Source organism: Lissotriton vulgaris, chromosome 9, assembly GCF_964263255.1.
Source record: "Lissotriton vulgaris chromosome 9, aLisVul1.2, whole genome shotgun sequence".
Taxonomy (NCBI): Eukaryota; Metazoa; Chordata; class Amphibia; order Caudata; family Salamandridae; genus Lissotriton; species Lissotriton vulgaris.
The window spans coordinates 587,455,994-587,600,172 of NC_141697.1; the positions used below are offsets into that span (position 1 = coordinate 587,455,994).

At 46.4% G+C, this 144,179-nt stretch overlaps 1 long non-coding RNA gene across 1 annotated transcript; it reads left to right on the plus strand.

Moving 5' to 3' along the window:
* Positions 1 to 28,568: 28,568 nt before the first annotated feature.
* Positions 28,569 to 112,218, plus strand: LOC147691890 (uncharacterized). The gene is made up of 3 exons (XR_015299797.1): positions 28,569 to 28,647; positions 40,132 to 40,267; positions 111,867 to 112,218. It is a non-coding gene; the product is annotated as an uncharacterized LOC147691890 (long non-coding RNA).
* The last annotated feature ends 31,961 nt before the right edge of the window (positions 112,219 to 144,179 follow it).

Here is a 144,179-nt window from a genome sequence, read left to right on the forward strand (position 1 = left end):
CTGGCCCTACACCTCCAGCCTGCCCTCCTTGGTTTCTGCCCATATCCCCTCCTGGCTGCCTTCTCTGTTTCCATGGTCAGCTTGCCGCCTCCGTACTTTTAGCCTACCATCTATGAGCAAGTTACTGCACCTGCTCCTCCTATCTGCCCACCACTGTCATGTGCTACCCTGACCACTCTTACTGTCATCCTTTGTCTATGTGCTTCTTTGCCTCCTCCCACCTACCCTACATGGTCAGCTTTCTGCCCATACCCCTCCTGCCTGCCCTTCATGGTAAGATTGTTGCCCCTACCTGTCTGCCAGCTCTCTGTTGTCGATGTGCTGCTCTGCATCCATCCATCCGGCCTGTCATCAGTGGTCATCTTGCTACCCCTATCCTTCTCTCTTGCCCTCTGCTGTCTATTTGCTGTCCCTAACCCCTACTGCCTGGCCTCCGTGGTCAGATTGCTACCTCTGCCCGGATGTCCTACTCTCTGTGGTCAACTTGTGGCCCCTTCCCATCCTGCCTGTACTTCTCTGTCTGTGTTCTACCCCTGGTTAACTTGTTGTCCTTGCCTCTCCAGCGAGCCCTTTATTGTCCGTGTGCAGCCGCTGCCCCCATCCATTATGCCTTCTGTTTTCAGCTTGCTGGCCTTGCCCATCTACCTACCCTCCATGGTCAGCTTACTGCCCCTGCCCCTCTAGCTTGCTCTCTGTTGTCCAGGTGCTGACCCAGCTGACAGCTTCCGCCAAGCAAAAGCAAACACTCTGGTTCCAGCGTGCGGCAGCTGTTAAAGTGCTCCCGCCCCCTGAAAGCGAAGGTTTCATCCTTTTTCTCCTTGCAAACATGCGGGCTGGGGAAGAGATTAAATTATTGCACCTGCACAAAGGAAACTGCATTTCTAGCTGCTCCCTGCGTGCAGCAGCAGTGCTAGCTCCCGCTGCGTGGGAACGCATGGGCCTTGAGGCTCCCCCACGGTCCCCATCATGTACACTGAGTGCCCTGGCTGGGACCAGGGCACCCAGAGGCACAAAGCTGGGCCAGAGGGGTTGAGGTCCCTGGGGTTGAATTCGGCCCCTCTCTCCCATTATATTTCAGCCAGGCCCTGTGGGATGGGACGCCCCTCATCCACAAAATATATACATTTATTAAGGCCGGGCCTTGAAGGATAGAGTCCCGGGGCTGAAATCGTCCCCGGAAGTGAGGCCGCGCAGGCCCCCTCCCCGATTGAATAATGGTGGACGCCAGGGATGGGGTCCCAGGGGCCACAAATCGGCCCCCGTTTCATTTGTACAGCAATAAACATAAACTCAAACTAAACTCTGCCAAATTGACATTTTAACATACCCATCTCAAGGGAACTTCAGAACCCTGCCCTCACCACGTCTTCAACAAAGCCAACGCTATCATCGCACCCCACCTGCGGGACATTATCAACACCTCCTTCGACACCGCCACCTTCCCCGAGAGCTGGAAGCACGCCAAACTCAGCGCTCTACTCAAGAAACCCACAGCAGACCCCACCGAACTCAAGAATTACCGCCCCATCTCACTACTCCCGTTTCCAGCCAAAGTCATCGAGAAGACCGTCAACAAACAGCTGGCCGCCTTCCTCGAGACGAACGGATCCCTCGACCCCTCACAGTCCGGCTTCCGAGCCAACCACAGCACCGAGACCGCCCTCATCGCCGCCACCGACGACATCCGAGCCCTGATGGACAACGGAGAAACAGCGGCCCTCATCCTCCTAGACCTCTCCGCAGCTTTCGACACGGTCTGCCACCGCACCCTAGTGCAGCGCCTCAGCAAAGTCGGAATCCAGGAGAAGGCACTGGAATGGATCGTCTCCTTCCTCGACGGAAGAACGCAGAGAGTCCGCCTACCACCGTACAAGTCAGAGGCCACCGAAGTCATCTGCGGTGTCCCTCAAGGATCCTCGCTGAGCCCTACCCTCTTCAACGTCTACATGAGCCCCCTCGCGGCCATCGCACGCCAACACAACCTCAACATAATCTCCTACGCCAACGACACCCAGCTGATCCTCTGCCTGACCAACGACCCCGCCGCCGCCAGAGCCAACCTGCACGAAGGGATGAAAGAGGTAGCCGAGTGGATGACGACCAGCAGCCTGAAATTGAACTCAGACAAGACGGAGGTCCTCATCCTGGGCTCCTCTCCCTCCGCCTGGGACGACTCCTGGTGGCCCCCCGCCCTGGGCACCGCACCCAAACCGACAAACCACGCACGCAACCTGGGCTTCATCCTGGACTCCTCCCTCTCCATGACCAGGCAAGTCAACGCCGTCTCCTCGTCGTGCTTCAACATCCTGCGCATGCTTCGGAAGATCTTCTGGTGGATCCCCACGGAGACCAGGAAGACCGTCACCCAGGCCCTCGTCACCAGCCGACTGGACTACGGCAACGCCCTCTACGCCGGAACCACCGCCAAGCTCCAGAAGAGACTCCAGCGGATCCAGAACGCCTCAGCCAGACTCATCCTCGACATCCCACGAAACAGCCACATCTCCGGACACCTGAGAGACCTGCACTGGCTCCCCGTCAACAAAAGAATCACCTTCCGGCTCCTCACCCACGCACACAAAGCCCTACACGATGAAGGCCCGAGCTACCTCAACAACCGAATCAACTTCTACGCTCCCAAACGCCACCTCCGATCAGCCAGCCACGCCCTCGCCGCCGTCCCACGCATCCGTAGAGCGACAACAGGAGGAAGGTCCTTCTCCTACCTGGCCGCCAAGACCTGGAACTCCCTCCCGGCCGACCTGCGCCTGACCCAAGACCACCTCGCCTTCAGGAGGAAGCTCAAGACCTGGCTGTTCGAGCAGTAACGGCCCCCCCCCTTAGCGCCTTGAGACCCTACGGGTAGGTAGTGCGCTCTATAAATGTCTTGATTGATTGATTGATTGATTGAAGTAGAAGAGGAAACATTCCTATGTCAAGAGAGAACCTGCACTAAGCAGTTTTGACTGAAGGCTGTAGCAATGAATCCACCACAGATCAAATGTAGCTTCTAGATTATCTAACTGACCTTTCAGTTTGACTCCACTATAATCCTGTGTAGATATACCTTTGTTGGCAGTAAGTATCCTATTGTTTGGTACGAGTGACGTCAACACTATACAAGTGTTAGGAGATTTCCTCAGATTTTATTCATCAGCATGCTTCATGAAATGTAAACTCAGGGTTTGGGCAGACAGACAGATTCTTATGTTATTTTGTTTTACTTTAATATTTAATTCTGGTTGAAAGGGTTTGTAAGGTACATCACAGACATATGTACTCATAAACAATGTGAAGCCTCTTAAATACTGTATTGTATACATTTTGACATGGAGGAAATCATTTCCTTTAAGCAGAGCTCTTTGAAGTAGTCTTGCCAAATACACCTTTGAGGTGTTTACTAACTGTTTTCCACACCTCCTAGATGCCACGCAAGGCATCCCTGAAGACCTTCTGCGCAGTGCATCTGCATTGATAATATAGTACAGGTGTAGGGAGGAAAGCAGTGCTTTTTTTAGTTTGGTGCCGAACTATAATGCACTTGAGGGAACTTTCACTTTGTGTTCTGCAGATACATAATGTGTGCCCAGGTAATGGGCATTACAGTAGAGAGTACACTAAAAACTGATACTAACACCTGCTGCACTCCCGGGACACTTTAGTAATACAGCCATCAGAGTACTCATGCACCCACTCACAGACCCACTCATTCACTAATACACCTACTTTCAGAAAGAATAACTGATACTCTTGCACACCCACTCACAGGCCCACTCAGAGACTCACTCATAGACCCATTCAGAGACTCACACACCCACTCACAGACTCATGAAGACACTCATGCCCTCACTCACAGACTCACACACATGGAGGCACTTGACACCCCACTCAGACACTTTCACACCCACTCACAGACCCACTTAGACACTCACACACCCACTCACACACCTATTGAGACACTTGTGCACTCACTCACACTCCCTCTCAAAGGTTACAGTTAGTTTTACAGTTGGGGAGAGGAGTTGACCCAATGGCTAGGGCGGTCGACCTCTAATCTGGGGAACCGGGTTCAAGTCTCGGCAAGGACGCGCAACATCCTGTGATTCTGGGCAAATCACTTAGGGCCCGATGTAGGTAAACGCGATTTTCCGATTTCAAAATACCGAGGCGGGCCGAATCGGTATTCTGAAATCGGAAAACGAGATGTAGGAAAAAAAAAAACGAATGAATACCGATTCGGTCGGCATCGGTAATGAGAATCGGTACGTTCCGAATCGGCTCGGTCCGAATCGGAAAGTACCGAATCGTCTAACAACGAATCGGAAATTACCGAATCGGCTACCACCGAATCGGATATTCCCGAATCGGCGAATACCGAATCGGTACAAGCCGATTCGGTAAAATCCGATTCGGCAATCATAGATTCGTAGCCATGAAAACACACCCATGGCGAAAAAGCCCATAGGAATGCATTGAAGGAACCGAATCGGCTTTTACCGATTCGGATAATACCGAATCGGATTTTTCCGATTCGGTTTTTACCGATTCGGTAAAAGCCGATTCGGCAAAAGACGATTCAGCCAATGAGGTGGCTCCCCCTCCCCCACCCAAACAGGGAGTGGCAACACTGGCAGGTGCAGCTAATTAAGAAGTTTCTGGAGAGCCAGCCTGAGCTCAACACTCACAGTTTGCAGCAGTGGGAGTAGGAGGTTGCCAACTGAACTGGAGAACATGGCAGAGCAGTCAGAAAGCCAGAAGTCCTCCCAGAAGAGGAAGCCCAAGTTCACCACCACCGAACTTCAGGTGCTGGTGGAGGAGGTGGTGAGGGTGCACCGCCAGCTGTTTGGCAAGCTGTCCCTGAACGTGCCAGACAGTACCAAGAGGAGAATCTGGGCCGACATCGCCCAGAAGGTGAATGCTGCGGGTGTCACCCCCAGGTCTGTCGAAGAACTGAAAAAAAGGTTCTATGACATCCGCAGCCTCACTAAGAGGAAGATGGGCGAGATACAGAGGCAGGCTGGAGGCACAGGAGGAGGCAGGAACCCGGCGCCACCCCTCACCGAGCTGGAGGAACTGGTCTCCAGCACCATTGAGAGGGAGAGTGTCGTTGGAATCGGGACCCTGGACAGCTCTGCGAGAGCCACAGCTACAGGTAAGAAGCATGCGCATCATGACACACCCTACCAGACACCTCCCCATTAGACACAATGCATAGGCAAACCCCAGCACAGTACTGTCACCAACATACAAGAGACAAGCATCATGGTACATGTAGTCAGCAGAAGTTAGCTAACTATGGCAGTGCAGATTCACAAGACAGGAAACAGTGTGACACAGTGTAAGGAGATGCAAGGACATGTGGAATGCTATAATTGTACTGACTGTAATACATCGGCACTCAGTTTACAAATGCTCCTTTGTACCTAGGGGCCCCATCAGGCGGAACAACCGTGACAGCGGAGGGAGCAGCACCGTCTGACACTGCAGTCGCAGGGCCCAGCACCAGCCAGGCTGGCCAGGAGGAGGAGGAAGGAGACACCACAGGGCTAGGTATGGAGGGAGTCCTGGTCATTGACTTCCATGCAGTGCACTCCCCAGTACTGCCCAGCACACCCCCCTTGCAATTCTCACCAGAGAACTCCCCTACAAGGGACACCATACCGCCTACACCAGCTCCTGCCACAACCGTGGCCTTGCCACCTGTTCAACCTGTCCTGGGAGCAGGGGCTCAGGGACCGGCCAGCTTCACACCCCCACCAGTGGCACCCCAGCCCACTCAGCAGGCTGGAAGCAGCAGTGCCCGGCGCCGTAACATCACCACCACTGCTGCGCCAGCACGGGAGGGCAGTGTATTCCTGGGCCTGGAGGGACAAATGGTGAAAATTCAGCGGCAACAAGCCAGATCTACTATGGCCTGCCAACGCCAGCTCCTGCAGCACAACATGCAGATGGGAGAGTTGGTGAAGGGATTCCAGGCCGTGGTGGAATCCAACAAGGAGGTGGCAGCAGGGTTAGGCAGGCTAACCACTGCCATCACCCACTCAGCAAGCAGACAGGAGGAGCATGAGCAGGTGCGCAGGCGGGATGCCCGGGTTCTGAACCGCGCCATGGGCCGCCTTGCAGCGGCGACGGCACAACTGTGCCATCGCAGCGCCAACCAGGAATCCGTCCTTAGTCAGCATACGGCTGAGCTTACTAGGGGGATGGCCAGGATCACCACTGCCATGGAGGCCATGATAATTTCAAACACCGCCTCCAATCCGGCCCTGGACCTGGGTGATGCTGGGGACAGCAGCAGCCGCAGCAGCCCGGCCAGCGCTGCGTCTGAGCCACGGAGGAGCACCAGGCGCTCCGCTGATGCTGCTGGGCATTCAGAGGGGGCTGAGGGACACCCCAGTGGGTCTGGCAAGCGGGCAAAAAAATAGCCTGGCAAGGGCGGATGAGGCAACCAGAACCCTGGACTTTATTTGATTTTACATACTCCATTTTTTGATGCACATCAGTGCTGTAACTGTGGTGCAACACTATTAAAATTTGTTTTTTCCAAGCAACATTTAGCTGTCTTTGCATCTGTACTCAGTCAGAAATAGTTCTCAGTGATCTCCTCACGTCTGTATCTGCCATCACTTGGCGTACACACCCCAGCTGGCTGTGTCAGTGGCACAGCTTCGTCGTCGTCATAGTCCTCGTAGTCAGACAACTCCACCTCAGTGCCCTTCTTGACCGCAAGGTTGTGTAACATTGCACATACATCTATGATCTTGCAGCAGGTGATGGGGGTATACTGCCTTGCACCTCCACTCTTGTGCAGGCATCTGAATCTACTTTTCCAGATGCCAAAGGTCCGTTCAACAACATTCCTTGTGCGTATGTGGGCCCGGTTATACCTCCTTTGGCTGGGTGTGGAGGGGTTGAGGTAGGGGGTGAGTATGAATGAGCGGAGGGCATATGCACTGTCGCCTGGAAGAGAAAGGGGTCACATTAGACACATGCATACATGTATTGCACCTACCTACTATGTGTTATGGGGGTCTGATGATGTGTCTCACCTAGGAGGTATCCTTCTCCAAATTCGCCAGCCATCAGCCGTGCATATATGCCGCTCTGTTGGAATATATAGGAGTCATGGGTACTCCCTGGAAATTTTGCTACCAGGTCTGTGATGGTGCACTTGGCATTGCAGATCACCTGCACGTTGATGGTGTGTGTAGATTTATGATTGCGGTATATGTATTCGGTGTCCGCTGGTGGGCAAATCGGAATGTGCGTGCCATCTATGCAACCGATGATTTGGGGAAATTGTGCCATCTGGTAGAAGTCAGCTTTAGTTTGTAGCAGTTCTGCGTGGGTTGCAGGGAAAGAGATGTATTGGTCCATCCTGTCTATCATGGCGTCAAGGAATATGTGGAAGAACCTTGACAGGCTGCTCTGGCTCACCCCTCCTGCTGCTGCTACTCCACTTTGATAGCTGCCAGACGCTAGCAGGTGTAGGCTGCATAGCACCTGGACGTGCGCAGGGATGGCGTGTGCCCTTGGGGTGTGGTGGTCCAAGAATGGCTTAAGGTCCCTGATGAGCTCAAGTATGGTGTCAGAGTCCAGCCTGTATCTCTGTAGGATCTCAGCCTCAGTGAGCATGAACAGGGTTATCCTCTGTCTGTAGACCTGTTCATTTCTTAGCCATTCCCTCTGTCCTTCCTGCTGTAGCCGTAGCCGCCTCGCAATGACATAGAAAGCTGCCATCCTGCAAGTTGCAATGCATTTTGGGACTGTTTATATGGGTTGGAGTTGGTTACCACCTGATTGCAATCCATGGTAAATACCGAGTGAATTCTACCGATTTTGAGCCGATTTCGGTGTTTCTGTGCCTCCCTACATCTCCCCAACTGTCGGAATCGGGGAATTTCCCGATTGGAGATTCATACGAATCGGCATGTTTTCCGAATCGGCTCATGTCCGAATCGGTATTTGTACCGATTCGGTACATGGACCGAATCGGTGATTTTCCGAATCGGTGTCACTAACGAATCGGTACATGGACCGAATCGGTGATTTTCCGATTCGGTGTCACTAACGATTCGGTACATGGACCGAATCGGTGAATTTCCGATTCGGTGTCACTAACGAATCGGTTAATGGACCGAATCGGTGATTTTCCGATTCGGTGTCACTAACGATTCGGTACATGGACCGATTCGGTCTTTGCATCCGATTCGGTGTTTTTCCGATTCGTTACATATCCGATTTTCGGTATGTACGTATCGGATTCTTTCCCATTCGGTACTCATTCCGAATCGGTTTTCTATCCGATTCTTTCTGTTTATAAAACTGTTTAAAAAAAGTATCATTAAAAAAAACAGAAATTTGTTTAAGAAAACAGATTTTCTAGGGACGTTATAAATAAGAAATAGAATTTAAAAAAAAAAGTTGAAATTCACTGAAAAACCAAAGGTTACATGGAGGTTATAGTTAGGAAATAGAATTTTAAAAAACCTCAGAAATTCACGGAAGAAAACAAAAATTACGGGGACGTTATAGTTAAGGTCAGATTTCACTCATACAAAACCAGTGAAATTCAACAGTTATAGTTGGCTGAGCTAACTATAACTAATGCCCTCGCAGTACACTGCTTATGACCTCACATATTACATCATTGATGTCTGATGACCTCTCAAATGAAATCCCTGATGATATCATCTACTAGACCACTCACGCATCTACTCACAGACCCATACAACCACTCATGCACCCACTCACACACCCATACAGCCATTCACACAAACCCTCACTCATCCCTCACTCACACATACAGTCACTCACAAATCCATACCCACTCATACACCAATACGGCCACTCACACATGCAGACCTCATCTATACAGGCACTCACACATATAATCACTCACCCATACAGTCATTGACTTATTCATTCATTCATTCAAATATTCATCCATACAGGACCTCAGACACCCATTCAGTCACCTACACAGACACTCACATACCAAGTCTCATACCCATAAAACTACCCACATACCCACTCACAAATCCATACACCTTCCCACACATCCACTTACACACCCATTCACACACCTACTCATATACCACACAACCACTTACTGACTTACATACCTATACAACCAATCACACATCTGCTTACAAAACCCACGCACCCACTCACACACCCATACAATCAATCACACACTCACTTAAAAAACATATAACCACTCACACAAGCATTCACGCCTCACAAACACTCATACACCCACTCACACATCTATACAGCCACTCGCACACCCACTCACAAATCACATTGACACACACAGTGACTCATTGACTCACATTATATGTTAGAAGTAGTATCACTCATTAGTAATACACCTAATATACTAATTTAACTTTTGTAGAAGCTTGGTATATAAATGTAACCATCCTAAACTCTTAGAAATACTTTCACTCACTGGATGATGTCATCAGAGATGTCATCAGTGATGTCATCGACCATGTCATGAGTGATGTAATATGTAAGGTTATAAGCAGTACATTGCGGGGATGTAACTTATAGTTAGCTCAGTTAACGATATCTGTTGAATTTCACTAGTTTTGTACAAGTGAAATATGACCTTAACTATAACATCCCTGTAACCTTTGTGTGTGTGTGTATATATATATATATATATATATATATATATATCAGACACAGAGTTCCGGTGAAAGCCAGTACCTGCTCACGAGTGGGTCGTTATTAGGGTCCCGGAAGCCCAATATCTTTATCCAAACATTCTCCCATCAGGAAAACACGTACAACGACACTCCAGGAGTTGCTGTGCTTGAAAATTTAATTGGCAGCAAAAAACAAACAACGCAAGGTTTTGAAAAAAACAAAAAAACAACGCGTTTCACCTCACGGCTTGTTCACGTGAACAAGCCGTGAGGTGAAACGCGTTGTTTGTTTTTTTGCTGCCAATTAAATTTTCAAGCACAGCATATATATATATATATATATATATATATATATATATATATATATATATATATATATATATATATATATATATATATATATATGCACAGCAAATCCTCAAACCTCCACGCCGACAGCGTGGCAAAAGAAGGAAACAGACCCCACGACTTCAGGCAAGATGTTAAATTTATTTAAAGACCTTTCAGACGACGCGTTTCGAGTACCATGTACTCTTGTTCACACACCGGTTGAGTGATCAGCCTGTTGTTTTTAAATGCTTTGTTTCCCTGACCCCTCCTAAGGGCCACACCTCCTAACGTGCGTCACACTGCAGTGAATATAGACATAGAAACAGGTGCTGAATCTTGAATGGGAAAACAGACGACTTTTCATATTGTAATTGCATAATCACAACACAGCATGGAAAATATTACAATATATACAACAAATCAATTTTGTTTTTATAAAATGAATTTCGTCTGAATAATTTAAAAAAATGTATAATCTTAATTTATCTTTACTGCCTGAATGCAGGTACCCCAAGGGATATAAAATGACTAATGCAAATTGATGTAAACTAACAATCAGTTTGATGATGGACATTTGAGCCTTGATCCACTGAATCATGTGACATAAATATACGTGTGACAATTCATGTTCTTGATACCCACGAGCTAATGTCTAAAACATTTATTTAAAAATTCAAAATTCATGAATTTGTATATATCATAAATATCAAGACCTATGTACAATTTATATACAAAAAATATATAATACTTAATAATCACCAAATTAATTTGTGCTCCTCTGTACATGTGCATATTTGTGAGTGAGAGAACACAAAAAAATGTTTCGTGAAAAAATAAAGCTGATGAGAGAATATGTATTGTTGCGCGTTATGTACAATCCTAAAAGAGAGATGTTAAAAATTCCATAAACACACGTGCTAACAAAGATATATAGCCAGATGTTTTCAAATTAATATACATCTGCCGTGTGAATTGAAGTTTTTGCTCAATGGGGTATTGATTTGGAAATAAATTGCATCATGAATCCAAAACTCAATAATAAGATGACCAAGACTTATACAAACTAATACACAGGAGCCCCATATGCAAAGATGGCACTGAGGAAATCATTTATAAAAAATTTGTGTAAGTCCTCTGTTGCGTTAAGACCATATGGTTGTTTACTGTCTAACGCTATAATATACTGGGTCTCCAGCCTTCTGAGTAGTTTGTCCCTATCTCCACCCCGTCTCAAAGAGGGCACTGCATCAATGACAAAATAACTCAAACGCCAGGTCCCTGGCGTGCACTGAGTCAAAATGCCGTGCCACGGGGTAGGCTAAGTCATGATTTACTATTGCGCGGAGATGCTGCAATATCCTCACGTGCACCTGCGACCTCGTACTACCAACATAGCTCAAGCCGCAGGTGCACGTTAAGACATATACAGCAAACTCCGTGTGGCAGTTAAAGTTGCCCTTAATTGCAACCTTAGTGTCTGAAAAGGGACTATCATAGTGGGTGGTGTTTTGCCCAAATGTGCATGCACGGCAGGAACTGCATTTATAAAAGCCCTTCCTAGTGAGCCAGTCACTGCCACTGACCTGCTCTGGACTTTATTTAACTAACTTGCTGTGCATGCTGTAGGCTTTTTTAAAGGTGACAGTAGGTCTGTCTGAAACTCTCGAACACAGAACACCATCTGTTTTTAAAATGGGCCAATGCCTGTTGATGATGGACTTTATTTGCCTGTGTTGACGACTATAGGCAATAATAAGTCTTGGCGATTGATCATGATCTGCCTCTTCTGGGGGTTTGGGTGTAAGGAGAGATACTCTAGATCTTTCCTGAGTTTTGATTAGTGCCTTTGAAAGGATAGTCTCGCTATAGCCCCTGGCCCTCAAACGTTCCATCATGGCTGTGGCACCCTCATCAAATTTCTCAATACTGTTGCAGATTCGTTTTAATCTCAAAAGTTCCCCCAACGGAATACTTTCAATCACATGTCGGGGGTGTCCGCTGCTGGCATGCAATATGCTATTGCCAGCAGTGGGTTTGCGGTAAAGTGATGTCATGATGTTATTCCCAACAATGTCAATTTGGACATCTAAAAATTGGGCCGATTGTCTGCTTATATTGGATGTAAAAAATAAATTACTGTTGTTGGTATTGAGAGCTTCGACAAATTGTTGTGCACTTGAAATGTCACATTGCCATATACAAAAGATGACATCGATGAATCTCATCCAATATTTAACATTGATATAACCTGGTGTTGCTGCAAGATCCCGCTCCTCCCACCTGCCCACGTGTAAACACCCGTAGCTGGGGGAGAAGCAGAACCCCATCGCAACGCCTCTGATCTGTTTCCAGATGTCTTTACCATACATGAAAAAATTATTATCAAGACACCAATTTACTAGGTCACATAACATTTGATTATGTCCATAGTAACAATAAGGGAAAGAGTTCCAGCAAACAGCAATGAATTAAGTACAATGTTGCAGAACTATGAAAAATTAAAGAGAGAAATTTCACGTTGGTGGGAGGTCACCTCCCTCAAACAGTATATACAAGTGGGCAGAGTCCCACGAGGACTAAGAATCATGATAACACCTACTTATGAAAACCCCAACTCAGGCCTCCTAAGAGAGTGGGCAGACAGTAGTACGCAAAGTTCCACAAATATGATCAAAATACTAGCGAAGTATGCAGAGTTGAAAAGAGAGGAATTCATGAAGAAAATTAAAGAACTGACTGAAAAAATAGCACAAGAAGGAGATCAAGCGAGAATTAATACATTTAAACTTGATTTAAAAGGGAGATTGGATAAATATGAAAAGTAAATTAAAGAGAGAAAGGCAACTACATTTTCAAGAGACCGCTTGGACTATGAAAATGGACGTATATATACGTTTGCAAAACTTTTAGATACAGTACGAAGGCAAAAAGTGCAAACCAATATGATAACAAATCAGGAAACCTGGCAGAGTGAAATGAGCTTGCCTACTGGTTTTGAGGTCGAGCAAGAGGACCCCACAAGGAGAGGAGCTGTGGGTACAAAACTCACGGTAACAAACTCTGTTTTTTATTAATGTATCAGAGATCAGGCCACCAAATAACGAGGTGCCGGGGGAGACCAAGAGGAAGAGGAAGCAGAGACGGGGAGGACAAGGATATCAGATGAGCACAAGGAGGAACAACAACAAACAGTAGGATGGACCTCTATAAATTCGTTCGAAAAGTAAAGTTGATGAAGCTACATAAAATTAAGAATTCCCTTGAGCCAACACGGTCGGATCTGACCATTACTATACCCGAGAATCAAAATAATCTAACTCTGTCGGACGTTCCCATTCTAGAAGACTTGTGGTCTCTAGTAAATGATGTCATGAGTGATGCAATATGTGAGGTCTTAAGCAGCTCATTGCAGGGGTGTGAGCTATAGTTAGCTCAGCTAACTATAACGGCCCAATAATCGGCCCAATAATCTTTGGGGGGTTTTCAGTGAATTTCTAAGGTTTTTTTCCATTCTATTTCCTAATTATAACATCCCTGTAACCTTTGTTTTTCCAATTGAATGTCTGTGTTTTTTTAACTAGTAGTCACGTTTGCAGAGTGGTGGAGAAAGGAGGTGGGACCTTCGACCAGCTCTCAGGAATCCAGATGTGTGGGACTTACTAGAGGTAACAGGAGGGCTTCTTAGCTCCCAGGGACCCTCAGCATCCAAGGACTTCATCCCCAACTAGTAGTGTGCCAGGAGGTATGTTTGCAGAGTGGTGGAGAAAGGGCCTCCAATCCAGCAGTGTTTTACTTACTGGAGGTAACAGGAGGGGTTGTTGGCCCCTAGGAACCCTCAGCAGTGAAGGAGAGAGACATTATTCCCTAACCAGTAATGTGCCAGGAGGTGCGTTTTCAGAGTGGTGGAGAAAAGGGGCAGGGCCTCCGGCAACTTTCGGACCTAGCCCTCTTTTTTTGTAATTTTTAAATCTTATTAAGGGAAGGAGGCTGTGTGCCCCCCTCCCCTTGGCTGATTTTGGCCCCGGGGAACCCATTCCCCGGAGCCTGGCCTTTTTGCACTGGGGAGGAGGACAATTTCGGCCCCGGGGACTCCATCCCCAGGGCATGGCCTTTTCGTTTGCATTTACAATATTGGGGTGTGGTCCGATTTTGGCCACGGGTCCCTCACCTCCTGGGGCCCAGCCATGTCTGCTGGGTGCCCCCAGGGCCTCCTCTCCACTGGGACTGTGGGGAGAGCCTGAAGGCCACTGCGGTCCCTGCTGGATATTCGCGTCCTGCGGAAGCTGCCATTGATTTCAGACATAGAGAGCTGCTGGAAAGTCATCTCCCTATGTCTGAAAGAAATTCTGCTCTTGCTTGCTGGAAGTGGAGCATTTGCTGTGGCCTAGCGGGAGCGGTACAGCTCCTGCCAAGTCACTTCAGACAGTGGACACCCCAGGACATAGCAGAAGCCAGCCCTGGTGAGTGGCGTCCCAGGGCTATCTGTGGCTCCAGGAGGCGGGCCACGAGCCCCCCCTCCTTTCTTGTTGAAGTTACCCTAGGGGAGGCGGTGGTCCCCGGGGTCCTTGGGGCCCACCATGTCAAATTTAAAAGCTCTGGGGAGGTGGTGGTCCACGGGGCATGAGGGAATCCAGGAGGCCCTTCCTATTTATTTATTGCATGAGGCCCCAGGAAGGTGGTCGTCCCTGGGGCACTGGGGTGTTCAAAAGGGCCCCCCCTTTTAATTCCACATAAGCCTCGGGTGGTGGTAGTCCCCAGGGCATTTATAAGCCACTGGAGGTGGGGCCCCTGTGGCCTCTCTTTTTTATTTTGCACATGCTCCTGGGACCTGGCCCACCCAGGGGCCAATCACTAAAGAGGCGCGGAAGCCTGCGCTTCATTTCTTCTTTTTTAAATTCAACATTTGACAGGAGCAGCGGATCCAACGTGGCTCCCTATGAAATTAAGAGGCCCAGGGGGTGAACATGGGTAAAATGTGTTTTGGAACCCCCATTTTTGTATGGCCCCCACTTGACTGATCATATTGAAACTTTCAAAACAGCATCTGAAGTGAGTGGCAAACTACTTTTGAAACTTTTGTGAGGATTAATCAAACAGCGCCAAAGTTATTGGCAAATGAAAAAATCCTAGGCCCTAACTATAACTACCTACTGGCGACCGCCTGTATATATAAATATATATATGTATATACATGGGTTCTGGTGGCTTAGTGCATCCACTGTAGGGTGCTGTGTTTGATCTTATGCTCATAGGTTCAAATCCCAGCTGGTCCACTCAGCCGTTTATCTTTCTCGGGTCGATAAAATGAGTCCCATTTAGTTGGGTAACAATAAACATCTGATATTAAACACCAGGATACTCTTCGGGGTGAACCTGTGCTTTACAAATACATGTTATGTTATATATATATTTGATCAATTGATGTAAATAATTAATTTACTCTCTTAATTTCTATGCAGGTAAGTACTTAATCAATAATAACTCAATCGAAATGAAGGAAAACAGAGTCCGTGGTGTAAGAGTTTCTAAGGGTTTTATTCCTCATAAAGGAATCAGGATATCATGTTCTGACCACCACACAGGATGTCAGAAGGGATAGATGAGCGCGCCCTCGTTTATTGACAATACATAGCTTATATACTTGATTTACATCATAATGTTCAATGTAAGAGGCGTAACAGCTGAGAGAAGACAAGATAACAGTATACACGTGGTGCTAGTACATCATCAAGAGGCGTAAACTAGGCGTGTGTGCTAGAAACGTCACTGATAGGTGACGCAAGTGGGTGGCACCAAGGGGTGGTGCTAACAGAATGTTGCAATGTCAGCGGAAATCGGAAGCTTGGATGCGCGCGCAGCTGCATGACGTGTGATAGACGGGGTGCAGGGGACTTGACATTTACACTGGCGGAAAGAGACAGAAGTCTGGCATGTCAGATCAACTTGTGCTTCTATCATATCCGATATCTGATGTTTAGGAACTAAGCTATCTGGGCAGAAAGGTCTCTAGAGCAGAAGCTATTCTATACTTGCTGTGAGTGCGTGTATAAGCGCCTGAGTGTCTGTATGAGAAGCGTGGGGGCATGGGGCCTTCCATGGAAGCATGGCAACAGAGGCTATGAATTACTTGCATAAAGACAGGTCGGCCCTTTAGCCCTGTAGCTGAGGAAGGATGTTTACTGAAGCTAGCAGGCCGGAATGTATCTTCGGGGAGGAAAACAGATAACTCGAAGGTTATAGTCAATCTTGGCAGGCAGCAGGCTGAGCTGAGCACGGAGGGCCGCGCTAGAAGTAAGTCAGAGTTCACGGGTACGGGGGCTGCTTGGGCAGAGGCCCTCGCAGTCAGAAGCCAGAAAAGAGGCTCGGTGGCAGAGATTCAGGGCCTACTTTCAGCCAGGCTGAAAAACGTAGGAGTACACTTCAAAAAGACGTTGGCATAGCATACTTAGGAACGGACCATCAAACCCATTCATGGTGGGTCTGAAAGAGGACAAGTTAACGTTGGACGCAAATGTATTTGCGTCTTCATAGCTGGTACAGGAGGGAAGTTACATGCACTTTTAACTCGTACATGGAGTCGGTGGGGTACTCGCTAGGGAACACAACATGACCATAAAATTTATATTACCTCATTCCCTCCTTGTTCCCTACGGACCCTTCATGATATATCGATCCTCATAAATCGATCAGTTTGTTCTTGTAACATTATATGTTCGTCTTTCTTTCTTTGACTGTTTGAGAGGCAACTGGAATGCTCAATGCAGGATGTGGCACACAGTCCACATATCGCTGGCCCACACTGCAGGCACAGGCAACAACTGAATACTATAACAAGGCCAATGCCTAGGAACGATAAGATCTTCCATCCCCAAGCTGTCAACGTAGTCCAGAACCAACCGGACCAAGTCCAGGTGCCTGGATTCTGATGTATCTGATTTGCAATTTTATGTAAACGGGTGATAGCTTGATAGACAGATGGTGCGTTTTGTGGAATGAAAACACAGCAACTTGACCCGATGACCTTACAAGCTCCACCTCTATCTGCCAAGATGACGTCAATCACAAGACGATTTTGAAGGACAACAGTCCGTATAGCAGACTGCTCCTCTGTTAAGTTACCTAGAGCGGAGGCAGTTTCGTTCACTACTGCTTCGAGTGTTCTCGTTAATCTGCGTATTAATTTACTGTTTTGGACAGGTCCTAGGAAGAAAAAGAATCCTTTATTGAAATCAGTGTACTGTTCCCATGCCGTTTCTGTGTAGTCGACAAGGGGAATATCTCTTTTGGGTCTATTCGGTGCTAGATTCGTATTTCTATGGTAATCAGGAGGAGCTAGGAAAACAGGTGGCAGAAGGAAGGCAATGTAACAGGTACCATCCCAATCTGGAGGCAAACGTATGTATGCGGTATGACCACAAACAAAGTAGGAATGACTGATAGCTTTAAAGGACGATTTACCATGGTCACTGAACTCGACCACAGTAGTGCATTTACTATGACCTACGTGTACTGAACCTTTCTTGCTAACACATAATTCACCTGTGACTGGTAGTACTAACATATGGGGCAGAACTGGAGCAGTTTCAGATTCAACAGTGAGGATCATAAGGCTAATTGTGTAATTACCTAATCCATATACTTCATTTTCTAGATCAGTTCCTATTCGAGTGGGAAGTCCTTCTTGATCAGGATAACAGACGTTGAGCAGGACTAAGTTCAAGTTTCCCCAAACCCAGCCCCCATCGAAAACAGCAATATCAGGATCTAAAGAATTAATTATTTTAAACCATGCTCCACAGGAGCCATTGTGAGTGAATGGGTACGGAAAGAGAGGCAGAGCTCCCTTGTAATTCTGGTAGGGAGGGAGTCGGCCACATATCCAACAGTCTGTAGCATTATTTGTCTGATGGGAATGGTGTAACATACTAATGAATGTATTGTTGCGCAGCGCAAGTCTGTAAGAGAGTTCATGTGCAGGAAGTTCACTAAAAGTGTGTTCAGCAGAGACATTGTAAGCAGATTGTTCACGCCTGAAAATAGGCCAGTACATAGGAAGCAGAATGCTGGCAATAATAATTAGAATACTCAGAATAAACATGATTATTAGTGTCACTATGCAGTGACTACGAAGTGATTTGCAATATGTTCTTCTCTTTTCCTCTCTCTCTCTAACTCGATCTAGGGGATACATGTCAGAAACTATTTAACCGATTCACCTAAGGGAGGACTTAAACAATTAAACTGTCTGACTTGCTAGATCGAAGCTTCATTCGGTAAAGTTCTTGAGGAGTCTTTTCTCTTTTAGGCACAGTAACGTCTTGTGCTTCAACACAGTCTTTGGTGGGGGTGGACGAGTCAGAGTCCTGTTTCAGTCCGTTTTTTAGTTCATTGCATAGTTTGATGTGACTCGTGTGGACCCACCCCTTTCTCCCCTCGATTTTCACGGCGGTCCTAGTGGTAAGCAGAACGGTCTTTGGAGACTTCCAGCGGGGCTCCAGCGGACTTTTCCGGTCGAAATTCCGGACGACTACCAGGTCACCTGGGCGGACCTCATGCGCCTTTACATCGGTGTTGTCAGGGAAGGCTGCGGCAACCTGTGAACGACATGATTGGAGTGCAGACATCAAGGAGGCAAGGTAATCTGTCAACATGTTACAATCAATATCAGTGATCTTTTTCGGAACGGGCGTCCCCCACATATTCGGCGGTCTGCCAAAGACCACTTCGTACGGGGATAGCCCTGATCTCGAGTGGGCGACCATCCTCATGTAGAATAGTGCCACGGGCAGGGCGACTATCCAGTCGACCCCTTTTTCCTGACAGATCTTGGCAAGACGGATTTTTAGTGTCTGATTATGCCTTTCTACAAGGCCAGCTGCTTCGGGATGTCGGACACAGTGGAACCTCCACTGATATCCTAGCAAGAGGGAAACTTGTCTCATCAGCTCGGACGAGAACGGCTGTCCGTTGTCTGAATACACGACACGGGGCAAACCGTACCGTGGGAAGAATTCACGAACCAACTGTCTGGCAGTGGTCGGAGCAGTGTAGTCTGGGACTGGGTATGCTTCGGTCCAGCGGGACAGAGCACAAACAATTACAAGGACATACTTAAATCCTCTACAGCTATTCATCTGGATATAATCCATCTGGAGGACTTCAAAAGGGTGATCGGGAGGATGAAATCCACCTTGCTCAACAGGGACGCTTTTACCTGGATTGAACTGACAACAGATCATGCAAGTACGCACTTTCTGTTTTGCTGCTGCTCGTAAGTGTTTGTTGTACCAGAGATTCTGTAAACTGTCTAACATGGCTTTCTCTCCAAGATGGGCAGGACTATGTGCTGTATTTATCATGACTTGAACCATTGAGTCGGGGAGAAACCATATAGATTTTCCCTTCGTCACCCAACCTTGATCTGTCTGAATCCCTCCTAGTTCAGTCCATTTCTTTATCTCCTCTGGAGTAGCATGTGTCTGGATATCAATTACATCTAGGGCGGGATCTCTAACTGCCATACACTGGGTCTGGACTATTGTCTTTGTCACATCAGTAGTCTGGGTGTAAGTCAATGCTGTATGTTTTGCTGTCTGGTCTGCCAGGTCGTTACCCTGGGAAACAGAATCTGTGACTTTAGTATGTGCCTTACACTTCATGACTGATATGCCCGAGGGCAAATGTATTGCTTCTAACAGTGCTTGAATGAGGGGGCCATGTTGTATCTTGGCCCCATGGGAAGTCAGAAAACCTCGTTCTTGCCAGAGGACTCCGAAGTCGTGTACAACTCCGAAGGCATAGCGGGAATCTGTGTATATGTTAACATTTCTGTTCTTGGCTAGAATACAGGCTCGAGTCAGAGCGATGAGCTCTGCTGCTTGAGCAGACAGGGTGTCAATACGATGTGTTTCTTTAATTTCAGTTTCAGTGGTCACGGCGTACGCGGCCACTAATTCTCCTGTACTTGTTCTCATGCATGAACCGTCCACATAAAGTGTCAGGTCTGGATTTGTCAATGGGACATCTGTTAAGTCTCGTCTAGGCTTAGTTACTGCATTAATTATTTCTATACAATCATGCGGAGCTGGATCTGTCATAACTGTAGGTAACAGTGTTGCGGGGTTCAGGATGCTGCAACGTCTGATTTCTATGTGTGGCTGGAATAGTGTTAATTCATAACCTGTCAGTCGTGCTATAGTTAAGTGTTGAGTCTGGGTTCTGTTTAACAAAACCTCTACAGAATGTGGTACTTGAACTGTTAACTGATGACCTAAAACAATTGAATCACTTTGTCTTATTGCTAACGCTGTTGCTGCTACTGACTTTAAGCACGCAGGGAGTGCTTGAGCTACTGAATCCAATGTACTAGAAAAATAAGCACAAGGCTTATGTGAACCTGCTTGATCTTGAGTGAGGACAGATAACGCTGTGCCATCACGTTCTGTAACAAAAAGTGTAAACGGTTTGCTGTAACATGGTGTCGCTAAAACTGGTGCTTGGCATAAAACTTTCTTTAATTCTTCAAAAGCTTGTGTGTGTTCCTGAGTCCAAGGGAGGACAGTCGAAGTCGCTGCCTCCTGTGTCGTTAACTGGATGAGTGGTTTAGCTAGAAATGCATACTGGGGAATCCATTGTCTGCAGTACGAGGTGAGGCCTATGAAGGCCCGCACTTCCTTTTGTGTCTTGGGTTGCGGCATGTTCACAATTAACTGAATGCGATCGGGAGTGAGCTGTCTCCCCACTTTGGACAGCAAGTGACCCAAGTACACAACTTGCTGAACACAGAATTGTAGCTTCGAAGGAGACACCTTGTGTCCCTTGTCGGCCAGGAAATGTAAAACTGTCAGTGATGCTTTTTCACATTCGGGCTCACTTCGTGCGGTGATCAGCAGATCATCGACGTATTGTAGTAAAGCGGTGTTAACTGGCATTTGAATACAATCTAGTTGTCTTTTCAGTGCTTGACTATAGATGCTGGGGCTTTCTGTGAATCCTTGAGGTGCGCGCGAAAATTTGAAACTGCGTCCATTTAAACAGAATCCGAAGAGATATTGGCTCTCTGGATCAATAGGCACGCTGAAGAAGGCGTTCTTGAGATCAATTACAGTAAAGAACGTTGCTTCTGCATCAATAGCAGTCAAGAGAGATGATATATCGGGGACCACAGGATACTGTGGGATAATGCATTTATTCAATTCTCGAAGATCAATCACCAGCCGATATACTGGCGGTGCATTGGGATCAGTACGTTTAAGAATCGGAATGATGGGTGAGTTACAGATATTGGAGTCGGTCTCGACGACCACTCCTTGGGCAATGAGCTCTTCAATGATTTTCAGTAAAGCCGCTACAGCATCGGGTGGTAACTTGTATTGTCTGATTCTGGGTAATACAACACCTGCCTTGAGGGTAACGCGGTATGGTGTAATGTGCATACATCCTACATCAGTTGGGCCTTTTGCCCACAAGTAATCAGGTACATTTTTCAATCTGACGTCAAACTCACGAAGGACGTAATGACCCTTGAAATCCCGCAGAAAGAGTCTAACTCCCTCCGGGGAGCAGCATATTATAGCCCCTAGAGCCTTCAGTGTTTTAATTCCTAACAGATTTTCCGGACATGATTTTGTTAGTAACAGGTCTGTAACGCGTGATAATGGACCCACAGCCAGGGGAACTGGTTCTGAGACTTCATTTACAATAGGTTGTCCTGAAAAACCAAGGGAAACATTTTGTGAGCCTGAGAGGGGTGCCCCTGGAACTTCGTCATGACTTATTGTAGTGCGACTTGCCCCTGTGTCAATTAAAAACTTTCTATCTTTCCCCAATACTTGACTGTGTACATAAGGACCTTCTTGATCTACAGGAATCTCGATAAGAGGCAAGCCACCTTCCCTCTCTAGGCTGTTTCATGTATATCGGGAATATTCGGGGTAAGCAGACTGGGCATACTGGTACATCTGTTGTGAGACTTGCTGAGTTGCAGCAATGGGCTGTGGCTGTGGTACTGCTACGGTCTGTGCTGTCTGTGCGGATGCATGCATGGGCTGTGTATTCTGTGTAGACTGATGCTGGTTATGGTCTTGTCTAGGCGGATGCGGTCTCTCTTTAGTTTTACCTGTCGCTATGTTATGTTTCAGAACTGCACATTCGTGTACGTAGTGACCTGGCTGCTTGCAATAATTGCATGTCCCTTTAACAGGAGCTGCAGCGTGACTTGTCTGGGTCGTACCTTTCCTGTGACTGTCGGATGGGACCGTCTGGGCTACTAACATTTTCATTTTCGTGTCTTTCATGCGCTTCTGTTCCTGATCTTGTTCTTCCCTAATTCTATTCTGGTGATATTGTAACATTTGTAACATCTGGGATGGCGTATTTGCTTGCCATGTACTCTCGACTTTATACACTCTATTTTTAACTAACGGTAGGGAATTCTCGACTAACTTTGATACAAAAAGATGTGGGTACGACTCGCTACTTGGCTGGAGGCCACTATTGATAATAAAACATTTCTCGAATCTTGAATAAAAGTCGCTAGTATCTTCATCATGTTTCTGTTTACAGGACGAGATTGCATCCCAATCCTCCTTTCTAGTTGTCAATAATCTGGGCAGGACCTGTACTATTAAACCTGGTAATGCTTTAGTTTTGTCCCCAAGGCCTAACCCTGGAACCCGTTTCTTTTCTTCATCCTCTATTTCTGCCCAGGCAATCTTTGCGTCTCCCACCTCCCAGTCCTTTTCCTTTAATTTCTCGAATATACCCGTAGGCAATAATACTTTCAACATTTTCATGATATCATCATATGTGTAGTCCCCCATCAGTAACATGTCTTTGAGCTCTCTATGAAAACCTGCAGGGTCTTTATCATGGCACGGTACTAATTTCTTCATTTCTAACAGTTCTAATTTAGTTAGAGGCGTGTGTACATACACGCGTTTCAAAATTTTATCCTCACCCATAACAGGGTGCACTTCTCGCAAGGGGTTCTGACTTTCAATACCACCCCCGCACTGCATATGGTACATTTTCCTTTCTGGAGGTGGGGCGGGAACATATTCAGGACTTACAAAGGTGTCATATCTGCGTCGTTGTTCTAGAATTATTTGAACTAATTTAGTGCTTAGGCCTCTCCATCTATCCATCAGTAGTGCTTCTAGTGTCTCATGTAAGGGACCTGGATCGGAATAATGTTTTCTGTACTTAATGAGAAGGTGCTGAATCATATATATACCTGCTAATTTCTGTTCGTCGGGGGAGAGGTTCAGAAATGTCTGTGCTACGGTGTCATCATTATATATGTCTGCATTTTCGGCCCATGATACCGCTGATCGGGCTAATTCTTGTTCATCCATAGAATTGAGTACATGGTACCCAACTCGATCTCGAAGCCGTTTATCAGTTTCCTGGAACTGATGTTCAGCAGAATTCGGATTCGTTAAGGCAGAGAAGAAAACTCTCTTGCTTTCTGGACGGATACCCTTCCTAAGATAAGTTCCCTTACCTACATATGCTATAGTGCTTGTAGTCGGTTCTAGTTCTTCAGATTCTTCTTCCTCCTCGGAGGGAGCCTTTTCTTTCTCTTTCTCGTGTACTGCTATCACTGCTTTCTTAATCTTTTTATACATGGCCTCTATGCAATTTTGTCCCTATTCGGGCGCCAAAATGATGTAAATAATTAATTTACTCTCTTAATTTCTATGCAATTTTGTCTGTCATGTTTTCCATCGGCTATATTTTGACCCCACTTGTTCAATGCATCCAATTCACTCTGCTCTGTTCCGGGCCTGTCTCGTTCTCTTATTAGACAATTTATGAAAAATCGTAGTATCAGTGCTTGCATGGTAACTTTCTGTTTCTCCAGGGCATCCTTAATACTGTCGGGGTCCTTTCCCGTTTGAACGAACTCATATATTCTATCTAGGTGCTCCTTCATTCCTGCATAACATAACAAACTATCAGTAGCAGATCTTAACCGTAAAGACGCTAATATCATTAAGTCGTCCTGTCCAGGTTCTGGATCATATCTACAAACTGACATATTTTCTTTTAGTGCATCAAGACGGGATGAATTAGAAGAACGGGGGGATCTGTGCGTAAAAGGACTCTGCATACCTCTGAGATTTAATCTGTGAGTCGGTGGCGGGGTCTGGAGACCCGCGGTCGCACCTCCTGAAGCGGAAACTTGGGCATTATCTCTGTGTGTAGTCAGTATCTGAATTTGTCTTTTAGTAGGATCTGATTGAAGTGGTTTCGGCAGATCAGTTTTAGGTGAGGGAAGTGGCGGAGCTGGCGGAACGGGACTAGTCTTTTTCGGTGTCGGCTGAGAGTGATCTTGGGGGGCAGTACCACCCCCGGCCCTGTCAGTAGGCAGGGCACGAACAGGCAGATTGGTGTAAGCTGGCGCTACATCTTCGAGATATGAATTTAGGAATATGTCTTTAGTAGTCTTATGCATTACTTTAGTTGGAACTAATGGTGACGGCAAATTTTTCGGTATTTCTGAAATGGCGTCAGGGGTACCATCGGCCAAAAGATACATGTTGTTCACTTTGCCATTTAGGATACGATCTATTTGTTCTACTTTTACTCGAATTCCCTCAGTAACTAATTCGTTTTCTTGGGCCTTTTCTGATTCTTTAAGCCTGTCTTCTCTACGGAGTGCTCTATCAGCACGCTTACGTGATTCCTTACGCCAAAATTCTATGGCGTCTTTCTGAGATTGTCTAGCTTTCTTTTTCCGTAATATTTCTTCTACCTTTATGATGCACTCGGCATCCCATGTTCCGTTAACTGGCCATCGGTATCTTTCCTCTAGGTGCTTGGTATAATCTGTCCATAACTCTAGATACAAGATGGCGTCTATGCCATGCTTATTATACATGAAATTACCTGGAGTGTCCCTAGGGGGGATTGGAATCTCTTCCTCTAACATCCCTTTCCTAGTTCCTATCTGCTTTAATTTGTTAAAAAACGGCATTGTGCCTACTTGATACTGAAATGCTTGATCCTTAATACTTAATTTCGCCTGTAACTATTTAAACAAAAAAACACAATAATACACAAGAACAATCACATTCATACCACGACATTAATCACATGAAACATTTAAAGACATAGCTAACTTCCCCCTACTCTGAATGTACCGCTCAACGATACAGATACACTGCTGTAACAGTGCAGAAATTCGGAATACTTTATATACTGCTAAACAGTACAGATACACTGCCTAAAAACAGTGCAGACCGGACTTGCGTACCCAAACCCGTCTAGATACGACCCAGCAATGGTACTCACCGGGAAGCACGGAAAACAGAAGGCCTCGGAAAACTCGACTGGACTCGACTCGGAACTTCGGAAAACTTCGGAAAACTTCGGAAAACTTCGGAAAACTTCGGAAAACTGGTGGGCCTCTTCACACCTCGGACCTTGCTTCCTTCGGCTGGGCTCTGGTCGGGATCCTCCGCACTCCTCACCGCCTCGTCTGGGCACTGATCGCAGTCTTCGTCACCTCCGTGTGTCAGAGGGGGATGCAGGAAATCCTGCCAGTACACGTGTTGTCCGTCTAACTGATGGCAGGGGACACGGATTGCAACGCACCTTCCGGCGCGTGAGGTGGGGGAGGGGTCCCTATTCGGGCGCCAAAATGATGTAAATAATTAATTTACTCTCTTAATTTCTATGCAGGTAAGTACTTAATCAATAATAACTCAATCGAAATGAAGGAAAACAGAGTCCGTGGTGTAAGAGTTTCTAAGGGTTTTATTCCTCATAAAGGAATCAGGATATCATGTTCTGACCACCACACAGGATGTCAGAAGGGATAGATGAGCGCGCCCTCGTTTATTGACAATACATAGCTTATATACTTGATTTACATCATAATGTTCAATGTAAGAGGCGTAACAGCTGAGAGAAGACAAGATAACAGTATACACGTGGTGCTAGTACATCATCAAGAGGCGTAAACTAGGCGTGTGTGCTAGAAACGTCACTGATAGGTGACGCAAGTGGGTGGCACCAAGGGGTGGTGCTAACAGAATGTTGCAATGTCAGCGGAAATCGGAAGCTTGGATGCGCGCGCAGCTGCATGACGTGTGATAGACGGGGTGCAGGGGACTTGACATTTACACTGGCGGAAAGAGACAGAAGTCTGGCATGTCAGATCAACTTGTGCTTCTATCATATCCGATATCTGATGTTTAGGAACTAAGCTATCTGGGCAGAAAGGTCTCTAGAGCAGAAGCTATTCTATACTTGCTGTGAGTGCGTGTATAAGCGCCTGAGTGTCTGTATGAGAAGCGTGGGGGCATGGGGCCTTCCATGGAAGCATGGCAACAGAGGCTATGAATTACTTGCATAAAGACAGGTCGGCCCTTTAGCCCTGTAGCTGAGGAAGGATGTTTACTGAAGCTAGCAGGCCGGAATGTATCTTCGGGGAGGAAAACAGATAACTCGAAGGTTATAGTCAATCTTGGCAGGCAGCAGGCTGAGCTGAGCACGGAGGGCCGCGCTAGAAGTAAGTCAGAGTTCACGGGTACGGGGGCTGCTTGGGCAGAGGCCCTCGCAGTCAGAAGCCAGAAAAGAGGCTCGGTGGCAGAGATTCAGGGCCTACTTTCAGCCAGGCTGAAAAACGTAGGAGTACACTTCAAAAAGACGTTGGCATAGCATACTTAGGAACGGACCATCAAACCCATTCATGGTGGGTCTGAAAGAGGACAAGTTAACGTTGGACGCAAATGTATTTGCGTCTTCATAGCTGGTACAGGAGGGAAGTTACATGCACTTTTAACTCGTACATGGAGTCGGTGGGGTACTCGCTAGGGAACACAACATGACCATAAAATTTATATTACCTCACAATCATCACTTCTCCAATCATCCACAAAGGATTGCCGACACTCTAGAGTCTTCTGCAATTGTTTTACTCTGTTACGAGTTTTTCAAAGTGGCACTCATAACAGAATAAAACAACTTCTCAATACTCAGGAGAGTTGACAATCCTTTGTGAATGATTGCAGAAGTAAGAATTGTTCAAGCATTTTTTTACAAGTTTCCGACTCCTTTGCAACACTGACACGCCCTTTGTTCAGGAGCACAGCTGCGTCTTTGCTCATGCCAACAGGAGCCCAAAAACAATTCTGCTTTTGCCTAGCTCAAGTACACATGTAATGTTGCTAGCTCCCACACAGGCTGTTAGGAAAGGGTGCCTTGGGGCTCGCCTCACAACCCTCAGTAATTAAATGATAGTGGATGACCCAGGTGGGAATGGGAACCCAAAAAGAAAATTAAATGGTGGTAAAAAATTATAATAAATGAGCGGATGGGGCTCATTTAATATTCACTGCTCCTAGCAAGGAACACCCTATAATATTCTTCGTTGCTTAATTTGCATATGCTTTTTATGCTTCGTCATGGCCCCACCTGCAGGGTTACCACCATCATGTTACAAAAGTGTTGTAGGGAACTGGAGGAAGAGCAGCAGCTCCCCAGAAATTATTTGTAAAAGTAACCCTATGTTTCTTGGGTTGTATAAATGCGACTCCAGGGAAAGTTTAGGTGTTTGTAAGCTTTCCCAGAGATGGGGCTTTTGCTTTTGCTCTTCAGCTGAGTTTTGCAGGGGTCCCTTATGGCTGTTGTTATGGCTGCATAACGTGGCCTGAGTAGGATGATAAAACACAGACTCTGACACATGTTTATTATTGTTGACAAAGCTAATAGATTTGCTTCCATATATTGATGTAGTGATTCCTTGCAACCGCGGCCCATGCGGGTAAGAGCGGTGGGTCGGGATGGGGGTATTTGACGGACAACAAGGGAAAATTAAATAATTAATTTTCCCTTGTCATTGTCTGTCGAAATCAATGCCGAACCCTGCCCCCCCCCCCCCCCCCCCCCCCCCCCGACCCACCGGGCCCCACCACTGTTACCTGCACGGGCTGCGGCTGATTTCTTGGCAAAACAACCAGGCTTGTGTTTTATAATGATGTAGTCTCATCTTGACAAAGCCATTGGACTGTTCTTCATACAAGATGCTGCTATCCTTGACAAAACCAATAGGCCTGTCTTGTTTTATAATGATGTGGTGACTTCTTTTTCTGTATTGATGTGGTGACTCCTTGAGAAAGCTATTAGACCTGCATTATTTATTATTAAAATGACACCTCTTCTTTGTGTGAAGCCCTCTCATTGGCTGGCCATCCACAGGTGGGGTATTGACCAACCCTGGTGACATTGGGTGCATAGTTATGTGTGGTAGTAAGATCATACTTTGCAATTAAAAAAAAAAAATAGAAAATAGGAGGGCAGTGGCAGTGTCGTTGAACCCTCTTAGCGGTACGGCTGAAATCAGTAGCAATTTTAACAGTGTCTAATATTGGGCTTTTTTAATACGCGACGGGAGCATTGTGTGTGTTTTTTACCTCACGGGGTGCTTTGAAGGAGGTTTCCTGCCTACCTGTGCCCGATTAAGGGTCTTCCTGTCTTGCTCCAACGCGGTGTCCTACCGTTGCGTGGAGGGCGGGGAAGACAGAGCCAGGCACTTCCGGTGAGGACGGGCAGTGCTCTAGTTGCTGAAAGAGCCTTCCCATAAATCCAGCATGACTCAGCGGTCGCGCAGCGGATAGAAGGGCAGTGGCAGTGTCCCTGAACCCGCTTTGCGGTACGGCTGAAATCAGTAGCAATTTTAACAGTGTCTAATATTGGGCTTTTATAATACGCGGTAGGAGCATTGTGTGTGTTTTTTACCTCACGGGGTGCTTTGAGGGAGGTTTCCTGCCTACCTGTGCTCGATTAAGGGTCTTCCTGCCTTGGTCCGACGCGGCGTCCTACCGTTGCGCGGAGGGCTGTGAAGACAGAACCAGGCACTTCTGGTGAGGACGGGCAGCGCTCTAGTTGTTGAAAGAGTCTGCCCATAAATCCAGCATGACTCGCCGGCCGCGCAGCGGGCGCGCCGCTGGCACGCCGAAGACTTGCCAAAGGCAAGCCCATCTGCGCCCGTTCGCGGCCGACTGGGGCTAGGGGCCAAAACCCCTGCTGGATTAAAAACTAGGCGCGCTATGATTCCCAGATGCTGCATGCACTTTGCCCTACGGTGGATGAACAATGTAAACACAGCATTAAGACTGAGGGCAATGCAGCCACTTTTCATTTATGACGGATGTACTAGCAGAGGATAAGGAGGTAGGCCTTTCACTCAGGCTCTCCATAATTAATTGTAGGTCACTTAGGAAGCATACAATCGAGATCTACGACCATCTGACTGAGGGTCAAGTGGATGTATTATTCCTTATTGAAACCTGGTTGGATGTGGACTCTGCACCAGAAATTCTGGAGGCACTCCCTAGTGGATATGGGATTATGAGAGTGGACAGACCATCTGGCAGAGGAGGGGGCAGCGCTATCCTTTTTAAACATGAGATTCATTGCTCTCTTGAGCCAGTTGACATAGCAGACAGCGAAGCAGGCTCTTTTATGTTTAAGACAGGCTTTAACTATGTCATCAAAGGTCTGTTGATCTATAGACCCCCGGAACCCCATATGAGATTTTCATCTAGTCTGATTAACTACCTTATCCAACCTGCACTCTGGTATTAAAAGCTACTGGTGTTGGGCGACCTTAATCTGCATTTTGATGATGCACTCAACTCAGGGGCAGAAGAGCTTCGCCAGGAATTGGCAGTGTTACAACTTTTGTTAAAATCTGAACTTCCCGGGGGAGGAGCCTAGCCTGCAACCATGATGGCCGCTTAATCCCTCGGCTCCGCCGATCCTCTCGCTTCCCTCCCGTACCGCGGCCTATCCTGCCAGCAATCCTGTCTTTGAGTCGAGTTTTCGGATCCGGGAGGTGACTCCGACTCCAACGGTGTGTTTCCCTGCGCGCTCCCTGCGGTGGAAGCGACGGGGCGTCCTCGCCTTCTCCCTGACGCTGACTGGCGCTGACCGGGTCTTTGTTCCTCGGGGACGGCCGGCCCTAACTACAACAACTGTTCTAAGAGGGGGGTTCCCGGACGAGCCCCCCACAAACTTTATTCCCTCACTGTCCTTTTCCCTCACAGCATCACGCTATCCCACCCCCTTTCCTTTCTTGGGGCACTTGTATTGACCAACTGATATGGCTCATGCATTGTGATTAATTGACATTGTGTGTGACTACCTCTGATTTCTCTATAATAAACTCATGTAAATGTATTAAGCTCTACTGGGACCCTTCTTTCCTACACTAACTACAACAACAGCGGCCATTACAGACGGGGCAGAGCCGGCCGGCGGAGAGCAGCGGCTGCATTGTGTTTTTCCGCTGTTGCGTCCCACTCTGCTCCGCTCGTCTTTACGCTGGGAAGATACTGCAGCTGCGATTGCTACATTGTATCATCGCCCCAGCCCGTGGATGGCTTTGTTTGCTTTCTTGTCTCACTCAGCGATTCGGTGGGTGCCATTTTAAAAATCGAGCATTCAGCACTTGTACTTAACGATCCCGGGCTGCAACTGGGGATACGGCCGCTGCTAACACTACATTTGCACCGTGCATGGTGAAAAAATGGACTGTGCTCCCTCTGTGCCCCCGGCCCGGCTGTGCTATACGGAGCACCGGCGAGGTGATCAGCTACTTGATGGGGACGTTGATGACCAGTCTCGTGGGCTAACACGAGTCCACGAGCCCCGTGTGCAGGGACCTGCTGCATCCTTCCCTCCTGAGGCACCATTGCGGATTGGGGACATTCTGAGCGCCATGGGTAATTTTCGAACTGCTTTACGCGACAACGCCTGGGATCTAGGGGACCGCCTGGATGCTATTTTCTCTGTTGTGCCCCCGACTGGCCGAGCATGCTCTCGATTGCGGGGCACTGCGCCACACCTTGTGTCCGACTACTGTGGACTGCCTACCCAGGTGTGCTCGGAGGCGTTGGAGGTATGTGATCCCGATACCCCCGGGATGCTGACTGTTATGGTGATGCAGTGGTCCGGGGTCTGTGGGCTTGTGCAATGGATGGGGACCCGTCTTCGGACGCCGTGTCCGACAACTCCTTTGTGGTCTATTGGAGACATTTACTACTCTATCCTGCAGCTGATGCTACTGCTCTGGCCGGCCGACCGTGGAGGATTGCTGCAATGCGTTGCCCTCTTTTGTACTGTTGTTGCACACATGGCTTTGAGATGGACGGACCTTGGTGGACAGCGTTCTGCTTTGTTGCGGTCTTTCCGTTCGCCCATCTCATCCAAGATGGCTACAGTACAGCTGGACTACGTCGATACATCAGATCGCAGGGGGCAGGGTTGAGGATGTTCCCCCTCTCTTGGACTGCGGTTGCTTGCACTGCTGGGACTCTGGAGGATAGACGGGGGAGTTGAACGCTATTTTACATTGGTTCGGGGTTCCGGGGATGGGTGGCCGAGAATGTACATGATGATTGTCGGGAGCACATACGTATGGCCCTCCTCCGGTTTTATATGATTCCTTTCTTTCTTCCTTTTCTTCTATGTCTGTATTTCGGGTACTCTTTTTTGGGCGACAGACACACTGCTGGGGGGGGGTAGGCCGTAGCCTCTGCATGCGTGTAGGGTGGGGGCTGGGGGGGGGGGGGGTTATTTTGTCCGTTTCAGTTTCTATGGGCCTTATTTTCTCTCTATTCTTAAAATCTTTTCCTTTCCCTGTTTCTTCCTTGGGTCGGTAGGGTGGTTCTGAGTGAGGGGGGCAGCGACTGGCATGCAATATATTTTGTTATTGTTTATCCTGTTATATCATCCCTGTGCCGCTACTCTGATTATGTCTTTTGCTTGTTGGATCTCTTCTGGTGGACGTTGCCCTCTCATGTCTTCGGTGGATTGTTTGGCCTCTGATCCTTCTTAGTTCTTATACTGTGCAACATACTTTAAAAAACTTTAAAAATTAACCTTAACTTCTCCTTTTTTCTCGGTAGCGCGAAGATATCCGTGTAACCCAGGCTGTTGTTATATTGTATTAATGTACTACCGAGTCGCCGTATAGCTTGCTAAATTGCTTAAATGATGTCGTGGCCGGCCGGACGGTTGTGGGCCCGTATTTGTTTTGCTGATACTGTGCAATAAAGGTTTAAAAAAAAAAAAATCTGAACTTCCCACACACATTAGGCCACTTACCTGACCCTATCTTTGCCAACTGGGGCACGCTGGAAGTGGAATGCCCGCTTCCGGTGTTGTGATCTGATCATTTCCTGATGTCTTTCACGCTAAAGCTGCCCTTGCCAAAAATGCAGGAGAAAGCTATGATTGGTATTAAATTCAGAAGTGGGCTGGCTTTTCTCAGGGGAATTTTAATCAGACGATTTTGAGGGATGGACCACCGTGCAGCTCGGATGCAAAGTTGGTTTGCGCAGCCCTTGAGAGTCGTATTGTGCGGTGCACTTGATTGCACCGCACCCTGGACACAAAAAATGTCTAGGAAAAGACTCAAATCAGCTCCCTGGTTTAGTGAGGAGTTAAGAAGCGCTAGGTCAGCTTGTAAGCGCCTTGAAAGTCACTGGAGGATAGCTTTCTCAGTACACCTGGAAAAGGAATATAAAATCTGCCTGAAGAACTAGCATGCGCTTATTAGAAAGTTAAAGGCAGCCTATTTCAAGGAGAGGATCGAAACAGCGGAGAACTCAACCAGAGAGCTGTTTAAGGTGTTTCAAGAAATATCTTCCCCGGCATCCATTGCAGCACCCATGGCCATCCTGCAATCGTGTAGCCGAATATTTAGCGAATAAGGTGGAAGATATTTACTCCTCCTTTCCGGATTTAGCTCGTGATGGCAATATGGTGGAGGTGATACCTGCTGTTGTTTTGGAAACACAGGGTCTTCATGAATTCTCTGTGCCCTCCCTTGACACTCTTAAGCAGATAGCCATCCGTATCAAATCGGGCTCACCAAGGGACCCAGCTACCCCTAAGGTACTCGAGCCTTTGGTGCAACATCTGTTAGAGCTGTCTTTTAGTTCAGGAGTGGTCCCAAAAACATGGAAGGAGGAAGTTGTTCTCCCTCTTCAAAAGAAACCCCACATTAGCTCAGATCTGCTTGACAATCTACGACCTATCTCCCTGCTCCCCTATTTTGCGAAGGTTGCGGAGAAGGCTGTTAAATTACAACTTACTGAACATATCTGTAAAAACAACCTTCTCCATCCAACTCCGTCAGGATTCAGGGTCCTGCATTCCCCCGAATCTGCCCTATTGTTTTCGATCGAGACTATTCGTGAATATGTGGACGAAGGCCAGACAGCGGCCTTAATTCTTTTAGCTTTAAGTGCCGCCTCCGACACTGATGCCCATCATACCCTGCTGCAGGACCTCAAGAGAGGGGGTGTTACAGGTGGCGCCCTGAAGTGGATGGAATCCTTTCTATCTGAGTGCAGCTTTCAAGTCATACAGGGTACGCACTACTCCAGGAACGTCAAGCTGTCACAGGGGGTGCCTCAGGGATCTACCCTGAGCCCGACATTGTTTAATCTTTATGTCGCCCCCTTGGCTAAAATCTCAGATAGTTTGGGATTAAAACTCTGTCCTATGCCGATGACACCCAGTTGGTGGTCTCCCTCACCCAAGCACAGGCTGGGGCTGCTGCCAATTTTGTATCCTGGCTGTGTGGATGGCAAACAATTGCCTAAAACTAAATGGCAGCAAGACTGAGGTGCTGGTGATAAGGAGGGCACCTTCTGTGTGGTCATCGGCATGGTGGCCCCAGTCTCTGGGTCCCACTCCTACACCTAGGTGGACAATAAGCTGTCTTTTGACTACCACACCAAGCGGGTGGCAGGCACCTGCTTTGGAATTTTATGGGGTCTACGAAAAACTCTAGACACCCTGCCCACTGCATTGAAGAAGACTATGGTACATGCATTGGTGACTTCTTGCCTGGATTTCGGCAATCTCCTGTATCTGGGTGCTACTGCCAAATGTATGCGGAGTTTGCAGTGCATCCAGAATGCAGCAGCATGACTGGTTCTCATGCTTCCAAGGAGAGCCTCCGCAAAAAGGGCTCTGGCTTCCCTCCATTGGCTTCCTATTAGGGAGAGAGTGCAGTTCAAGACCCTGTGCGTCAGTCATCGGATTCTACAAGGGAAGGGTCCCTCCTACATTTGTGACTTTTTAACTCCCTATGCACCGACCAGACACTTGAGATCTGGTGGGACAGGAAAGGTGTTTGTCCCTTACATTAAGAGAGCCAGGATGGGTGGCCACTCTTTTCGTTTTCTGGCTGCACAGCTGTGGAACACACTTCCTCAGAGCCTCCGGTTGGAATGCTCTGAGTCTATTTTTCGGAAAGGTTTGAAGACCCATTTATTTCCTGCTGCATAACTGTAGGCTTAGCCTTAGTCCATGTGTTGTTGCTGTTTTGAGGCTGGTACTTTAGCGCGGGGACACACTGGCCCAGTGTAACCAGGTGCTCTTTAAATGCAATTATTAATATATTATTATTATTGAAAAAATCATTGAAAAAAACAAAACGTTAAAGTGATGTTATATTCTGATGGATATTTTTACATGCAGATTCCTCTTCTTCTGACTATCCAAGGCACCAAACTGGATTAAGAAACTTTTCAACAACTCACCCATGCTAGTAGGGGACACCGGCTCTATCTCTGCATCACACTCAATGCCTTCTAATGTTACTGGAGTCATAAAAGGGACCGCCCCGTCCCCTTGTATCATCGTGTTGACATAAGTTTTCTTTTTCTGTGCCATTGACGCATTCTAGAGCACTCAATTAATAATAATAATAATATTAATATTAATAATGGAACTTCTAAAGTGCGATAGTTACTTGGAAAGAAGAGTCCCAGCGCTGCATAGTCAGAAACACCCAAGGAAGGTTTACAAAATGCTGGAAGAACAGCCTATGTAAAAAGCCATGTTTTCAAATATTTCCTGAACAGGGCCTCTGTCTGAAATTGCCTAAGACAGAGAGGAAGAGAGTTCCATAACTTGGGCATCCAAAACCTGAAGGACCTGCCCCCAATGTGGACCTTCTTAACGGTAGGAATTTGAGGCAACAAGGGCGAGGATGTTACAGTAATCCAACCGGGAGATAACAAGTGCCTGAATCACCGTTTTTTGGACAGACTCAGGCAAAAGGCGAATGATGTTCTTCAGGGTTTAAAGAATCCCAAAGCATTTGCCTACCAAGGCTGTGATCTGACTGACAAAGGTAAGGTCTTCATCAAACCACATGGCTAGGTTTTTAACGCTAGGCTTTGGTGAAGGAAGGGGGCCAAATTAGTTGGCCACCAATCTGGAGACCAGATTTATGGCTGTTTGGCCAGAATAAGGACCCTAGACTTGCCTGCATTTAATTTTAGGCAATTGAGGTTTATCCATTGGGCTACCTCTGACAAACAGGCTCTCTAAGAGACCACCACAATGATAAAGTTCTGTGTTAGAGTGACAATCAACTGCTTATGATCGGCGTACGATATGATGTCAAACCTGTAATGCTCGATGATATCAGCCAGGGGTCGCAGATAAATATTGAAAAGAGTAGGGCTCAAAGAGGAGCCCTATGGCACCCCCTGCTTCAATGACAGAACCTGATAACAAAAGGGGTTTGCATGACCTCAAAAGAACGGCCCTGCAAGAAAGACGCAAACAACTGCAATGCTCTTTAGCGGATACTACAGTTCCACAACCTCTCTAGAAGGAGCTTGTGGGATACGGTGTTGTAAACTGCACTCAGGGCCAATAACAATTCTCCTCAGGACAGTAGATCATTAGTCGATAATTTGGCAAAAGAAAATCTATGCGCCTTTTTCTTTGATAATGTCACTGGCAAAACGATCTGGTTTTAAACCATGCTGAGACTGTGAGGGTCAAATGTCCCTCACAGACCCCCATGGCATCTGCCTCTGGGGCCTAGGACCAGACAATGAGATTAATTCCAAAACTGCTAAAAGCCAGCGGGAGCTGGTTAACGACACCACCTCCACCCCTGTGAGGTGGGAGATGCCACGCACAACGCCCATCACCATTTCCGGTGCATTAGAGGAAGCCTTGGACCCCACAGGTGCATTTCCGTCTGCGCCCATCCATGGAAGGATGAAGCTGGACTGGGCAACCTCTCGTTAATCTGCACCAATCCTGTAAGTAATAACTTTTATTTTTGCGATTTATGTTATAAACAAATAAAATGGGCAAAAGAAAGACTCCCTTGGCCAAAAAGGGTATCTACCTCAGGCTCCATTACAAACTTCTTATCAGGGACAATGAACATCATCAGGAAAGAAATAGGAAATGTAGAGAAAAGGCTGGAGGCCACCCAGCGAGCCATTATAGATGTTTTATCCATGGCTGAGAAAACAGCAGACAGACAGCAAACTCTAATGGCAGAGGCAACCTCTTCCACAGATGCACTCAAATCGAGCCTGCAGGGCCGGACTGGCCATAGCGGGCATCGGGCTTTTCCCCGGTGGGCCGCTAGGGTGGGGGCCGATTTTGAACCCCTGGGGGGGGGGGGCATTTTTTTTTTTACCAGGGGTCGGCAATATCGGCCTCCAGTAACAAAATCGGCCGAAACCGGCCCTCGCATACTGCTTTGCTGCGCTCTCCCTCACCCCAGGGGTGGCTGGCTGACAGTGTGCCAGGGCCAGTTTCTGTCCCCAGTCCGGTCCTGCGAGCCTCAATTATTTCAAAATTGCTCCCTAAACTACAGCCTCCTCAAATAAAAATCCCAATGACTTTACCAACACACTCTCTTCCAGCTAAAGCAAAGAAAGGCCCACCAAAGAAAAGGGTGAGATTAGAATCATGTACAGATCGACCAACATCATCATCTTCACAACATAATGTTCTCATGTTGATATCAAATTTGGAGAAGCAGATGAAACTGGCTGTAGAGTGCATTATGAAAAGGTTAGATAACTTAAGAGAATGGGACGTAGAAAGTGCTGAAGTCATTGCAAAAAACAATCAGATTTCTTGCCTCCATATTCCCTGCCAATTGGTGGTCATTAACTGAACCTGAAGAGAATCAGACTGCTATGGTTCCCAATTAACTATGCAATACTGGCCCTTCAACTATTATTCAGCAGAGAACCAAAACCCAAACATCTAATATTAGCCAAATTCTGGGTACCAGTACGCCTACCCTGGTATGAGGAGAAGAGGACCAAAGGTGTCCCTGAGTAGTGTGAGCCCTGAGCCCCCTTGTTGGTTCAGCCTGAAAGACCACCCAGTCTCAGCTTGCACCCTCTTTTTAACCGGACTGGTCCACATAAAAGTAAATGGGACAACCAACAGATAATCCACCTCTGCAGCCGGACACCCCAGAGCCTCCAGAGGTGACCTGTTGGTGTGGCCTTGGACCTTGTCCCATACTCACCTTAAGTCCAGGAGATTGGTCCCATAAGTCGCTGTGAAGTGCCCAAATGCAGTACATATTCCCCCCCCATAGGATAACATCGGGCGCACGCTGCTGAAAAGCATCTCTGCACCCGGCTGCCCCAATGCCGCCCGAAGTGACCTGTTTGTGCGGCCTTGGACCTTGCCGCATACTCACCTTAAGTCCATAAGATTGGTTCTGTAAGTCGTTGTTTAATGCCTGAATGCAGTACATGGTTTTCCCCTATAGGATAACATTACCGCTCCTAAAAATTGCATTGTCAACTTTTGAAAACTGTAAAAATTCATAACTCGAAAAGTACTTACCTGAATCCGATTATCTTGGTATCTAAATTCTTATAGTAGTAACGTGTTATTTTTTTTAATTGGTGTCGGATTTTTCTTTATTGAGTATGTGTCTCATTTACTGCCTTTGTGTTTCCAATAAATGCTTAGCACTACCACAAATTAGAGCAGTTGGGGTGTTATTTGTGCCTCTGTAATTTCTTTGAGTTTGCCTGGACTCTTTACACAGTTTACACTTTAAAAAGAGCCCGCTTCCTACAGTCAGCTCTCACGGTTGTGCAGATATGCTGGCCTCATTGACACATCCAGGGCGGGACAGATCCTCAAAAAGTCACCTACTGACGTGCAAGAAAATTACTGTCAAAGTTTTTGGATCCAGTCAGCTGCCTGGGAAAATTCACAAGGTGAGGAATCTGTGGTTAGATAGAGTCTCTACTAGGAAAGGCATTACCGAAGGTAAGCAACTTGTTCATACTGTTATCTGTAACATTTCTGTTTCTTCTTCTTTAACTACAGTTTAATCTTTAAGTAATATCAATTGACCATTAAGCAAATAAAATGTATTTAAATTCAATCTTGTTTTTCCTGCAAACATCAGAGAAATATGTATCAAGAATTTTAATCCAACGTGCTTTAGTTTTATTTTGGCGTTCCCTGTTGTCTCCCCTCGTGGTTACTCAGAGATAGTTTCCAAACTCTGGTAACGCCAGAATAGTTTGTAATACTTAGTAAATCTGAGATAGATTTTTCAATGGCACTATTAAACAGCAAGCAGCAATAGTCCTACGCTACGAGGAGCACCCATAATATATGAAGGATGAGCCCCCTGAGCATCCTTATGCCAGTGAAATTCAGAATATTTTTAGAATAACTGTAGTGTGTCAAGGAAGGGCCAATGCTGTCCCAGAAATAGATGTCACAAATGCTCAAAATATATAAAATAGCAACTGCTATGCTACAGATAGCACAATTGTTGTCAAGAATGGTCACATCATCAACCTGGGTCCTCTCGTCTGCCATAGGGAGGTCCTTTCTTCATTCTATCTCATCTTGTAATAGGGCTGTGGCAAATATTCAGAATTCTGTCATCGCCTCAGCTCTGGTGGGCACACTCAGCATGTGAGTTATGGATATGTATGGGATCAAAACTAAATTATGCCCTTCATATCCACAGTTGAAGGGAAAACAAATTCACTGACGAACTGTCAATATTAGTTGTGTTCATTTCTGCAGCTCTAAGCTGTGGAGAGCAGCGTCTCTGTGTGTACTTACTGGTGAGACCCTGTTAGTGCCCGGTTTGTCCTAGTTGCCAGTTAAGATGATATACTTTTTCTTTTGTCCAATTTGAGTTTAATCTAGCCAGTGCTCTGTTATGTCTTTGCGTATTTTTCCTACCAACGGTGATTCATTCTATTCACCCTCTGTCCTTTCTAAAGTGTCACACATGGGGTCCCCATGAAGTGAGACCATCCACAACAGGAGCAAGGCACCATATATTTATATTTATAGATTTATTTTAATGACATCTTAACTCCATAGGCACATTGAAAGACACTTTGAAAATGGAAACATATAGGTGAACAAAGCAATTGTTTTGCATAGTTTATAGAAAGGAACCACAACCTGAACTGCCCAAAAGGCCTGAAGTAGGAATCTCCATATTTTGGCCACTCCAGTGACTGTATAGTTATTGTTCATGAGATTAGGGGAGTCCTTAATGGCAGTCAAGCTTCCCCCGTCCTTTACAAAACTGAGGAGTGTCCCCGTGTTTGGTCCTTAGACTGTATTATCACACGAAGGGCAAAAAAAACACATTTAGAGGCATATATTAGTCCCAGCAGACTAGAAGAGGTTGTGTCATGGCAATCAGACTCTCTGTGACCGATAGCGTTTGGCCATATGGTAAGGTTACAGAGTTTAAGCCTTTTGATTTAGAGGTGGGTCATTGGTTTCTCTTCAGATAACCTGTGATGGCTTTGTGCCGTTAGGTAGGGGATGAGACAAGCACCGATTGTTGGAAATCCAGAAGTTCTAAAACATAACTTTTAAATCCATAATCTATATTTAATACATAAAACACCTATCAGCAAAAACAGATTTTTACATGGGCTCTATAAGCTGTGTGTAACTGGAGCAAGGAGCAGGGAAGCTCTTTAGTCAAACCCTACTGGGGGAACGGGGAGGCATACAGGATGGGAGTAAAGAGTCAAAGAATGAGATGCAGGAGGAGCTTCCTAAATGCTTTGCCTAAGCTTACAATTCCCACCAAATTCACTTTATAGTTTTAGATAATTTGGTTGAGATGTTTTGGATCATAGATATTTATTTTAGATCTGTTCACGAGTGAGAAGTGAAATATACAGCTCCATTTTAGTGCTGCAGTTTTTAGGGCTTGTTGAGTACGGAAATGTACCTCTTTGTAGAAGGGGATTCAAATATGACAGCTTAAACTTGTGGACGCATGCAAGCTGCTTGCAACATTTTGTAATTTGCTTCTCTCTTGTTTTAGATACATTTGAAAAGTATGGTCATTATGAATATATAACACCAAAAAGGCATACAAACCCTGAAATGGAAAGTCACATGGATAAAAGATTTTCATGCTCGGAGTCAAATGGAGGAGGTTGGCTGCAATACATAGCAAGGTAGGAATCCTGAAATTACATTTGCTTCTAGTACCAACTGAAGTGAAAAACAAAGTTTCACCAACAAGGATACAGTGCATGGTCATATATGTCGCTGTTTGAATATCTTTTGTTTAAAAAAAAAAAAAAACTCATACAAAACTTAGTTTTTCTTTCCCTGAAACTTTTGATTCCAAGATAAAATTGTTGAATCCGAGCCCTTTGACATCATTGGCTTCATAAAAAACACTGCTTTCCCAACTTTTTTTCCAGCATAAGTGAGTATCTGTACAATTAAGTCATTTCTAGAGACAGATGTTTATTTTTATGAACGACTGCTGTTTTTTTTAGGCAGCGTATATTTATCCTTTTCCATGTTGAGCGTATCCTTCATTTGTTACTGTCATAAAAACGCGATGGAGCAGGCCACTAGAACCCTGCTCACACCGGACTGCAGAAGAGTGGACAACGCTACCTGTCAGGAAAGGCAGGAACTAGACAAACGGAGGGTCAGAAACAGGGCTGGGAAGAGGTGACTGCATGAGCTTTTAATAGTGAAATCCCTACACTCACCTGCCAGCCTCCCATCATAATTTTTTTATTACCTGGACAGTGGGACACAACATCTGGCGACAAGGGTGGTAAACCGGACACAAGCAAAGATGCTTAGTGTGTTCTCCAATGTTCATCTGCAAGCGGTACTAGAGCCGGGAGCCCACCCCGAGTGCGCTGCAACAGTTCAGTGCCTACACAGTGATGTCGAGAGCCCACCATGGTCGCTTGCCACAGACTACTACAAAGCGTGGCCTCTGGAGCCCACCCTGACCACGTTAGAGTGGAGCCACTGCTGGGTCCATGCATTAAGTGCCTCAGCACTTCTTGCCTTGTTTAAGCTACACGTGCGGTGATCTCACTGCAACACGAGATCTCGCAAGAGCATGACCACCTCTACGGCCATCTTGAGGTCAGGGGACTAGGCCTATGAGCTTATTCGGAGCCCCGGCTGCCGTTTTCAAGTCAGGCGCCACAAACAATAATGAAGCTGAACTGCAGCATTACGAATAATAAGTTAACGGGCACTGCATTTGCACTCCTCCTAAGGGATACCAGCAAGCACATCAGCAACAAACACTTCACACTGCATCACATGCTTGCAAACCACTTACGACCTACTTGGCTGATGAACGCAATGAGAATATAATACCAAATTCGATCTTCTTGTGCCCTCAGTCCTGTGATCTCTTTGACTCTCAAATGAGGGACGCTCACTGGGAGAAATGGATCAGGCGCTTCAAGCACTATCTGCGTGCCACCTGCAAAAACTACATAAATGAATGGGTCAGGGATCTGCTCATAAACATTATCGGGAACGAGGTGGAAGATATGCTTGTAACATTCCCACCTGAGTTTATAGCTACTTACAAAGGCCAAATAAAATGCCTTACAGACAGTTTCAACCCCCAGCGGAATGTCGACTTCGAACTCTACATGTTGAGTACGGCGTACCAAAGAGCGCATAAGTCCCTTGACGATTTTGTGACCCGGTGTGCAAACTAGTGGTCTACTGTGAGTTTGACAAATTTGATACAAGGCAGGAATTAAGCTGCTCATCATTGAATGATGTCACTCACTGAGTTTCGCACAAAAATACTAAAAGAAATGCACACACTAGACAAAATGCTAGCATGGCCAGGACTAACACCAGGGCCAAACTGCACGCTATCCATATGGAAAAAGGGAGAACACGAACAACAGAACAAGCTCATGATATTGCTGGGGCAACGGCAGATGTGACAAGTCAACGCTGCCTCCGTACCAACCAGAGAGAGCATACTCCTCTGTATTTATTTATTTTATTGAACTTGTATTGCGCACAGCTACCCGCAGTGGGTTTCCCGGCGCCAGGGACAGACTGGAGAAGAAAACAAACAACTGCAAAGAGGGAGACACTAGACCGGAAAAATTTAAAACAGAAGAGTCTTCAGTTTTTTGCGGAAAGCCAGAAGACTTGTTTCTGTTTTAAGCGCCAACGGGAGAGCATTCCACATCTTGGGTCCTAGATATGCAAATGAACGGCCTCCCATTTTTGCCAATCGGATTCTGGGAATCACAAGATTGCCACTGTTAGATGACCTCAGAAGGCGGCCAGGCTGATATGGCTGCGCAAGATTGAGCAAGTAGGCAGGAGCAGAACCTTGACGAATCTTGAAGAGGATGCACAAAGTTTTGAAGGCCACACGATCCTAAATTTTTAACCAATGGAGGTCGCGTAGAGCTTGCATTGCGGACGTTCTCCGTGGGACATTGCGCAGCAGGCGAGCAGCTGAGTTCTGTACAACCTGGAGTTTATTGATTGTAGCTTTATCTGCTCCTAGATAAAGCACATTGCCGTAGTCGATATGGGACATCACAAGGGCCTGTACGACAGTTCTACGAGTGGACTCAGGCAACATCCATATGATCTTCTGCAACCAGCGAAGAGTGTTGAAACAGATTGCAGCGACCTTAGTTGCCTGCTGCCTCATCGAGAGTTTGTCGTCGATTAGGACACCGAGGTTACGAGCAACAGGCACGGGGGTAGGCAGAGGACCCATATCACTGGGCCAGTGTCTTGAACCCCAAAGATCTTTGTGTTTGCCTAGTATGATCACCTCGGTCTTGTCTCCGTTGAGCTTTAACAGATGCGTTTGCATCCAAGCTGCAACACGAGAAAGGCCGGTTTTAAGGGCAGAAGTGTCCTGAACCCTGCTGCTAGACAAAGAGAACACAATCTGCGTGTCGTCTGCATATGAATATATAGACAAACCGGCGTCCTCTACGATGGAAGCAAGTGGTCTGATGTAAATATTGAACAACAAAGGGCTCAATATAGACCCTTGAGGGACGCCGTAGGCAGAGGAATGAGTCGCAGATTCAGCTTTGTTTGAGAAAACCTGAAAGGTGCGCTCATTAAGAAATGAGGACACCCAGGGGAGCGCTGATCCAACAACACCAAGGGAACAGAGAGACTCCAGTAAGATGGAGTGGGACACGGTATCGAAAGCAGCGCTTAAGTCAAGAAGAATAAGCGCAAAGGTCTCACCGCCATCGATACCGTGTCGTAGTCGCTCAGTTACCCCAAGGAGTGCGGACAAGAATCTGTAGATTGGAGTACCCGCACGTCTGCGCCTGCACCGGCCATGGGACAGAAGAACGTTGGTGCAAGAAGAGATGCACATCCTCAGGGAAGATATACCAGCACTGTGTTTACTGCGCAACATCACAGTTCAACTGATGGGTCTCGGACCCTGACATATCAAATGTCTGAGCACCACATCATCTTGAAAGAGTACCCAGTGTTCTTCAAAAAGGCTGGAAAAGATGAAGTACTTGCAGGTCACCCTTCACATCAACGAAGCTGTCAAACCGGTAGCTCAGAATCACCGCAGAGTTCCAGTGCACATCCAGCCACAGTTAGAGGAAGAATTGAAGAGCTTACTTGTGCAAGATATGATTGAGTCGACTGAAGGACCAACGCCGTGGGTGTCCCACATCATGGCCATGCCAAAGAAAAACACACAGAAAAGTTGCATCTACGTCGACATGCAAATACTGAACACAGCCATCGAGAGGGAAAGGCACCCATGCCCTCATCTGAAAGACATGATCAGTTGCCTCAATGGAGCCTGTGTGCTCTCCAAGCTAAACCTATTCATAGGCTATCACCAGCTGGAACTTGACCTGTATGTCCCGCTACATTACCACATTCTCCACTCACCTGGGGCTGTTCTGCTGCAAGCGCTTAAGCTCTGAGGTGTCATCCGCAGCTGAAATATTCCAAGCGATGGTACAGAGGGTGATAAGGTCCATAAAGAACTATCTAAACTACAGCGACTACAATCTGGTCTTTGGTCGCAGGAATAAGGAGCACAACAAGGCACTGAGGAAGGTATGCAGTCAACTGGAAAAAGCTGGACTGACCCTGAATGCGGACAAATGTGAGTGAGGAAAGGGAGAACTCATCTTTTTTGGGCACATCTTCTCTCAGAAGAGAATGCAGCAAGACCCAAGCAAATGCGAAATGCTATGCAAAGCAGAGCCCCCAGCAGAACTTACAGAAGTGAGGTCATTTCTCAGACTGGCAAATTACTGTGCTCGCTACATCAAAGACGTTGCCGCAGTGAGCACCCCACTTCAAGAACTTAACAAACAAGGACAACAGTTCCTGTGGACATCAGTGTGTGCAAGGCATTCAAGGGCATTTGGCAGGCGGTCACAGCCGTTAATCACCTTGCCTACTACAACGCGTCCCTATGTACTGAGCTCACTGTTGACGCCAGCCCGCTGGGACTGGAAGCCCTTCTCATCTGGACAAGACTCACTGAGGTGCATTGTTGCATATGGAAGTAGAAGCCTGACAGATGTAGAAAGGGCATACTCTCAACAAGAGAAAGAGAGCTTATTTTTAAAGGACATAAATTCAATACAATTACCATTTCCAGTGCTGCATGATCTGACATCCCTACCGGTATGAAGGAAAGGTAATTGATATCTGTGAGGAAATGCTGATCAACTAAGAAATGGTCAATCCTAGAGTAATTCTTATATTTCTTGCTATAGAAAGTAAACCCTGGTAAAGTTCTGTATTTTTTCCTCCATACATCTAGAAGACTGAAGTCCTTCATTATAGCATCTAAGGTAGCGAGTGATTTTGAGGGAGCGTGATATTTGGCTTTAGAGGTTCTATCTAGCTTCTGGTCAAAGACCAGGTTGAAATCACCTCCCAAGATTACCGGGCCAATTGACCCTATTAATGCTGTCGCTAGCTTAGATAGTGGGCCCGGGTTATCATCATTCGGACCATAGTACACAGCCAGTGTATACGGGATGTTTTGAATATGTATTACTGCTACCAACCATCTTCCTGATTGGTCTGTCTCATATTTTTTCAAACTTATCCCACTATTTGCTCGAATTATGATGGATACCCCCCCTTGTGGTGCCAGATTGCCTGGAGCAGATTATTTCCTGAACCCACCTTAATTTCTTAAAAAGAGAACTACAAATATCCGCCTCTAGATGGGTTTCTTGAAGCATTATAAGATGTGCATCTGAGTTTTTTAAGAATTCACAAATCCTATTCTGTTTCTTTTTTTCCCCCATGCCATTGATGTTCCATGACAGGGCTTTAAGATTATATAGATTACTCATAACCCTGCTATCATCTCGTATCCATCCATAGCTATATACAAAATATATTTACCTATATATGAGGATTTTTTATTTTTTATCCTTTTTCCTTTGCTCCCTCCACCCAGTGAACACCCTCCCCCCTGAGGAACCCCCCCGACATACCAGACAATGGCTTCGCCTTTTGGATCCCCTGACCGAATCAACTATATTATAGCGAGTGAAAAGTGTGACGTTAAATAAGTCGTGTTCCCTTTGCCGATGGACCCTGGAAAGATCACTCTTATTAGATGACCAAGTAAAAAGAGATGTTAAAGAGAAAACTGTAGAATTTTTTATAATAAACTCAGGCACCTCCACCCCCCAGGTAGTGTGGGAGGCTTATAAGGCCTTTCTGAGGGGGGTTTTAGGCTCTTTAATGACTTATAAAAGAAAGAGTATGAAAGTAAAAAGAAAGGAAGACTTGGCGGCAATAACAAGAAAGGATCTTGAGTTACAAAATGCAATCCTAACTAACTCCAATAGAGTTCTTTTGATAGAGAAGGAAGTTACTGAGCTACAACTTCAGCTTAAAGTCTGTGACGAGAAAATTCTTAAAGAAAAGAGGAGACCAGTAGATTAAAGAATTTCGAAGACGGAGAAAAATGTGGAGCCCTCCTAGCCTGGAAATCTAGAGAAGAGAGAACGAGGAACAGTATTAAAGCCTTACTACAAAGACAGACAGGAGACCTGATAGAGGCAGATGCCGAGATTAGAGAGGAAGCAAGGTGCTTCATGAGAAGCCTCTACACGGAAGATAAAGACCCCAATGTGGATGATATATAAACCTGGTTGCTTTTGAAAAATCTACCTCAAATTTCAGAACTGGATAAAACATACCTGGAAAGTGAGATAACAGAAGGGGAAATATTAAACCAACTAAAGAAAATGAAAGGGGGAAAAGCTGCAGGCTCAGATGGGCTGCCGGTTGAGATCTACATGGACTATAAAGATCAGCTATTACCTACACTCAGCGCACTTTTTAACCTCTTATTAATCCACGGCTACTCTATTCCCCCTTCATGGGCCGAAGCCACTATAACGCTCATAGTAAAACCTAATAAAGACCCTAAATGAATAGAGTCGTACAGACCAATTTCACTTTTAAATACAGATATGAAAATTTACTCCGGAATCTTAGCTACCAGACTATCGAAGATAATAAAATCTATAATCCATCCTGATCAAAGAGGTTTTATTCCAGGGAGACAGCTAAACGAATTAACATTCCAAGTGATAGGGGCTATAGATTATGCTAACGATAAAGACCTCCCGTTGGCCCTGGTTGCGATAGATGCGGCTAAGGCCTTTGATCAGGTCAACTGGAAGTATTTATGGGCTACAATGACGGCATTCGGGTTCCCTCTAACTTTTATTAAGGGTGTCAAATCATTGTATCATAACCCAAAGGCAAAAGTTTTGGTAAATGGAATGTTATCTGATTGGTTTGACATATCTTGAGGCACCAGACAGGGTTGCCCTTTATCCCCTCTTTTGTTTGATGTCTACATGGAGCCTTTTGTTTGTGGAATTAGAGACAACAATATAATTCAACCTTTCAAGTTTGGTAATATGTCATTAAAAACTGCCTTGTATGCAGATGACCTCCTCTTGTATACTTCTAATCACTCAGTAGCAATACCCAGGCTATTTTACCTATCAGAAGAATTCGGAAAATTATCAGGCTACCAGATTAATAAGGAGAAAACAGAGATAATGAGCTGGAATAACAACATACCCATCATACAGGGCGTGAAACAAAAAATGCGATAATTGGGAATTTATTTAACTCAAGAATTAAAGAACATACCATTACTTAGTTGGCAGACGGTGGTCAAAGACATTAATAAAACTTTAACAAGATGGGGGAATCTGCCACTAAATATCTATGGCCGAGTTAACCTCATTAAAATGACTATCCTTCCCAAATTTACTTTTTTATATAATTGTATCCCTTTATCATTTTCTTTGAAAGACATTAATATTCTCCAGGGTAAGATTGGATCATTTATATGGGCTTGTAAATCATCTAGGATAGCCTGGAAAAAATTGAGAAGGGGTTTAAAAATCGGAGGTTTAGCCCTCCCAGACTTACTATCATATTGTCATGCCTTTCACTTTAAAAACTTCAGGCTACTTGCGAATACGTTAGACGCATCATCACAGGGCCGCTTGTTTCAGGCTTTACTATATGATCTACCTTATGACCACGATTATTTCTTATTCAAGTTTGGAGACCAGAATTTTTTTTTAAAAATTCACCTTAAGATACTTCAGACTGCACTTAAAAACTGGGGGTTTATTTGGAAGGTTTTTAATATTCCTTATTATCAAACATACACTCCAATTTGGGATTCCCCGGGAACGCCCCTATGTCTCCAAGATCAGCTCTCACAACCTTTGAGAATAGCTGGACTACAAAAGTGGGGAGATCTATGGGTAGATTCAGGCCTAATGGATTGGAACTCTTTAACACAACTCACAAATGGACACCTGACTAGGTTTAAATATTACCAATTATCTGCTTGGTGGTCAAGTCAGAATCTGCAGCGGGAAAAAGATCCAGCTATTCTTGATGCAGTTTGCAGGGGGGGGAAATGGATAAAAGAAGTATCGTTTTGGTGTAAGTTGATAATCAAGGATGAAGAGAACAAACTACACTCGCAGGTGATAAATTTATGGGAAAATAGTATAGCGGAACTTTCCGAAGAAGGTAGTAAAATATGGTTAGATTCCTTTTCCCTTTCCCAGAGGTTAATTAAACCAGCCAATTTAAGACGTAATCACTTATTTACAGTCTATAGAGTATATTGGACCCCGGCCAAACTGCACAAGATAACGCAAAATAATTATTACTGTCCCCGTTGTAACTATAACGCAGCAGATGATGTCCATATCTTTTTGGAGTGTCCGGTAATTCAGGACTACTGGAGAGCGATAGTTGTTTTTTTAGGTGAAATTGACAACAACTATTATATGTTCACCTAGACTTGTATTTTTTGGTTTACTGAAAGAATATAACATTAATAGTTTGGATACACAGTTTATCTTCTATGTAGTAGTTATTGCTAGGAGACAAATTTGCAAGGAGTGGAAGTCAACAGCTCCCCCCAGATTTGCAGAATGCTTAAAATATATAATGGAAGTATGTAAGATGGACATGGTTGGACGTAACGAGAATACTGAGAATGTCTGGTCTAAACTTGAGGTCTGGTCGAACAAGTAAATGGTCCGATGATTATGCCAGAGGTTGTGTCGGTCCTGTCCTCCCCCTGGCTTAAAGCTTGCCATCATCGGCTAGGGGGAGTTGGATAAGGAAAACAACCTACCTCTGGGACATCCCTGTCTGCTATGATACTGTCTCCAGGGCGGACTCGAAAATGTCAGTATAAGAGGCAACAGCGAGACCCATCTGTAGCATACAAAATCTGGTGGCATATATGAGGACAAAGAAAAAAAAAAAAAGAGAAAGAGAGCTTAGTAGTGGTGTGGCAGTGTGAACACTACCACATGTTCATCTATGGGAAGCCATTCACCATCATGACTGACCGCCAAGCAGTGGTCATGATATACGGCAACCCGAATGCAAAAAGTCTACACGCATTGGGAGATGGGGAATACACATGATGGATTACAACGTCAAAATAGTCCACAAACCAGGAAAGGAACACAACCCTGCTGACTGCATGTTTCAGCACCCTCTGTTGCGTGCAACGCTGACGTTCTCAATGGCGGAAGAATACCTCAATTTTGTGTGAAATAAAACAAACCTGCTTCAATCGCGATGGAGGGACTGGCACAAGAAACAAGGGCTGATGTCACGCTGGAAGCAGTCGAAGGAATTATACAGCAACAGAGGTGGAGGAATGTAAAATATGACAGCTGGTCAGTACAGGGGTCATGAGAGAGGAGATACTTGCATTCAAACAAGTGCAGCAAGAACTGTCAGAAACGGAACAGGGGATACTTCTTCGAGGTCCAGGATAGTGATTCCGCAGACTTTTTAATGGCAGATGGTCAACCTTGTACATGAGAGTCACAGGGGAATGGTAGCAACAAAGAAAATGCTGAGGGAAAAAGTAAGATTACCAGGCCTCGATCATCTGGTGGAGGACATTATCTTGAACTGCCTCCTCTATCAGATCATAGGAAGACCATACAAGCTGGAGCAACTGCACATCTCTGACCCCCCCCCCAACGCTGTGTGGTCGACATTGGCTGCAGACTTGTATGGGCCATTTGACTCCAGCGGATACCTATTAGTCATTATGGATGATTTCTCTCACTTCCCAAGTGTCGTCAACATCAGCAGGCACCACACTGCCAATTCTGGATGACATATTTGCAGCCTGGGGCGCCTCTCTTAACGCTCAGAACAGACATTGGACCCCATTTCTCAGTAGAAACATTTCGAAAGTTCATGGCATACCTGGGAATAAATCATCAGAAAATAATGCCCTAATGGCCACAAGCCTACAGCATGGTGGACCGTTTCATGGGCAACATCAAGCTGGTGCAGATATCAGTCAGCCAAGCTCCGTGCCAAGTACTTAGATACTATTGCAACCCCCAACACAGCTTCACGGGCGATGCCCTTCAGAAATGGTATTGGGGTGAACAAGCAGGACCCATCTGCCTCAGCTGTAAGACAAGGTTGCACCAGAGCACAGTGACATTGCGATAAATAAAAAGACAAGCTGACACACAACGTTAAACAACAACTTCTGAACTGAAGCTTTGGGAATCTGGTCCTTGTGCAAGAACGTCAAACACAAAAGTCAGATAGCCTTTTCTCTAGCCAGCCACAGAGGATAGCTAACGTCAAAGGTCCAATGATGGGGGGGAGGAGCTTCGCGGGCAACCAAGATGGCCGCGTAAGCTCGGAGCTCCGCGGACCTTCCGATCCTCCTCATACATCCTGCCTAACATCCTGTTCCACGCGGGTGGATTCTTATTGCTGATGGTCTACTGAGGCGGGTGCTACCTTCCGCCGTCGAATCGGTGGTTCCTACGCTGAGCTACGTCGAGTTGAACTCCGTGCCAGGGCTGTGCCATTGTCTCCTCGGTCTCCGCCACTCCGCACGATTGGACTGCGGAGTTCTTGCCTGTTGTCCCTGCTGGCGGAGTGCGAGTGCCTACTTCACGTTCTTTCATCGGCCTGTCTAACTGTCTAGCCTGGATTTTCTACCTGGCTCGCTGGGGTCGGGCTTGGCTGGGGCAGCCCTTTGTCCTCATCGGAACCAACATGGCGGGCAGAGGGGACCCCGACAAGACGTCGAACAAAGGCGTCCGCGGAAAAACACAGCCGCAACAGAATAGAATTGAGCGTTATGTCCAGCCGAAGACGCCGCCCGCCACGGGACCCTCTGCCAAGAGCCTTCCACCTACGGGCTCGCCTGACGGCTCCGAGCCTACCCTGAGCGACATCATGGGGGCCATCACCAGTTTTCGGGCTGACATGCAGCAGCAACATGAGATCTTAACCCACAAGGTGGACACTATGGCTGTTGATCTGACTCTCATTAGAGCCGACCTGGGCAAGACTAATGATCGTGTTAAGACGTGGACATTAAGACCTCCAGCCTAACGGCTGACGTCTCGGACCTCCAAACCGAGGTCCGGAACCTGCGGATGACCGCAGACCAATTCTCGAGGAGGCTGGAGGACTTTGAGGGCCGTGCCAGGCGGCAGAACGTCCGCATTGTTGGTGTTCCGGAAGGATCGGAGGAAGCGGCGACGGACCTCTTTGTGGAGGAGCTGATAAAGACCCATTTGGCACCGGCTGGTCTTAGTAACTTTTTCTCTGTGGAGCGTGCCCATCGAGTGCCGGGCGGCCCGCCGAAGTCGGGTGTGGCGCCTAGGCCCATCGTGGCACGGCTTCTCAACTTTCGGGACCGGGATGCGGTCCTGCAGGCATCCAGACGACATGGACCGCTTAAATACCAGAACGCTGAAATACACTTCTACCCGGACTTTACCAGGACGGTTCAGCGGCAGCGCCAGAGCTACGCGGGAGTAAAGCGGAGACTGCGAGACATGAAATATAAGTACTCTATGATGTTTCCTGCTAAACTCCGGATCGAGCATGAGGGCCGTGCCCTGTTCTTTGACTTCGCCGAGAATGTGAGTGACTGGTTGGACACTTTGTCGCCGCGTCGAGACGCCAGAGATGACCACGATGGAGGTGCGGCTGGTGGCGCGGATCTATGAGACTTGGCTCTACTGTGTACTACCGGCGTTTGGTGACCCAGCTTCATGTGACTGTTGGTATTGTTTCTTCAGTGACCCTGTTGACTTTCCTGTCGTTACATGGAGGGTGGCGGAAGGTGTTCGCGGAGATTCCTTACTCCTCTGGGACTTTTTGTAGAGTAGTTTATGGGGCGACAGGCACACTGCTGGTTGGGGGGGCTTTTTAGTCTGATGCAGGGGTGCAGGGTGGGGGGTGCAATTATGCAAGTTTATTTGTTTGTTTGTTCTTTCTCTTTTCTTTCCTATAGGCAATGCAAAGTGTCTATTACTGTTCTCCATTTGATGGTTGGGTTGGCTGGGATTGGGTGGGACGGGTTGCGGGACGATGGGGGGTAGGAAATTAAAAGTAATCAGTTGGAATGTTAATGTGTTGGGTGACCGTGTTAAGAGAGGGGTGGTGATTCAATTGCTCAAGAGACATATGCCCGATGTTGTTCTTTTACAAGAGACGCATTTGATAGGAAACTCTTGCAAGGCACTTAACCGTAAAGGCTACAAGATGGTGGCCCACTCTGGGTTCTCTTCGGGCTCCCGGGGGGCGGGTATCCTGGTGCGTGCGTCCCTTCCCCTTGAGATAGACGTCACTGTGATTGATGAGAGGGGGCGCTACGCCGCTGTGGCGGGGAGATGGGAGGGGCGTTCCCTTGCGCTGCTTTCGGTTTATGTTCCCCCAGGCGTACAATCTAGTACTTTCCAGGACCTTGGTGGCGCCATTTTGTCCTTGCCCGATGGTCTATTGATAGTGGGGGGTGACTTCAACTCAGTCTGCTCTGGTGCCCTAGACCGCCAACCGCCGAGAGATCTCCGCAGTTCCCAACTGTGGTTGCCTTCATTTCTTGACTCCATGAGCCTGGTGGACAGTTGGCGTCTACTACATCCCGCGCTCCGCCATTTCTCCTTCCTTTCGGGCGCCCATGGCAGTCTCTCCCGCATAGACTACGTTTTTACCCTAGCTGCACATGCATCTGCCGTTTCCGAGGCCCGTTTTTTGGCACGGGGTCTTTCCGATCACTCCCCGCTGTGGGTCTCGTTTGACTTTAACATCGTCCTGTCTGACCGCCCGGTGGCGGTTAACCCATGGTATTTCCGTAATCTCAAGACTCGTGCTCTCCTTGCTAAGGCCATCGACCTCTACTTCTCGGAGAATGTGGGCTCGGTTGGCTCGGCTATCACCTTGTGGGAGGCATTCAAGACTGTGTTGCGGGGTGAGGCTCTTGCTCTCATTGCGGAGGCCAGGCGAGTCAGAGATGCCGACCTCACGTGTATTGAAGATGAGGTTTTGCTCCTTGAGTCCCGACTGGGGCCCGAGCCCGATCCCTCTCTTTTGCATGACCTTTCCCTTAAACAAGCGGAATACCATGATCTCGCCACGAATGCTGCCCTTACCCTGGCCAAGGAACAGCAAGGTCGTATCTACGACGTTGGGGATAAAGCTGGGAAACTGCTGGCCTGGCTGGACAGGCGCGAGATGGCTAGCCGCGTGGTGCCTGAGATCTTGGGCGACGACGGGGTTGCCGTCACGGACCCAAGTGCTATTGCCGAGTCTTTTGCTGATTATTTCCGGGGTGTCTACACTTCCAACTCAGACCGCTCCGAGACTGACTCGGCTGCGTTCCTCTCCACGATTGACCTTCCCTGTCTCTCTGAAGAGGACCGTGCCGACTTAGATCGAGACATATCCGCTGACGAGGTCGCCTTGGCGATCCGTGCACTAAGGTCGGGTAAAGCGATTGGCCCCAATGGTCTTCCGGTCGAGTTATACAAAATTCGACCGGATGTGGTTTCCCCGCACCTGCGGACTATGTTTTTAAAGGCACGGGACGAGGGTCTCCTCCCCTTAGATCAGAGGCTGGCCACCATCGTGGTTATTCACAAAGAGGGTAAACCGAGAGACGTGTGCCGATCCTATCGCCCCATCTCTCTCCTCAATGTGGAGCCTAAGATCCTAGCCAAACTGCTTGCCAATCGATTGGTTGGAGTCATCGGTGATTTGGTGCACCCGGACCAGTCTGGTTTTATTCCCCGCCGTAACACTGCCCTTAATCTGCGTCGGCTCCATGGTGTTATGGCCAGAGCTCATACCCTCGAGGAACCGGCGGTACTTGCTTCGCTTGACGCCACGATGGCCTTTGACTCACTTGAGTGGAGTTATCTTTGGGCGGTGCTGGCGAAGCTTGGGTTTGGACCGATCTTTCTGAGCTGGGTGCAACTCCTTTACGCTTGCCCGCTGGCTAATGTCACGGTCAATGACCGCGTGTCGGCGTCCTTTGCCCTTCACCGAGGTACCAGGCAGAGTTGCCCCCTGTCACCTCTCCTGTTTGCCCTGGCTCTGGAACCGCTTGCGGCCATGTTACGTACACACCCGGACTTACATGGTATAACCTGGGCCCCGGGCTTTGAGGATAGAGTTTCCCTTTACGCAGATGATATTCTGCTTTACCTTACCTCCCCCTGCAAATCACTCATTGTTGCGTGCGATGTGCTCAGGCTGTTTGGACGCCACTCTGGCCTGGTCATCAACTGGGCCAAGTCTTCTCTTTACATTCTAAAGGGGGACACACCGCGCCTCCCCAGAGGCTGCAATATCCAGATGGCCGGACAGGGTTTTAAGTATCTGGGAATATACATTTCCGGTAGCTCTAAGGCGCGATACGACCACAATCTGCTCCCCCCACTCCAGCGGCTGCGGAGAGATGTGGATAGTTGGCGCAAGCTCCCGCTCTCTCTCCTTGGCCGGGCAGCATTGTTTAAAATGATGTCCTTACCCAGGTTTCTGTATGCCTTACAGAACACTCAGGACCTGGTTCCGGCCCGCTATTTTCGGGAGATTGAGAGCTTGCAAAGGGCCTTGCTCTGGGACGGCCGACCCCGTGTCGCCATCCAGAAGCTCACGTTGCCGTGGTACGATGGAGGTATCGCCCTACCGGATGTACGTCGGTACTATTGGTCCTCTCAGCTTACTGCTATCAACCACGGCTTTTATGGCCCTATGGATAGCCCAGGCTACGCCATGGACAGGTGGCTCTTACGCGGTGGCAACTACTATCGTGCCCTGTATTCCAGATCCCTTGATCGGCGCCTGTCAGGCCCGACCAAGGCAGCGGTTCACATCTGGCGGACGATCACTAAAGCGCAGGGTTGGCAGGGCAGACTGACTCGGTTTACCCCACTGTATGATTCCGATATCCTGGGCAGACTGTGGCACACCAAGGGCTTCGACAAATGGGATCTCATAGGCATCTCCAGGGTGGACGACATGGTTCTTAAGGGCGCAGTCAAGACCTTTCCCCAACTGCAGGCCGAATACCATTTGGGCGATTCAGAGTTTTTCCGCTACGCCCAGCTGAGACACGTGTTGCTCTCCGCCAGGCCGACGGAGGGAGAGATCCCCGAGAGCTCCCCCTTGGAGGACAGGATACTGGATGGCCATATGCCTGACAGTGCTATTTCCCTGTCCTATAAGAAATTGATTAATGTTCGCACTGATCTCCTCCTGTGCTTGCGAGGCCAATGGACTGCTGACGGCCTGGAACTTGACGATGAGGACTGGCAGTGTGCAGTGTCCTCCCCTAAGGAGGTCGCTATCTCCTCACGTCTCCGATTGGTGCAATTCAAAATTCTTCACCGGGTGTATGTCACCGGCCCTAGGCTTTTGCATATGGGGTTCTCGCCCGATGGCCTTTGCCGTCGAGGTTGTGGGGCTCTCGCAACCTTCTTACATATTCTGTGGGAATGCCCCGTCATTGCCCCCTACTGGGCGAGAGTGCACCCTATTATGGGAGAGGTGACTGGTGTGGTGTTGGCAGCAGAGGCGCGTAGGTGCCTCCTTAACGTTTGGGAACCGTCGGATCACAACACGGCGCAGACTCGTTGGGTGACGTTGGGCAATATGGTTGCCAAGCGTGATATTGCCCAAAAATGGGGTGCTGCTACAGCCCCCCTGGTAGTACAATGGAAAGCCAACATGGATTGGTGCATGTTTAGAGAAAAGACAGTCTACGTTGCCAGGGGGAGGCCTCAGACATGGAATAAAGTGTGGGGGGCATGGAATGCGTACAGGAGAGATGTGTGCTTGCCACCGGAACCTGTCCCTCAAGATGAGCACTTCTCACCGTAACCTGTGACACCGACTGTTTTATACTGTTTGTATTTCTCCTGCCTTTTCCTACCCCCCCTCCCCATCCTACCATTTGTTCTTTTTATCGATTCTCTACCTGTCCCCCTCTGCCTGTAGCCGACTCCTTTCCGTCTATGATGCTCCATTGCCACTCTCACGCGCCATCTGGCGTTTCTTTTCTTGGTTTAGTTATCTTTCTTAAAAAATAAAAACAACCTGCAATGTTCTGATGTGAATCATCTTGCACTTTTCTCCTCCTGAGTCTTTGCTGCCTTGCCTCCGGGATGTTAGGCTGAATAGCTGTGTGCTCTTTAACAATAAAGGTTTTCAAAAATTTAAAAAAAAAAAAAAAAAGGTCCAATGATGACAGCATCAGTGGGATCTCACTCCATTATGAGGAACAGCTCTCACTTCAAAGAGTTAAGAGTGCCTGATGACGATGACGGAGATGGAAGCGCAGGTGTCCAACAGAGGTGTCTGAGCAATGCCACAGAAGAATCTAAAGAGTCTGCTCCTCCAAGTGGTGATGGATCTCTCCCTGCTGAGGATGCGGGAGAAGAGTGAGACCGTCAGCGGCCCTGTGGAAAAGAGAGCCCATGCCCCATTAGAGTGACCCGGAAGCCCAAACGACTGATTGAAAAGCTGTGATGCATGACCAATGGTTGGTGGTTGATAGCTTTATTTCGATATGCAGATATCTTAAAAGCATTACATACAAATATAAAACTGCAGATCAACAATTTAAAAAGACATTCAAGATTAAAACAGTAAAAAAGTACCAACATGGATACAATAAATTAATTAAAAAGTGAATTAAATTGATATAGACAGTCTTTTGGAGCGAATCAACCATGTCCATTTTAAACATTTTGAGACAGCACAAACTATAGGAGGGGAGGTGTCGGTTTGTAAAATACATAATGCCACCATATGTTCACGAGTCCCTAATAGCCTAAATACAGGTTTAAGCCAGCATCTCCTTGGGCGGGAATAGTCGGGGCACTCAAAAAGGATGTGCGACACTGTCTCGGGCCTAGTAGAACAGAGGGCACAAAAAGGCGACAACTGCACATGCGTATTCCATCTGGAAAGAAGATCCCCTGTCGGAAGGGTGCCCACTCTGAACTTAAAGTACAGAGCCCTATCGATTGGCATGGTGATCAAATCCAGATAGGGTTCGCAGGCCACCACGTCCTTAGTTCTTAGGAAGACTGTGGTGGAGTTGCAGTGGCGGGGGTTGCTGATCAGTTTGGAGGAGACACATTCCCAATAAAGTTTTTTCAAGATGGCTTTGGGTGGTGCAGATTTAGGAGCCCAATGAGCCCCCAGACCCAATTCCCCCAGAAGGTTTTTAACGTCCCTTAACCATTGGATCTTGTGCCAGCCCCCAATTTCCATCACCTCAGACAGCCCATCAGCATATGGTTTCAGTTCAGGGACCCTCCATAAACGGGCCCATAGGAGCAGTGGCCGGAGGCGAGCCTGGTCTTTGATCGATTTGCAGCCCACATCCAACAGCACAGGAACTGTAGGGGTGCTCAGGGGGAGAGCCAAAAGGTCTTTCAAAAATTTGTATACTGACTTGGATAGAGCCTCCAGATTGCAGAGGCCCCAAAGCTCCGCCCCATATAACGCTGCTGTCACACCTTTAGCTCTGTAGATGTCAATTATGGGTGCCACGAACTGTTTAGAAGAGGCGCGATACTCCCTTAGTAGCGCACCCCCCACCCTTTTGTGACTAAGGGTCATCTTGTTGATATGGGGTGTCCAGCTCATAGAATCGCTCACCCGTATTCCCAGATAGTCAAATTCCGAGACTTTCTCAAGAGGTACAGAGTTCAGGGCTGGAGCACGTCCTAGTCTACGTGGTGGGTGCATGATCAAGTATTTTGTCTTTTCTATATTGATCACCAAGCCCCTTGCTGAGCAAAAGTCCTGAAATCGGTTCAAATGCTTCTGGAGACCCTGGGGAGTCTTGCGAATGAGAAGGGTATTGTCTGCAAACAGCAGGGTAGGGATCCGTACGCCCCCCAGGGAAGGTGCGTCTGCTGGTTCTTAAAGCAGATGCTTTACCACACCATTAACGTACAAGGAAAATAGTGCGGGAGATAGTACACATCCCTGTCGGACGCCCCTGCAGACCGGGATCCTTTCAGTCTTTTCCCCATTCTGGCCCCAGCGCACCTGGACGTAGTTATCTGTGTGGAGTTTAATCAGGAGCGACAGAATGTAAGGGGGCAGCCCAAGACCTTGCAGAACCCTCCAAAGTTCCTCACTGGGAACCAGGTCAAAGGCAGTCTTCAAGTCAAAGAAGGCCAAGTAAAGACTGCCTTTGCCCAGTTCCACCACCTTCCATCGAAGTAACATCAGTCTGAATACCTGTTCGATGGTCCCCGTTCCTGAGCGAAATCCCGCTTGGAAGTCTGACAGAATATGGTTTTCGTCCGCCCAGTGTAGGAGCCTCCCCAGGATCACCTTCCCCACCACCTTTTGGGTCGAGTCAATCAGGCTTATCGGCCTGTAGTTCCCCGGGTTGTCCCGACAGCCCTTTTTGAATATAGGGTCAACCTCTGCCCCTTTCCAGGAGTCTGGAACCATGCCTCCCTCCGAGATGGCATTCAAAAGAGCGGATAACAGTTTACCCCATTCGGATGGGTAGGCCCGAAGTAGGTCCCCTGGAAGGCCGTCGTGGCCTGCTGCCTTCAAGGGTACCAAGGACTTAATTACGTTTACAACCTCCCGTGGAGTAAAGGGATCCAGATTGCTATCCTGTGCCGAAAATATGGAGGTAAATGGCTCGCTGAGGGACCCTTCTGCCGGTGAGTATAAAGCCCTAAAGTGGTTAAACCAGGTCTGGAACGGGATGGTGCAAGTCCTCAACGTAGCATCAGGTCTATTCCTGGATCCCACCAATTTCCAGAAGCCTCTAGCATCCTTTTCCCGACTAGCGGCCAGGAGATCCGCCCAAAATGTTTCCTCCCACTCCTTTTTCGCTATTTTTAGGGTTTGGGTGTAAATCTTACTAGCCAACCTGATCCTAGTTTGGGATTTTAGTTTTACTGCTTCCACCAGGGCTTTCTTGCTTGCCCCACATTTGTTGGTATACCAGCCTTGTTTTTTCAATGGGCAGGCCCGTGATTTAACCCCAGAATCTCTATTTCGGACAATAAACAGGTTACTGATGGCCAAAGTCAGATCACAAAACGTCCCAGACACCTCCTCATGCCCACCCTCAGGAGAGTCCAGAATGCCTTGGGCTGTGGTCAGAAGTGATGATATGGCTACAACCTTGTCCTCAGATAGGGTAAGTTTTGCCCACTTCAGCCGCCTGCCACAGTTCGAGACAGATGTTTCCCCCTGTTTGGCAATGGCACAGGACCAAGAACTCTCCTTGCCATCCTGCCACCAGGGAGTCAAAGCAAGAGAGAGCAGGTTGTGGTCGCTCTCAACGGATGTAATGACTTCCATGTCCCTAACCAAACTCCATAGACACACGTCAAGCAGGATGTAATCAATTCTAGACGTGTGGTTGAGCCTGTTGTATGTGTGGGCTCCCGCCCTATCAGAACTTGACCTCCCATTAAGAGCCCTCAAGTTGAATTCCATATTAAGTGTATTTATCTGGATTGCAACTTCAGTCCACTTCTTAATCGGTGTTAGCTCTAAGGTAGGGATCCCCTTCCTTCGATCCCCCTCCTCCAAATCCAAAGTGTCGTCTGAGCCCAAAGGCTCGAACGTACAATTTAGGTCGCCCGCAACCAGGGTACAAGATATTCAAGAGGGCACTACCCCGGGCATCTTTTAGAGTGATATTAAGGTGATCGGGGCAGTTGGTCTGATGTTCCTCTACTCTACAATTTAAGGAAGTTGCCACCCAGATGAGGAGACCACCCGATGGACGTCCCCTCCCTGATGCCGGGAAGACAGCTGGGATAGAGTACGAAGAGTATCCCGCCTTATGGGCAGGCTCCCTGCTCCATGTCTCCTGGAAAATACAGATGGAGTGCTCCTCCACGAGGGCATTCCAATCCGGCAGGGACAGCTTCCTGTCGATTCCGGCCACATTCCAGCTGAAAATCCTAAAGCCTGGATCCGTTACAGCCTGGCCTAGGCCGGGCACGACATCACTGCAGGCTCCACCCCCAACCGGAACAAAAGATCCACTGCCCTCCCCGTTGTTCCCCTGCCCCCGCCCAGATCCCGGTTGTCAAAAGGGGCTATATATTTTACTATTGAGGTGGATGGGCTGGTCGACGGTGCAATAGGATGGGCAACCCCACCGGCTTCAGAAACCCCCGAGGCCCCCCTACAGACATCTTCAAGTCAATGACCAAAAGGGCCCCAATTCGGACCTGGCCATGCTGCCTGAGGGTGGAACTGTGGCGCCACCGAATACTCAACACGGCCAATTTTTGCCGTATTGTGTTGCAGCATAGGGAGGATCAGACCGATGCATAACAGGCCGTCGGTAGAAATAGGTTAGATCCACCACATCAATGCCTGAACCGCCCACTACTGGATTAGGGTTGCAGATTGTGTGAGCAACTCTGTTGTCTTTAAAGTTTACTACCACACAATCTCCTTCTAGGCGTTTCTTACCCTGTCCTATCCAGCCTACCCTACGCACACCAAGTATCAAACCGTCCATACCTCTAGGAAGCGGTCTGTTGGTTTTTAGCCAATGCATAGTTTTGTTCTTTAGGGCCTGATGGCTTTCAAAATCAGTGTCCCTCAAAATAGGGACGTTGACAAGAACAGCAACATATGGATGGCACTCTGGGGGGAGATTTACTGGTGGGCTCTTGGGAGACGTTTTCGGCGGTATAACTGCCGCAGAGCGTACTCCCGAGTGGATCACAGCGTTTTTAGCCTGGGGAGCATGATTCGCACCCCTGCTTTTAGCCGCTCCATGGGCCGGTCGTTTGAGCTTAGCCGCCTCTCCTGCAACTGGCAACTTGGCATGGGCAGATTTTGTGTTTAGAACTTTTGGTGTCTCGAGGGAACTTGGATGGACCTGGACAGTATGGATGCTAGTCCCCAACTTGGGCACTGTGGGAGCTGTAGAAGCAGTGGATGAGTCCTTACAGACTGTGACAGTCAGTGTAGTCGATGTTGTAGGCCCAACCTGTACTACATCATCAAGTACACGCTTACCCATGTTCCCACCCATGCTGTCCTCCCTAGCTCTTGACTGGAGTTTGATAAGGGTTTTCATGGAGAAAAAATTGTCTAGTGTGGTCTGCTCGAACCTGTCCAACCTTTCCCCTAGGCCCTTAACCTGGGCAATGAGCGGGGCTATTAGAGAGTTAATCAGGGCCTCTATTTGAGCAAGAGGTACAGGGTCGCGCTGCCTTGCTAGTTTTTCAGGGGAGTTTAAATTTGACTGCTCACCCTCCGGTGTAGTGCTCAAGGATACGTACCCTCCTCCCGTCTCAGGAATTATTGGTGCTGAACCATTGCATGGCTTAGGGTGTGAAACCCTTACAGCTTGCTGCCTCGGGCGCTTGTGCAGTGAGGTATAGCTACCCTTACGAACGCTCACTACCCTTTTCCTTTTCCTTTTCCTGAGAACTACGGGGTCATGAGCTAAACACTGCGGAGGCAGAGCCTGAGGGGAGCCTTGGTGTGGCAGAGGCAGATCTTTACCATTCGTGAGTCACGGGGGATCAGAGGTACATGAACCCAAGCCCACCGGACTGCTAATGAAAGGAGGTGAATGAGTTACCAATCTTTCCAGCCTGTCGATGCTTGCTCTTATGGCTGCTACCCGTGGTTGTTCTTCGGTGGCCGAGAAGAGGGGAGATGAAGCAGGGATGGTGGAGGTCGAGTGGACCTGCGCTATTGCACCAAGCGAAGAGTGTTTGGCAGGTAGGAGGTCTTGTGAGAGACAAAGCTCCGTCATCACGATCTCTTTCTCTATTACGGCAGCTACTCTAATGATGAATTTGTCCATTGTGCCTAATATTGTGTTCCCACGAGCCCCCTCCCCTCCACCCCTCAGTATTTTTCCAGATCGAGTGGACATCGGGGTGACTGGGCCCTCGGCCAGTTTTCAATCACCCTCAGAACCTGGTTGTTCAGATGACAGGGGGGTGGCCCAGCCCAGCCACTGTCAACCCCTGACTGCCACAGACTGCCCGCCCTTTGCCCGGGCTTCGCTCGGCGTCCCGCTCGCGTCCCGCTACGCGGCTACTATTCCTTGATAAAGGGGCGTGGTGTCCAGGGGGCGCGGCGGCAATTGCTGGCGATGCGCTGAGCCTCCTGGTCAGTGTAGTTGTAGTTACTGACGCTGCTCCGCCTCCCGTGAGCTCCTCGATGTTACTGGAAGTCAGCAGCTCCTCAGAGCACAGGAGAACCGAGTTGCCCCTCGCTGACCGCGCGAAGCGGCACCCGCAGCGAGCGGTGAAGGCAGTCAGCGGTAACCCCTAAGAAGGGGGGAGAGCAGACCTCGGACGAGAGTCTCAAGTCCCACACGGTATCACCCACAGGTACGCTGTCCCGCTTGAATGCCAGTAAACGCCGGCTTTTAGCACCTGGCCGGGGGCGTGGTGTCCAGGGGGCGCGGCGGCAATTGCTGGCGATGCGCTGAGCCTCCTGGTCAGTGTAGTTGTAGTTACTGGCGCTGCTCCGCTTGCTCCGCCTCCCGTGAGCTCCTCGATGTTCCTGGAAGTCAGCAGCTCCTCAGAGCACAGGAGAACCGAGTTGCCCCTCGCTGACCGCGCGAAGCGGCGCCCGCGGAGCAGGTGCGGCGAGCGGTGAAGGCAGTCAGCGGTAACCCCTAAGAAGGGGGGAGAGCAGACCTCGGACGAGAGTCTCAAGTCCCACACGGTGTCACCCACAGGTACGCTGTCCCCAATGGAAGAACAATGATGCATGACTGTGAATCACTGTTGATCTTGATAACAGCCGTTGCCTATCTCTATCTCTCTCTTTCTCTTTATTGTTTGGGGGAACGCACTTTTTTTCTCAACAAAGGGGGCAGATGTCGTAATGATGCGATGGAGCGCAACACTAGGACCCTGTTCACACCAGACTGCCTGGGACTGGACACTGGACACGGCTTCAGGTCAGGAAAAGGAGCAAGACTGGAACTAGACACACGGATGTTCAGACAGGAGGCAGGGAAGAGGTGGCTGCATGCGCTCTGAACAAAGAAACCCCTACACTCACCTGCTAGCCTCTGGTTGTTATTTCGGGACCTAGGCACAGGACACAATAGTTTCTATTTTTCTTGCTGTTTGTGCATTTGTTTCAGTTGATAAGCAGTGGGTCCTTAATAATAATGATCTACCTCGTCCTTCGTTCTCACTTCAGTCCATGACTAAATAGGCTACTCCATGGCTCATGCACAGTATTCACCTACACAAGTTTAAAAATACACACATACCCCACCCAATATTACCCCCACAGGAAGTAAATGCTTCCAGCCCCATATTGGCGGGGCTTAATCTGTGTGGTTCCAGCTTTGCCATATGTGTCTTTGTCTCCAACGCACACAGCGAGTTGAGTGAGATTTTTTATTTTTTATTATTTGATTGATTATGTTTGTTTTCCTTTTTTTAATAATGCTTACGGCCTGCTTTATCAGTTGTATATGACAGTACAAATTGGTTCTTGATATGCTTCAGTGTTATTCGGCATGCTGCCTCTCCGCTAAATTTGGGAGGCTTTTGCTGCATTTGTCTCTGGCACTTTGCTTTATCAATTGGTACCGTCTGCTGATTTAGCACAGTCATTTGTGAGGGTTTTCTACGTGGTACTGCGATGCCTGGTTTAGACATGACGGCTGTCCCACAAGGCTTTTTGCATCTCGTCATCATTGCTAAGCATCTTTACAATGCGGGAAGCCAATTTTCTCTGTATTTGAGGAGCGAGCTTCCTCTACTTGCATTTCTGCTGCATGTTGGAGGGAAAGCATGCTTCCAAGAGAAAACATGTCCCCGAGTTCAGTTTGGATCAGGAGGGTCAAGGTCTTGCTTCTGCCACTTTGAAGGTGCTTTCTCACAATTTAGACCTGTTGCGGACTATGATAAATGGTAAATGGGTGGATCACTGACACAATATTGTGGTAAACAATATCTCTGACAAAAATATTGTGTCAAACATATTGTTTACCACAATATTTTGCTCATATACTTATAATGGTAAATACAAATATTGTGAAAACAACATAGTTGACACTAAAGGCCTTGTTATGATGGCGGGCAGACCGCCACTGACAGGCTGTCGGTAGGGGTCTCTCCACTATCGTAAGCAAGTTTACCGCCCGCCATATAACAATGGCGGGCAGATGCGTGGTGGTCGTAATGACCAACCGCCACGGGTCAGACAGTTGGAATGATTATGATTACCTGTCGGACCACCGGCTATCCCTAGAATGGCGGCAGAGCTTGCCAGGCACCGCCGCAGAAATTATGATATCCCTTTCCACCTGTATGTCAGTGACAGCTATCCCTCCGTGACCAGGCAGTTGGAAAAGGACTTTGGAGGCCTGTAGAGGGCCCCCATTTCCCCCTGGCCCTGAGCTGTGGTTTTGGGGTGGCATACCCCTGCACTATGTGTCAGGCACCGCATGTTGCCTGCCATGTAGTGCAGGGATATGTCCAGTGTCCCATTTTTAGGTCTCGCCTGTCGATGCGCATGCGCATCGAGCAAGCGAGACTATGGGGGCTTATCCACTCTTTATCCACTGCAAGGAATCGTGGCGATTCCTTGCAGTGCCCGTGACTTTTAAGCTCAATGCGCATGCGCATTGAGCTTAAAAGCGCGTGCACGTCCGTCTTGTTTTACCCGCTCCGCCCCCTCCCCTTCCCGCCGTGTCGCATTTCTCCTCCCCCTCCCCTCTCTTCCCTCCGTCTTGTTTGTTTATTTTACCCGCTCCGCCCCCTCCCCTTCCCGCCGTGTCGCATTTCTCCTCCCCCCTCCCCTCTCTTCCCTCCGTCTTGTTTGTTTATTTTACCCGCTCCGCCCCCTCCCCTGCCCGCCGTGTCGCCGTGTCTCCGATCCTTTCGCTTGAGGAGAAAATAACGGTAATTTACAAGCCAGTGTAATGACGCCACACATATAAACCAACAATTTCGCAAGAAAACGTCCAGCTCAGACTCCTGCAATCATAGAATAGACAACTAAATAGCACGGATCACAGACTCATTGAGGAAGTGGCCAGACCATCCTCAACTTAGTCACCAAACTGCAAACCGTCCTGAAACAGCCAAAGAACAATCTTGGGGATAACTTTCACAACTTGGTACGCCCACGGCTAAACAAGATATCACAACCGTATTCAGTCTCAACACGGATAAGCAATATATCTCTCAATATAACATTTGCACAACACTATGTACTGTAAGCAGGACCTCTCAAATTATTGTTTCTGCGGTATTTTCAATCTTCTGGATTTATTTTATACTAGCCAATGTATTCCGCCATCTGCTGCATAGTTTACAGATTTCAACAAAACATGTTTCCAGCTCAAAGTCAGTTGCAACACAATGGCAGACCCATAGCAAATATTAGTTGGTTATCTTTTGGTCGTTACAGCCTGATATCAAGCTGTTGCCGATGAGATTAAACAGTTACATAGGCAGTAATAATGCCCCAAATTGATGAAATGTGGACTGGCTTTTTGTCTGTGCTTGAAAAAAACCTTATCATCACCGGAATGCACATAATAAAAGAGGGGCACCTTTTATTATAAGTGTGCACATAGACTTTTTTGTGCTAAGTGCAAATTGCAACTTTTCAATAAATATTTTACTCTGAGTGATAGAAGGGGCTCTGTTAGTAAAAAGCTGTTACGTACTTTAGGATGCAATTTAATCACTTGTTGAGTAACATTTTAAACCCCTCACCCTCCCTCACACTCACCCTCACTCACCTTCAACACCTCACCCTCACTCACCCTCACCCACACTCACCCTCACTCACCCTCAACGCCTCACCCTCACTCACCCTCAACACCTCACACTCACTCACACCCTCTCTCACCCTCTACCCTCACTCACCCTCAATACCTCACCCTCACTCACCCTCACCCTCACTCACCCTCACTCACCCTCACTCACCCTCACCCACCCTCACCCTCACTCACCCTCACTCTCACCCTCACTCACCCTCACTCACCCTCACTCTCACTCACCCTCAACTCCTCACCCTCACTCACCCTCAACCCCTCACTCACCCTCACTCACCCTCACCCACCCTCACTCACCCTCACTCACCCTCACTCACCCTCAACCCCTCACCCTCACACAGTGCAATAGGTCTCGGAGCATTTGAGTTAGAGCTTTTAGAAATGTTTATGGCTTTTTTTTTTTAATTCTTTAGCATTGGCTACAGGAAACAAAAATGCTAAAGATTTACAAAAAAACCCATAAACAATTCTAAAAGCACTAACTCTAATGCTGCGAGACCTATTGCATTTCCAATGCTTGTTGTCTTGTGGCATGTGCTGCAGCCAGCAGCACTCGCTGAAATACAAAATATAAAGCGAACACAAGGAGATGATGGACGGAGCACTAAAACTTTTCAGACACACACCTCGAGTTACAGATCTGGGTTGAATCCATCATCGTTCTTTAGCTCACTTTGCACCTCAGTTCAGACTCAGCTATATGCAGGAAGAGCACAGGAGCAGATATATTGAGGGCTCTAAGTTAAAGGAGGTTATGGCCCAAATAAGAGAGAACCTGTTCTTTCTGGATATGGGACCTTGGGTGGAGGAGGATGAATTATTTGGTCAATATGGAAGAAGGGAACCAGAGTTGCTACCAATTCCTAAGGCCATTCTTGAACTCATATCTACAGAATAGTCTGATGTTTAGAAGACTGCGCTTCCTCCATTCATGTCCAAGAGGTATCCTCTACATAACTTCCCTGAAGAATTTCCTTCTTTAGTTAAAGTTGACACCCTACTGGCTGGTTTGTCATCTAGCAAGATTATAATTTTTTAATGTGCTTCACCGGCAGACTAAGTTTTTCTTTTAACTTTATTTTTCAGTTTGCATGTTACAAATACAAAAAAACAAATTGGCATCAGAACAGCGTATGTAGGCATATCGTTGACATTATTAATGGCACATAGCACAGAAGGCAGCATCAGGGAGGGAAGGTAAAGTGGGGAAAGAAAATCATTTGCAAGCATATTACAGTGAGGGAGGAGCCCGGACATGGCACTGAGCTCCAATGTGGACGGTACCGGGGTCGGCCCACTCGCTCCCCGCCGGGATTAGACCCACTGTCTTTATCTAACCCACTCTCCTCGCTGTCAGTTGTATCCTGCGAGGAGGGCTCCCCCTCTGCCAACCCAGAGGTACACATGTCCCGCCAAGCCATTAGGTCTTCTTGCAGCTTCTCGTCCCTTCGGGTGAGTTTCTTGTGGGCTTGTTCGACCAGGGACCATTCACTGACATCTTTAAGCCAGATGGGCACTTTTGGGGCCCTTTGTCCCATCCAAGTTATAGCTGCCCTGCGCCTAGAGAGTACCAGCATTAATTGTAGGAGCTTATATGGGAGTTTCTTTTTCTTGGGCATCTCCAGAATAATGCAAGTAAACAATTCAAGGGTTCAAGCGTCATCTGAATGCCTGTGGCTGCAACAGTCCTTCCCACTACCCCCACCCAAAACTGCCTGACCATTGGACAATCCCATGCCAAGTGTAAAAAGCCCACTTTCTCTGCGGCACATCTAGGGCATCTATCTCCCCTGTCACTAGAGATGCATTTCAGGGACACCGGGGTTAGGTAGGTGCGATGTAAGAAGTTAAAGTATGTCAATTTAAACCTGGCGTTACAGGAAACTGTACATGTGAGGGAGCCTATGCCTGCCCATTGTTTTTCTTCCAGCGAGATCCTTCTCCCAGGCAGCCCGATATGGCGGTACCAGGGGGTGGAATCCTGTTTCATAGCTTTGTAGAGGGGAGAAATCAATTTGCGACCTGTACCGCTTGAAAGTAGGATATCTAGGGTGTGCGGCGGTGGTGGAATGTCCAGGTCCTGATGCCAGGTGATTTTCACCACATCCTGAATTCAGCGGAAGTGTAGGAATTGGCCCTGTCCAAGGCCGAAGTTCTCTTCCGCTTGCTCGTAAGTGATGAAGGTCTCGTTGGGAAATAGGTCGGCAAGAACTTCACATCCACCCTCCCTCCAAGGTTGAAAGGACATGTATTGCCCTATGTCTATGAAGGGGGCCAGTATCCAGATTGTGTGCTCCCTGTGAAAGGGTACCCTTCTTAAGAACTTCTCAACAAACCGCTGCCGTATACCGGCTGTGTGTCGCACTACATAGGGAGGAGATGTGTCCGACCTCCTGCCCTGCATCAGTGCTTCCTGCAGCATCTGGGTATCTACCCTGTCAGAGAAAAGGCGCTTCTCCCAATTGTCTGTGTCTGTCAGCCAACATGCCGCATGTTGTAGATGGGCCGCGTAATAATATAGGTCGAAGCATGGAGCTTCCAGACCTCCCTCCTCATAGCTGCAAATAATAGTGTTGAGAGCTACTCTACTGCGCTGGCCCGCCCAGAGCAGGGACGTGAGTAACGTGTTCGGAGTTTTGGAAACTTGTGTCGCAATGGACATAGTGAGTTCTGGAGTACATCTAGTGTCCTAGGAAGCATCACCATCTTAGAGATGGCCAGCCTGCCCATTAGCGAGAGTGGAAGAGTGTTCCAAAATGTCACTGACTGCTGTAGAGACGTGATTATGCGGTCTACGTTCCGGGCAAGCGCCTGTGTGTCCGTCAGGCCCACATGTATCCCAAGGTAACAGAACCCCGTCTTTTCCCAGTGCATTCCGAGTTCTGGTAGATCCCCCAGGGGCACTGAGGACAGTCCCACCAACGGAAAGATCAGGGACTTACTGCAGTTAAGCCGTAATCCAGAGACCTCTCCAAACCTGCCTAACTAGTGCAGCAATACCGGCAGTGCGTCCCGGGGAGAAGCCAAATAATATGACTCGTGTCACCCACTCTAATTCCCCACTGTTCCATGTCATTCCTGACCCGGACCGTGAAGGGCTCTATGGCTAGGGCGAACAATAAGGTCGAAAAGGGACACCCCTGGCATGTACCCCTTCTCAGTTGCTACACTTCTGACCTCGCGTCCCCAAGTTTTACACTGGCACGGGGAGCCGTATACAAAATGTGAACCCAGCGACAACATTTTAGACCCAACCACACAGAGCATAAGACCTTGAGAAGGTATTCCCTGGCATGTACCCCTTCTCAGTTGCTACACTTCTGACCTCGCGTCCCCAAGTTTTACACTGGCACGGGGAGCCGTATACAAAATGTGAACCCAGCGACAACATTTTAGACCCAACCACACAGAGCATAAGACCTTGAGAAGGTATCCCCAGTCCACCGTGTCGAACGACTAGGCGAGATCAATGGAGACCAATACCATCTGTTACTCCAGATCGCGCACCAAATGCTAATTATGATTTAGCCGTCGCAGATTCATAGGCGTGTTTCGTCCCGGTATGAACCCACACTGTTCCTCATGGACCAGGCGAGTCATGTATGGCGCTAATCGAGAGGCAAGAGCTTGCATGTGATTTTAATATCTGTGTTGACCGTCGTGATCGGTCAATACGATGAGGGCTCATGGGCATCCCCTCCCGGTTTTAGAATCATTCATATTTCCCCCTGTGTCATGCTCGGTGGGAGAATTCTGCGTTCAAATGCCTTGAGGTAAACTTACAACAGGAGGTGGGGAAGTGTACCCATGAATGCTTTATAGAACTCAGGAGGGAACCCATCACTACCCTGGGATTTGGCTCGTGGTAGGTGCTGCAGGGCAGATTGTACCTCCCCCAGTGCCCAGTGTTAGGGGTTCATCGAGTTCCTTCTGTGCCGATTTAGGGATAGACCGTAAGGTCAGGCCATGAAGGTAAGGGAGATAGGACGCCTCGCAGCAGTCCCACCTCAGAGTGTACCAGGCCCCGTGTGCTCCCGTAAAGCCATAATTGCATCAGGGGTGTGTTCCCGCCTGAGAATCCAGTCCAGAAGACAGCCTGATTTATCTCCTTCCCTATGAAGGCATTGTCTGTATTGTGAGGGTGTATTTGTCAAGCCTGTTCCAAATGTCATGGATGCGTTCCCGGATGCCATGTTCCCCATCCCTCCCCGTAGTGTCAGGGGCTTCATAGGTCTATAATTCCAAGAGGTGGCGTTCCTCCTCCCGTAGCTCTCGTTGGAGCTGCTTCTGAACCCCGCATGTAAGGCTTATGCATTCCCCTCTCACTACACCTTTCAGGGCTTCCCACTACGTGGCCTGTGATAAGTCTGACCCGCCCCAGTTTAGATCAATATAGTTCAGTTATGGCAGTTTCTAGGTGATGCTTCCCTACTTGGTCCTCTAGAATCTCTGCTGGTAACCTCCAAGTCCGTGGGTGACATATCAGGCCCTCCCAATTAACCACACACGCCACAGGGGAGTGATCAGATAGGAATTGTGCTTGATGGGTCACCTAAAAGGACATAGCTGCATCAGGATTTGGGAGTAATACCCTATCCAAGCGACTATGTGTATTATGAGTGGATGAACAACAGGTTTACACCTTCTGGGTTGAGTGTCTCTGGTGCCATACATCCTGGGCTCACCGGCGGACTAAGTTAACGAGGAATTACAACAAGGGACTTACTGCCCCAGGGCACCTAGCCTGGCTGTGCGATTCGTACAGCCAGGCTAGGTGCCCTGGAGCAGCAAGTCAGATTCCTATCAGATATAACCTTTGATTCAATGTAATCAGCTGCAGCAGTATCAGATTCTGCTATTTTGCTAGGTGCCATATTTGGATGAGAGCATGGAAGCCAGCAATTCTCAGAAGGCCCTTTTAAGCCATCTCCCCTGCAATGACACAAAGACATTTGGCTCTTAATTGGAGGATCTGGTTAAGAAATCAGTGGAAAATAACAAGCTTCTTACTCAAATTAAGCCTCGCTCCAGGGGTAGAGACTTTGAATTTCAGAGGGACTTTGTGGGCTGATCATCATCGACAAGGGGTCAGAGCAGCTCTTTCGCGGCAGGGGATGTGACCAAGGTACTGCTTTTGCAGAGAAGTCCCGACAGCAACCCACAATCTCTCCAGCTCCTCCATTCAAACCCAAGGTGTGGGTGCGGGAGTGGGGGGTAGAATAAAGACTTTCCTGTCAGTCTCGTAGGTAGATGTTTCAGATGCCTGTGCACTTCAGCTGGTAAAGGACAGCTACAGGATAGAGTTTTTGTCCCAGATGGAAGACATCTTTATTTGAACTCCGAAACCACAAAGTCCAGAGAAGCTCCAGGGTTTGATGAAAGGGATTCAAGATCCGCTTGCAAAGGAAGCCATCATTCTGGTGCCAGAGAAAGAGAGGCGGCAAGGATCCCACTCAATTACGGTCTTATTTCAGAAGAGTCAGGGAGAGTATCGTCCTGTCCTTGATATAAAATCTGTGAATCAGTTCATTCCTCTTCAGAAGTGCAAGATGGTGAGTCTCCAAAACATTCTTCCTCTCATCTTTCCAGGCATGTTCTTGTCATCTATACATCTTTTGCTTGAGTACTTACGTATTACTATACACCCTTCTTGTCAGAGGTTTGTCCAATTCTATGCCTTTGGCCACCATTTTCAATTCTGTGTACATCTCTATTGCCTCTCTTCAGCACCTACAGTTTTCGCTAACGCCTTTGAACCCTTGGTGGAGAATCTACATTGCTTGGGTCTGTTGGTTTTCCCTTACTTGGATGATTGGTTTATTGCTTCCTATTCTTTTTCGAAGGACCTGCAAGCCGTAAAACTATTGTGCAAACACCTAGAAGCTCATGGCTGTCTTTGGAATTTCAAGAAATCTGATCGCCTGACTACCCTAGAGCTTCTGTTTATTGGTGCCTTGTTCTACGCTGGCCTAGAAAGAGTATTTCTGCCTTCTGCTTGCCAGCCGAAACTGATGTCATACCTGAGAAATTTGTTGGCTCTTCAGGAAGCTGCAGCAATAGTCTGGTTGAGAATACAGGGGGACTTGGTGGCATCTCTATTCCTAGAACCATGGGCATGTCTCCTTCTTCTGGATCCTTTAGTCAATCATCTCTGTTTTCGCTGGAATGTAGCTTCCCAAGGCTACAAGACTCCAGTTCAAGTATTGCATATTATTGTCCAGAAGTTGTAGTGCTGGTCAACGGTCTCAAATCTGAACAGGGGAATGCCTAGCTCTCTCCCATTCCAGTAACACTCACCAAGGATGCAAGCAGTCTGGGTCGGGGAGCAACAATTGAGATCTTCTCGCCACAGGATCTGTGGATGCGAGTAGAATCAAGAAATTCTTCAAAATGAAAAGAACTGGCAGCAGCACACAAATCCCTCTTGTTTTCGCACCATAGATCGCCAACAAGCCAGTTCAGTTAATAACAGACAATCAGGTCACCAGGGCCTATTTGAATCATCTGGGAGGTTCCTGTGTTCCTCGGTTGACATCTTTCGCAGAAGAAATAGGACTGTGGGCATAGGACAAACTACTCTCCCTGACAGTGATATCTTCAGGGGAAGAAGAGTGCACATGCAGACCTTCAGAGTCAAACATTTCCCTCCACAGTCTCCTTGTTGCTGTTTCCTTGGTTAGGAACACCTTAGCTAGACCTATTTGAGTCTCCCCTCCCCCAGAAAGCTCTCCGGCCCAAATGTTTTACCCTTCTTCCATGCCAGAAATTGTGATGATAGATGCAATGAGTTTCAGATTGCCCATCGGTCTTCTTAATGCCTTTCCTCCAGTTCCCCTCATCAGCAAAGTGCTATTGAGGATCAAGAGGTTAGGGACAGAAGTATTACTTGTTATTTATTTTTGGAAATGCCAACCCTAGTTTCCATGGTTTCTCGATCTGCCAATTCAAACTTCCTGGTGTTTCCTACTGATTCCATCTCCTCTAAGGTATCGGATCTTGCTTGCTTGCGATCTTCAACGTCTCTCTCTGGGGTCTAGCGATTGAGATGAAGAGGTTACAGGCTTAGGGGTGTTCTTTTGATATTGCTTCCTCTATTCAAAGCTCAAGAAAAATACGTACCCTAATGATCTATGACAGACATTGCTGTAACTTTTCTAGGTGATGTTCTGTCAGTGGTCTTACTGTCTCATGCAAAGGCAGCGAAGTTCTAGAGTTTCTTAGGGATGGTCTTCTCCTTGGGTCAGCTGTGTCTATTTTATGTAGCAAATTAAAGCTATCAGGGACCTTTCAGTTTCTCGATCCAATCTTTTCAGCATTTGATGAGTTTCATCTGTAGAGACCAGTTGCCCATTCCCCGTTCCCTTCCTGGGACCTTCCTTCGGTTCTAAGTTGTTTGCAAGAATTGCCAATTGAGCCACTACCATCTGTATCCTAAGGTTTTTAAAAGCCAAAGATAAGCTGAGATTGGAGCTTTCTTAGTTCATGACCCATTACTAAGAAATGTTTCAAGATAAGGTGGTCTTAAGACGGGATCCCTCCTTTCTTGCTAAGGTGCCTTTCCCTTTCGATCTGTTTCAGGATTTGATAATTCCTGCCTTTTTTTCTGCCCCTTCCTCAGAGCAAGAGATTCTGTGGCATGCCGTAGAATTAGTGAGGACTTTCAGCATCTACTTAGAATGAACAGCCCCTTTCAGAAAGTTGTATTTCTTGTCACCTTTGGTTTGGCCCATAAGGGTCAATGCCCTACTGTTTCCACTTTGAGCTGTTCTATCAAAACAGTAACTGGCAGTACCATTTCTCCTCCCAAGAAATCAGGGTTCAAGCCCTGGTTGTGAGGGACAGATGCCCATTACAGACCCCCATGCTGTTTGCCTTTGGTGCTTGGGATCTGATCATGACTCCAAAATCTGCTTGTCTTGCCTGAGCGTGCACCCTAAGGCCATAAAGAAGTAGGTGGCCAAGGTCAAGCTCAAGGAAGATAATTTTTTTTTTTGCAGAGTTTTATATAGCGCAAACTAGACCCAAACCAAGTCAGGTATCAGAGCGCTTTACATAGCACCAGTTACATTGCGTGAGGACACACATTCATTTTAGGCACGGAGAGATTAAGTGATTTGCCTAGAATCACAGGAGGTTTTGGCGTCGTTACCGAGACTCGAACCCAGATCCCCAGGTCCGAGGTCGAGCGCCCTAGCCGTTAGGCCAACTCCTCTCATTGATGCCATAAACGATCCCGGCATCGTTCCTGATCTTCTTCTGCTGCAAAGAAGGCAAAGAAGCACAGGTAGATGAAGATGAACTCCTGAGGTAAGTCTGCGCGCCACTCTCCATCTCCCCAAGGACCGTTTTCAGCCTCTTCGAAACCTCTTCTCCCCTCTAATGAGACTTTACTAGAACCCATTCTGGCAGTATGGAAGAAACCCTTGTCTACCCCGGAAGTCAACTGGCTTGTAGGTCTATGCTATAATCCAGAGAGCCTGATTGATTTGGCCTCCTTTTCCAGGTCTCAATGTGGAGGTACTTTTCCCAAAAGCTTTTTCTAACGGCAGTATGACCCTCACATCGATTAATCCTAACTGCCTTTTGTCAAGATACAACCATGCCTCCTGGGACATGGCTCAAATGCTCTGGACACATGTACCAGTGGAGATGAAGGACCACTTCCAAGAGACCATCGCTGATGGTCAAAATACCTCCCTCCATATTATAAAGTCAGACCTTGACACAGCGCACAGCTCCATCACAATCCGGAGACCTGCTCGGCTCTAGACCTTCAACTTTTCCTTTGATGTCCAAACCCATTTAATGGTCTTTCAGTTAGATGGGGTGCGTTTTTTTGGTGACAAAGCAGACTCTGCCATAGAGCAGTGTAAAACCTGCAAGGCCACAGCAAGATCCCTAGGCCTACAGGTTCTGCCTCTGACCAAGGACTACCGACCATTTTGAGGCATTTGCAGTTTTGCAACCTTTCTCCTCCCCGTCATCACCAGGAAAGGCTAGTGTGCTTCCCCAACCCCACACAGAGCTTGTAGGAGGGTGGGTGTTACAGTTTCTTCCAGTCTGGCAGGTCATTACTTCTTATCAGTGGGTCCTTCAAATTGTGGGAGGGGCTACACCCGTCCTTTCCTTCAGGTCGCCCCGCCCTTCCTGACCTCCTCCCTTCTTTCCACTATCAGTCCATTTGGCCTTTCTTCAGCCGTTGGTAGCAGATCTCTGCCTTAAAGGAATGGTGTAGTTGATGCCAGAGTGATAAAAGGGCCAGGATTGTTACGCACATCATTAGCAAGAGTTTTTTTTTAACATGGGTACTGTTAGACTTGAGGACTAGCAGTTAACAAAGTGAAAAACTTTTCTTACAATAATTGTCCTATATATGAAATTAAAAGTAACAACTTTTTAGTTTATATTATGAATTGTAAATGCCACAAGATTCATGTTGGTAGTACAGTTAGACCTCTAAGAGATAGAATTTCTGAACATTTTGGAGCGTTGAAGCAGGGAGATAGTAAATACCTCCTTGCAAGGCACAACATGGGATGTACACTACAAGTGCACATTGTAACTTTGTGTTTTGTGAGTTGGAGGCTGTACCAATTGATCCCAGAGGGCGAAACTATGAGCTCCAATTAAGATGCCAGGAGTCATTGTGGGTCATAAAACTAAAAGTAGTGGAATTTGGACTGAACATTGACAATAAATTACATTTTTTTTCGGTTGACCCATGAAGATTATTGTAAATGGTAAATTGGAGAATGACACTCCAATGTACTAGTACTCAGTTAATTTCTATTAATGTAGGTACACTGCATATTACATACCTTAAATCACATTGTGTGATCAGTGATAATGAATATTTAAACATCAGAAGTGGGGTATATAGATTATGGTTAAAAACAAGAAAGCAGTGCTTCCCATGGTCCCCCTAGGTTATCTGTTGAGAAGGGGACGCAGTCCGAGGGTGACTCGTAGAGGTGGGTGGACTTTGTGAGCAGATGGTTACTGAGGTTGAAGGCATAGTGACAGACCCTGAGTAGATCGGGGGGAGATAGTATTCCCTAGATTCTCAGGATGAGTTAGTGGTGGACTCAGAGGTGTCAGGGTATGGTAGGTGATTGCCCAAGTACAGTAAAGGATGTCATCCTAGGACTGTTTTTACCTGTTCATGGGGATGTCCAGTCAGGTAAGTCCTGTAGGTCAGACCCCAGGACTGAGGGCAGAGGCCCTGTAGATGAAAGGTGTGCAGGAGGCTCTGCCTTAAGCTGACTCCTGCCTGGTGTACTTCTGGTGTACCAGCCTTGGGGTGCAGCCATGAGGCCCCATGAAATTCTTGCTTGCCAGGCATTGGTTTTGCTGATGGGTAAAGCCCCCATTGTGGTGTTATGGTGTAAAAGGTGGGCCACCCGCTGTGGCTGTACCAGGTGGTGTCTGTCTTAAGTGATGGGATCACTCTGGGATAGTGTTAGCCACTTCTGTCCAGGAGAGTTTGCTTTGGGCTGTCAAACGGGCAGTTGTTGAGGGCTGTACCCAGCAGACTCCATCTTGGGGAACTTTAGATGTACCAGTTTCAGGGTGTGTCACAAAGAACCCTTCGGATTCCTGGTTCGCCAGGCAAGGACTCAAGGTGGGGGCGGCCCCTCCACTGATTGAGGTAAAAGGAGGCAGTGGGGGCCTCAAGGTGACCTGTTGAACCTTGCACTAGGGAATCTTCAGGGTCCCTGATTGGTTTTCATGTTGACTCCATAGAGACTGGGATGTGGCTGAAGTAGGGCATGGGTGAGGCATGTCCCGCACAGTGCCCATCTGCACTTCCTGGTGACCCGTGGGGCTTTAGAGAGTCCATGTATGAGTGGAGTTCTGGACTTTTTGGTTCCGTCCAGAGGTGTCAGGGAACAACACCCAAAGACCCCGGAGTTCCACCTGCCTTGGTGCGCAAATGAACAGAAACACGGGCTTCTCGATGGTGGCGTCAAAGACCAAAGGTTTATTACTGCAGGGACACAGAAGTCACAGAAACTACGCATGGGCAGTGTCTAGGAGCCTGTTCGATTTGTACATAGAGGGTTGCTCCTTATATACTAAAAATTGTGCTCCAGGCAAATATTTCACATGTTAGTACATTCCCAAACCTTTGTGTCCTAAAACAATAAATATTTGGCGTTACACAGGAATTGTTGATACAATCTGATACGAAACATCCACGAAGAGGGGTTCCCACTAGTTCATCACAATTCCCTGTCAATATTGCATTCAGGACCCGGACCGCCTCATCGTAAAGTTCGTTACCTCCCCCTAATAAAGTTTCAGAAAGAAAGGAACGGAGCCAGGTGTGGAAGATAGAAAAGCGGGATAAGAGATGCTTGTGGGTTGTAAATGGGCAAGGCTACCGGCTTCGGCCGCCTAATCATGATCAGGACAATGGACACGAGAACCAGTTCAGGTGGGCTGGCCTCGGGCAGAGGAGGCAGCCTTTGTCGAGTCATGCAGCTACAGCGTGATCTGGTTTAAGGTGCACGTGTCATGATAGAGGTGAATCTCCGGCTAAGGCTACGTGTCCTTAATCGAAATGAAGTGATCAGAGGTTATTGCGTATGTGAGGGCAAGAAACACAAAATGGCGGCCATGATCTAAGATGGATGCCGTGGGTAGATCAGAAATGTGTTCATAACAGGAGTGCTCTTGCTCATAGTGTAGCGAAAACACCAGGAATATGCTAAATGGATCATTTGCGGTTCGCTGATACTAATATTATGTATTTCCGACAAAACTGAAAACACGGGTTCAAATCGTCACGGAACCTCAGACCCTCCTTTTGCCCTTACATAGGCAATTACTCAGTCTATATCAGAGTCTAGTTCTATACTCATCAGGTCAGTGACATGCTGTTGTATCATCATCCTTTCTCGTGCCTTTTCTCCAACTGCAGGTGGTTTCCTAAGACAAGTTGCAGCACAAAGGCTACACAAAGCGGGACCACACTGGATAATCAGGCAGCATGAGAATAGGAATACTAAGATGACACCAATGATCATTAGAACTTTCCATCCCCACGCTGAGATCAGAGTCCAAAACCATTCCATAAAGGACCAGTTTCCCTTATCTACGTGAATAGAGTCGGAAATCTTGTGTAGCTTAGAGATCGCCTCATAGACTGTTGGAGCATTATTAGGAATAAAGACACAGCAGCTCGATTGGATCATTCTACATACCCCACCTCGATCTGCAAGTATAACATCTAGAACCATACGGTTCTGCAACGTCATGAGTCTATCCGCCTGAAGCTCAGCTGTCAGATTGCTAAGGGCACCAGCAGTTTCGGTAATAGTAGATTCAACTACCCGTGTTAGCTGACGTATGTTTCTACTATTGGCCATAGGCCCCCAGAACGGAAGGAAGCCTTTGAAGAAGTCTCCAGCTTCCTGACCAGCGGTATCTTCCTTGCTGAAGACACCTCTCGCTACTCTGGTTCTGTGGTAGTCAGATGAAGCAGTGTATGTTGGAGGCAACAATCGAGCAATATAGCATGAACCTGAAAAGTCAGCAGGTAACCATGTATATGCCCGGTCTCGACAAATGAAGTAGGTACCCCTAGCAGTAAGGAAGGCAGGGGAAGAGTTAGCCGGAAACACATAAGTTTCAACGCACTCGCTCCTCCCTAGCTGAGCTCTCGGATTTCTCCCATTACCTTGCAGACAGACCTGACCTCGGTGTGGTACGACCCAGATTGGAGTTGAGCTTTTACGCTTGCTTTCTCCTAAACTAAGGCGATATTCTGAAGTATTGCAACTTAAATACACTCGCAGTTCGTCTCTAGGGTATGATGGAGTATTATTGACATCCTTGATCATGTCAATAATTCCCTGGACTAAGGCTTTGTTGGCAGAGTTATATTTAGTGGAACGTGGTGGACGTGGAGGATAGGTTTCAAGGGCATAAGCAAAGATGGTTTGAAGGGCCTGAAATGATCCATTGTAGCTGAAAGGCAAAACCAGATAAGGAATACCTTTATCCATAGTGTGGGGTATCAAGCCACACACCCAGCAGTCTGTAGTGTTAACTACTAGTTGGTGTTGGTGCAAGAGCTGTACAAAAGTGTTGTTAATGAATTCTGAGCGTCGGGCTTGCTCATGTTCAGGAAACGAGTGAAAAGAGTGTATAGAAGAAACAGTAGAAATAGCAAGATCAAGGGGAGGTACTGTAGTGACTGGCACAAAAATCAGATTTATACTAAAGACGATTCCACCCACCAATGTTGCTAAAATGATCAAGAAGGTAATGGCACATTGCATCAGAAAGCATTTGCTACGAAGAATTCTGTAAAGTCTGTTTCTGCGAACGTAAATCACATTCTCTCGTTGCAGCGCAGGAAGCTCCATCTTCTACAATCCGCTCGCGACCACTGATGATGTGTAAGTAGATGAAAATGCCTCTATCAGCTCTGGGAGTTCCCAGAACCAACAGAAAGATCGACCTTGTGTCAGACCCCTGCAAATCCAACTAGGCACACAGCCACAACCCTACGGCTACCCAGACGGCAAGGCAATTTTTAAAACAATAAAATAATAGCAAACTTCCTGGCTGTGGGCAAAAGTTCAATATTTTAAAACATCACAGTATGCGGTTGCCTGCTTTATTTGTCCATTTTTCGGCTTCTTAAGTTATATCTCTGTTTCGCAGGTACTGTCTGATCGGCAAAAAGCGTTTCACTGGTAGCTGTTGCAATGTTCAGGTTCGCAGATGACAGAGTCTTTTCTGATGCAGGTGACAAACGTTCAGTGTTCAAAGGAGTCTTTTTTGAAGGAGAGTCAGAGCTTGGAGTGTCAGTTATTAATTCGGCATCGCTGAAAGGGATGAACTTCGGAGTGCTTTCAAATTCGGAGGAACCAATTCCCTTCTTCACCCAGTCGTCGTAAGGAAGCGGCAAAGGGACACGCTTAACATGGGACGCGTGCACCCAGTGCTTGCGTCCAGCCACACGAACTGCTGTCCTCGTTGAAAGTAGGACCTGGAAAGGACCGACGTAGCGTGGCTGAAGGTTCTTTGTCCTCGCAAAGTTCCTGATGACGACAAATTCTCCCGGTTTCAGCTGATGCCCTGGACTCTCCGGAGGTTTTGGCAAAGCATCGAAAACCTGTTGATGAATAAGACTCAATTTAGCAGTCAAGTCGTAAAGGTAGTCTATCAACATAGGATATTCTATGGAACAAAACTGTTTAGGCCTCGGCACACCCCAAATATTTGCCGGACGGCCAAAGACTATCTCATACGGACTAAGCCCTACTCTAGAATGTACAGTTGCTCTCGTTGATAACAAGGCCAAAGGAAGTGCGTCTGGCCAGGCTAAACCCGTGGATGCCTGTATTTTAGCTATCTTCAGTTTGAGGGTGCCATTGTAACCCTCCACTAAACCAGCTGACTGGGGATGGTTCGCACTGTGGAATTTCTGTTTCAGCCCTAGGCCTGCACACACACTCTGCATAACTTTCCCTATAAACTCACTTCCGTTATCTGACCATACAATCCGTGGCATTCCAAATCTAGGGAAATATTCCTTGAGAAGAATTTTGGGAGTTGATAGGGCAGTATTGTCTTTCAGTGGGTATGCTTCTATCCACCTGGAAAAAGCACAAACCACCACTAGGACATATTTTAAATTATTACAGCGGTCCATGTGAATGAAGTCTAACTGAATCACTTCAAAAGGGCAGGAAGGAGGAGCGAAATGACCAGCAGGGGTTGGAGTTCCCTTGCCAGGATTATGCATCAAGCATACCATACAATTTTTCACCACTCTCTCTGCACACTTACTGATTCCATCATTCTTCCAGACTGGAGCCAACATCTTACAGATACCTTTAGAACTTATGTGCGCTACTCCATGCGCCATTGTCACCACTGCAAGCACATACGCGTCAGGCAACATCCAACGCTGCTGTTCGGTCAAATCAATCCAACACCCATTTGAATCTAACTTGCCCGTACTCTCTCTCCATACTCGTTTCTCTTCCTCAGTTGCTTCTTTCTGAATCTCTTTCACACTTTCCATTGTGTCCTCACACATTCCAGACTCAGCGATCCATCTTGCAGACGTTGCAACATACATTCTGCTCATCATGTCTCTAGCTGTCTGTTTAGCGATTTCGTCAGCAAAAGCATTTCCTCGACCAACATCATCCGTGATTGCTTTATGAGCACTGCACTTAATAATCGCAACTTCAGTCGGCAAGGTTAGTGATTCCAACAAGTCGTTAACTAGCTGACCATGTTGAATCTTAGTCCCATGGGACGTAATGAAACCTCTTTCTCTCCACAAACGGCCAAAACTATGGGCCACGCCAAATGCGTACTGACTGTCTGTAAAGACATTCACTCTCTTTCCCTTAGCTAAAACACACGCTCTTGTTAGAGCTATTAATTCTGCAGCTTGGGCAGAATTCTGACTCACTCTTGCAGTTTCCACAATCGTCTTCAAAGTCGTTACTGCATAGGCAGCAGTCACATCACCATTCTCCAATTTAAAACATGACCCGTCCACATACAGCGTACCATCTGGATCTGATAATGGAGTATCCCTCAAGTCAATGCGTCCTTTTGTCTCTTCCTCCGTTTTAAAACAGCAATCATGTGGCTCGGAATCACTCAACTCTTGATTAGCCGGCAACAATGTTGCTGGATTCAATACATTACATCTTTTGATCTGAATATGACTCGCTAGTAATGTCAGCTCGTAACCAGATAGTCTCGCACTAGTAAGGTGTTGTGTCTTGGTTCGGTTCATGAGTGTGTCCACTGCATGAGGAACCATGACCACTAGCATGTTATTCATCACCAAACCAGCAGACTGTCGAATGGAAGCCGCAGCTGCCGCTGTAGCTCTCAAACAACTAGGTAACGCTCTAGCTACCGGATCCAATGTTGATGAAAAATACGCACAAGGGCGTTGTTTATCACCAAATTTCTGTGTCAGGACACTCAACGCGCAACCTTCTCTCTCGTGAACATAGAGCGTGAATGGCTTACTGTAATCAGGTGTACCCAATACAGGAGCTGAACACAAGGCTTTTCGTAGTTCAGTAAAACTCTCTTGACATTCATCAGACCATGGCACCGGACTCGGAACATTTTTCCCAGTCAAAGCTACCAATGGTTTCGCTAAAAGAGAAAAATTTGGAATCCACTGCCTACAGTAAGAGGTAATACCTAAAAAGGCACGTACTTCTCTCTGTGTGCGTGGAACACTCATTTGCGTAATTGCTTTTATTCTCTCTGGGGTCAACTTCCTTCCCTCCTTTGACAAGAGATGACCTAGGTAGGTCACTTCTTGGCAGCAGTATTGCATTTTGGAAGGAGATACCTTGTGATTCAAATTAGACAAATGATGCAATAAGGAAATTGTAGCTGCTTTGCAAGTTTCCTTGTCATCGGCAGCCACTAAAAGATCGTCTACATACTGTACTAGGGCAGAACCTGGAGGAAGGACAAAAGAATCTAACTGGCTTTTTAATGCTTGACTATAAATAGATGGACTTTCACAGTAGCCCTGTGGAGCGCGTTTAAATCTGAAACTTCGACCTCCTAGACAGAAGCCGAAAATATCTCTACTTTCTTCGGCTATTGGAATGCTGAAAAAGGCATTCTTCAAGTCGATGACTGAGAACCAAGTGGCCGTAGCAGGAATCAATGTTAACAAGGCAGTAATGTCGGGAACCACAGGAAACTGCGGAACCACAATCTTATTAACTTCTCTAAGGTCAATGACAAACCTGTACACTGGAGGTTTTGTAGGATCAGTTCGTTTCAGAATCGGTAGTACAGGACTATTACAAACATTTCCTCTAGTTTCTTCAACCACACCTTTCTTAATCAAGTCTTGCACAATCAATAAAAGTGCACGCTCACCTTCACTAGATATTTTGTATTGAGGAATTCTTGGGAATCTCACATTTGCTTTCAAAGTGACTACATATGGTGGTATTTCTAAGAGGCCTACATCATTAGGACCAGTCGCCCAAAGAGAATCAGGGAGTGAACGCAGCTCTGGTGGAAGTGCATCCATTGACAAGTACATCGGAGAGGTGATTCTTTTACCCAATGTAAGCTGTACCCCTTCCGGAGAACAGTACAATGTCGCATATAGTCGTTTTAACAAATCTAAACCAAGCAGGTTTTCATTACAACCCGTCGTCAAAATCAAGGGTGCTTTCAATTGACATGGTCCAACAGAAATAGACAAAGGACCAGATATGGGGTTGTAAACAGGGGCGCCTGAAAAACCTACAGAAACATTTGTTGAGCCAGACAAAGGTGCGCCAGGGAGTCTCGCATGAATGATAGAACTTTTTGCGGCACCAGTATCCAACAGAAACGGTTCGACTACACCTGATGTTGCTACTGCGACATAAGGCCCACTCTGATCTACTGGAACTGATACTACTCCCTCTCTTTGTCTATGGCTGTCCTAGTACCCATTTTGCTGAAATCCCTCATCCACTTCACAATAGTCTTCAACAAGATATTGTTGAGATCTATTTTGCTGGGCTGACTGTCCATTTCTCTGGTCAAAGTGATTGGAGGGACGATCATTCGTCTGTGGAGGCATAGCACCTCGCCCTCGACCTCTAGAATTCTGCACAAAACCACCACGACCTCTCTGAGTTGCTGCTGCATTATTTTGCGCTAAGATCGGACACTCATTCTTGTAGTGACCCTCTTTCTTACAATACGCACACTGGTTCCACTGATATTGAGGCCTCGTTGAACTATAATCTGTCCTCTGATACGAACCCTGTTGCATATTAGTCTGATTCGTGCGAGGCGGATACGCCTGCTGCAACAGAACTTTAGTCTTTAAATCTTTCGTTTTCTTCTCTGATTTCTCCTTTTCCTCTTTATCCCTATTTTCGTAGTACTGTGCAGTTGCAAGTATTTGCGCAGTTGTAGAAACAGCCCACGCACTCTCTGAATCCTTTAATTTATTGCATAATTCAGGTAACAAATTATGCACAAATTTATCGACAAATAGTCTCTGTCCTCCTTCTGTGCTCATATCCTGACCACTATGATCTACGAAAGTCTCTTCGAACCTCGTGAAGAAGTCGGAGACACTTTCGTCTTTCTTTTGCTTGCATGCGGACAACTTGTCCCAATTAACACGCAATGCGGGCATCAGAGTCTTCATTAAGTCAATTATCCTACCCGGAAGATTAGCAATTAGGGGTTCGGGTTTTGCACCACCTACTTGCTGACCATCCGCTGCAGTGATAGCTGCCCAATCACCACCTAAGGCAATTTGATGATCTTCTCTACGAATTTTAGCCCACACTGGTTGTGGAACTACATTTCCAAATAACATATCGATGTCGGCTAAATTCATTATACAAGCCTCAACTGTCTGCGTTAATTCCTTGTAATATCCAGCAGGATTTTTACGCGGATCTGGCAAGGCCTGTTTCACTGCTAGCACTTCAGCTCGCTTCCACGGAATGTGTATCCACACTCTTTGGAACCCTGCTGGAACAGCTGCAATACCAGCATTATTATCAGCTGCCACTGCTTCGCGCCAAATTGGAGGAACCTCCCTCATAGGATATTGGCGACTCAGTTTCGTCTTACCTTTTTCTAAATCTCTCGGTGAACGAAGAGATGGATCATTCCTAAAACTTAAAACAAGTTCCATCGCTTCTTTTATATTATCGCCCACTATCATTCCTGCAGCAAACTCTTTTTGAACTTTAATTAAATCTTCCAAGTCTGATTCAACATCATCTTCTTCTATTTCCTCACGTAACAACGAGCACATCTCATCAAAGACGTACCGTTGCGTTGGTTCCTTCCACTGCATAAACGTATCTAGCACATCTCTCGTACTATATCTTCTACTCTTCGAAATCCATCTGAGAGCCGTGGAATCTAAAATTCCCCGTTCTTCAATGCTTGGATGCTGACTACGTCTCTGAACAGAGTCAGAAGTAGGAGTCTTGATTAAAGTTTTATAGAAAGGGGACAGTATATTAGTAACAGAATCAGTGATTCTTCGACGTACAGAAAGTGGAGTTAACACACTCGCAGACGTAGAAAACACAGTGGAAGTAGGAACAGATAGCGAGGTAGTAGGAGTATCGAGAAAAATAGTTTGTGAAGTAGTAGGTGTAAGCGAGACAGATACAGGTATAGAAGTCGGCAACCCAAGTAGAGGAGGAGCCGTAGGAACATTCACATTCACTACAGGAGGTACAGGAACTTGATTCTGAGGGGCAGGAGCAGGAATGCCAGGTTGTCCAGCAACCGGCAATTGAACATTCGGGACAAGTGGAGCCGTAGCACCTTGTGCATACGGTGGAGGTGACCGTAACAGATAAGACAACAGAGGATCGTTTTCCGAATCCTCTAGTATCTTAGCCGTTTTCGATGGCAAGGCAGGGTAGCACTTGTCAATCGCTAAATTATGCTCTCTAATGGCCACATCTATGGCCTTCTCGCACTCGCTATCTTGCAGCTGTTTAGTTGCTTGCTCTAGAGTCAACTCTTCTTTCTCTTTCTGTTCTTTCTTAAATTTCTTCATTTCTCTCTGTTTGGATTCCTTTCGCCAGTAACGGAAAGAATCAAACATTGCCGGCCGGGCTTTCTTTCTAAACAATTTCGCTTCTAAATTATCAAGAATTTCGGGCTCAAAACTACCATGCAGTGGCCAACTAAGGACACCGTCCTTCGCAGTGTAACGGACCCATACCTCATTATAAGATATAGGACCCACACCGTGTTTACAATATAAATCATATAGGGGAGTCCCAATCGGAGGAACCAGACAAGAGTCCTCCAATCGTGAGTCACTGTTGCAACCGAAACAAGACAACATACAATTTCTCCGACTTACCATTTTCAGTCTGGAACACAAAACAAACGAAACACGAAACAAATATGTGCACTTGAACCAAGAACTTAGGCCTACCAAAACCAAACTAATGTATCGATACCCAAACTGAACCAAATAGATTATCGTGACCAGAACAACTAGTGATAATCCTACGAAACCAAACCAAACTAAGAACCAATCAAGGATTTCTAACAACCCTCACAAAGTAACCAGCTAGCTACCACTAAATACTTAACTGAGGCACTGAAGACGTCACCAAGGAGAAACCCGTCACGTTTCGCTGTACTAAGGACTGCACCTCGGGTCCAAGACAGGGCGACGGTCAAGGCAACGGCCCACTGCAGCCGTCCTGAACAGGAACCCTCGTGGAAGAGAACTTCGGGCCACTTTTGCGATATGCCGGGATCGATGAAGTGGGGCGCCTCCCTCAGGAATCTTCACACGAAGCTTCTCGAACTCTTCAGGCTTTTGGACCGGTACCGAATGACGCCGCCCCACGTTGGGCGCCAATTGGAGTTCTGGACTTTTTGGTTCCGTCCAGAGGTGTCAGGGAACAACACCCAAAGACCCCGGAGTTCCACCTGCCTTGGTGCGCAAATGAACAGAAACACGGGCTTCTCGATGGTGGCGTCAAAGACCAAAGGTTTATTACTGCAGGGACACAGAAGTCACAGAAACTACGCATGGGCAGTGTCTAGGAGCCTGTTCGATTTGTACATAGAGGGTTGCTCCTTATATACTAAAAATTGTGCTCCAGGCAAATATTTCACATGTTAGTACATTCCCAAACCTTTGTGTCCTAAAACAATAAATATTTGGCGTTACACAGGAATTGTTGATACAATCTGATACGAAACATCCACGAAGAGGGGTTCCCACTAGTTCATCACAATTCCCTGTCAATATTGCATTCAGGACCCGGACCGCCTCATCGTAAAGTTCGTTACCTCCCCCTAATAAAGTTTCAGAAAGAAAGGAACGGAGCCAGGTGTGGAAGATAGAAAAGCGGGATAAGAGATGCTTGTGGGTTGTAAATGGGCAAGGCTACCGGCTTCGGCCGCCTAATCATGATCAGGACAATGGACACGAGAACCAGTTCAGGTGGGCTGGCCTCGGGCAGAGGAGGCAGCCTTTGTCGAGTCATGCAGCTACAGCGTGATCTGGTTCAAGGTGCACGTGTCATGATAGAGGTGAATCTCCGGCTAAGGCTACGTGTCCTTAATCGAAATGAAGTGATCAGAGGTTATTGCGTATGTGAGGGCAAGAAACACAAAATGGCGGCCATGATCTAAGATGGATGCCGTGGGTAGATCAGAAATGTGTTCATAACAGGAGTGCTCTTGCTCATAGTGTAGCGAAAACACCAGGAATATGCTAAATGGATCATTTGCGGTTCGCTGATACTAATATTATGTATTTCCGACAAAACTGAAAACACGGGTTCAAATCGTCACGGAACCTCATGAGGGGTTCTTGTGGTAGGACTACTTGGGTGTGACTTTTGTGAGGGAGCACTCCATCATTGAGCTGGCATCCCCTTAGGGGTCACAGTCATCCCAAGTAGGATTGGTGGCAGCATAGACCTCAGAGAAACTGTTGTGGGTGAGGGTCAGAGATCCTCTGAAGGGCCCGGTGTCTGCATCTTTAGGGTGTAGCAACCTGGTTGAGTGAGGATGCTAGGTTGTGTATTCTTCTGAGGGGAAACAGCCTCCGAAGCCAACACAACAGACAGGTCTAGTAACCCATCGGACAGGTTCTAGACCTGTCTGTTGTGTTGGCGTCTGTGCTAAGTCACTGAACCCTTGCAAGGCACTGTTTGGTGGACGATGCATACCCACAGCAAGAGTGGGCCTAGACCTGTCCAGCCACGTAGGAGGTTAGTGTCCTGGATGCATACGACCTAGAATTGTGGGGAGACGTGGCCCCATTGTTGAGTTAGGTGGATGGCCTTAATGTAGGAAGGCCAGAGAAAGGTCTCAGTGGTGGTGGATAAACGGGGGAATGGTGTGTCTGGTCAGACCCCATTGTCACTTGTTACCGCTGAATAGGTAAGAGTGCCTATGCGCAATGGCTATTTCTTCCCTAGTGTCAACTGGCTGCAGCATACTTTGCATTTGGGTTCCACCCATTTAGTATGCCCAGATGTTGTTGCTTTTTTTTGATCACCCTGTTTTGGACTTTTTACTGTAGGTGAGTCTCACGACTTGTGTCTCACCCTTGGGCAATCACATGGTAAATGGAGTGCTCGGTTTACCACGAGTGTCTGCCTTTTAAAAGAGGGCTGCTGCAACGCAGTTAAGGTAAGGAGCACTTGGCTGGTTATACATGTGCACATGTGTGTGGGCTGTGAATGGTAGACTATGGGAACTCTTCAAGTTCAGATGTTGACGTGGAATAGGCCTTATTATATTAGTGAGCGTTGATAGGTAAAGAAGTCTGTATGGTTTACTGCTTTGTCTGCAGTGACATTATATTATATATATATATATTCACTGAAAAAACCATTGGTTATAGACCATATATAGTTAGGGATTAGCATTTACAAAACCTTAATTTACTCGCACAAAACCATAGAAATTCGCATATATAGTTAGTTGCAATAACTATATATCGTGCACCCGCAATCCACTGCTGATGATGTCACATATTACATCATTCATGACATGGTCAGTGACATCACTGATGACATCACTGATGACATCTCAAATGACATCACTGATGACATCTCAAATGACATCACTGATGACATCACTGATGACAACATCCAGTGACTGTATGTTTCTGTAAAGTTAAAATATGTCTTACATATTGAAGAATGAGTGGATGTATAAGTGTTTGGATGAAGGATTTAGTAGGTGCATGACTGATTGTATGAGGGAATGATTAAATGTGTCTCACTGAGTGCATGGGTTAGTGACTAAACTGTCTTAATTTGTTCATCATTATTTCTGTAGTTCTGTAAACTGCTGCATGTGTTGATCAGTAGCTATATGAGTAACTATATGGGTTATTGATTGGTTGCCCAAATATTTGTATGGGAGAGTGAGTGTGTGTGTGGGGGTGGCTGGGAGGTGTGTGACTCTGTGCATAGATGTGTGAGCAGTTGATTCACTAGATGTATGGGTTCAAAAGTGCATGTGGAAACAGCTGTATGGGCGGTTGACTGTCTGTATGAGTGTATTGGTGAGTGATTGGATTTCTCATGTCAAAGTAAGTACATATTTAAAACACAGTTCATGTAAGAGTTGACATATATAAATAACTGTGCATAAGAGCCAGTGAATGTGTGAGTGGCTGTATGGATCATTGTGAACTTGTATCAGTGATTGTATAAGAGAGTAAATATGTGCTAGTATATGTTTAATTAAGTAAGGTGTGTATAACTGTATAGTTGAGGAAATGGAGGTGTGATTGATTCTTTGCATGACTGACTAGGTGTGTGAGTAACTCCATGGATGAGTGACAGTCTGTGAGTGTCTGTTTACACTGATTGTATCTAAGGTTATATTAGAGTCTGAAGAGGTTCATCGTATTATCACATGAATGATATCATCAGTGATGTGATCAGTAATGTCAAATGAGATGTTATCAGTGATTTCATCAGTAATGTCATTTGAGATGTCATCAGTGATGTCATCAGTGATGTCATTTGAGATGTCATCAGTGATGTCATTTGAGAAGTCATCAGTGATGTCACTGACCATGTCATGAATGATGTAATATGTGACATCATCAGCAGTGGATTGCGGGTGCGCGATATATAGTTATTGCAACTAACTATATATATGCGCATTTCTATGGTTTTGTGCGAGTAAATTAAGGTTTTGTAAATGCTAATCCCTAACTATATATGGTCTATAACCAATGGTTTTTTCAGTGAATTTTCAAGGTTTTGTAAATGCAAATTCCTAACTATATATGGTCTATAACCTATGTTTTTTTCAGTGAATTTCATTGGTTTTTTAAAAGCTAATATCTATAGCTGTAAAATATATTCTTTATTACGTGACGTATCACGTAGCCACGTGAGACGCCTCATGACACGTCGCATAAACGTGACGTATTGTCTCTGCAGCGCAAACAAAACCCGTAACGTAAGCGCGCCAGAGCACGCTTACAGATATATATATATATTTTTAACCTTAATTAGACAAAATCCACACGTGCACATATCTTGAGGCCTTGCAAAGGCACATCAAACAAACAGTCCCTACAATTTTGCCAAGTTTGGTGGAAATCTATTCCTTTAAATTTTATTTTACTGTTTCTCTAGGTTTTCCCCTTGTTACGCTTACCGGAACGCTACCCGGTACGCAAACCGGACGCTCCAAAAACACAAGATGTCAGACTCCCGTTACGCTGCCGGTTAACTGCCCGGTTGGCGTACCGGGAAGCGCCTCTACCGCGAAAAATCGCATTTTTTTTTCTTTTGCCCCGCGGGGCATTTTAATATCCCCCTCATCAATCCTAGGGAGTCAGGAGGGGTCTACCTTGCCCCCTTTCCTTCATTTCCCCCTTCGTTTTTCACCACCTCTTGTCTCTCGATCCTACCGAGAGACAACATGGCGGCCACTCCAGACTGTTTACAATGTTGACAGCCAATCAGCTTCTCCTCAGACTCCCGTTACGCTGCCGGTTAGCTGCCCGGTTCACGTACCGATTTGCGCCTCTACGACAAAAAATCGCAAATTTTTTTTTTTGGGGCCCCGCGGGGCACTTTAATATCCCCCTCATCAATCCTAGGGGGTCAGAACGGGTCTACCTTGCCCCCTTTCCTTCATTTCCCCCTTCGTTTTGGCCTCCTCTTGTCTCTCGATCCTACCGAGAGACAAGATGGCGGCCGCTCCGGACTGTTTAGAATGTTGACAGACACCGGAGAGCCAATCAGCTTCGCTTCGCAAAGCTCCGTTATGCGAAAAGTACGCGAACTGGTGCGCTATCCGGTACGCTGTCACAGATATATCTGTTTTTTTAAACGTTAATTTCTCAAAATCCACTGGAGCACATATATTGAGACCCAGCAAAGGCACATCGGGCTAACAGTCCCTACAATTTTGCCAAGTTTCGTGCAAATCCATTCAGCCGTTCGAGCTAAAAGTGAGGCCAAACGCCCTATGGAAAAATGAATGGGAAAAACGCGTTTTGGGACCCCCCTTTTTTCTCGGCCCCCCCTTGACGGAACCCCCCAAATTTTCAGGGGCTGCTCAGAAACAAAATGTGCCATTTTCCTGAAAATTTCAGCCGATTCCGTCCACAAACGCCAAAGTTATTAGACATAGAATTTTCAAAAGTTCCATACAGAAAAAATCCTAACTATATATACCTACTGGCTATCGCCAGTAGGTAATATATATCAACTCAAAACTTCTCCTCCTTTTGGATTCGAATGAGCAGGACACAGCGGGGCTTCGTATGTCAAAAATTTATTAAAACTGGTTCGCATGACCGGTTTCGGCTGAACGCCTTTTTCAAATGCTTTCAGTCGAGCATCTTTTCTCTCACTATAATTCTTTATTAGCTCCGCCTTGCCTCGTGGTGATTGACTCACTGCACCTGTGGTGGTTGGCTCACTGGTCCCATAATGCCACAAAGTGATGTTTCCATGCCGTGGGGTGGGAGATAAGATGTAATTTGTTTAAGAAATTCAAATGCCCCATGCTTTCGTCCACCAACCTCAGTCTTTTGCACAGTCTGTTAGCGAGCCGCTTTTGATCACTGCGCTTCCGATCTTAATGCAAGTTCGCTGTTTCAGGTCACATTCTGACTCTAAGAGGGTGTGGTGGAGGGCCAGAAACTTGTGCCGCTACAACGGTTTACCTTCAGTTCATTCCCATGATATTCTGGCCGCTTCTCGGAAAGGGTCCTACCTTTGCATCATAGGGAACGCAAATAACATCAACTCACAACTTCTCCTTTTGGATTCGAATGAGCAGGACACAGCGGGGCTTCGTATGTCAAAAATTTATTAAAAATGGTTCGCATGACCAGTCTCGGCTGAACGCCTTTTTCAAATGCTTTCAGTCGCGCATCTTTTCTCTCACTATAATTCTTTATTAGCTCCGCCTTGCCTCATGGTGATTGACTCACTGCACCTGTGGTGGTTGGCTCACTGCACTTCCTCATCCTTCGCGAATAGCAGGGGACTACCAGTCCCATAATGCCACAAAGTGATGTTTCCATGCCGTGGGGTGAGAGATAAGATGTAATTCGTTCAAGAAATTCAAATGCCCCATGCTTTCGTCCACCAACCTCAGTCTTTTGCACAGTCTGTTAGCGAGCCGCTTTTGATCACAGCGCTTCCGATCTTAATGCAAGTTCGCTGTTTCAGGTCACATTCTGACTCTAAGAGGGTGCGGTGGAGGGCCAGAAAATTGTGCAGCTACAATGGTTTACCTTCAGTTCATTCCCATGATATTCTGGCTGCTTCTCGGAAAGGGTCCTGCTTTTGCATCATCGGGAACGCAAATAACATCAACTCAAAACTTCTCCTCCTTTTGGATTCGAATGAGCAGGACACAGCGGGGCTTCGTATGTCAAAAATGTATTAAAACTGGTTCGCATGACCGGTTTCGGCTGAACGCCTTTTTCAAATGCTTTCAGTCCAGCATCTTTTCTCTCACTTTAATTCTTTATTAGCTCCGCCTTGCCTCGTGGTGATTGACTCACTGCACCTGTGGTGGTTGGCTCACTGCACTTCCTCATCCTTCACGAATAGCAGGGGACTACCAGTCCCATAATGCCACAAAGTGATGTTTCCATGCCGTGGGGTGAGAGATAAGATGTAATTTGTTCAAGAAATTCAAATGCCCCATGCTTTCGTCCACCAACCTCAGTCTTTTGCACAGTCTGTTAGCGAGCCGCTTTTGATCACAGCGCTTCCGATCTTAATGCAAGTTCGCTGTTTTAGGTCACATTCTGACTCTAAGAGGGTGCAGTGAAGGGCCAGAAAATTGTGCTGCTACAGCGGTTTACCTTCAGTTCATTCCCATGATATTCTGGCCGCTTCTCGGAAAGGGTCCTGCCTTTGCATCATAGGGAACGCAAATAACATCAACTCAAAACTTCTCCTCCTTTTGGATTCGAATGAGCAGGACACAGCGGGGCTTCGTATGTCAAAAATTTATTAAAACTGGTTCGCATGACCGGTTTCGGCTGAAAACCTTTTTCAAATGCTTTCAGTCCAGCATCTTTTCTCTCACTATAATTCTTTATTAGCTCCGCCTTGCCTCGTGGTGATTGACTCACTGCACCTGTGGTGGTTGGCTCACTGCACTTACTCATCCTTTGCGAATAGCAGGGGACTACCAGTCCCATAATGCCACAAAGTGATGTTTCCATGCCGTGGGGTGGGAGATAAGATGTAATTTGTTCAAGAAATTCAAATGCCCCATGCTTTCGTCCACCAACCTCAGTCTTTTGCACAGTCTGTTAGCGAGCCGCTTTTGATCACTGCGCTTCCGATCTTAATGCAAGTTCGCTGTTTCAGGTCACATTCTGACTCTAAGAGGGTGTGGTGGAGGGCCAGAAAATTGTGCCGCTACAACGGTTTACCTTCAGTTCATTCCCATGATATTCTGGCCGCTTCTCGGAAAGGGTCCTACCTTTGCATCATAGGGAACGCAAATAACATCAACTCAAAACTTCTCCTCCTTTTGGATTCGAATGAGCAGGACACAGCGGGGCTTCGTATGTCAAAAATTTATTAAAACTGGTTCGCATGACCGGTTTCGGCTGAACGCCTTTTTCAAATGCTTTCAGTCCAGCAACTTTTCTGTCACTTTAATTCTTTATTAGCTCCGCCTTGCCTCGTGGTGATTGACTCACTGCACCTGTGGTGGTTGGCTCACTGCACTTCCTCATCCTTCACGAATAGCAGGGGACTACCAGTCCCATAATGCCACAAAGTGATGTTTCCATGCCGTGGGGTGAGAGATAAGATGTAATTCGTTCAAGAAATTCAAATGCCCCATGCTTTCGTCCACCAACCTCAGTCTTTTGCACAGTCTGTTAGCGAGCCGCTTTTGATCACAGCGCTTCCGATCTTAATGCAAGTTCGCTGTTTCAGGTCACATTCTGACTCTAAGAGGGTGCAGTGAAGGGCCAGAAAATTGTGCTGCTACAGCGGTTTACCTTCAGTTCATTCCCATGATATTCTGGCTGATTCTCGAAAAGGGTCCTGCCTTTGCGTCATAGGGAACGCAAATAACATCAACTCACAACTTCTCCTCCTTTTGGATTCGAATGAGCAGGACACAGCGGGGCTTCGTATGTCAAAAATGTAAAACTGGTTCGCATGACCGGTTTCGGCTGAACGCCTTTTTCAAATGCTTTCAGTCCAGCATCTTTTCTCTCACTATAATTCTTTATTAGCTCCGCCTTGCCTCGTGGTGATTGACTCACTGCACCTGTGGTGGTTAGCTCACTGCACTTCCTCATCCTTCACGAATAGCAGGGGACTACCAGTCCCATAATGCCACAAAGTGATGTTTTCATGCCGTGGGGTGAGAGATAAGATGTAATTCGTTCAAGAAATTCAAATGCCCCATGCTTTCGTCCACCAACCTCAGTCTTTTGCACAGTCTGTTAGCGAGCCGCTTTTGATCACAGCGCTTCCGATCTTAATGCAAGTTCGCTGTTTCAGGTCACATTCTGACTCTAAGAGGGTGCAGTGAAGGGCCAGAAAATTGTGCTGCTACAGCGGTTTACCTTCAGTTCATTCCCATGATATTCTGGCTGATTCTCGAAAAGGGTCCTGCCTTTGCGTCATAGGGAACGCAAATAACATCAAATCAAAACTTCTCCTCCTTTTGGATTTGAATGAGAAGGACACAGCGGGGCTTTGTATGTCAAAAATTTATTAAAACTGGTTCGCATGACCGGTTTCGGCTGAACGCCTTTTTCAAATGCTTTAAGTCCAGCATCTTTTCTCTCACTATAATTCTTTATTAGCTTCGCCTTGCCTCGTGGTGATTGACTCACTGCACCTGTGGTGGTTGGCTCACTGCACTTCCTCATCCTTCGCGAATAGCAGGGGACTACCAGTCCTATAATGCCACAAAGTGATGTTTCCATGCCGTGGGGTGAGATATAAGATGTAATTCGTATATATATATATATATATATATATATGAAAAGGAATCCCAGCCTGTCAGTGGATGACAGGCAGCAGCAGGGTGCAGACCTCAAAGCGCCACGGCAGCCAGCCCAGATGTAAAGCTCACAAACGATCCAAACTCAAGTGAGTAGCAGGTTTAAACGTTTATTTAGAAGTAACGCGTTTCACTCCACTAGGGAGCTTGTTCACACAAATGCACTCAGAAAAAGTGAAGGAATATATACAAGGTGTGGGGAGGGGCTTGATTGGGAAAACACGCCCAAAAGTAAAAAAGGAAATAAAGAAACAGTGTCTGAATTTAAAAACATGTTAATTTCACATGAACAGCAACATGTACCACGCATGATTGCACATTTAAATCAGTGATCAAGGCAATTTGTAAATAGTGTATATTAAAATACCAACATGGATCAAAAAGAGCGTTCAAAGGAAGTAAAAAAAATGTAGCTGGCTGAGAAAACAAATAAGAAAGCAACATTGCATATGTCACGACATAGTACCTACATTATGCTTTGCAGAAATGTTAGCAGCCAACCAAAAAGTTAAAGAACGCAAGAAAAAATCAAGACATAGTGCCTGAAAAATCCAACAATGCCAACATTTCTCAAATTCGGAGAAAAGGTCATCACGATAGAAAGCAGATACCGGTGGCACAAGTAAAATACTGCAAGGAAGATGTAAAGCAATAAATTGCTGAGGATAAGGAAAACACAATAAATTAAAAAAGTGAAAAAATTATAAAAGATACAAGAGCCCATCCACAAATGTGAAAGAATAAAAAGTCAGAAGGGAAAACAACAGGACACATATTAAATTCAGCGGCGACATGGATATATTCAAAACAATGGCATGAATCCTGGTCAAAACAAATTAATGAAGAGACATGACTAAAGGGTAGGCGCCATATCAAACACCTGGCAATGAGCCAGAAACAATAGTTGACACCATGACTGAGCAAGAGAAGGAAAAAGGAAAAAATCGACAGAGACCAAACCGCCAAGTAGGACTATATATAATGTTTTACAAGAAACTTTTCAGATCCTCACTCAAATTAAGCCCGTTAGGGGCTTTGGTGTCGAGGGACAGAATGAGTTGAGATTCTCGCTGCCTCAGCAGTTTTTCACGGTCCCCACCCCGGCTGGGTTGGGGCACTGAACAGAGGACCGTGTATTGAAGGTCCTTAAGTTTCTTATTGTGGACTGCTCCAAAATGCCTAGCCACTGGGTAATTGCTGTCACTGTTGACGATGGCCCTTATGTGCTGCAATATTCTCTGATGAACAGGCAACTTGGTACTGCCTATGTACTCCAAATCACATGTACACCTGAGCTTATAAACCACAAACTCAGATCTACATGTGAGGTGTTCTTTGATGGGAATAGGCGTGTTGCTGAATGCTGTGACATAGTGACTGGCATTCGTGGCAAAGTTGCAGGCACGGCAAGAAGTGCATTTGAAGAAGCCCATTTTGGTGGTCTTAGTAGGTTTGGGAGGGTTTTCAGGTGCTATCCTATCAAGAGCATCGCGCATGGATGGCGCACGTCGGAACGTGATGGTAGGTGTTTCACTTAGCATTGGACCCAAAATGGGATCCGTCAGAATGATAGGCCATTCCGTGCCAATGATGCGCCTGATTTTTCGCTCCTGTGAGCTGAAAGTAGTTATGAGCCTGACAGTACGTTGAGAGTCATCTGTGTTGTCTTTGGTGTTCACAGTACGGGGCTCCTTGGGCTTGAGTAATGTGATCCTGTCTAATGATGAAGCTTTAGCTAAAGCTTGATCAAGTATGGCTCTGGAGTACCCTCTTTGCAGGAAGCGTTGTTTAGAATCCTCGAGGCAAGTTGCCAAGGAGTCAGGGTCACTGCAGATTCTGTGAATACGAATAAATTCACCAAAGGGGATACTACGGATGGTATGAGCTGGATGGGAGCTACGTGCGTGCAAAATGGAATTCCCAGCAGTACTCTTACGATGTAGTTTGGTCATGAGGGTGTTGTCCCTGATGAACAAATGCACATCCAAAAATTCAGCTTCTGAACTGCTAAGGTTAGCAGTGAATTTCAGATTTAAGGTGTTGGCATTGCAGTCAGATACGAACGAAAGGGCTTGATCTTGGGTGCCCTTCCAGATGATGCAAATATCGTCGATGTAACGCCAGTAATGCGCGATACATGACGACCAGTGTGCGTGTGTGGCTCTGAGCTCGTGCTCCTCCCACCAACCCACATGAAGACATGAGTAGCTGGGGGAAAAGTACGAGCCCATAGCCACACCACGCAATTGCTGGTAAGTGTTGTTTTTGAAGCGGAAAAAATTGGAGGTCAGGCAAAGTTTGATCATGGCAATCAACATGGAATTGTGTTCCCTGAAACAAATGGCACGTGTGTTAAGATAATACTGACATGCGTTTACACCGTGCTGATGATTGATTGAGGTGTAAAGGGATTCGATGTCTAGAATCAAAAACAAATAATCATTACACCAATTAACATTCCCAATCTTGGTCAAGAAATCTGTAGTGTCTTTTAAAAAGGAAGGGAGACTCGCCACATGGGGCTGGAGAAAGAAGTCTACATATTTAGAGATGTTTTCCGTCATACTCCCAATGGCCGATATGATGGGTCGACCAGGCGTGGGGGTAACAAGTTTGTGAACTTTAGGCAAAAAGTATAGGTAGGGTGTCACTGGATGGTCTTTAGACAGAAAGTTACATTCATCCTTGGTGAGGAGATTAAGTCTTTTCCAGGAACTCAACTGTTTACGTATTTGGTTGTGATTCTGAACCATGGCAAATTGTGATGATAGGGTGTAGCAGGTAGAGTCAGATAAGTGTCTTTGTGCTTCCGCAATGTAATCCGTAGTTTTCCAAAGAACAGTGTTGCCACCTTTGTCAGCACTTTTGACAATCACATTATTGTCAGATTGAAGTTTGTTGATGAGCAAATTGTATTGTTGGTCATTATATTTGAGTTGTTTACGTTGCATCATGATTGACCTGTTTAGAGCTTTAAGTTCAATGATAACACGGTCACTGAAGATGTCTACAGCATCACGAGGCATGAGGGGAAAAAATGTTGACTTGGGTTTGAATGGCGTCGTCACTATTCGGTTCACATTGAGCACTTGACTGACAGTAGGCGTGGTTTGAGATGTGCCCTCAAATGCTAAGTCATATAGGTCTTGCAAGCCAGCATTGTCTTGTACCTGGAGTTGTGGTGCCATGTTAGGAAGAGTTTCAGTTGCCCCACTTTGTTTGCGTTTTGCCTCCAATTTGAAGTATTTGATGAGTTTGATCTTTCTCACAAACTTGTACAGATCAATCCGGGTTTGGTTGTAAGAAAATGTATTAGGCGGGCAGAATGAAAGACCCAGAGACAGAAGCTGTTCCTCCGCCTTGGTGAGAACAGTATCTGATAAGTTGATGACGGTATTGTCCACAGTGCAAGTTATCTGCGCCAGTTCTTGTTTGTTTTTACCTGCGAGGTATTTCTTTTTGTGGTGCCTCCGCCTTGAGCGCCTGCGCTGGCTGACTGATTGCCGGCTTGGTTCTGAGGATTCCGGGAGCGCAGGGAGTAGCGCCGGTCCTCGTTTACAAAACCCAGTTCCTCTACTACTGTATAGTTTTTATCAGGGTCTAGACTGGCAGATGTCAAAGCGCCCTCGTCTTCACTGTTTGAGGTTAGTGAGTTGATTGATACTGTATCACTGTTGTCGATTGGTATACCAGAGCCTTGATTGATTGTAACTGTTTTTCCGCTTGGTGCTTTGCCACTGTTGGATAACGCTTTGCGCTTCAAGTTGTCGTATTTTCTTATATATATATATACTAGCAGCCCGTCCCGACATTGTCCGGGTATGAATTGCTGCCGGCCAGTAGCATATTGTTTTGTAGGATTTCGTTTAGATAGCATTTCTTATCTGTGACAGGCCTGTGAAACGCTCCGATTCACAGTGCACTGCTGATGCACTTAAGAGTGCGCGTTCAGTAGTGTGTGAACTCGAGTTTCCCTACTTTATTTTTCCTTGCAATATTATATAGCGCGAACTCGACAACATGGCATGAGCACAATTTACATTACAGAAGAACACATTCATTTGCGGTAGGCACGGGGAGACAAAGCAATTTGCCTGGAATCACAGGATGTTGAGCTGATGCCGAGATTTGAACGTAGTTCCCCAGCTCTACAGTTCGCAATTCTAGAACTTGTGGCGGGAGGTGTCTAAAAGTGTATGTCGGTGCTGGCCATCAATGAGAAAGACCTGTGCATTTTTCAAATGGGTGGTGAAAAAATATGAGTATGTTGCTGGAGATGTGGGCCGCCGTGCCACCAATGTACTTATCAGGGGAGGGTAAACACCCATTATTCCGCAACTTTCTTTCCGCATACCATCACTCCGCATACTTTCATTACGAAAGTACCATGGGCCAGATGTAGGTAGGCATTTACCAGTCGGTAACGGCCGAATTCGGCCGTTACCGACCGGTAAATGCAATTTGAGATGTAGGGCCCTGTATTTTACAGAATCAGTAAATTTACCGATCGGTAAATTTACCGATTCTGTAAAATACCGAATCAGTATTTTTTCCGATTCTGTAAAATTGATATGTAGGTGGGACTCTTCTGAGTCCCACAAGCATTACAGAATCGGTATTTTACCATCAAATACTATTTGATGGTAAAATACCGATTCTGGTGTGCATGCACATGTGTGCATGCACACCTGTGCCATATGACAGGCAGACCTGCCCTTAGGGCAGGTATGCCTGCCACATGGCCCCCGAACCTTTTTTGGGGGTGCTAGAGGGTGTCAAAGTGACACCCCCTGCACCCTTGTCAGAATCGGTATTTACCGATTCGGTAAATACCGACCGGTAATGCCCCATTCATTCCTATGGGCTTCAAAGCCCATAGGAATGAATGGGGCATTACCGGTCGGTATTTACCGAATCGGTAAATACAGATATTTACCGATTCGGTAAAAGGAACATCTGGATGTTCCTACATATCCACCCCTCAGATTTACCGATTTTTAATTACCGAATCAGTAAAATTCGGTAATTAGAAATCGGTAAATCTCATTTACCTACATCTGGCCCCATGACTCCGCAATGCCATTATAACGCATGGCATTACATTTCATAAGCTTTTACCACGCATACATTCACAACGAAATTCGTTGTAAATGCATGAATGGTAAAAGCATGTTTTTTTAATGTTTGGATAAGGTAAGTATGGGTATAGGGGTATATGTTTTGGGGTACTGAGGTATATGTTTTGGGGTGTTTGGGTATGTTAAGGGTTCAGATATAGTTTTGGGTTATGGGGTACAGGGGTAGTTTCAGGGTTTTGGGATAGGTATGGGTTTTGTGGTACGGGGTATTTTTAGGGTTCAGGGCTAGGTTTGGGTTTTGGGAGATAGGGGTATTTTTGGGTTCAGGGGTAGGTTTGGGTTTAGGGGTACAGGGGTATTTTGAGGGTTCAGGAGTAGGTTCGGGTTTTGGGGTACAGGGTTATTTTTAGGGTTCAGGGCTAGGTTTGGGTTTTGGGGGACCGGGGTATTTTTAGGGTTCAGGGGTAGGTTTGGGTTTTGGGGTACAGTGGTATTTTTAGGGGTCAGGGCTAGGTTTGGGTTTTGGGGTACAGGGGTATTTTAGGGTTCAGGGGTAGGTTTGTGTTTTGGGGTACAGTGGTATTTTTAGGGTTCAGGGCTAGGTTTGGGTTTTGGGATACAGGGGTATTTTTAGGGTTCAGGGGTAGGTTTGGGTTTTGAGGTACAGGGGTATTTATAGGGCCCAGGGCTAGGTTTGGGCTTTAGGGTACAGAGTATATTTATAGGGCTAAGATGGGTTAGTGTTTAAGGGTGTTGGGGTATTTTAAGGAGTAAGGGTGGGTTATGATTATGGGGTGCAGGGGTATTTAAAGGGGCAGGGTGGGATTAGCACACGATATGAGACATGGCATGAAGGGCGGAACGTACCACACGCCCCCAGCGGTTGTCACGCCCACAGCACAACGCAGACACGACCACAAGGGACTACTTTGCTGGCACGGTTCTTTTACCTTTTAAATGTATATGGTGGGCGTCTGCATAGCCTATGTCCTTCTGCTGCAACTGCCCTTTCCAACGCTGTATTGGGTGTTGTGATTGGTGATGTGGTTCCTGAGATTACCCGCCTCAAAGGTTTGGGCTCTCTCTTTATTATATTAGTATGGATATATGTGTATATATATATATATATATATATATATATATATATATATATATATATATGTATGTATATATATATATATATGTATATATATATATATATATATATATATATATATGTGGGAAATCTGCCTTAGGGTGGAGTTTCACTACACTTAGGCCTACAAAGTCCTGTGAGGAATGAAACACGTGTTCCTAGTTGTACTACTCAGGTCCCAAAACCATACATGTGCACCTTATAGGTCGTCCAGTATTTTCATATTTTTCTGGCTCAGCTCAGGATCAGAGGCCAAACCTCTTGTCACCCAGCAGGTCCAAGTTAATTACTCTGCTTACCAACAGAGTAAGCAAAGGCCTTCCAACACAAAAGGATTAATTAACAGTGCTTCTCTCAGCTCCTGAGGAGGAAGGGGTAGGGAAGAGAATCAGCATTTGTTAATTAGCTTTCACACTGTACCAGGGCTGGTACATCCCAAGGCTACTGAACAATATAGGAAGGCCAGACCTCTGGAGCCAACACAAGAGGGGGTCCTCTTTGAAGTTTTGGTGGGAAAGATCCTGGCTGTGATGTCAGCAAGGGGCGAAGCTGAGGCCCTCAGAGGAGATGTGAACAGTGACTTCTTGAAAGCACCATCTTGAATTGTCCCAGTATGGTGTGCAGGAGGGTTGGGACAGGGGTGGCGGAGTGATATGGCAACCTAGGATTGGCCAATGGTACCTGGCTTCTAGAACTTTCTACCTCCATTTAAATACTCTTGCACAAGGGAGAGAGAGTTGGAGTTGATTACTGGAACTGGACGGTGGCAGCAGCCACGGACAACTGGAAGGACAAATCCCCTGATGCCCTAAAAGAATAAGGACTGATGCGGTGTATAACACTGGGCCTAAATATCTAAGTGTAGTCGTCGTATGGGATCCTCCACTGGCCATATGGACCTTTTGGTTGTCGACTGAAAATGTATGAAAGAAGCTACATTTCAATTACAGTGAAACCAATTTGGTGCCACAAAAACAACAGAAAGAATGGTGTCCAAACCGTGAAGGTTTATTCGCAGAATTTAGTAAAGTACAAGTCAGACAATTGGCAAGTCAGTTTATTCAAAAAGAATATGTATCAATATGATATGCATTCTAAATGTGTATATTATAAGTAAACAGATGCAAAATATGACTGCACAGTGCACAGAACAAGAAATATATTGGTTCCATAAAGGAATTTCATTATTCTAATTAAAGCACCGAAAGTGACAAGGCAAAGTTTCAATGGAGAAAGTGTCAGCATCAAATCAACTAAGTTAAGGTTCAGGGATTAGCTCGAGTGTAAAGGATGAAGCCCAACACCCTGGGCAAGGGGAAATCAGCAGAGCTTGATAAAGGGCTTCTCTCAGCAAAGTCAAGACAGAATCTGCCACTCTGTTCTAAGGAACACACAATTAACACGCAATAGAAGGTTCTGGAAGCTTCTTCCCGTTAACTCCCTCTGGATGGTCCAATCAGGATACTATGTTCTTTGGGAGCAAGCCTACTACCGAGTTCCCAGACTTAAACAAATGGGAAAACAGCTGCACAGCCTGTAACTTAGAAACAATTCGGTCTATCTGGTACAGGATAATCTCTCCCATCCCCATGCACTGTATGTCCACGGCCAAGTTTCAATTAGACTGTCTAATCTAACAGTTCTCAACGATAAACTCTAAGACTTTTCTAGCTAATGATGGCTCTTTGATAAACACCTTTAGAGGTGGGAAACCTTGAAACTTGCAATGAATTTTATAAAGAAACAATTTGAGGGTCGTGGGTCTAGGTACAAATCATTTCAACATTAAGAGAAAAAAGAAGGCAACCAACTGGGTACTGTTATTATGAGCAAATACATTGATTATAGTGGTTATAAATCTGTGGCTTTCACTACGAGTAAATGCAGCCACCTACCATCACTTTTGGTAATCCAGTGCACACAAACTATTATTGTTATCATACAATAAGCATGATTAATGTATGAATGTATGGAGCACTATATTACGCTGCTCTAGGACTCTGCCTACAGTTGACCCCAGGCCCAGTGGGTCCTTCCAAGACCAGGTAAGCTGGTTCCTTTACACCCCTAAGGACAGTGCACCCACTTAAGGCGTGGAATCCTACTGAAAATGCTCCTGGTGGCTGGAGCCCGCTATCAGGAGTAAACTGAGCCCAAAATGGCTGAAATAATCCAATGCAGAGCGTAAATTATGATGTTTTAAAGGATTTGACCTTTGAACCCTCATGAGGAAAAAGAGAGCTTGTGGAGATCCACCACTGTTTCCTTCCTAAGGAGCTTAGGGGGGGGGGCGGTGTACTCCCCCCCCAGAGCTCTCCATTCCCCGGGTCTCCATCCCCTGGGTCAGCTATTCACTTAAGGGGGCCCAGGACCCCAAATCCTGACACAAAGAAGGTAAAGCACCATTGCACCCCAATGACACTGGCCTTACCCCTGCTCCCCGTGCCGATGCCTGGTGGGTGCGGGGCAGCCACCACAACCACAATACCCCCCATGCACTGTGCCTGAAGAAAGAAGGAGATTTCTGGCAGCAGGGAGAAAGCCCCTTCAGGTGGGGAGCCATCTAGACAGCACAGGAGTGAGCTCCTGGCACTTCCCAATGTGGGGTCCTGCTGTAAAAAGTAAAGCGGCTCTCCCGAACAGCGGGAGAGCTGCCCATACATTTTTCACTGTTTCCCGATTGAGAGCACACTGTAATGCCCTATGGGGCTTTTTTGTTTGTAGTGGCCTCATGGGCCCCACCAACCTGAATTTTGAGGATGAGGTGGGTTTGAAGGGAGTGCAGCAGTCACCCACCAAATGAATTGGTAAACTGACCCTAAGTTTCTGGGGTCTTGAAATACATGAACCCCAGAATTTTCATCACTGTTTGTAAGCATTTCCTAAGGCTGAAGCTTTGGTCTTCAGCTGGCAGTGCGCTCGCTCTCTAGGGGTTTGTTCTATCGCTGCATTTTATGTAGCCTGAGGGTGTATAAATAGACACAGAAACATGTGATGTTCATTTCAAATTCTTCATTGATAAAATCATGCTGATAGTGATTTTTGATCAGTGTTGAAAGGCTTCATGAACATTCCATTTTTTTTGTCTGATCTGTTTATTGACTTTTGACAGTAAAACAAAGTCACATTTCGCCTGTATACCACATATATATTTGCTGCATGAGTCCCAGGATCACTCTGGAGAGTCCCCTCAGCAGTCCCTACAGATTTTACTATTACTACAATGTACATATATAAACATTCATATGCAACGGTCCATCTGCGTAAATCGACTGCATCTCTATAATTGCCATAATTCCAATTACGTCAAGAGGCTCAATCATATAATTGTTGTGTACATGTTTACTCAAGGTGTACTTGGCTGAGCCCAATGCTCATGCCCCTCAATATGTCAATTCTGTACATACGAGCAACTACAAGATGTTATTATCACGAGCATCAAAAATATTCGGAAAGAACATGCAACTTACAACCAATCAACAATAAACAACATTACCCAACTTCAGGCAATTACGTACTCAGTAGCCCCCCCCAAGACACCCACCTTCCTTCTCGGAATTGCTGTAAAATCCTTATTACGATATCCTGACATTCCATTAAGTGTGAATACATACATATATACATACATTCAGCATATCATCCCTTTTTATTTCATCCGATTCAGCCTTTGCCCAGCCCTCTCAGCTAACCTCCTGGTCTTCTGTCTGAGAGTGAGCTTCTACCGGGTCAGGGGATATAGTCATTTGTAAGGCCACTATGATCGAGTTCCAACTATTGGCAGTGGGAAATGTACGCAGCCCCAAGGTGTCCTCCCTCCGAAGGGATACCGTCTCTGCTCTTGCCCAGTTAAGTAGAGAGCAGGCCCAGCCCAAGCTCCCAAGCTACTAGCGGTGGCGGGTCTTTGGATTTCCACAGTTTCGTTATGAGCCTCTTAGCCACCACCAACCCCAGGTCTTTAAAGCGACTAGTGGCTCTGTGCTGCATTTCTCATATGAACAATCCTAATATACATGTTTCCCATGTCTTCGCAAGGCATCTGTCTGTGCAAGCGACTTAGTGTTGTATCACTCCCTCCCGATATTGCCCTAATTTGAGACCACAGCTTATGGGCGATATCTATACCGTAACAGGAGCATCTGGGACATTGCGTATCAATTTTATTAAAGAAGCGATTGATTTTCTCTGGGGTTAAGTATGCACGATATACTATGTAGTGTTGAATCAATTTAAATCTGCCATTGCGAGGGACCAAGGCGGGACTTGCCAGAATTACTTTCCATTCTGCATCTGTACATGGATGGCCTAAGTCAAGTTCCCACTTCGTACCCAACGGGACGAGGTCTGTTGCTGTGTGAATGTGAAGCGCATCTGCGAACCAGCGAGGGAGATGCCTGCGATTACCCATGACATGTATATATTGGAGCACTAGATTGGTTGCTGGGTCCTGTGTAAAGCTCAACCATGAGGCATGCATGAGGAGGTGTCTTGGAGGTATTCCAGCCTCTAGCGCAATATCCACGTATGCTATGAGTGTGTCATCTCGGTATAGATCACCCAAGCTATGCAGATCCGCCACGTGCCAGGCATCAAGATCGGCCAGTGTAGTTGATTTACTACCCCTCAACATCCCCAGCAGTGCAATCGCTGGTGCATAAGGTTTGACATTTCTAGTGACATACAAGGCGCGTTGATAGCACCTATAAGCTACGTGCAACAGTAATGGGCTAGGATTCGTTTTCTTGTTGTATGGGTGAAACAATGCTAGAATCTTATGCTCAGTATATGCTATTTCAGTGCCTGCCGTGTCCGCTAGATACCGACCCCCCACCCAGCATGCTACTCATTGAAATTGTGATGTTAAATAGAATTGCTCTGGTTTAGGAACCGCGAGTCCTCCTTGATCTGATGGCAAATATAATTTTGTGAGCTCCACTCTACATCTGGAGGTGCTCCAGATTAGTTCCTGGAAAATGCGCTCAATCAGCCGAAAAAATGATAGCAGTAAATACAGCAGTAAAGTCGCAAAATAATAAAGTAGCCGAGGAAGCACCACCATTTTGATAAGTGACACCCTTCTTGCTACCAAAAGAGCTAGCACTTCCCAGAGCGTCATCTGTGATAACACAGAAGTAATCACCCTTGTAAGGTTGCCATCTAAGAGGTGTCATTCATCATGATATATCCCAGGTACCAAAACATGGTTAATCAATACACGATGAGTATGCAGTTCCTAACAAGGGAAGGGGGAGGTGCCCTAGGTTGATTAAAGTGTCAAATATTGTACACAGAACATAGGGAGGAAAAGGGGGGATTCCTCCTTTCGGAATAAGTGCCCTCACCCACCAGGTGTCATGCTTCATCATAGGACGTGCTCCTCGTTAGGTCGGCACTGCAATGCCTGATGGGCCCCCTATGAGGGGCTCTTCGGCGGAGATCTTTTATTCCATGCCGTATTGGTGCAGTGGGTGTGAGGGGCCTAAAAAAGAACTGTAGATGTGTGTGAAATGGGTCACTAGTCAATGTGAAGATTAAAACAGGAATTAGGAGTCCACTCAAATTAATTTTAATGAACCTGGCTCCTATCCTGATTAAAAAGGAAAATGTGGCACACCCTTACCTCAACGTCGCAGGGTATTGCGCATTATATGATGGTCAACATGTTTCTTGCCCTCATGTCAAAGTGGACGGCAATTCTTCAAGACCAAATCTAACAGTGTGATCCACACTATTCATGTTTGTCTAAGTAAGTAGAACAGATGAACCACAGATAGTACCCTACGTGTAGTAGCTGTAAATCGTATCAGCCAACATAGGAATACAAAACACAATGGTTATACAGGGGTGGTTGATGGTTCCAAAAAATTAGTCCATTAGAGAAACTGCAACAAGTACTGTGCACACAAGTGTATTAACAGCTCGTGCAGGAAGACAGCGATAGAACACAAAGTGCAGGATGAATTAAAAATGGGTTTAGGAAACCCGTACTCCTGTGGTAGCTGGAAAGAATGCCGACTCACTGTACTCGCGTAGCTGGCTGGTATCATCGACTCCCGGCAAAGGAAGACATTAAGAAATGTAGTGTCTAAAAAGAAGTGGGTGTCAAATGGGTAAGCAATTAAAATCAAGTCGTAATCAATCACAATTACCAGGCCAGTGGTATGGTGGACAGGTGGCATAGCAAATCCAACGAGGGAATTATGGGGGGTTCCTGTTGGTATGTTCTGGGCACCCCATGGGACACAGCAGGTAAACTGCGGTCACCCCATAACAGTACAGGGGCAAGGAGAGCCTAAGTCAGGCAATCATGTTCTCAGAGTGGTGGAGTACAGGTGGCCGCCACTTGTGTTCGCCCATTGCGCAACCCAGTACATCCCAAAGCAGTTATCCCTCGGGCAGCCATTGTTAAATGCAGTGGTTAACTGCTTGTGAGGTGAACATTAGTAGTCACATGGCTGACAAGTGAGTATAGACAAAATGCACTAGTACATTGTGTTAAGTGTTCAAGCAACAGGCCTCATGACAGTTATAGTAATTTCAACGTCTCCTACCCCACACTTGACCAGTGGTTAACTGTCTGTGAGGTGAACCGCAGTAGTTACATGGCTGGCAAGTGAGTAAGGACAAACAATAGTAGTACCTCCTGTTAAGTGTTCAAGCAACAGAGCCTCATGGTAGTTGTCGTTTCAATTTCCACTTGCCAACAGTAGCAAAACTGGTTTGAGTTACATAGCTGTTTGCAAAATGCAGTTGTGGTGGGCTATACTATTAGCCATTTTCACATATAATGGGTCCTGTGATGATGATTTGATGGTAATGCACCTACAGACAGCATTTCTACACATGGGATGTGATGGAGGTTGATACATGTGAACGTATGTGCAGGGCTACTGATTGTAACTGGCAGTCACACATTTCTGATACTTTGGCTATTGCATATAGGAAAAGTAGATGAGAAACACACTAGCTGAGATGTGTGCAAACAGAACATTTATATGTTGTGACATTTGGTGTGGTGTTACTTACGAGTCTCCACTCCCCCAGGTATTCCTCTCAAGCCCTCACAATGCGGGATGGCGTGCACCTTCTCCTTCCTTGGTGAGTTCTACTGGTGGGCTGGGAGGACCACCTCCAGTCTTCTGGGCCGTAAGGTGGTGCCTGTGAACCAGGTTCTTCACCCTCCCCTTCAGGTTGTGCTACCTCTTCCTGATGTCCTCCGTTGTGCGCAGGTTGGTTACTACAGCATTCACTTTGTTGACTACCCTGTCCCACATTGCATTCTTCCTAGCAAGAGACGTTTGTTGGACTTGGGCTCCAAAAATGTGTTTCTCTACTCAAATGATTTCATCTACCATCACTGTCAAATCGGTGTCAGAAAAAGTTGGAATTTTGGCTGGTGACATGTTAATTAAATAAAGTGAGAAAGAGTGAAGTAAACGAAAAATGCAGTGAAAAAAAGGAAATATGTAGAAAAAGGTGAAAAAAGGAGCGTGGAGTGTGTGAGATTGGATTGTGTGAAAAGGGCTGTCTAATGTGACTACTAATCTGCTCGTAATTGCTGTGCTTCAGTATAGAGGCAAAGGATCATGGTCTGTGATGAGGTGTGTTTTATAGTGTGATTTGAAGGTGTGTCCACAGCTGTGTTGTTTTTTCTGCATCCAGTGTGCACTGTTGTGATGCCTTGCAGTAGCAGCAGCACTCCGGTCTAGCGCTGTTGTGCAACCGCAGACAAGGAACTAACAGTACAAGAGTTTCATCGTAATATGCTTGGTGGTGGTACCACTGCTCTGAAGGCCTGTGAGTCCCTATCAGCAACATTTCCAACTGCTGTGGCCCAATGCGAAGGCTACTCTGACTGCCGCGGCCCATACAGAGAGCACTCCTACCGCTGCGGTTCGGCCTGCATGCATTGTAATACAGCAGGGTAAGTTTGCGGCCTCGGCAGTTAGAATCGGACTACTGCAAAGGTGGTCGGATGGTCGGTCCGACTGGCATCGTTATCAGCCCCTTAGTGTCTACTTTTCATCTGGATGAGGATATTGTTTTCTACTTCATCTCAAGATTTATTTATTAGATGCTCACTGGTCATTATCACGTTATGTTTCTCGCACAGCAGAGTTTAGAAAGGTACAGTTTCTGTTCATAACCTTTGGCTCTCCAAATAAAGCATTTTGTCCATCTTTTGCTACCTTAAGTAGATTTATAAAACAAACTGTGTTGTTAGCTCATTAAATGAATAGTTTAGTCTTGCATAATTCAGTTCAGTACATGTGCATGTCATAAAGTGGAGTGCCTACCTCTTGGGCAGCATGCCAGAGAGAATCACTTAGAGATGTATGTAATGCTGGCACATGGGCTTCCCCAAGCCCTTTTTTAAATGTATTTATTTGCATTTAGAAAAAATACAGAAGATCATTGTTCATATGCATATCGCCTGATGATACAAGAAAACGAAACAATTATATACTAACAGATAAAACAGAGGCAACACAGTCTGAACATACATTAGTGTGAGATTCTACATTTCAAACGTTGAAAAACGACATACTTATTTCTTTATGAGTTGCATAGCGTTGTCAGGTGCAAGGGCTCTACATGAAAGGTGACACATTTCTGTTACATTAGATACAATTTAGGACTACTCGTTACTCATTAGCTGTTGTTGGAGGATGTACGTTGTTACAACGCATGCTTTTACCACGCATGCTGTTACAACTCAAGTTTTACAACGCAAGCCATTACAACGCATTGCTTTGGGGGGTGCTGGACAGTGAATAGTTTAATTTACTATTCCAACTCCAGTCCCGTGGATAGTAGGGAAGGTGTTGGATAGTAAATTAAACTATTACTTATCCTAGAGCGCCCCCCAGTGCAATGCGTTATAATGGTTTTCGTTGTAAAACCTGCGTTGTAAAAGCACTGTGTGGTAAAAGTTGCGTGGTAAAGGATGTTTCCCGTTGTTGGATCACTTTCACGAACAGGTGAATCAACTTGTGTAGGGGGCGTATTTAAATCAGCTAGCCAGGCAAGGAATGGTCCCCAGATGTCTTTAGGCCTGGATGCTTGTGGTAGTAATTCCCAGTACATGCTCAGTTGCTCCTAACAGAATGTAATGTCTAAAACCCAGGTTTTAATGTCTGGGGTTTGCATGTACCCCAGTGCGTCGTGACTCTGCGCTTGGCTAGCAGTAGGAGCCTAGCAAGCAATCTGCGGTGACCGATTGGGTCCTCTTTAACGTATCCCAAAAGGTCCACTTTCGGTGATGGTGACATGTTAGTCTCCAAAGTCTCCAAGCCTTTTTGATTCACATTACAGATTACAGTTGGAAAGATGTAAACCCACTATTTTTGGTTCAAGTGTTCTGTCTGCAATTTTTGAATAAGTGAGTTAGTAAATAAACATTGTGTTCCATATATTACTTTGCGTTATCTTTATTTACATCACTGTTATAAGGGATACAGATGAGGAGGTAATGCTCAGATTACTTACCGGTAATCTTCAATACTCCGAGTCATGGTCTTCCTCGCTACTATCCTACATATCCTAAATGCCCTCCTTCTCTTGTTCTTTACTCATCCAATTTCATCAACAACTTTGGTATTCCAGGATTTACAGGGGGTTAGTTCCTCATTGTATCTATGTGCTGGGGGCAGGGTTTTGTCGAACCAAAGCCTAGACCGGCATTTTATAATTTTTCAAGGAACTTAACAGGGTCTGTTGCTGAGGGAAAAGCCTTATTAGTAAGCGCTTTGGTGAGGACTACCAGTACTCAGAGTAATGAAGGTTACCAGTAAGTAATCAGAGCATTACAAAACCCAGACCTATTAACTTTGCTTGTTTATGCGTAAAGTGCCACACATCATACTGTTGCATAATGTCTCAGGTACTATCTTATCGTATTGGACTTGGAGGGTCCGATGTATGACCCTATTTTGCATGCGCAAATGGGTTTACGACCCGTTTGCGCATGCAAAATGTGAAAGGGCTATGTAAAATTCCTGAAAAGCAAGTCACAATTTATTTGCGACTTGCTATTTAAGAATTGCAAGTCACTATTAGGAAGGGGCGTTCCCTTCCTAATAGCAACCGCAACCCCATGTATGAATGTTCTGCAACCGCAAATGCGGTCGCAAAACACTCGCAAATTAACACCCTCTTCAAGAGGCTGGTAATGCAGTCGCAATTTGGAAGGGGTCCCAAGGGGACCCCTTCCACTTTGTGACTGTCTCTAAAAATATTTTTTAAGGGCAGACATTGGTCCCAGGGACCACTACCTGCCCTTAAAAAATGAAACAAAAACTTTTTTTTTTTAATGGGTCCCGTTTTCCTTTAAAGAAAACGGGCTGCATTTAAAAACAAAACTGCTTTATTTAGAAGCAATCCAAGACATGGTGGTCTGCTGAGCCCAGCAGGCCACTATCCCTGGGAGGGCCTGTCAATCCCAAATGGACTCGCAAATTACAAGAGGCTCATTTATTTTCATGAGCCTCGCAAGTTGTGACTCCATTGGGAATCCCAAACAGTGTTAATCACACTGCTGTACATGCCAAATAGCGCCTCGCAAATTGTGAGTCGCAATTTGCGAGGTGCTTTTTTGCCCGGCGTTCATCTGGCCCTAAATGTTTTGGGTTGTAAAATCTGTAACATAAGAGTACGACTGTAACAACAAAATAAATGTTTCCTTATTACAGAGTTCAGGATTCATTGCTGCAAGGGATTTTCATTTTTCGTCTTTCTATGGTTATATGTTTTCTAAAATCAATACACATCGTCTTAAATTTGGCATGAAACATATTGTTTGCTGATACCTCTAAAAACTCTCATTGCTACTGCACATAATCCACAAAATACCCACATTTGGCTTTTTAAATTGTCACCTGAAGGGTAATTTTCTTCTCCTCTAGATCCTTCTATCCAATCTGGCAGTTTTTTGGCGGAAGAAGATTATATTGATCTAACATGTTCAACAAGGCCGAAAAAGCCAGGCCTATACATGAGGAAAAAAAATGTTTGAATCCCTGTCTGATGAAAATTTCCAATGGTACGAAATGTAGATTGTTAAATAAGAGATGTTAACATTTAAGTTGAAAACCAACATTAGTTTCAAAATGTTGAGTAGTGTATTTATAATTTTAGTTTATTTACTTTGACATGCAAAAAGAGAAAGCCCTATGAACCATCAGTTTTTAGAGGGTGCAAAGGAAAGTTTTATGTCATGTACACTCAAAACTGTAATGAAATAAGATGTTGAAATAATGAGAAAGACAGTTGCATTTAATAAACATTTGTATCTGTTTCATGCGACTATAATCTTTGAGCTGTTGGATTCTGTGACATGTTTGTTGGTTTTATATGAGTGAGATTAGACGTTGACATAGCTCACACTTCAAACGAAGTTACATCTTGGCACCATGCTACGTAAAGGTGTGAACCTGAAGAGCAACCTTTTTGGGATATTTACTAGACGTTTTCAGTTTGGAAACTTGTGACATTCCATTGCTTGCAGTGTGATTATCTAAATCAGCAACGCTTTATCATGAGGTTAATAAAACTCCTCAGAAATGGCTCGTGTACAATGTTAAAAAGTGCTTCTTTTGTTGCACTTTCTCAGCTGTGCCTGGGCAGATGTATTGTCTATGTTACACCTCTTTGAGGCAACTCCTCCTTCCAGTTTACGTGTTCTTTCTACCATCTGCCTTAGGCATCCTCATTCCCCCAAGACTATCCATCCACCAGTCCTATGTATCTGAGATTTCTAGCCGCAGATTCCTTACCTTAGAATGTTCCCCAGGTGTCAGATAGGATCCAGATTTTTTTAGAGCAGTCCCCTTGCACACCAGTAAGTGGTGTTGATTGGCTCCACATTGGCGTCATCTGCGCTAGAAGTGACGTGCATGCTGCCTTATAGGCGCCACCTCACTGCGCTGACCTCAGTTCCTTCTTTTCTGCACCATCAGCACAATCCGGCTAAAGCTCTCCTTAGTAATTTTTTTTGTGTTTTTCCAACACTTTTGTTTACACTTTGACCAGTCTGCGTTTTTTTCTATTTTTGGGGAATTTGTCACCAAATAAACCTGTAGGTTTTGAGCCTTGTGGTGCCTGCCACAGACAAATGTCTGTGACAGACCACCAATTGTTTTGCCTTTCGTGCCTGAAGCCAGATCGCAACTCCAGGGTCTGTACAGAGTGCATGACCATGCTTCAGAAGACAGTCCGAAAGGTAGCAATGAAGCTGCTGGCTGCTCAACACACAATTCAGCACCGCTCCAGGGTATGGTTTAAAGGGAGGTGCCGGGACCGCTCTCAGAGTCGTTTGCGCCAGTCATCATTGCACTCTCGAACTTCATCAGGTAAGTCCCATAAAAAGAAGTCCAAGAAGTCGAATAGTTCTTCAACTTTTCTGCGCCAGTACAAGTCACCAGACGAGGTGTGGGAAAAACGCCACAAGTCTAGGCCCCGCTACCACACCATTCCCCTGGAGCCTGAACCTGGATCTGCTCGGCGCCTCCCCGAGTTTCTCTGAGCTGGAGTGACTCTTGCCCAGCAAAGAGTTTTATGAAGCAATGTTCTTCATTTTTGTGCCGCCGGACCCCTCTGGAGTACCTTTGGGCTTCATGGGTTAGAGACAGGCCCAACTGTGTTTCCGCTGGTGGGTTGACCCTCATCGCCATTCAAGCCCTCTGGCTCTGTTCTCTGCTCCTGACCGACCTGGTTGCGTAACCATGACCTCCAGTGGGATTCACACCAGTGGTACTGTTCCTGGTGCCGCTGACACCAATTGGCAGCACTGATCCCATCATAATTCCTGACTCTGATACGGAGCCAGACCGGCGTTGTATGGAGCCAGAGCAGCATAGTACGACACCGGCACTGGCCAAACCCAGACAGTCTGAGTCAGAGTTTTATTTCCCAGAAAGGCCCTATTAAGATTATGATTGGAGGTGATCCCTATAGTAATTCTTACCCCCTAGAAGAGGCCATGGCCGAGGATAACTGGTATGAGGAACCGAATGATCCCAGTTGTCTGGATACCTCACCAGATACTGGTATCCTCTCTACTCCTACTGTGGCTATGGAGGAAGGTGCCTCGTTTGCAATGGTAGTGCATCGAGTGGTTGAGGTCCTTAACCTTACACTGCCTACAGTGGAACTCAGCGTAAACTTCTTGACAGAGGTACTCCAACCTGAGGTATCCCCCTCAGAACCCCTACTCCCCTCTTATGAAGCCCTCACTGATGCCCTGCTCGGGCGTGAGCCAAGCCCTACGCAGGCAGTCCTGTGCACAGGACCATCACCCACCACCATCGACCTGCTGCCTGCGACCCAGCCTTCCTCACCCAGCACCACACCCATATGAGCCGGTTGGCCCAGGTCTCTACTTCTAAAGTTAGCATATCTTTGGGAAGAGGATTTTCTCTTCCATCAGCCTTGCACTGCAGTAGGTGAACACCACATGATTTGTGGGCCAATGCTCCCATACTGTATGGGATTTGGTTGCACAAGTGCTGCCTATGGTCTCAGAGTTGGCCCGAGCCATACTCTGCTGCCAAGCAATTGCTGATGGCAGAGATGCAGCAAAGTTCACCATGCACGGTGTACTTGATACAACGACTCGCTAGGCAGCTGCCACTCCTGCCTGAGGGCAACTGGCTTTTCAGGGGATCTCAAAGCAGCATCCCTTATAGACATGCCTTCAGTGGCACTCACCATTTTCGCGACAAAGCGGGTTCGATGCTTGAGCGTTTTAAAGACAGCAAGGCCACCTCTAGGTCATTGGGGCACACCATGGCCCCACAGTAGCGGCATTTTACCTTTTGCTTCTTACGTGGCTACTGTAGGGGCTACCAGTCACGTCTTTTCATCCATAGTCACCTAGCCACCAAGCTCCTCTGTCCTTTCGGGGCCACGGGCATGACTCCCACAGACCTTTGGTGATCCAAGGCCAGAGATCTAGCCAGTCCAGCACCCACTGGCAGCAATAGCCTTTTTAATATGTCCTCGCAACGTCTTGGATCCGGCACCACCAGCCCCAATGGCAAATAACTTTGGACAAATGGGTTCTTCAGATTGTTTAGCAGGGTTATACCCGACCTCTTACAGAAACCTCGCTGCCCATGTCATCATCTTCAGATCGGCTGACACTGTTGTAACAGGAAGTGCAGATTCTTCTAGCAAAAGAGCCATTGTGAGAGTGCCAAAATCATTAGTAGGTTGTGATTGCTATTCCCACTAATTTCTGGAGCCAAAAAAGGATAGAGGGCTTTGTCCATCCAGAAAAAAGGAAAAGTTCAAAATGCTCACACTGGCTGTAGTCCTGTCTGCCCTGGATCCCCAGGTTGCGCTAGACTTGCAGGATACATATTTCCATCATATTGTCATCCTGCCTGCCCTCAGACATTACCTATGGTTCATGATGGGTCACGGGAATTTCCAATTTGTTCTGCTCCCTGTTGGCCTTAAAGCTCCCCTCAGGCGTTCAAGAAAGTGATGGCAGTGGTTGCAGCCCCCTGTGGAGGTTAGGGTTTCAGTCATCTTGAATGGGGCTCAGGACTCCTGTACACCTTCCCTTCAATACCACTGCTACCCTGAGTTCTCAAGAAGATCAGAACTGACTGGGCCCAAGTCATTTAAGTGGCCCCGGACTGGGAACAGGGAGTATGATATCCCGACCTCCAGAGCATTAGTCTCCGTTCTCGGATCAGGCTGCCTCTTCTGGAGGATCTTCTGTCACAGCAGCAGGGCAGGGTTCTGCACCCAAACTGTGCACTCGGCGACAGCTGGGAGTTTTTGATCTTCCTCCCAAAGTATGTGACATCATCTTAGCAGCCAGGCATCCCTTGACAAAGACTGTACACGCCTGCCAATGGGACAAATTTGTGGCTTGATGTGCTGCCAAATTGATAGATCCTCTGTCTGCACTCTTATCTGAAGTTCTTTTGTTTGCATTGTCCCTCACCCGGCAAGGCCTGGCTTTGGGCATAGTTAAAGGGTACCTATCATCCATCTCAGCTTTTTTGAAGTTGCTGGTCAAGTCACCCATTGTGACACATTTTGTAAATGGTTTGCAACACATGTTCCCCCCCTGCACCTTTCATTATGCCCCAATGGAACCTTAATTTAGTCCTAAGCTTTTTGACGTGTTCACATTTGAGCCCAAGCACAGCTATACTCTCAGATTCTTTACCATCAAAAGTCTTTTCTAGTGGCTATTCATCCGTCAAAAGGGTTAGTGAACTGCAGGTGCTCTCAGTCAACCCTCAGGATATCACTTTTTTCCGGCCAAGCTGGTCCTTCGGACCGAGCCTCATTTCTCCATAAGGTTGTGACACCTTTTCACGTAGGCCAGAACATCACATTGCTGATCCTTGTTGCTCCAGCTCACCCCTCCAAGGAGAGACTTCACCGCCTAGATCCAAAAAGAGAGCTATTGTTCTATAATGATTGCACTAAAGATAACTGGAAGGACGATGAACTTTTTGTTGGGTTTGCTGGAGCAAAGAAAGGGAAAGCAGTGCAAGAGAGAACCATCTCCAGATGGATTGTACTCTGCATCAAAATATGCTACGCACTGGACAGGTAGCAAACCCCTGATGGCTTGCGGGCTCACTCTACCAGAGCCAAAGCCACGACCACTCCGCTAGGTCATGGAGTCCCAGTCCTGGACATCTGTCAGGCAGCCACATGGGCATTGCTGCACACGTTTACAAAGCACTACTGCCTCAACAGTCAGGTCCAGCGTGATGGGCTTTTCGCCCATTCAATCCTCCAGGACTTTCAAGTCTAACCAGTTCGCAGACCCTCCTCCGGGGAAGTATTGCTTGCATATCTATTCTAAGGTGAGGAATCTGCGACCAGACATCTACCAGATGAACAAGTTTCTTAACTTCGGTACTGCCTTATCTAGTAGAGACTCGATCTAGCTGCAGATTCCTTACCAACCCTCCCATCCTCCCCATTCTGCGAACTGTGATTTCCATCTTGAGAAGTCCTTGAGCATAGTGCTCAGCAAATGTCCGTCCTGCTGTGTTTCGTGCCTAGTGACATCTCTGCACCTAATCACACCATTCTCATGCACACTCGTTTTCCAGAGGTCATTCTTCTAACCTCGCACCACATGCTCTCCTTCTCATACCTCCACTCCTCACCTTTCTCTGTTATTCATCCTTCCCCACTACTCCTCTAACCCCTCTACCTCCCACCTATCCACCTCTTCTCTAGCCATAGTTTTCTGTCCTCCTATTCTCCCATAACTAATATCTATCCTGCTCACCCTCTCCATACCTCTCTCCACTAACCCCTGTTTCTCCAACTTACACCCTCCATCTCTGCTAACCTTGCTTCTTCACCCAATTACGTGTCTTCCAGTTACCCAGAACCCGTCCCACTCCTCTTCCCTCATATTACCCTTTTCATCCATCGCCGGCCACCCTGAGCTGACTTCTCATGATGACCCGCTGTAGTGCACTCTGAGCCCAAGAAGCCATTCCGCTCCAACCCCAACTAACACACACCTCCACCATCCAAATTTTACCAAAGTACTTGAGGGTTTTGACTGTGTCTATGACTTCCACCAACCTCTTTCAGATTCTCTCATCTCTGCCTCCTCTTTCTCCTCCTCTCTCCACTTGTTACCCTGCTTACTTTATCCATTTAACAGCCCAATGCAAACCATCTTCCTTTCTCTCACCTATTATCGATTTTCTACCCTCCTTCCCCCAATTCCAGCAGATCCCACCCCACACCTCGGAAGCAAGAGTAATGCCTCTCATCCCCATCTCCTATATATCTTATTCCCTTTCCCCAGCCATCCTTCCTCATAACTAATCAATATCCCCTACCAATGAAACACAAAACCTGGGCACACATATAATTATTGACAGTCCATAAAGTAATAAATGAATGTGGTCAACACCGGATGTATATCTTGTAGAATTAATGCGTGTAGATAAAATTAGACAAACGCCAGCCGACACGTGTTTCGTCAGAGGACAATGCCAGTGACTCTTCAGGGCTGGGAAAAGGTGACATAGGGAGAACATAAGTATCGAAATCACAATGTATAAATGAGTTTTCAAAACCAAACAATCACAACAATTAAGATGTGTCTAAAATGATGGCACCTGCACCGTGAAAAAACCGACTTTGTACCTCAACAAGAGAACCAAAGAATAAAAGAACAGAGTTTACATAAAAAAAAGGGGTTGCATATTATGTTAAGCAGTGAGATTCGCTTGGAAGTTCTACAAAGTAGTCGTTCTCAAGGAATGGGGAATGGCAAACGAACCGTTAGGAACCGGGATTCACTTGAAGACCGATTGTAACAAACGTCTTTCAAGGAATAAAATTAGCAAAGTACTACGATATGACATCAGGAACACATTGAGTATGCATAAGTGTAGAAATAAACAAGTACTATGTGAAAAAATACGAAAACACGCGACTGAAAATTCGCCTGCAATGGTGTCCACTTAATAATAATTTTTTACGGCGGATCTTTACCTTTTCCTGTGTATATACATTTTCTTCTCTCTCCTCCTATCCTGTCCGCACTGTAGAATTTTGGGTGAGCACGATAAGTTATATCTCGCCTTTCTTGCACGCGACTTAGTTCTGTACTTTTAAGAAATCACAGCATCATCATACAACCATGTTCTTTTCATATCGTTTGAATTTTTACAGTATGAGTAGGTTATTCTGTCCTCTTATTACTGACTGTGGGGTACCATGCTAATGATTTAATTGGAAGGAGGACCTTAGAACGGTTCATTCACCTTTGGTTCTGACCTTTTTCGCACATCTTTTGAAACCATGTTCTATTACTCTCCTCTTTATCTGACCATCAACGTTTGGTGTGGAAACACAAGGCTAGTTTTAGTCTTACATGGATGCATGTTTGTAGCAAGTTTATTATTAAGTGGATACCATTGCAGGCGAATTTTCAGTCGCGTGTTTTCGTATTTTTTCACATAGTACTTGTTTATTTCTACACTTATGCATACTCAATGTGTTCCTGATGTCATATCGTAGTACTTTGCTAATTTTATTCCTTGAAAGACGTTTGTTACAATTGGTCTTCAAGTGAATCCCGGTTCCTTACGGTTTGTTTGCCATTCCCCATTCCTTGAGAATGACTACTTTGTAGAACTTCCAAGCGAATCTCACTGCTTAACATAATATGCAACCCCTTTTTTTAATGTAAACTCTGTTCTTTTATTCTTTGGTTCTCTTGTTGAGGTACAAAGTCGGTTTTTTCACGGTGCAGGTGCCATCATTTTAGACACATCTTAATTGTTGTGATTGTTTGGTTTTGAAAACTCATTTATACATTGTGATTTTGACACTTATGTTCTCCCTATGTCACCTTTTCCCAGCCCTGAAGAGTCACTGGCATTGTCCTCTGACGAAACACGTGTCGGCTGGCGTTTGTCTAATTTTATCTACACGCTTTAAAGCTACAAGATATACATCCGGTGTTGACCACATTCATTTATTACTTTATGGACTGTCAATAATTATATGTGTGCCCAGGTTTTGTGTTCATTATTTAGTGCAGGACCCTGCGCCTGTCCTTTTAGGGGTTTTGGGTTTCCCCCTTTCCTGGCAGCACCATACCCTTTAACCACTTCCTGTATTTAGTAAACCTTCATAGCTACCTGTTTGAGTGCCAACAGCCTGTCACGCCAAACCCTGCACAGTAACCAATATCCCCTACCCTCAGTCAATTTCTCCAAACCTACTCTTGGCTCAGTTGCCTCCAATTAATGTATGATCTATGAATCCCCATACGCCCAAACATCTATTTAATCTTCATTTTCAATCTGGACCTTGCATTTATCACCAAAACCTAACTATTAGCTCTGAACCTCTTGGGGCTATCACTCACAGATGCAGAATCTTCTCCTGAAATCAACCCCAAAAGAGTGGAGGGAATACAGCAATGATTTTCCAAAGGAAGCGTCTTGTCTGGCTAATACTCTCCTATCAGACATTTGACAAGTCTGACTTGCATCTTAATTGAAGAGCAGCTAGACTGTACCCTTAGGAGAGATTAGCCTGCTGTGAAGAAAGACCCTGCCTGCGAGGACCTGTGCCAATAAACATGAGGTCTGTGTCCCTTCAATAGGCAAATCTCTAATATGCTGTTCTTGAGAATATCAAAAATCTTCATCATCTGTACCACCTGATGCCCAAGGGAAGAGTTGCTGCATGCTGTGTCAGTTGGTGAGTTTGCGTAGTCCCTAACCCTACCTGCACTACAGGAATGTCTGGGCATACATTCCAAATGCACCATGAAGCGCTACGAGTTCCCAACTGTAGATCACATTGACATATGTCAAGCAGATTTGGAGATATTTGCATTTGAACCCCTAGTCCATTGTTATCTACTTTGTCATGGCAGGAGAGATAGCTGGAGTCCATTGAACCAAATTTAAAATATCTTGTGCCCTCCCAAAAGGATCTGGTGTTCTGGCATCACCAGCACCTTTAATCTCTCACCGATTGGCTTGGTGGCTATTGGACTGCAGTAAGACTGTGCCCAGAGATTGGACACAGTCTGCTGTTCCCCTGAAAAGCAACCATTTTACTTGTCAATCTGACTGTGCACTTACTGTGAAAGGGTGTGTAGGTAGGTATTTGGCAAGAACACCAAAATATGATAAACATTGCTACACCATCATCGAATACTAATTTCTGTGAAGACACATTTCTTTGAATTTGAAGAGCAGTAAGGTGGACCATTAACACTTTTATGAACCTCTAAAAACAGCTCCTTTTTGTGATTTAAGTTGTTGTGGAAGGGAGTGGGCTGGATTCTAAATAACTGAACTTGTAAAGAAACTCACACCTTCATCCCATTTAAATTAAATCATGCACCTGGCTCACAAAGTCAGGTTCATGATTAAACACTTCCACGGGCTAACTCCAGCCTTCCATTCCAATATAAGCAGAAACACGGCTTGCCTTGAATGTGCTACATAAGCGTGTGGTGTCAGATCTTCATCTAGGAAGAATCTACAGAATTCTGGTTTTCTTTGTTTTTATTATGTCATGTACATTGTTGTGTCAACTGTGTAGTACAGCACGTTCTAATAATATCTAAATCAACTCCACTTCCTTGAGTAGTCCTTGAAGTATTCTGTGTCTCAATCCTGAGAGAGTCAAGTGCTAAAGAGAGGTATTTGATTATCCAGTTTGTAGTCCACCAGCACTGTGGCCAGGTAAACTTTGACTTCTGTGGGGCGTCAGGAACTGAGTTCTGGCTACTGTGCATGGTCAAACTGTCGAGTGACTGGTAATTTAACAGTGGATACTTAAACAATGAGCAGTCTGGTGAATACTTCTAATTGTAGATTCCTCAGCACTTGAATCTCCTCTAGGCTCCAGACTGGGACCTGCACCACCGGGTGGTAGTCAACTCCAGGTCCCCCTCACCCACAACCTCAGTTGTGACAGAACTGAAGCCATGTAATTGTCACCATGGCACACCAATGTCAGTTCCTTGGTTGTGCCCTTTGATGCAAACTCAGAGTGCTTTACTTGGAACTGTCCATTGACCATATTAAAAAGTGTGCTGCTGGCAGGTTGTCACCCTCCAGGAAAGTTAGTTTTAAGCGGTGCCAGTCCTGCCGTAATCATGTTTATTTCTGATCCTCACAAGGTGTTTTTGTGCTGCCTGGGGACCAAGCACGTCTAAGGGGAGGCCTTATGGACGATAAGGCTTTCAAGGAGCAGAAGGTTGAGCTGCTATTGGGCAAGTAGAGGGGGATCTGCATCGACCATCAGACTTTTAAATCAATTTTAAATACATGTCTGCTCTCAATCAAACAGCAATTCATCCACGTTCTTGTGTAAAGCCAATGCGCCCAATAAGTATCATAGGCTTTACAGACAGCACTCTGAGGTAGGTCTCCAATTTGTCATCGTGTTTCTCCTACAGCCGAGTTGTTGGAACCCTAGCTCAACATTGTCACCCTAGCATTGGCTCCAGCACCGATGCTGTCTTGGGCCCAGTGCCTCCTCCGGTTTTCCTGGACTTTCCAGGCCAGGGAGCTGACCTTGCACAAATAGTAGCCTTTACTCCAGCAATGCTGGCTTAGTTCTGTCAGGATTCCTCGGGCACGCCCTAAGACCCTCTGGAGCTGGCACTTTTCTGGACTTCCACACCTGCTTATACTCCCAGTGCATCAGTTGGCTTTACACAGCCACTGGTCTGGTGCTAGCGGTGGCATTCCTCCACTGAAGGCCTCACCAGTGTTCCCCCACTGATGCTAGCACCAGCTAAATCTTTTAAGCCATTGCATGCCATGGTGACGTTTCGAAAGAACAAGTCTATCCTAATGCAGTCTCATTGCCAAGCGCAATGGCTTCTAGAGGAGCCTCAATATAGGCCCTTCAATGGATGGGTATTTTAAAAGATGAATGATTTATTTTTTTTAAATTGTACACCATTTTTGGGGGGGTTAGCAATTTAAACAACAGCAACATACAGCAATTTACAGCTTATTGCAATAGCTTGAGGTAAATAAAAGCAAGCGAAAAAGCAGCACATGTAGGCATGAACACACTAGATGTAGCAATTGTGTGGAGCACTTCTTGGTATGTAGACCTGCCTTGTTTTGGGTGCTAATTGCTCAACGGCCTGCCGTAGATGGCACAGCTAGAACGTAACTTGAAGTGAACTGTGGGAGACTGAGCGGGAAGGGGCAGGTTCAGCTATAGTGGTAGCTCTAATGTGGGTGGTTCTAGGCAGGAGTTGTCATGGGTGTGTGCCCTGGTGTGTAGATCGCAAGTGGGAGTGGAGTGGAGCAGGGGAACGGTGGGTGTGGTGACAGGAACTCCACCTTAGGGAATGGACCTTACATGAGTGGCGAGAAGCGGGCGCCTTCATGGAGGCAGGCTATCTTTCCCCATCATCTGGTGGAAGTGTGTGAGTAGAGTGGATATGGGATGTTGGCACATCTGACAGAACTCCTCGTATTGAAGGGTGTCCTTCTCCGCGGCACCCCATCTGCGCATTGCTCCTCTCCATACCCCCACCTGGGGAGCCAATGGGGGGCGCCAGTGGAGTATAATTGCGCACAAGGCAAGTGACAGGGCAACCGCTGCGAAGCGGGCCCTTATTTTCAGTTGCTTCTTACGTTTAAATATGCCTAGGGAGCATTCTTGCCATGTGTGTATATCCTGGAGGTCTGTTATCTCACGCAGCTTGGTGTGAATGGCGTCCCAGTTGCTTTGGAGGGCTGGACAGGACCATAGCATGTGCATAAGCATCAGGTCTGGGGTCCGGCAGCGAGGATATATAAGTGATTTATTTAAGTCAGACTCAAGTGCCACACAAATGTCTGACATTGCAAGCATGATAACAATTACAGCACCTAGGTTCGTAACCTTCTTCTGGCCAGCACAGATGCTGGGGACTATTTGGACAATAAATGCCAGCGGCTTAGATTCTTTCCCAGAGCTGGACTTGGAGTGTCCTGCAGACACCCAGCGGGGAAGTAGCACCAATTGACAGCTGTCTTTAAAAAGGCAACCAATATTGTGGAACTGCTCTTGTCCAATAAAATAAATGTAACCACTCAAACAAAGGGGAAAGGGTTGTCAAACCAAACCTTTTAACACTCCCATCATTATCAGCATAATCATCTATACTACACAGGTACTCTGTCTTGCAAGCCACAAACACACAACCACTAGCCAGAAAAAAAGTTAATGCGATTAAGAAATGTCTACAAAGTATATATCATTTTAATCAGGTAAAAAATGTATTTTAATATATTAAAATGACACATAAAATAAGACACCATATAATGCACATAACCACAAAAGAAAGAGAAGAATTTCTTTAAGACAATTCAATCAGACTTTGAACTTATGCACCTCTACCATACATATCACTAAGCATACATGAATGTGTTCTCCGTAATATAGGATTGCCGAGTGTCGGTAGGTTGTGTCACAATAATACATTGATCTGTTTTGGTGGGATTTATTTATACGTTATGCCTTTTTCTGGACTATGAAATATATATATATATATATATATATATATATATATATATATATATATATATATATATTTATTTAAAAAACATTTTTTTAAAACATTTATATAGCTCGGCTATCACCTTACAGGTATCCTGGCGCTGAGATAACTCCTAAGATGGATGCACTGGGAGACATCAATAGAATAGCCAGAATTAACATTTAGGAAACAGCCAAGTTTTGACCCGCTTCCTGAAAGGGAGAAGTTCCTTTGTTTGGCGGATGTCCAGGGGCAAGCTATTTCAAAGTTTTGCGGCTGCAACTTTGAAAGATCTCCCTCCGGTCCTGGCCTTTTTGAATCTCGGTACTTTGACAAGACAGGCCGTTGTAGATCGGAGGGCTCTGGTTGGAATGTACCAGGCAAACATAGATTGCAGGGAGCCGGGCCCGACTCCATGCAGGGCTTTAAAAACAAGACAGAGAGATTTAAAAGCCACTCGCTGTTTCATAGGGTGCCAGTGAAGCTCGGCCATTGCGCAGTGGTCGAAGATCTCCTAGGCCAGCCAAGGGCCAGTTTGGCAGCGGCAGTTTGAACTCTTTGGAGTCTGTCTAACAATACGGACGGGGCCTCGAGCAGCAGCGCATTACAATAGTCAAGGCGACTAAGAATGGTACACCTGACTATTAAAGCCCGGGCCTGTGAGGGGAGAAGTGGCAAGATCTTACGAAGAGAGCAAATGAGGGCTGAGCAGGTGGACACTGTTTTCGCGGCCTGGGCTTTCATACTGAGTTTGTTATCCATCATAACACCCAGGTTGCGAACAGTGGTGACCGGCTGTGGCTTTTCCGGGGCTTCAGGGGGCCAAAACTCCGCCGGGAACGGACGGGGAATCCGACTTCCGGCACAGAACAGAACCTCAGTTTTGGAGGTGTTGAACTGTAGGGAATTATTGTGTAGCCAACCAGCCGTGTCTCGCAGACAGTCATGAAAAGATTCCAGAGGGATCGATTCCTCACCCTCCCAGGAGAGGATGAGCTGATTGTCGTCAGCGTAGTTGATTGCCTTTAGCCTATGGGATTTTATTAACGTAATCAGTGGTTTAAGGTAAACGTTAAATAAAATCGGGCTGATGGACGAGCCTTGAAGCACCCCGTGGAGCACCGGGGAGAAGGCCGATTGAAACGGGGGAAGGGACACAGCCTGCTTCCTATCCTGCAGGAAGGAATGAAACCAGAGCAGGGCAGTACCGTCCACGCCGGCCTCCCTTAGTCTCTCCAATAGAATCACGTGATTAACCGTATCAAATGCGGCAGACAGGTCCAGCAGGATCAGGGCTGCTGCCTGGCCCCTGTCTGCACGCATACGGAGGTCCTCCATGGCAGTGAGTAGAGCTGTTTCGGTGCCATGGGCTGGACGAAAGCCAAATTGTATTTCGTCCAGGAAGTGGTTCTGCTCCAGATGTTTGGAGAGACAGGAGCTCACCCAGCGCTCGGCAATTTTTGCCGGGAATGGTAGCAGGGAGATAGGCCGATAATTCTGTAGACACTCAGGGTTCAAGGAGGGTTTCTTCAACAGTGGCGTAATAAGAGCCTGCTTCCAAGGAGCAGGAACTAAGCCACTGCGCAGGGATTGATTGCAGATCCTGCAGAGAGTGGAGAAGAGTTCCACTCCGGAGGCCTTCCAGATTTTAGGGGGAATGGGATAGAGAGGAGAACCCGAGAAAATCCTGCGAGCCAGTCTGTCGAAGTCCGCCTCAATAATAGGGGGGAACTCCCACAAGCAGTCCATAGGCAGGCACCCTAGGCTCACCATTTCATAATCAGTAGTGTCGACCCCAGGGCCGGTGGGGCAGACCAGTGAAGGGGAGATGCTCAGGTTATGAATAATAGTCTCAATTTTTTCTTTGAAAAACAGCGCAAGATTGTCGCAAAGGGCTTGTGTGGGAGGGATCGATTTTTTAGCGCAGTCAGGGTGCGTGAGGCTGTTCAAAATCTGGAAAATACTTTTGGAACTGTTGGCGGCTGTACATATAGTAGAGCAGAAGTAAGCAGATTTAGATTTAATGATTGCAGATTTATATTCCAAAAGTTTGGTTTTCCAGAGTTGCTTGTTAGCGATGGAGTAACCTTGCCTCCATTTCCTTTCAGCCTGTTTACAGGCCAATTTAAGGGCCTTTAAAGAATCATTGAACCATGGAGCTGATACTCTACTCTTGTGCTTACATTTTTTTAGTGGAACAAGGGAGTCCACGTTTGTAGATATCCTAAGACAAAAGGCCTCGTAGTTGTCCTCAACTGGACTGTTCGGAGAAAAACTGTCATCCACTTGGAACACGGCACCAGTAGTTCTCAGCCTTTCCAGAGCTTTCCAGAGGTTTCCAGTCTCTACATATATATAAGTTTCAAAGCTTTATTCGAGCAATATACTCATAAAAGCACAACATACATTTAAAAAATACATTTAAAAAATACAAGACATAAAATTGACCATTTTATACATTCGATAATAAAAACCGTTGTGCAAGCTTAGACAAAAAGGAAATGAAAACCGTTAAAAGCACAATTACTCAAAAAATCAATGTATATTTGAGGAGATAGCCCTCCGTCTAATGGACCATGCCCACCCCAGGTATTTTGCTGTTCCCAAAACAATTGGCAAATCAGTGGAAGTACAAATAATTCTTAACGCCTCAACACCACTAGATATCCCTAAGTTCCTACAAACGGGAACTAGCCATACTCTTCGAGGGGTTGCGTATGCCTCACAAAGGTATAAGAAGTGGCCTATGCTTTCCTTGGCTGTACCACACGCTGGGCAGCATGAGTTGGTCGTACTCCTCCACCTGCCCGTCAAAGATCTCAGGGGGAGAGAACCAGCTCTTAGCTGGAACATTAACTTCCTGTCTCCTGGGACGGTGATACTGTCCCAGTATAGTTCTAATAATGGGCACTGTTTAATTTCCAAGAAGCGCCCCCCCATCGTGTCAGATCCTGTTCTGCTCCAGAGTCTGCCATCCACCCTCTCCCAATATAAACCTTTAATGGTATTTTTACTAGGGAAGACTTCCCCAGAGGGATTATCCCAAAGTTTGGAGAGGCCAAGTTCTCCTAAAGCGGCCCTGAGGTGTTTGAGCCATGTTATTTTATGGAAAACATCAGCTTTTATTATTGCAAGGAATCCATCGGCATAGTGCCGTATCTCTGGGGTGGTCCAGAGGCGTCGCCAATAGAGGATTGGACGTAATCTTACTCGATCACTAACTGATCTTCTCCCCAGATCAAGGCCAAGCGGGATTAGTGGGGTACTCTGGGGAAGTCCCGTTATACCCCTAATAAACCTATTCTCGGATATCTGCAAGGGAAGAACCTTGTCAAAGCCCCATAGTTCCACTCCGTACTGGACAGACCCAATGACCTTGGCATCGTAAACTGCCAGGGCTGCTTTGATAGGTTTGGATTTAGATTTTTGGTGTTCAACCCTTAATGCTCCCGCGACCTGTTGGTGTTTCAGGACCGCCTTTTCTATATGATAGGACCACTTTAAATTGTTAGTGATCTGGACCCCGAGGTAAGTAAATACACTAACCACCTCTAACTCGTAGTTATTCAAAGATATTTTTGGGCGAGCTCTACGCCTAGGCGAGAAAGTCATCAGCTTGGCCTTGCCCACATTCACTTCCAAGCCATGTTCCTCACAAAAGTGGTCAAAAATATGTAGGACACGCTGGAGGCCACCCGGTGTTTTGGACAAGATCAGTGTGTCGTCGGCGAACATCAGGATCGGGACCCTGATGCCCGCCAACGAGGGTGCATCAACACAGGCATCCAACATCCGAGCCACAATTCCGTTAATAAATAACGAAAAGAGCAAGGGTGCCATTGCACATCCCTGGCGAACACCACGCTCGACAGGAAAGTCGGCAGAAGATTCACCGTTCGTGCCCCACTGAACCCTGGCAAAATTGGTCTCGTGCAGCCTCATAATTACGGTGAGTAACTCAGCTGGGAGACCAATTTCACTTAGGACTGCCCAAAGCTTTCCCCTTGGGACCAGGTCAAAGGCAGCCCGCAAGTCGACAAAGGCGACATACAGGCTGCCCTCGCCAAGCACCACCGTCCCCCATTGAAGTAAGGCAAACCGAAACACCTGGTCAACCGTACTTGTGGCCCGCCTAAAACCGGCCTGGTAAGGAGACAATGCACCATTCTCTTCAACCCTCTCCATTAGCTTGTTTACCACCATTCTCCCCACCACTTTCTGAATGGTGGCAATCAAGCTTATTGGCCTGTAGTTAGCCGGGAGGGACCTATCCCCCTTTTTGTATATGGGTATAATGATCGCCCCCTTCCATACTTCTGGGACTTCAGCTCCTTTTGCAATAGAATTTCCCAGGAGGGAAACATACTTGGCCCACCGACCCATATCATTTTTAAAAACGTCAGAGGGTATCCCGTCAAGACCTGGGGCCCTTCCCCCTTGGGCAGCACATATTGCAGTCTCAGTTTCTTTAAGAGAAAACAGATTTCCAGTTGCAAAAACCACTGGGATCATGTTCACGGGCCCAACCTCCTTGGACTCTGCATATTGGGGTTTAAAGTATTCCACCCAGGCACCCTCAGCGACGTTGTTATCGGGCTTGTTCGGAGTACCACCTCTACCCCACTTTAATAATCTCCAAAACAACCTGGAGTCCTTGGCCCCTGACGCTTCCTTTAACTCTGTCCAATACTCTTCATCCCATGTTTTTTTCGCTAGTAATATGGTAGCCTTATAGTGCTTCCTAGCCTTGCCAATAGCTTCCCTATCCCTATTCCTAATAGCGCCACCTAAGGCTAACCTGGCTTCCCTGCACTTTCATTTCATTTTGGACATTTATAAAGCGCTTGGAAGTACGCCCACCGGCGTGTCCCCGCGCTGTGATAAGTGAGAAGCTGAGGTTCCACCCACCCTCCCCGCCGACTACCTGCTAAACAGAATGGTCTTGAGTTTTTTTCTGAAAATCAATTCTGATGGCTCCAAACGCAGGCTTGAAGGAAGAGCATTCCAGTGTTTGGCCGCCAGATGCCTAAAAGATCTGCCCCCCATGCGGGCTTTCCTTACTCTTGGTATCGTTAAGAGCCCTGTGCAGGAGGATCGAAGGCTACGTGTGGGTTCATACACGGTCACCAAGTTCCTGAGCAACGCAGGAGCCTTGCCATTCACAATACGATGGCATGTGGAGAGAGTTTTAAATTCAACCCGACTGGCAACTGGAAGCCAGTGAAGTGCGTGGAGCGCGGGTTTGGAGGGGGATCTCCTGGGGAGCCTCAACACCAAACGGGCAGCCGCATTTTGCAGCACCTGAAGTCGCCCGATGGCCCTGCTGGAGGCACCCAGATATAATAGGTTGCCATAATCGAGGCGGGAAGTCACCAGGGCATGCACCAATGTTCTGCGGGCCGCAAGGGGGAGAAGATCTAACACCTTTTTTAAGGTCCTCAGGACGCCGACGCATACCCCAGCCACACGGCCCACATGTGTATCAAAGGTCAGGCCAGAGTCCAGCCAGACCCCTAAGTTCCTTGCCTCCTGGCAAGGAGCTGGCGCCTCGCCCAAGCAAGAAGGCCACCATGCCGACGACCAGGCATCCGGAGTCCCACCCACAATCAGTACCTCGGTCTTGCTACCGTTTAACTTTAAACAGTTGGCGGACATCCAGGCTGCAAGATCTTTCATGCAGTTCCTGAAGTTGTCCGCCGCAAGATCCGGGGTACGTGAGAGGGAGATGGCCAGCTGCGTGTCGTCGGCATAGGACACAACACGCAGCCCGTATTTCTCCACTATTCCCGCCAAAGGGGCAACATAGAGATTAAACAAGGTGGGGCTCAGGGAGGAGCCCTGAGGCACTCCCTGGCCCAACCCGATCTCTCTAGAGTAGCAATCGCCCAGATGGACCTGAAAGCGTCTGTCAGATAGAAAAGATCCAAGCCAACCCAGCGCTGCACCTGAGATACCCCCTTCCTCCAGACACTGTAGCAGAATGGAGTGTGCTACAGTGTCAAATGCAGCGCTGAGGTCTAGCAGGATTAAAGCCATGGTTTGGCCTTCATCCGCACCCTGACGCAAGGCTTCCACCGCCATTAGAAGAGCTGACTCCGTCGAATGACGGGGGCGGAAGCCAAACTGAGAGTCGTGGAGCAAACAGGCATCATCCACGTACTTCATCAGCTGGAGATTAACAATCTTTTCCGCAATTTTAGCCATATAAGGCAGGAGAGAGATGGGACGTAGGTTCTCAAATTTATCAAAGCTAATATTGGCTTTTTTTTGCAGCGGGAGAACAATCGCTTGTTTCCATGCAGCAGGGACAGTCTGCGTCTCGTAAGAGGTGTTGAGCAGAAGGCGGATGTGTGGTTCGAGAACATCCAGACTTCCCAACAGCCGTCTGGGAGTAGTGGGGTCCCTAGGTGAGCCAGATCGTATTGATCCGCAAATGCGGATAAGCTCCTCCGTCGGGGGGGTAGTGAAGCTAGACAGCCGTTGTTTCCCCAGTCCCTTGGTAGTTGTCCCAAACCTCGGGATTGCAGCCATCTGGTGTGGGAAGGAGGTGTAGATTGTTGCTACCTTATTGGCAAAATATTCTGCTATTCGGTCGCAACCCTCCACCGTGCAGAGTTCTTCCGGCACTGCTACAGATTTCCCTACCGATAGTGTTTTATAGATTAGGAACAGTTCTTTAGTGGAATTTTCAGCTTCCAAGATCCTGGTGCCAAAGTATGTCGTCTTGGCCTTCCTAATCAATCTATGGTAGGTTCGCCGAATAGCGTTGTATTCGGTTTTCGCAAGCACCGTAAGGGTCTTTCTCCATAGTCGCTCTGCACGTTTACACACCACTTTGGCTGCCCGTACCTCCTCATCATACCATGGTGCCGTACCCTGCAACCGACCACCCCTTCTTGGTTAAACCACCTAGCTGGTTTAGGTGATTGTTTCATGTTTTTCTTACGTGCTCTCATGAAATGTGGTCTTATGTGTGAGAAGAGATTATTATGTATATCCGTTATTTCCCTAGACCCTGGGTTAACGGAATTTTCAGACTCCATTGCAGCGATTGCAGCATCCAACTCGGAACTTATAAAGTCCATTGAATCCGCTTTTGCCAAGACACTTGGCCAATTAAGTCTACGCATGTCGTTTGTCATTATGGGCATTTGATCTTCATTCGATTGCTGACTATCTGGCATGATTGACCACCAATTGTGGTCCACACAGAGGGGATTGTGGTCACTTTCCAATCTACCCTCTACTTTCATGTCCCATACCCACTGCCATAGACTAAGGCTGCAAATGACATAGTCTATCCTACTACTACTAAGACCATTGTCAAAGGTACAAGCCCCTTCACTGTCACCTTTCGTTCTCCCATTGAGAGCTCTCAACCCATGTTCCAGGCAAATGGCATTCATTAACAAGATGTCTTTAGTCCATCGTTTTACTGGAGCCAGGTTTAGGATCACCCCCTTTTCTGAATCAGGTTTAGGATCGGGACACCCCACTCGTCCTGCCCCAGGGGATCATCTATACTATCTAGTGGCTCAAATGTCCTGTTCAGGTCACTCGCTACTATGATTTTATTCCCCAATGAGTGTGATTCTAATGAGGTGAACAGGGCCTCTAGAGTGGGGGAGCTTCCTGAGTTGGTACCCCTAGCATAGATATTATAATAATCTATCACTCCTCCCTTTACCAGAGCCAATCTTAGCATTTGGATGTCCCTACAGCCCAGATCGACCACTTTTACTTCTATTCGTAGGTTTTGTTTCACCCAGGCTGTGAGGCCACCCATTGGTCGACCCCTAGGACCTTTGCTTGCCGGAATAGAGAAGGTTAAATATTCAGGGAAAAAGATAGGGTCACATGCCCATGTCTCCTGAAATAGACAGACTTCAAAACCATTAACAAAGTCTATCCAATCCTGGGACATCAGTTTGCCGGCCAGCCCGGCAATATTCCATGAGAAAAGTTTCCCTATACTTGGGCCGTCCCTGGGAACTGGTCCCACAAGGGACCCCATTGGCAGATTTATCGGGGTAACATCAGCTTCCGCCCTATGCCTTATTATGTCTGTATAGTTATGCTCAACCCCCTGGTTACCTAGGATACCTGGAATAATTGGATCCTCAGATATTTGGTTACATTCATCCCATGATTTCTCCAAAGTCACAAACCCCAAGCCAGTATATATTCCATTAGGTTCCACATTTTGGTTCTTAAGAGGTTTAACAAAATTCCCACATGGGTTCCGGCTAGTCATAACATTTGCATTATTCATACAGTTATCAGGCATCTGTCAATACCCCCACCCCGGCTCCCTCAGTGCTCCAAAACAATTAGTATTTATGCCACCATAATATCTATTCCGTTGAAATGGTACAGTAAAGGGGACAGACCCTAGAAACGGGACATTGGTTAAAGATCTTGGATAAGTTGTCATGACAGATTCCACACCCGCTGGTCTCGGATAAAAGAAAGTAAGATCTACGACACCAATTCCCCCACAAATTGTACCCCCATCATGCTTCGTTATCAAACTTACCACCCTAGGATCTTGAATATTGACAACTATACAATCACCCCCCCACTTTCTTAGGGGTACAACCCATCCACTCCGTCCTTCTTACTCCAACAATCAAACCATCTACTTCCCCGGGGAGTGGTCTATTTACCCTTAACCAATGCATTACCTTGTTTTTTAGCATTTGGAAGGATTCCCTTTGCCCAGCCAATAGTGGTGGCACATTTATAAGGACAGTCACGTAGGGGAAAGAATCTGGGGTAAGATTCATATAGGGTATCCTGAGCGGTGCCTTCGATGGGGGTGGTTTGGGTAAACTATTGGCAGGAACTACAGATCCGGAAGAAGAGGTGTTGTGTTGTGGTTGGGAGCTGTTTGATAGAGTTATTGTGTTCCCAGAGATATTTCTGCTACTGCTAGTTTCAGTACCATGACAGGGTGTTGGGTTGTTCAATGGGACTTGAGGGGCATTGGATGGGGGGCAACAGTCCTAGAACAATCTTTTGTACCCGTAACAACTGTGACAGGAGGCTTAACTACTTTGTTGGTCTTAGTACTTGGATTGTTTTTTGGCTCCAAATTGGTCTTTTTATTTTTCCCTTTACCCTGGAGCCCACTTGGGGTGCCAGCCACAGGTGGGGGGGGGGGGGCGGGGGGTACAACAGCCGACACACCTTTCTCATGCCCACTAGGTTGGTGGGGATTACTACACTCCCCAATCCTTATGTTGGACTTTATTAATGATTTAGTAGTAAACAAATTGTCCACGGTTGCCTGCTCAAAATGGTCTAACCTATCTGCTAGTTTTTTTACTTGTTCCTCAAGCGGAGTCAAAAGAGACCTCATTAGCTTCTTTATCTCGAGTAGCGGGGTAGGGGTAACGTGTAAAGACTCAACCACTCTCGTTTCTGGGAGATCGTTGGTCTTAGAGCTAGGACTAGCTAGCACTTTGCCCCCTCGAGAGACAGGGGGAGAACTACAGGAGGAAGCTTTGGCAACCCCATAGATAGTACATCAGTGCTATTCACGCCAGAGCTAACCACCTCAGGATCTGCCCCCACCTCACAAGTTTTTTCCCCATTGGGACCAACCTCAATAGGTTCCTGAGAAGAGTGGGAACATACACCAACTTTCCTTATTTTTTGGGGGGTTTAGACAAGTAGCACTTCTTTGGGGCAGGACATCTCTTCCTTTTGGAACAAGACTTTGCTCTAGCCACTTGGTTTAACACACTCCGTTGGGCCGAATTCGGCTGCACTATTGATGGATCAGTGGGTAAGGGAGGTGTACTTCCAAGGGGAGAGCGAGTGTCAGAGTCCACTTGCGAGTTGGTCAGTAACTCAATCGTAGGGGGGAAGGCATAAGAAGTTTCAACTACCGCTGGCAGAGTTAAGGAAGACCGCGGAGGGATCAATGCCGGGAAAACCTGCGGTTGTCTTTTTTCCAAGGGTATTTTAAGGAGTTCAATTGACTGCCTACGCTCAGCGCGTCTCTCCGCCAGTGCAATCTCTTTGTCGATATTGTTGGCTACCCGAGAAAAGTATTTATCCAAAGGGCCCGAGATTGCTGGACCCAACTCGGCCTGGGATTGGATGCCGATGGTGTAAGTGGTAGGTGATGTCATATTTGGTAGCCTAAATATTTAAAGAGAGTACTAAATTCTACAGATGACAATACCTACAATCGTTTTGAACACCAGCTCACAAGGCAATAACTGAATGTCACAAATACAAAATGACAGAGGGGGGGCCCAGCCCGGCCTCCCTCGGCCCCTGACGGCCACAGACGGTCCCGCCCTTGTCCCGGGCTTCTCCGGCGCAGCGGGGAGAACAATTCCTGTTATAGGAGAGAGGTGTTCAGGGGGCGGGTCAGACAGGGAGAGTGTCCAGGTGCAGGTGATAACAACGCAGGGACTCCTGGGAAATGGAGTCCCTGTCTCTCACCTGGCGCTCGCAGCCCTGCTAGTCCCCCGCAGTCTCTGGTCCACAGTCACAAGCCAAATTCAAACACATAGGCAGGCGGGCGATGCGGGACCCGCGAAGCGGGTCCCGCGAGGGTTCCAAGTAATTTAGGAGCAAAGCAGCAAACAAAAAGCTCTCCCTCTCTCCAAGGCAGCAGGGCGTATGTGTGTGTGTGTTGCTAATGATTGTGGCCTCATTTCCTGAATCTCCGCGAATTTTCCCCCAAAAAGTGCTACTTTTTGACTAGTTTGTACAAGGAAAGTTTGGGGATGATCTGTTAAGAAGGGGGCAAGAAAAAAAGGGGGTCCCAAAACACAAAATCCCTATGCATTATCCGTAGACTTCTTTAAGAAGGGCTACCACAAAAACTGCTGAATATAATTACAGCAAATTTGGCAGGAAGCTAGATTTTGGTCCGCAGATTGTGCTTTTTGTGATTTGTTGTAAAGCTGTTCAGTAGTTTTTAAGAAATTAAAGCTAAAAAATAATTGTATATCTGAAGTGTTGGGACCGCGAGAACCATGAGAGACTCTCATGGGAGCACCAATTTAAAAATAGAGCGTACTGATTGGCCCGGGAAGCTTTATTTTCCTTGGACCATCTTGATCCCACAAGAGCAAGACTCCTGTGGGAGTGAGCACTTTGATTGGCTGCGAGCCACATCAAAAAAATGTTCCTGGCAGCCATTACAAGGCTCAGGGACTTATACCCCTGTCCAGAAGTAAAAAAAAGAAAGGTAATATTAGGGGTAATTTATGGATACCCTGATTCCCTACGCCCCATCAGGGGACCCAGAGCGACCCCCCTGGGGCCAAAAAACCTCAAAAAGTTGTCACAATCCTGCGGGATCAGAAAAAGAAATGGCTGCCGGGATGCATTCATTCGTTATAGGCCCCGGGAAGCCCACCCCCGGGGCCGTATTCACCAAGGGGAGGAGGGGCTACATGGCTCGCCTCCCCAAGCCATTAAAGGCCTCAGGGAGATCACCCTTGGGGCCAAAATTTGCATATGAGGGTATGGAGGCCACCTCGCTCCCCTTTATTTTAAGTGATGACCCAGGGGGAAGGGGTCCATTGGGCCTAGTAAGGCTCAAGGAGGCTGGCCATGCAGCCCCCTTCCCCTTTGATAAAAACAAACCAGCCCTGGGGGATGGGGTCTTCAGGCCCTAATAAGGCTCAGGAGGGGGGGGCAAGCGAACCCCCTTCCCATTTCATTAAAAAAAGGGCCCGGTGATAGGGTCCCCAGGGCCTGATAAGGCTTGGGGAGGGTCAAGTCAAGTTTAAATTTGTATAGCGCACTACTCACCCAGAGGGTCTCAAGGCGCTTGAGGGAGGGGGGGAACATGCAGCCCCCCTCCTGGTTAAAAAAATATAAGGTTGGGTGGCCGATGCCCTGCCACGCATGGCCTAGAGCATGGGTTGGCTTTATGTATGGTAATAAGGTATTACTTTACGTTAAAAAGCCCTAAATCTTTTTGTTTAAAAAAAACTGAAAAATTCACTGAAAAAGTGAAAGGTTAAAGTGATGTTATAGTTAGATGAACATGTCAGTGACAACCATAACTAGAAAACCACAGAAATTCACTAATTATAGTTAGCAGAGCTAACCGTAACTTGCGCCCAGCAATGCACTGTTACACATATTACATCACTCTTTACATTTTTTTTGACCTCATTCATGACGTCACTGATGATATTAACCAAGCTTCTTTTTTACTTATTTCTCTAAAAATGGGTATAGAATTAGAGCTATGAAATTACGTGCAAAATAGCTCAGAATAACATGAATCATCATTACTGCTATCATGCAAAAAACTCCCATAGGTAAAGGAAGGTTTTCTTTTTTCACTCCTCATCTCACTGTGTCAAGTCTTTGTGGAACTTTTACAGCCATATACTCTACCTGTGGGCCACTTAGCTGACCACGCTTCACTCGGGTCGCCTGACCTCTTCCCCTTTAGTACCGGAGACATGGTGTAATCATTGGAGCGACTGGATCATTCTTACAGTTCTCCCCCACCTTATTAAAGGGTGCCAGATGTTAGATGGCTTATCGTCTGCCCTTTCATATTCCAGCCGGGCCATATTAAAAGATGCTTTTAACCAATCCTCTCTTCCCGGAGGAAGGCGGTCTTTCCATCTCCTACATATTTCCCTCCATGCCAGTAGGATCATGTACAATAACAGCCCTTTTTCCTGCCATGTGACAGTCTGATAGAATAGACCGTCATCCCCGAATATAATCAAAGAGGGGTTAACTTCAACCCTGGTCTTAAAGACTCCCGACAGTACTAGCCCCACTTCTTTCCAAAAAGGTTCCAGCTCTTTACATTCGGAAAACATGTGGATATCGTCTGCCAACATTTCCTGACATCTCGGGCATTTTGGTGATGGTGTAGGGGCAAATTTCGCGATTTTAGAAGGAGTGTAGTAGAGCCTATTGTCCACAAAAAAATTATTCTTTTTCAAACAGGCAGGCTTTATATGTTTGTACAATATCTTCAGAGATGATTCAAGCATGCCCTCCGCCTGTGGTGCCATGGAAGAATTATTCCAAACCCCTTCTGCCGAGGCTATCCTATTGTGCTCAGTCTTTAGTAATTGTTGATACCATACCCAGATTTCTTTTTTAATTGGTGTGGTGGATTGGATTAGCCTTCCTATTTCCTCGTTGCTTTTTATCTCCTCGCTTTCTGCTGTGTGCCAAGAGACCAATTGAAGATATTTAAATCTTGATAGGTCTGTCCCTACCTTTGCCCTTAAGTACTCCCATGGGTGTATTCCTTCCTCATCCATTAGCTCTTTCCATATCGTGATCCCTGCCCTTTTTATTGGTATTGCCAAGGCGTCGTTTAAACAATCCGGGGTACCGGGTGAGTCCCAGAGACCAATTGAAGATATTTAAATCTTGATAGGTCTGTCCCTACCTTTGCCCTTAAGTACTCCCATGGGTGTATTCCTTTCTCATCCATTAACTCTTTCCATATCCTGACCCCTGCCCTTTTTATTGGTATTGCCAAGGCGTCGTTTAAACAATCCGGGGTACCGGGTGAGTCCCAAACTGGGGCCAAATCTGAGTAGTACCCAATCCCGCTACTTACCCTTACCATGTACCATATCTCTAGGGCTGTTTTTAATACCTTCAATCGAACCCGCTTAAAGAATCTCGGGTATCCAAATTTGTAGAGAAAGGCCTCACTTCCCCCTTCTACTCTCACCAATTCACCCAGCAATCTTCCCCATGGTGAGTCATCTGGTTTGGTAAGTAGCATGCGTATGCTCTTGAACTGGAATGCCATCACATAGAGACCAATATCAGGGAGAGCTAACCCACCTTTTATTAACCTTCTTCGTAGTTTCTTCCAAGTCCGGTGCAACCCTTTATCCCTCCACACGAAACTCCCTATTTTGCTCTGTATCTTACTTAGGTCTTTCTTTGAAAATGATAGCGGTATAGTGGAAAACAGAAAGGAGAGCTTGGGCAGAATGACCATTTTCACCAAATTCACTTTTCGATATATGGTCAATGGAGGAATTTTCCATCTGCTAAACAGACGGTCTATTTCCCTAGTTATTCTATCCAGATTTAACTTAGGGATTCGATCCAGTTCCCTCACAGTATATATTCCCAGATACCTAAACTCCAGACTCTCAGTACCATACCATTGATCTATGTTCCAACACATGACCTCTGTCTTGGATCTATTCACCTTGTAGCCTGATAGGGCCCTGAATTCTACTGACAGTTCCTCGATTCGAGGGATGGCTGAACTTGGGTCACTTGTGTATAAAATCAAGTTGTCTGCATACAGGGCCAACTTGGAGCTGTACAGGCCTGATTGAAATGGAGTTATAATGGCATCGAGCCTGATTGCCTGGGCCATTGGTTCAATATATATTGAACAGTAGTGGAGAGATAGGGCACCCCTGTCTGGTTCCCTGCTGTATGTTAAAGGCCAATGTTAATGTACCATTTAGAAGAATCCGTGCAGAGGCGCCATTATAACAGTTTTTTAAGGTATGGATAAATACTGGGCCAAACCCCATTATTTCTAACACTTCCCACAGATATTTCCAGCAGACTTTATCGAATGCCTTGGCCGCGTCTAAAGCTACCACAGCCAAGGGTTCTCATGTTTCTACCTCTAAATCTATATTCCCTAGTAGGAGGTGTGTTTGATCTTCGATGTGTCTTCCAGCCACGAAGCCCTTTTGATCTGCATGTATCAGTTTAGGTGACAATTTGGCCAATCTCCCTGCGAGAATGCCCATAAAAATGTTATAATCTGCATTTAGCAGGGAGTTTGGTCGATATGAATCTGCCCTTAAAGGGTCTTTTCCGGGCTTCAAGACCAAAACGGTAATTGCTTCCTTTCCATGAGTTGGGGACTCTACCTGTGGACGAATATACAGTGTTGAAAAAGGTTCCCAGTACTGGGCACAATTCATTTATCAGATGTTTATAGACTTCACTGGGAAGTGCATCTGTGCCAGCAGCTTTTTTGTTTTTTGATTTCCTTGTCTGTACTGCTATCTCTTCTTCTGTTATAGGGGCGTCCAAGCTATTCCTACCCTCTTCCGATAATATCGGTAGATTTTTACTGTCCAACCATGTGCGTATAGCTTCAGAGGACGGGTTAACATCCTCTCTATATAGATCTGAAAATACCTAGAGGAGGCATCTTTGCATATCCTCTATTTTACTTGATGTATCCCCATTACTGTTTATCATTAGCTCTTTAATATCATTCCTAGCCCGGTCTGTTCTAGATTTCCAAGCAAGCAATGCTCCTGCCCTCTCTCCATATTCAAAATTATCCATCCTACTTGAATCCCATTGGACTTTACACTTCGCATCTAATTTCCCTCTATATGTTTGTCTTGCCAGATCTAATTCCTGTTTAATCTGGGAGAGTCGTTCCTGGTCTATATTATGCGTATTATTCCTCTCAAGCTCCAGCTGTCCAATTCTATTTTCGATTTCCTTCAGTATCCCTGCCTCCGTTCTATTCTTGGCGCATATGACACCATGGAGCCTCCCTCTTAACCCTGCCTTGTAGGCATCCCAGATATAATCAAAGGTTGTAGACCCCATATTTAATACAAAGAAATCTAAAGTGAAGGACTGAATGGAGCCAACTATTTCCGGGTTTAAGAGCATGGCCCTCTTTAATGTCCATCTGGACTGCATCTGCTGATTGTTTATCAAATACACAAACTGTAAAGGAGCATGATCTGACAGGAGTCTAGGCTTAACTTCTATCTTCTTAATATCTGTGATGGAGTGTCTACCTATAAAGACATAGTCAATTCTTGAGGCATGTTTGGTCTTCTTACTATAGAATGTAAACCCCTGGTGTGAACCCTGTTTAGCTCTCCACAGATCCGCCAAGTCTAGATCGTGGATCATATTTCGCAATGCACGCCGTATCTTTGGTGCCCCTACATAGTTGCTCGCATTTGACCTGTCTTTAATGGGATCTAATAGTACATTGAAATCACCTCCCAGAATATAGGGTGGTGCCTCCAACATTAATATAGATTGTAATTTCAGGAGGTAGGAGGAATCATCCACATTGGGACCGTAAAAGTAGACACATACTATATCTATATTATTCAATGCCATTTACACTACTATCCATCTGCCAGAGGTATCTGTTTGGACCGCCCTTATCGTGCATGAGATACCATGTTAAACTAATATAGCTACCCCTCTATTATGTGCTATCTGTTGTGATACTTCGAAATGTTTTATCCATTTAGTCCTAGAAAACACTAAACGACTTTCAATTAGACTTAAGTGTGTCTCCTGTAATAAACAGATCTGAGCACTCGACAGTTCCAGATATTTGAGAATGAGTCTCTGCCTGCGGGGGCACCGCATACCATTGACATTCCAAGTCGTGAGTCGTGAAAATAGTCTGTTTACTCCCCAAACTTTGGTCCCCCATCTTTCCTTCTATTTCCTAACAGGCTTAAACTCTTAATTCTAGTGAGATGAGTATATTTTTAGATTTTTTTCCTATGCTCCCCACCAAGTGCTCCCCCTTTAACCACGCCTCTCGGCTTCTCCCCTTGTGCCCAACCCCCCCCATGAGGAACCCTCCCTTCCAATAGGCTGAGCCTATTTGGCTCAACTCCCTCGCCAGGATGCAATATTTCTTTTCATTTTTTTTTAAACGTACATGGTCCTGAAATTCAACTCTCTATCATGATATTGGTGCAACTTATCAACCGACCCTAGTGGTATAACAGAAAAAAAGAGAAGGAAGAGGAAGAGAAAAAGGTAGATGAAACAGAACAAAGGGGCAAAGGAACAGGGCTAAATCTCTATTCACTGCACTATGATCCCTGCTCTTTCCTGATCTTCGTGATTAAAGCGTCTGCCTCATCCCCTGATTTTACGAGATGCATGTGGAAATTCCACATCACCCTAAGGTGTGTAGGAAACTTTAGCTGTGCCCATTCAACTCGTCCAGCCTTTTCCCAAGCTCCAATTGTCTACTAGCTGTCACATGGGAGATATCAGACCTTATTTGAAAGTTGAAGGGGTTGGAACTGTTAAAAGCAATTGATTTTTCTTTTAAAGCCAGTGTAAGGATCTGCTCTTTCACAGTGTATGTCAGAAAGTTTACCAATATTTTCCGCGTTTTATGCCTAGCAGGATTCCTTCGAAAAGGATCTCGGTGCACCCTCTGGATTTCCCGTGCTAGGTCCACCGTCTCGTCTCCTTTCAAAACAGTTCCTTTCATCAACATTATCACAAACCCCTTTAGGTCATCTCCTTCCAAGGCTTCAGGCACATTCAGTAGTTTTAAATTATTCCGTCGAGAATGATTTTCTAACCTTTCGACGTCCTCTTTTAGTTCACGATTTTGCGCACTTAGCTTCGCAACCACTTCGTCGGTAGCACACAGAGAAACCCTTAACAACGGCATTTCTTTTTCCAGTGCCTCAGTTCTTAAGGTAACACCTTCCAGTTTCTTAGCTAAATCCTCACACGAGGCCTGTATAGCTGCCTGGTTCGCTTCAGATGTTAAAAAGCGACTAGCCAACTCTGCCTGATTATTTTCCAAAACTGTAAACCTGTTTGTTATTTCCTCTTTCATAGTCAAAAGAATATCTGCCAATGTTGAAGAGGTTACTTCTAAGTTAGTGACACCAGGTTTTCTTATATTTATTGGATTTCCCTGCTTCTCAAGCTGTCCATGAGGCCGATGGCATAATTGAGCGATGTCCCCTTCTTCGGAGTTACTATTTGTCAGTGCAGAGTACTTATTTGATAGGCTCACATCTGGATGTACACTTGAAACGTCTTCATTTTCAACCTCAATAGCCACCTTATCAGCCTTATCGGCATTATCAGCCTCGTCACTGAGGGGATTTTTCGTGAGTGTTTTCATAGATTTTTTCTTAATTTTTGAGCTTCCCTCCAACGAGGGAAGATTCTTTTGCTCCACTGTGCTTTGCTTAGTGACAGTTTTTCGAGGTGCAGGTGGAGGTGAGGGCGTCAGTGTTTTTTACGACTTGGATGGTGTCTGAGAGGTGCTGGTAGCCATGACTTTGTAGTAAGTTTTCAGCGAGGGTGTAACCTTGGTGTATGGTGGGATACCCTTCTTCGTTTTTGCCTTCCCTCTATTTACACCTGTATCTTTTTTTTCTTCCCTGACCCGGGCACCTCTAGGTCTCCATCTGGACTGCAGGCTTTACCTTTGCCTCGCTTGTTACTTGATCTAACAAGAGAAATGGGAGGAGATATTCGCGTAGGGTACCCGAGCTCTCTTGCAAGTGGTTTTGTGTCAGTCTAGCTCTGAGGGCGTACCTGTTTACTTTCCTTCTTTGTGCTTGAGCCTGTGCTAAATCTCCTGTCTACTGCACTGTTTCCTCCACTTTTACTAGTTTTACAGGTTTATCCACCCCCCATGCCTCCGCTCCCCCAAGTTTACTGGTATCGACATCCATCCATCTGCCTACACCCTCAAAAGCACCCCCTTCCTGCTGCAAGTCAGTGGTACTTTCTGCGGTAGGTGGATTCAGATCGCTCACACTTTTTTGACCAGCACCCCCCGGCAAGTATTTTAAAACGTATCTTTGATACTGCCCTACCACGGGGGTTACTTTAGCCTTCCCCGCTGTTGCAGTTGAAAGTTTTAACGATATCCGTTCTGCCCAAATATTTTTACCGGGTACGCTGGAAGCGCTAAGAACGCTACTGCTCTTGATTCTCTCGCCACTCTCGCCGTCCCTACCTCCACCTGCGCTGTAAATACATCCGTCTCCCAGTCTCGGCGCCCGAAGCAAAAACAACGCCGGATCACGTCTCTTCCGTGCCTGGGCTGCCTCCGCCCACCTCGCGCAAGTAGCATACTCACTGTGACCACCGAGCCTGAAGCTGATATGAAAACTTAGCGTTATGCCTCCAAATGCCCGTGTGTTTTCTTTTTGTTTTACCGCTGATGTCATCTCAATCAGCACATCCTGCCGCTCGGGACTCGGTATCCGGCCATTACACAGTCAGAACCTCCATTAGCGATCTTGCATCCTGAGGAGCCGAGCCGAGATGTTCCTCTCAATCTCCGCCCCCTTGGTGCATCTGAGTGATGAACCGGTAAATTAAGTTTGTGTTCTGTGCAATTTTGACCCCATACCATACACTTCATGGGTAGCTGAGTTCATGTTGTCTATGAACCACAGATGAAAGGATAACCTATCTTGCACACAGTGTTCAATCTGTATACAAATGTTCAGGGAAAACCAAGTTCCTCCAGATACTGAAACCCTGTTACACAACTAATGCCCTACTACGGAAAGTCTTTACCTGTTTCAAAACCCTGACAGTCACTGAACCTACACTGAGAAATTAAGTGGCTATAATTAGAAAAGTGGGTACGGTTAACACTATCTGACAGAGACTTCTAGCTGCAGATCCCTTACCTAAGAATTATCCCCAGGTGTCAGACTGGATCCAGTAACTTTTTTTGTGAGCAGTACCCCTGCGCACTGGTAGGTGACATCGATTGGCTCCACTTGGCGTTGTAGCCTCTGGTGCTTGGACCGTGATCACAATGCGAAGACCTGTTCCGATTGCCACACCATACACCCCAAGGCCTTGAGGGAGCGATCCCTCAAGCTCCTTGCGACCCAACAGGTGGCGACGCTCTCGATCCTACTTGAGAAAAAGGTCCTGGGATCGGTCACAGAGTCCACAATCCATGACGGCCTGCAAGTCGTCAGACCACTCAGGTAAGTTCCACAAAAAGAAAAAAAGAAGAAGTTGAAGAGGTCTTTGACTTCACCTGGTCCATCGGCCGATGAGACGATGAAGTGTCAACATTCGAGGCCTGGCTCCGCGGTTGAGCCAGTGCCTGGGTTGGCTCAAGCTTCCTCGAGTTTCCGGGAGCCAGAGCAACCCCCACTGAACTCCACAAGTTTTTTTTCCAAACTTTTTTATGGATTTTTATTGCTGGCACAGTATTGTGCAGACAGCATACAGCTAGGGAAAGTCATTAATATTTCATCAAAAGGCTAATGACGTACACAGTTGCCGTAAACATGACTTTGCCAATAGAATAAACAAGATCTGATGTAGCTTTGCCCACTGGTTAGCAAAATGAAAACATGTCCAGTGCCCAATATCCCCCCAAAGAACATTAAACAATCCAACATCCACTTTACCCACACCACCCAGCCCCCCTGGACAGACCACCACTGCGTCT